The following is a 142,214-nucleotide window of genomic DNA, read 5'->3' as shown; positions in this document are numbered from 1 at the left end:
AGGTCCCACAGGTGCCAGCTAGCTTTTTGCATTTACCAAGTGCAACTTCATCCAGATAAACCATTCAGAAACTCTGTCCTCTGCATCATGGTCCTCTTGAGCTGGCTCCTGTTGAGGTATCCCACATACTACAGAAATAGTAGCCCAAGTTCTCCTCTCAGAACAGAAGGCCTAATTCTGTCCTCAAGCACATCATTGTAAATATGGAGTAAATCCATTAAGTGACTGGAGTTATTCCAGGTTTACATAGGTAGACCTGTAATCAGTCACTAAAGATAGGACCAGATTCTGAAGGATGCACTCAAAGAACCTCTCTCTCTCATCGAGGAGAATTACGGTATTACATACATTAAGCAGCAGAGGAAGTCTAGGTTTTTGTTTAGCAGAGGAAGGCTAGTATTAGTCCAGAGCTTCATAAAAAATTTGAAAAAATCTTTATCCAATTATTCAAGACCTACATTATATAATGTAGCCAAAAGTGGCAGTGTCTATTCACATCTGTAGAATGTGCTATTTTCCCCCCCGCAAACAAACAGAAGATAAAGAAAGCACAAAGGAATCCAATTTGTAAAAGCTATAATCAGTTTTTCTTTCCAATACAATATTGATATAAAAATTGGCAGATTCTGAGGCTTGGAAAGAATCCCTGCGTAAGTGAATAAACCCATGCTTTACCCAAGCTCTCAATGAATAAGGGCAAGATCATAGCCTATCCTGCACAAGGAAATAGGGGGATGCAAGGTGCCTCTTACTCCCTTGCACTGGAGTTCTGTACCAACACTTCCTGTGGGCCTGGGAAAGCAGGCAATACATTCCTCCCCACACATGCAGATGGGCAGAAAGGGCAGGAGTGGCCAGTCTTGACTTCACCTCACCAACATACTAGAGCAGCAAGGAGCGTGTGCGGCACCTGTATAGACTCACTGCAGCTTAATCCCTCCACAGAGGAGACTGTCACTTCAATTCACAGTCCCCCAATCTCCCTCCCAGTCTGCTCCAGCACCCTACCACCCTAGCCTTTTCCATGGACTAGATTGCAAAATGACAATCTAGCCCTAAATACACAATATGACCTGAACTGTAGTTTTCTGGCTTTGGTACAGCAAGTTACTTTGATTTTCCTGACCCTCGTGTTGTCACAGTTACCATGTGTCTTGTCCCTTGGATGCTGCAAGATGGAGCAATTAATGACTTTATTAGAAGAGTTGGCTGGTGAAAGGAAATGAACAGAGCTTCAGGTGCTGTCACAGTGAGGCTACAGGTAAGTCCTTGAAGTCAGGATCTCTACATAAAAAGGACTGTTTTGCTATGACACTTAGCACTGGGACGTCTTACATGAGTAGCCACAGGGACAAAAATGCACTTCAGGAAATAATTTTTGAAGGGTTCAGCTGTACAGCATAGAATTCTCATGTAACAAATACACTCTCCCCAGTGAAAGAGAGCTGATGAAGGATGGAAACAGCTAAAATAACATACATGAGACATGACCAGTCACTTGTGAATTTAAACACACACATCTTAATATCTCAAGTAATATTGCATTTCTAACCAGCATTCTTGGAAGCATGGACTAACTACTTAAAAAAAAAAAAAAAAAGCATGCATCAAATCCCAAATTTGAGGTTGAGTCACCAGTTTTTACCTCTGCAGATTAGTCACCTTCATACGAGGTTTGTCGGAACCACCACACAGACACACACGCAGAGATCATCAGTAGCCTTGGGAATCTAAATTGGTGACCTGATAGGCTCTTATCTGGCTTGTTTGACCTGGAACCTCAAAAGAAAGGAGGTTTGTTGGAAAGAAGATGGATACTTGGAGGCACAAGTATATAAGCCACCAATGCAAATGCTGGAAATCTGAACAGTGAAGAACCGGCTCGATTCATTTTGCATTCTACCATTTTTTAATATTTAGTAAGAATGTAACAAAAGAACTGAACCATACTTACATACGCTGTTTGGCAAATCTTGGCATAAATCTGATATTCTCGTTGCTGAATGACTGACTTTAGAGACAGAACTGACTTTGTGTTAAGTGGCTAAAAGGACATTATCTTTTAAGGCCATAAGAGTCTAAAAAGCATTTTAAAAGGAAAACACAACAGTATAGGGAACACTGTTCCTAAGCTCCTCTGATGTATATAGAAAAATCTACCACGCCAGGTGAATTATGGGTTTTTTAATCATTAAGGATTGCATCCAATACACACTGGACAAGATAATTTACATTCGCAAAGAACAGAGCTTACTATAGAGTTGTCGGTCCCATTTTACCAGTTCCAGAAAAAAAGCCTGCTGCCATATTTAGCAGGCTTCAAATCTCCTTCAATGGGTGGATTTGGCTCTGGTCTTGGTCTGGAATGATAGACATTCTCAGGGATAGGTCGGTCTGTCTGCACTTTTGTGACCTGGAAGGAAAAGTAGCACACTGGAATTTTTCTTGTAGTATTTAATAGACAAAACTACATTAAGCCAACAGCTTGGAGGAGAAACAATACAAGTGGCTTTAATGAGTCATGCAGCAGAAAAAGAAACCATCCATTAGTAGAATTAATCAAATGCTTACTAATTCGGCACATATTGCTTGAAGACTCTGCAAGTATTTAGTAGAGTACCTTACAGTTTAGTGGGCCAAATGATTCATAGTGATAGACTGCCACAGATACATAGGGCACATTAAGGAAAGGACTCAGACACATTTCTATAATCTAGATTAGGATAAGAAAAGCAGGAAGCAGTGACATCACAGAGTGGTCAGGGAAGAGTAAGATGAAGCAAAAACAGTACAATAACGTGGTCACTTAGGAGAACAACGCATGTGTCAAAGGTTACACAATTTTTTTTTTTTTTTTTTAAACTCAATAGCTGAAACACTTCCTTCAAGGTAAGCTTCTAATTTAAAGTCTAGCTCCCATTTACACCCAATACAACCCCCGACTTCAGTGGCGCTACATGCATGCGAGATAAGAATTTGTCTTGTCAACAGTGGGCCAAAACCTCAGCACCTTTGAAAGCTGCTACTTTGCAAATAAAGTAAAAGTATACACAAGTATGCAAAAGTATGCACAAGAAGTTCCTGTTTTAGCTGTTTGAGGTTAAGCACCTGAACTGTCTCAAAAATTAAGCATAGAAAAAACTAACAGATGCTCAGTGTTGCCTAAACTTGTATTTTTGAAGGCAATTTTTAAAGGATTATCCACACAACAAAATTAATAATCAAATGTTTAGTAGAAGTGTCCACTTCAAACCCAGCACATCCTTTCCTCCAGTCCAATGTCAAATATACAAAAGAACCAGCATAAGCAAATCAATGGAACAGTAGTGCGTACACTACAGAGAATCATCCCCAGCCAAACATTTTTCCCGCATCTATGGCAGCAATTTATTTTGTGCCATTCTGTTTTTTTAACTTATTTAATTAATTGAAAATTTACTGAGTTCCACTGTCAGCATTTTTGTTTTTAAAGCTTACGAGCACTCAAGTATTATTAGTAACAGATCAAGAAAAGAACCTCTCACCAAAGCAAGCACACACTGTAGGAAAAAGAGTTCATAATAAAAGATTCCCCACCCCAGAGTGTGCTTAAAGGGCCTCTACAATTCTGCCACAGGCTTCAGCAGAAGGTTGAGAGTTCATCAATAACTTGCCACTTCCATTGCAGTAGAAGTGGTAATTTGAGATGTAGCATGCGAGGGGAACGTTAATAAAACAGCCTGAAGAATCTGGCCATCCGCATAAGGAAGAGCTGAAAGAGTGTCATGCAGTACACTGGAACATTTTTCCAATAGACTGAACTGACAAATGGAACACTGGTACATGAGAAAGGAAAGCTGAATTCAAGACAATATGAAAGCTACATAGGGACCTAGAACCGGACATGGCCTCTTGGGGTGTCCAGTCCAGTCCCTTGCTACACCTAGCAAACCTGAAATAAATCCACTGTTATAGTGGAGAAGTTATGAACTCTGCGCTGTATTTATTGCAACCCAACATTCACACAGAGTATCCTAAAATGCTTTACAGAACTAAACATAACAGCTAGTTAAAAACAGTAGATAGAAAGAGATGAGGCATATGCAACAGAAAGATATATTTCAGACTAGATTTGAAATGAGATGGAGAAATACAGGGGGGTTATTCCAGATGACAAGTGCTGAGACTGTGTTAAAGCAACACACATCATCACTTGGAAATCTAGTCAGTTTAAAAACAGTTAAAAGTAGTTTCAGCTATTATGCGTGAAGAGTAACAAGATGCGAGGCAAACTGGAACAAGTACACAGAATGCTTTCAAAACCCGGCAGCACAATTCTGAACTAGTTTCTCAAATAGATGAGAAGCAGTAGATGCACTTCAAGACTACAATAAAGGGGACCATATAGGACCTGGCTAGATAAGGTGATGAACCTGTGTGTCTCTGTTAACATCAGAAAGCCAGCAGCACTCTGCACACGCTGGGGAACAGGGACTTTAGGAGGTCAGAGAGAAGGGAGCTGAAATAACCAGTGAGAAAGGAGAAGACGACATGGGGCAGGATTTCCTAATTACCTTCGACAGCTCTCCCAGATCAGGTCTCACCCAGCCCAAGTTCTCCAGCACACAATTATCAAATGCCAGCTGCTGTTTTCGGCAACGACGAAGCTCTTGAAGGTTGGTATAATCAATACAAGTCCAGTATTCAGTAAAAGGTTCTGCACAGTGTGCCTTAATCTTCCTATAAAACAAAGGATTTTAACTGTGTTATTTTGGAAAAGACAAGGTAGCTTATAAGAGCTAGATTAGCAAAGCTGGCACTCTCCCATTCACTCCAGCCCAAAACACATGAACCAATTTCCAAATGGTTGCCATTCAGTAGTTATTTACGAAGTTTATTTTCCGGATAGTATTCATAAAATTGTAAAGTCTGCTAATTTTGAAAGTAATAGATAAAAGAAAGATTAGTAATAAATAAAAAAAATGACGACACATATGCATGGCATTTCACAGAATACTACTACTCCCTGTCAAGAAGAGCTTACAGTCTAAGCATATGAATTTATAATTCCACACTGATCTCAAGAGAGGTCTCTATTACCCTTTAAATAACTACAATACAATTATTAATATGATTGTTAAGCTCAGTCAGCTTTCAGACACCATTCTGACATCTCACTTAGTGCATGCTTATTTTAATAATGTAATGTGAATGCTCTCTTCATGATATTTCACTGCTTCCAACTTTGATTTTTTTTTAAAGCTTAGCAAGACACATGCTCTTAAGGTCTATTATTAAGGTTGTGAATCTGTTATGGAGGTCACAGATTCTGTGACCTCGTGACTTTTGCAATGGCTGGTGATGTCTCAGGGGCTGCCCGAGTTGGGCAGCCCCTGGGCCAGCAGCAGCAGTTTGGGTGTGTGGTAGGGGGCTAGGGGCAGGGGGTTGGGGGATGTGGGGGGGCGCTTACCTAGGGATGGGGAGCTCCCCAGGTGGCTCCCACTGGCATGGCCCCCCCTGCAGCTCATAGGCAGCCGGGGGGGCTCCGCGTTGCACACTGCCCACGCCCGCAGGCCCCATCCCCGCAGCTCCCATTGGCTGCAGTTCCTGGACAATGTGGCAGCCAGCGCTTGTGGCGGGAGCAGCAGAGCCCCTGCTCTGGCCCCTGCCACCTAGGAGCTGCAGGGACACAGAGCCGGGTAGGAAGCCCCTGCCAGCCCATCCTCCCCCCTCCCCCTCAGTGCCAGTGGGGGTCCCAAGCCACATCCCCCAGCACCCACGGACTGCCCCCCCGAGCACCCATGGCCCCCCACCCAAATTTTAGTCAGGGTGGGTATTTTTAGTAAAAGTCATGGACAGGTCACAGGCCTGTGAATTTTTGTTTACGACCTGCGACCTATTAATGGTTTTTACTAAAAAATACCCATGATTAAAACATAGCCTTATCTATTATTAATATTTATAGTGTAATAGCACCCAGGGGCCTCACTCAGGATCAGGCCTCACCTTGCTGGGTGCTATACAAACACATACAAAGAGGTGCTCTGCCTCTAAGACTATGATCCTCCAAACATTTCTATGCACATGATTTCAGTCATGTGAGGAAAGTTTTGTACTTATTTAAATGTTTGCATCATTGTGCCCCAAGATGACAAAGGATGGAGAAAGCAACTCACATAACAAGTCTGACATTTTTAAAAGTATAGTCCCAAGTTACTGAAGCCCAGATACTCCTGATCATCATCTTCAGACTTTCAAACAAAGCCAACTTGCCTTGTGGCTGTGCCCAAGCAAGAGAAGTCAATAGAACAGAAAGAGTGTGGGTCACTGTTTTTTTGAACAACTGAAAACTATTGAATACTTTGCCTTCCAACTAGCAGAGAGTGTCCACTGACACGCTCCATTGAGGAAGCACTGCCTCCAACCCTCAGAAGTTCAAGTCAAGGGAACAGCAACAACACCTCAACAAAAGTTTAAAAATAGCATGATCATCTCAGCTATAACTTAAGAAAGTTGTTATTGTAATGCTTGTGTAAAAGGCACCACACAGGTAGAAGCTATTCCGGCTGACACTTCAGGACAGATTCTCTCCTCCTATGTAAATACCTTAAGCAGACAGGTAGCAACATACAGCACATGCTCACTTCATCATCATACTCTTTTGAAGCACTAATTAAAAATAAAGTGAGCGTACTGTGTCAAAGTGCTGAAGCATGAAATATATATTTAAATTTAATACTTTAATCTTGGTTTCGATCGGGATCGCATATGCTACAGGCTACGCCCAAGTAAAAATCTCATTGACTTCAATGTGAGTTTTGCCTAAATAAGATCTGCAGGATCCAGCCCTAAAACTGGATTTGAAAAGCCACTTGAGATTCTTACCTGAAAAACTCCAGTGCACATTGATTGACTTGCTTCCCTTCCTTTAAGCATTTCCGGGGGTCCTTCTCCTCCCAGCGGCACAGCATGAACTCCTTGTTGGGCTTGTCACACTGCGAGCCATAGTGATGGGCTGCCGCTTTCAGCACCGCGGAGCTGACGCTCACCTGAGGAGTTGGGGGAGGAAGTGTTAGCATCAGTGCGAGTGCACAGCCCAGGGCAGGGCCCATCACTAAGCACCGGGCAGGTGGGACTCGGGCACAGGGTTTCTGGTCCCCTCTGTGTTCGGGGTCTGCTCTCTGCACCCTGCTCGCACCGCTCTAGGGCAAGTGACCCCACCATGAACAACCACAGCCTGAGCCTGAGATGGGGGGGGGGGGGGGCGGAGGCAGGGGGCCCTGTCCGGTGCCCGAGCCGGGGGAAGGGCGGGGGAATACAGGGGGCCCGGAGCCCGGGGTGGGAGGCAGGGGCCCGGGGTGGGGGGGGGGCGGAGGCAGGGGGCCCGGAGCCCGGGGTGGGAGGCAGGGGGCCCGGAGCCCGGGGTGAGGTGGAGGCAAGGGGCCCTGTCCGGTGCCCGAGCCCGGGGGAAGAGAGGGGCGGGCGGAGGCAGGGGGCCCGGAGCCCGGGGGGGGGGGGGGAGGGCGGAGGCAGGGGGCCCGGAGCCCGGGCGGGGGGAGGGCGGAGGTAGGGGGCCCTGCCCGGGGCCCAGAGCCCGGGGGGGGGCAGTCCCCGGTCGGGGGGGCGCAACCAGCCAAGGGGTCCCCGGACCGGAGGGGAAGACCGCCCGTGGGCACAGCTCTCACCTCCTGCACATCGAGCTCCTCCAGCGAGGGCACCTCCAGCGAGCCCGGCATGGCGCTAGCCCGCGCCCCGGTCTCCTTGAGCTCCCCTTCGGCGCCCTCCCGGCACAGAGGCAGGCCCCGCGCCACTGCGCATGCGCCACCAGGTCTCGCGGAACTAGTGCGCATGCGCCACCTCGAAGCCAGCGAGAAGCGGGTCAGCAGCGGGTGCACTACGTGGGGGCGGAGCTTGTTCTCTGTCCTCGCCTACTCCTCCTCCTCATGCCCCGCCCTCCGTCTTGTTACCATGGTGACAGTTTGCTGCCTAGCTGAGCCCAGGCCGGGGCGCGTCCCGGGCGGGCACCATGGAGGTCACGGGCAGCACCTACCTCGGGGACTATGTGCATGGCAGGTGGGGGCTGGGGTCGAGGGGGGATGGGCAGCCGTGGGGAACGCTGGGGCAGGGCTGGGCCATCACCCCACGGTGCTGGGCCATGACACTGTGTGAAATGCAGGGTGTGACAATCCCCCAGCGTGAACAATCTCTCGGTGTGAAAACCTCCAAGTGGGGAAGCTCCTAGAGGCACTACCCTTGCACGCCTGCTTGCTTGTGCCCGCAGAATTGCAGGAGTGGAAGTACAAGCCCGGGTTGGGACCTCTTTGGCAATTGGGACCTTTTAATGCGAGATTGGCACAGCACAGGATGGGGAGTGACATAGCTGAGGTCTAATCCTGCTCCTGAAACAGCTTCCAGTGTCCCTGGGCAAGTCACTTAGGGCCAGATTTCTAAAGGTGTTTTGGCACCTAGAGATGCACATAGGTGCCTAGTGGGATCTTCAAAAGTGCTTCATCGTCTGTCTCCCAACTCCCATTGAAATCAATGGCAGTTAGGCATCTAGGTGCTTTTGAAGATCCCACTGGGCACCTGTCTGCATCTTTGGGAGCCTAAATATCTTTGAAAATCTGGGCCTTAATTTCTCTGCATCACTATCTGTAAAATGGGGCTAAAGTTACCATGCTGGGGGATGTGAGGATAAACCGGCTTCGTGTTATTCATCACTCAACCACACTGTCTTGTTGGAGACACTGGAGAGTGGTAGGAAGAGTCTAGGACATTCCCTATTAATAATTATAAATAGTGTACAAATGCTGCAGGAAATGATATTGGTGATTCAGAAGGTTAGACGCTTCCGTCCAATGCCACAGCCTGCTGATGCTTTGCTGCTGTCGTCATTGTCACATTTTGGATGAGATGTAAACCCGACATCTTATGGTTATTAAAGATTCCATGGCAGGTGGTTTTTATTTTTATTTTTATTTTTTCCAAAGCTAGGCGTGTTTGCCCTATTGTCCTGGCCAAATTCTTAAAGGCTGATTCAGTTTTGTTTCCCTAGCATTCCACTTGTAGTTCCTGTTGCAAAAGGTGTTTTCACATCCTGTCCTAAATTTTTGGATGATGTTGCTGGGACTGTTAACCCCCAGAAATGGCTGTGGTTAAATGGTGGGTACATTGATCTCTGTTTGTAAATCCAGTTTGAAATGCATTTGGTGGGGGTTGTTGGATGAAAGCTGCCTTGTAAATAACAGCTGTTATTATCCACCCTTTCTCAGTGTGCTTAAAAATGGTTATCAGTTTTCTACTGTTCATAGCTTCTGATTTATATTAATTACTATCAATCTCCCCTTTCTTCCATTTGTAAATTTTTAAAATTATTTTTATAGCTGCCTTCCCCTCTAAACCAGGTCATTTTTTTAACCAGTAAGGCCTTCTTCGCCAGTTGTGGGGTTTTGCCTTTTTGGACATCTAGTCAAGTGTTCTTAAACAATTCCTGATTATCATTCACAGGATTGAAGGGAAAGGCCGCTACACTCTCCCAACTGAAACCAAATATAATGGCACAATGAAAGATGGAATGTTTCATGGCAAAGGAACCTTGTATTTTCCTAATAGAAGCAAATATGAAGGAATCTGGGACTGCGGAATATCGAAAGAGGTATTATATCAGTAGTCCTTTAGATGTGATGCTGAAGGCTTAGAAACATAGGAATAGAACACGAGGAGGTTGGAAGTTCACCTATACCAACCCCCGCTGCAGTCATAGGAATCTGATTGGGTGGGGGTATGCCCATCTTATCTAAAAGCTGATCCCTGCTCTGTATCAAAAGAAAGTTAAAACCCCTTTGTTCCCAAAGGTTACTGCCAATATGCTTTAGGGGAAATTCTCCCTTGTTCAAAGACTGTACATTCAGAAATGTTTGTATCATGAAATAAGTGGAAGCTTTCAAATCACTTCCTTTCCCATTGGTGGCTTTTTGACTCTCAATGTTGGCTTCCCCTATTGCATGGACAATAGCTATTTCCCACTGAACAGGGAAATGATTTGGTTATGGAATGTGGTTCTTATGGATCTGCAGGCATCATTTCCATCTGCACTTAAATGTGGAGCAAAACTGTATATTATTTATTCTCAGATAACATGCATCCTTGGTAATGGATATAAAAAATTGTTATTCTTCACTCCATTCATCACACTTATTAGTTCGGTACTTGAATTTGTTTTGCAGGGGAAATACACCTTTGCAGATGGTCTTGAATTCAAAGATAAAAAATGGCATTATTGTGATGGCTATGACAGAAGATTTTATACAGAAATCTGTTCCGGCCTAAAACCAGCAGGTACTGTGTTGCATTTGTGTCTGGAAGGATTTAAACCAACAACTATGTTTATTAAGAGAGATTAATTCACCTACATGAGTAACTTGGAGCAGGAATATTCTGGTTTATTTCAGAACTCCATCCACATGACACTAACAAATGTGGTAAATAGTCTCTTCTTGAGTGATCATGTCATGAGGGCAGGACATTTGTTACCTAGCGATTTCTGACATCTGATTAAGCTTTTTATGGGTTTCACATTCACCGCATTCTAGACATATTTTTATTACAGAGAACTGGGACATAAAACAAAAAAAGATATATTATCTTGCACTCATAATTTTGCATAATGTTCTAAAGTACCTGAAAGAGTAACAGAAATCCACAAACAGCATGGTACATGAAATGTGTGGCTTGAAAATGACAAATTTTGAGTGGATACGAAAATATATACTTACTTTATGTCCAGCCTATAAAATTTGTCTGTTAGACACATTTACTAGTTCATCTATGACTAAAAGGTGAAAAAATTATGTGATAATCACTGAATAATATATTGGCATAGTGAACTGCAGGCTTACTATACAACATTTGAACAATGACATGTCTCTTTAAGACATGGCTAGACTTTCTTGGCCTTATTTTGGAGTTTTCGCTGCATGTTCATAGTATTAGTCTTATGGGCTAAATCACAGGACTGTGAGTAAGGGTGTCAAGGCTGCTTCCCCACTTTGAACTTTAGGGTACAAATGTGGGGGCCTGCATGAAGACTTCTAAGCTTAACTACCAGCTTAGATCTGGTCCGCTCCCACCATTCCCAAAGCTAATTCCCTTCCCTGGGAAGCCTTGAGAAACCTTTCACCAATTCCCTGGTGAATACAGATCCAAACCCTTTCCTCCTTTATCCCACCAACTCCTGGTGAATACAGATCCAAACCCCTTGGATCTTAAAACAAGGAGAAATTGACCATCCCCCCTCCTTCCTTTCACCAGCTCCTGGTGAATACAGATCCAATCCCCTTGGATCTAAAAACAGGGAAAAATCAATCAGGTTCTTAAAAAGAAGGCTTTTAATTAAAGAAAAAGGTAAAAATCATCTCTGTAAAATCAGGATGGAAAATAACTTTACAGGGTAATCAAACTTAAAGAGCTCAGAGGATTCCCCTCTAGCCTCAGGTTCAAAGTACAGCAAACAGAGATAAACACTCTAGTAAAAGGTACATTTACAAGTTGAGAAAACAAAGGAAAACTAATACGCCTTGTCTGGCTGTTTACTTACAAGTTTGAAATATGAGAGACTTGGTTAGACAGATGTGGAGAACCTGGATTGATGTCTGGTCCCTCTCAGTCCCAAGAGCGAACAACAACCCAAACAAAGAGCACAAACAAAAGCCTTTCCCCCCCCAAGATTTGAAAGTATCTTGTCCCCTTATTGGTCCTTTGGGTCAGGTGTCAGCCAGGTTACCCGAGCTTCTTAACCCTTTACAGGTAAAAGGATTTTGGAGTCTCTGGCCAGGAGGGATTTTATAGTACTGTACACAGGAGAGCTGTTACCCTTCCCTTTATAGTTATGACAAAGGGTAACCAAGATCTCTTCCTTTTTATGCCAAACATTTTCTGGGTGGGCCGCTCTATGCTTCAGTTTCTCCATCTGCAAAATGGTCATAATAATTACCTACCATAGGAGTGATGGAAATCTTAATTTAGTAAAGTTTATAAAATGCTTTGAGATCTTGTGATGGAAAGTGCTATAGAGATGTAAAATAATATATATTTATTATCATTTTTTATTTTGATAAAAGAGTACAGTTGTAAAAAAATGGGATTTTTTGTTTTTGTAATAAATTATACTGTGTCTTTTCAGGTATCTCTCAGCTTACAAATTTAGATCCTCCCAGAACGATTCCACAAGGCTGTTATGACTGTGGTGATGGATTCTATAATACTAATACCAGAGTTGTCATTGACTACAAACTCAGGTTTTTGAGGAACGCAGGTATGTGTTTTATTCATCTTGAAGTACAGTGTAAGTTGACTTTGTTTCACATACATTCTATCATGCATGATTATAGCTGAAATTTAAAAACCTATATTCAAGTTCTGCAGCTACTGAACTAAAATATTTCAAACAACATGGATTGTTTGTATCAATTAGTTAATTCCAAGGAAAGTTGTATAAACCATCCTGCACATTATTTACAAAATTATAAGTGATGTTTTCAAAGGCACATATGAATAAATGCATTTGATTCATATTTAATAGCTTTTAAACCCAGGCAGACTCATTCTCCATTATGATGCCCAGCAAGACAGTGTTTTCAAGATAGATATCTATCTTTTCAATGGGCTCAGTCCGGCAAGGTGTCAAGCTCTCTGCCCTGATCAATTAAGTATGTGCTTAACTTTAAGCATGGGAATAGTCCTTTTGATTGCAGTGAGACTGCTCACTTGCTTCAAATTAGAGACATATTTAAGTGCCTTGCTGGATTGTGTCAGTGTGTGGGGAAGGGATAGCTCAGTGGTTTGAGCATTGGCTTGCTAAACGCAGGGTTGTGAGTTCAATCCTTGAGGGGGCCATTTAGGAAACGGGTAAAAATCTGACTGGGGATTGGTCCTGCTTTGAGCAGGGGGTTGGACTAGATGACCTCCTGAGGTCCCTTCTAACCCTGATATTCTATTATTCTAACACTTACAGGATCATGTCTGGATATAGTGTTGTGGGAGGGGAAGAGGGGAGACTAAATGAACTGTGGAGGTATCATATACCCTATAGTACTTAGCCTGTTTCATAAAACCTCAATAAATACTGATTTAGATTATTACAAATGGCACTAATCCAAAATACTAGAGTGGGCCTACTGATGAGTAAGATAAGTAAAATGCTTTCCAAAAACACAGGAACCTGCACAGATTAGTATATGCGGGAACGCCTAGGAATTCAATTTATTGTTTTTTAAATGTATGCTTTGAACTCATTGTCCTTAGCTACATTTGTTTCTATAGCCTACAGATTGTATCAATCGATATTCACTAACATCACATCATAGAATGCAGTCTAACAAGATAATTATAAGTAGAATATGCAGTAGATTATTCTGATCTCTTTTCTATTAACATTCCTTTGAGAATCCAATACTAGCGTAAAGTTAAATTTGTCAACATGGGTGTGAAGGAGGAATGTATCATGTAGCCATACCCTTCCTCTAAGAACACGAACACAATTGAAAGATCCAGCACTTGTTCGACATCAGAGGAATGTTGACTTCCCCAAGAGAAATAATTCAGGGCACAAGGCCACTGCAGTTAAAAAAAAAAACAGCTGTAGGCAGAAGAAACTGAGGAAAGAGGTTGGAATGACAGGGAACAGATCCAGAACTATTCCTTTATAGGTTGGTCAGGAAAAAGCAGGAAAACCTCCAGGCTTCTGTCCAAGTCTTGAAAGCATCAAAAGCAGATGGTAGGAAGCATTCAGGAAGCTCTTACAACAGCTTGACAGGTTTAGCCAAATGACACCATCTTCCTCAGGTCTGGGAGTGGGATTTGAGGATACTCCAGCCCCAGCCTTTCACCTTTGTTTGTTGTGAAGCCGCTTGCTTCATTGCTGATTGAGCTAGCAGGGAAAGGAGGCACTCTGCCTTTAGCACTGACACTCCTGCCAAACAATCAATGAATCAAAACATCTTTCTAGCAAGGAAAAGAGAAGGCTCTATTTGAATTTGTTGCAGTTTGCTTTTCTTTAATGCATTGTGTGTACACAGAGTATCATAGAGATTCCTGCCTCAGTTAGCAGGACTTCAGTTTCACAAATATCGAGGGCCTGAGGCTCATTTACATTAAGGCCCCTCACTGCCAAGTGGTGCAACGGGGTCCTAGTGTAATTGAGACCAGGTCCAGGGTGCATAATGAAAACAATGGTTTCATTTCTCCTAGTGTTACTAGTCAAGGATTTCAATTTTTTAAAAAAGATTTGCAATTATTTCTCAGTTTATAAACCATTTCTTCCTTGGGGGTGTACTGAAAATTCTGTAGTCTATTCATGTGCTTTTTGGATCTTTTCTTTTTCCCCCCAATATCATCTAATACACAAAATTGCAGACATAAAAAGAACGTGCAGAAATACCTATTTGTGAGAAGAAATCCTGTTCACATTTTTCAATCAGTCATTTTGGAGTTAGACCCTGCTACTGCCGCTAAAGGAATATAGCCTTTGAGAACTCATACTCCTGACACCATTTTTATTGAGTGGCCAATACAAAGACCTGAAGATGAATATCCAGAGTTTTGCATCTTTCAATGAAAAGCATAAAATATGAGATTTTAGATTTGCTGTCAAATGGAGAGCAAATTCCAGGGTTAAAGGAGAGCTATGGCATTCTGGGAGTGTAGACACGAGACACCATAGTTTTCAAAGAGAAATTACAGTTAGAAGTAGAAGTCATTCCCTGCTGAGGCGGTGGAGTGAAAGGGAATAACTGAGTGTTACTTGCAGCTCTGCCCCACTGATAACAAAACAAAGATGTTTTTGGTGTAATATGCTTCCCTTCTGCCTCCGTCCTCCTGATGCTAACTTAACTGGTGCAATCCCTGCTCCTGCTTCTCCTAGTCTGAGATTGATTCTGCTTTGCTGCCTGTTCTTCATGCTCCTCCTCTAGGACTTAAATGTTGCATAGGCCTTGGGGTTGGCCCTCTGCATGTGGAATTGCACCTGATGTACCTTTGTCTCTTTATAGAACATTAGAGAGGAGGGCAGAGAGGAGACAGAGACAAATCCTTCTCTCACTTACACCAGTGTAAATCCAGGGTAGGTTAATTGAAATCAGTAGCTTAACTATGGATTCACTCATGTGTAACTAAGCGGAATTTGGCCAAGAGACTCAAGACAGGCTATTATTTATTGAAAGGAAAGGTTTTTTTAATGCTGGAGTCACAAAGCAGCCAATAATCAAGTTATGATTTCGACAAGCCTAGAATCTTGTGACTTAAAGGAAAAGTCCCAGAGTGCTCAAGTGCAGAGTTTCTGAGTAAATTATTACAACCAGCAGAGGTTAGAAGTCAGGAGTATTATTTTATTCTGTAGTTTAAACAGCTGTATTTTTAGAACATCAAGAGTTTCATTACATGTCACTAATATGACTCTATAGTGAAGGTTGAGATGGCACTTTAATTCTAAGCCTCAATAATCACATGCTTGCAGCTTTCTCCTAACATTACCCTTGGGACTGAAACTTCTCATGCTTGGTCTGAATGAACCTGGAAGTGAATCATCTTGGAAAATTTGAAGAAATTCTATTTATCCCTTCTGGATCACCCAAGGACAAGATCCATTCAATAAGTGTGTGGCTATCCCTCCCTGTGGTATCTGAGGGAGGCCACGCCCCCTCACAGTTGGGCCACTGTTCAGGCAAGGTTTACTGGGGAATTAGCAATCTCTCAAGCGCTGGCCCTCTAAGCAGGGCCAGACAGCAAGCCATCCGGGGCTCAGGCTCGGCAGGGCCACAAACAGTCTCAGGGCTCAGGCCCTCAGACAGGGCGGAGCACCAAACAGTCTGACGTCCTAGCTCTGGCAGACAGCAGACAAACGCAGGCCCCTTGGCCTAAGGTAGGGAGGCTGTTACCCCAGAGGTGGGGTTGGCAGCAGGAGGTAGGGGGACCCGGGCCCACCCTACTCCACCGGGTGCCAGCCTAGGGCCCTAACAGTGGCAGATGGTTCCATCACTGAGTCAGCGGGGATCCAGCCAAAACACGCTGACCTGGATTCGGGCAACAACACAACTGGACTAAAGTCTGGTGTCCCTGGGCTATTTCCTACACTCCCGTCATTGTGTACCTGTTGCTCGGGGTTGTCCTCCATCTCCCTGGGGTATACAGCTAATGGCAGCCCCAAACAGCTCCTTGGTGTCCCTGTCAGCAGGCAGCTCTGGCAGCACCTCTGGGTCCTTGGCACAGAGTAGGTCTCTGTTGGGCTCGTGCCCCAGCGACGGGCGGGAGTCGTCTGTCTCCTCCGGTGGCTCTCGCCCAACTGAGCTGCCTTTTATACTTCCTGTCCTGCCCCTCTGCTTCTGGCAGGTCAGGCATGAATGTCATGGCTCCACCCACCCAGGGGTAGGCGGGGGTTCCTCCCCATCAGTTTCTGAGGAACGCCGTGCACCCTTCTTGTCTTCAGGGGTTTTGTCTTACAACTAAGATGTGGTGTGTACAGAGTACTCAGTGAGGAATGTGGGCTTTGCTTTGTCTGAAGAAATGTAGTTGAGAAATAAAGCCATAACTATTTGAAAATCATGTGTTACTCATGCACAGTGTATTACTTTCCATACCGCTCTTAGCAAGTACCAAATGTGAGCAGATGTTTGTGTGCTCAGTCTCTCAGCCACCGGTGACTCTAGCTGACATCAGAATTGGTAGAGGGGCGAGGACTTGGCAATCTTGCAGACCTATGGATCTTTCTAGATAGGAGGCAGCAAGTTAAACTTAAAAAATTGTTCTACTGCAGGAAAAGAAGTACTGTACTTGCTGTACATCATTCTCCTCTGTGCTCCTCTGATGTTGCCCATTCTCTTGATGTAGGTAGTGGGTGAATGCTCTGATTCCAGACTAGCCCCTAGTCATTGCCTAAGAATCTGCGAACTCTTTTGGCAGATGCTCTTTGCAAAGGTATAGGAAAAGGAAAGCCCTTCACCACAAAAAAGAGAATAATATTTTCATTCTTCGACTGAACTTAGCTTCCTAGTGATTTGAATGTCTACTTATAAGACAAGATTATTTAGTAATTTATATATTTGTTTCTTGTTTATTAGATTTAAGATTCTGAATGTAGATGAGCTCTAGCTCCTGTATGTTGAAACTCTTAAAAGCTCTTCAAATAATTGTTCTATGGATACTTGTTAAGCTAAAGAAATCAGTTTTGATCGGCAATAAAAGTTCATGCTATTTCAAGAGCAATGCTACAGCTATTTGCTGTTGTATATTTAATCATTTTGAATTATATGTCGTGTAAAAGATTTTAGCTCTGGGGCATTTGCCAGATGGCTGATTCTGCGTTTCACACAACAAAAGAAATAATGTTTTTGTAAAGCTCTGAAAAATTGTTGGTAATCAGTATATTCTTCAAGGAATGGGATCCAGACCTGTTTAGAAAAAAAAAATAAGCTTTTGCAGAAATTAATTTGAAGTGCTTAGTCTTTACCTCTGGGCTCTGAACAAAACAAATTGTGTCTATTGTTTGTGGATTTTTTTTTATCAATTTGACAAATCCAGTGAATTTTAAATTTTACATATTTTTGTGACAAATGCAGTTTGTTTGCTGTTCATTGATCTCTCTGCTTAGGGCTGGCAAACTTACTTCTCCTGAAAAGCAAGCGAAGACAGGTGAAGAAAAAGTTGTGCTCAGCTCTGTACATACATATCGGTACAAGCCTGTAACCCTTGCTCACACAAGTAGTCCTTATGAACCTGAGTAGCCTATTGCTTTTTTCCCCCAACAGCTAAAACCGTTGTCCTTGTCATCTCCTGCCTTGGTTGCTGCTCACTCCTCTTTCTGAACTATCTGATATTCCTATCATTCCAGTCTAATCCCACCAAAATGCCATAGCAAAAAGTAGTTTACTTGTCGGCCATCTGACCAAGTTGCTCCCATTGCTTCCCTTGACCTCAAGGTCTTGCTTAGTTTTACTTCAAACTGTGTCTTGGATCTTGTCTCCTATTATGTTCCCTGATGTCTCCTTTCCCCACCCTTCTTTTATTCCCATCATTTATCTTCTTCTGTGCTGCCCCACATTCATGCTAATCTCCAATGTCCCACTCCCCCACCTTCCAAAATCCCCACTTCTATGAAGGTCCCAGATAGAAAATATGGAAAATATTAGATGAACAAGAGGGACAGAATATTTGTTATTATAAACCCCTTCCTCTGGGTCTCCTAGTTCATCTCATCTTTCTGTGACTGTCTTCTAAACGGTAAGCTTTTGGGGGCAGGGCTTGTCTTAAAGTCTGTCTTGTGCCTAGCTGATAGACGGCATTTAACAAATAATGCATATCAATTGACTTTCAGTGGGATTTCATACAGGAGTATGGGTTGAGGAATACCACAATCACATCTTCTGCAATACTAGCAAGAAACTTACCAAGTACCATGTTTATTTAACTCACTTATTTACCTTAGGAACAAACTGCTCATTTGGGCAGTGAGAAGGAACCCAGACATAGGAGAGCGGGGAGAAGATTGCTGGGATTGATACTGGGGACTGCTGTGGGGCCAAGTCAAGGGAGCTGAATGGGAAGACAGGGGGTGGGGAGGAATTCAGTGTGTTTAACTTAAAGAGAAAATACCCTAATCTCATATAATGAAGTAGCTGTGTGCCTGTCATCACCCTGATCACTTTGGTTGTATCCCTTTCCCCCACCCTTCATTGGCCTTACAGGGACTGTGTCTTCCCTGTGAAAGCATCTAGCACATTTTGGACACGACTGCAAAATACATACTTATGTCTTCCTCACAGCAAAAGGCTGTGCAAGCTACAGCTATAATTGAGAGCTCTATGCTAGATAACCTAGAGAGCATTTTTAAAATTAAATCTGGCTTCTAAGTTTTACTAGTCAATTTACCCCATTCAATAAAGCAGTTTATTAACCAGTATGATTAGCCCTCTCTACTGTAACTAGCATGGCTAACATGGTGTTAATATTAATACATGCATCACATTACTAAATCACTGCAATCATTTAAACAACTGTAGCCTTTGCTGATATATTGTTCATTGTGGTTTCCTGAGCCTAATATAATTGTCGCTTTGAAACTTGTGAAGGTTTAAATTCCAAATAGCAGCATGCCAAGAACAACAACTTTGTTTGTGTGTTAGCCATCCCATTGCGAATCCACTTAGAAAGTTTTGACCCAAACAGTATAGGGGCTTGTGTTCAGCTATACAGTACATGTGAAAACAAGTTTTGTAGGAGATGGAAAGTTCATTTTGAGGCCATTTTGGATTTACGCAATTAAATGGAAATGGAAGGGTGAGAGTTTGCGTGTGGAAGTAAAGGTTAATTGGATACATATTTTCCATTTTCTTGCCAACATTGATGTTGTTGAGATTAGGTGTGGCAAGGAAGGGGGTGCTGGAGATTTTTGGGGAGGGGCAGTAGAGGTGATGGCTGTGATGCTATCACAGATGGCTATAATTGTGGAATGGAAGAACACGATAAACTGCACCATGGGTGATGGGAGGAGTCAGGTATGTGAGACAATGAACAGCTGTTGTTATTTACGGAGCACTGAGAATATGCTTGGCACTAACATAGATTAGAAGAAGACATAGTTTCTGTTCCAAGGAGCAGACAATGCAAAGGCCCTCTTTTGCAACCTTTGCTCAAGGCAAGTAGCTCTTACTTATGCTAGTAGTCACGTTAGCTTCAGCGAGACAGCTCTTGTGGTTAAGGATTGCAGGATCAGGCCCTAACACAGATGCAGACAATCAAGTTCTAACATATAGTATGTATAAGGGAACAGTGCATGGCTTTCTCCTTGTAAGAGTCACCAAGTATTAATGCCTTGGGAGATTATAGAAAGATCCAAATAGGGTTAGTAGAGTGGTGGAGGCCTGTTGTTGGCTTGTAGCAGACTGGAAGGTAGAGTATTGCAGTTTGGATTAAAAAATAAAAATACATAGAAATCATTTAAAAGAATCAAATGATGTATTCCAATGGCTCATCTAGCAAGATCTCAGTTTGCCTCAAGACTTCAACTACAGTATATCTCATGCAAATTATTAGATTTCACAACTTTAGAACAACATAGCATTTATTAAGCAAACTTTGCCTCCTTGGATTTTATCAATGTTTTCATACAAAGCAATTTCCTTTATTTTCAAAATTTGAACATGAAGGTAGCCCATTTTAGCAGAATATATTTCCTGAATGTATATTCTACTGAGGCCGCTCAGGAAAATGGAGAAAGAATAAATTTTTAAAAATAAATGAGCTGAAATAAAATTCAACACACAATGTGAAGAACCACATACTACCTAATTGTGCCCAGGATGATAATTTACAGTTGATTAAAGAGTTTGTATTTAAAAAAAATTTTTTTTTAAGGAAAATTACTTCTGAAGGTGAAGATGTGCTTAGACAATCATATTAACATATTCAAACAATTGGAATTTGTAAAATAGTAATTACAACAAGCTATCTGGTAGCATTAATCAAACGTCAAGGTTTAATTCCATTTTAAATATTGATGAAATGTGATTCTCCAGTCTAACCCTGGTGTTGCAGGGTTATGGAAGCCGCCAGCGACAGAAAAAGGGGAATGTGTAGTTAACAAGCAGCTGCCACAAAGAAGGATCGGCATCTGTGATTTAAATTGTTAGCTGCACAGTCAGGTAGAATGTAAAAAGGGTAGTCAAGAGGCTGTTAAGTCCATTGCTGCCAATTATTAACAATCAGGGAGGAGCTTTAAGACTTGTTCAGTACAATAAACCCAGTTTGTCTTGTTTCAGGGGTTACTACTGAAGAGGTTGCAGCTGCACTGATTCAAATAGCCCTAAAACTACAGTAATTATCAACCAGTCTTCTTTAGCGTGGCAAAAGTATGTTTAACCATAGCTTAACTCTTTACGTTCTAATATTTCTCTGCCTCTTTACACATAGCTAATCCCTGGAGCCATTCTGATCTATATTTTTGTGGTTCCTCTAGCTATCCTGAATAGGATCCTTCATTTCCCCTTACCTCAGTCTAAGGAATATGTGTGTGGTGCCCACCAGTTGGATAATAGGCCTGGAGGTTCCAGATATTTTGCTCAAGGTCCTTCATTGTGGATATGGAGTCCCTGTTCTTCTTTGTGGCTCCCAGTGCATTTTACCCACCTTCCAGGGCTGCAGCCCCATTGAAGACAATGATTAGAAGTCAGTGGGACAGCGAGCGGGAGTGGACGTTTGCAGACAGCGCCTTGTCAGCTCACTTCCACTTTCTTTTCCACTTGGGTTAGTTCTCAACTCTGTATGCAGGTTTCATCAAGTTTTTCTCTTTTTAATGCAGCTCAGCTGGGAATAAAATATTAGGAGACATAAGAAAGGGGATGGAAAATAATACTGAAAATATGCCAGCCTCTGATACACCCTCACCCAGAAGAAAATGTTAAGTTCTGGTCGCCCGATCTCAAAAAAGAAAGAGGTGTCGTCCGTGGATGAGTGATGAATATGATCAGAAATATAGAAAGGTTACAGTGGTTTTGTTTGGAGAAGAGACAAATAAGAGAGGACATGATAGAGGCATACAAAATGACGATGTATAGGTAAAGTAAATCAGTTGCTCCTATATATCCTTTTCCCGTAATGCAAAGCATGGAGACATGCAATGAAAATGAAAGGCCGCCAACTTAAAATAGCCAAAGAAATGCTTTTCTACACCATGCCTAGTTAACTGGGTGAACGCATTGCCACAAGATGTTATTGCAGCCAAAAGCTTAGGAGGATTCTAGGCATAAGTCAATCGCTAAATGAGAGTGGGTAGGAAGACGCTTTCCCTGTGTACAGATTATTGCATAATTCTTCACTATGGGGTTTCTGGCGTCTGCCTTGAAGCAGCTGATACCGGCCACGGTCAGAGACTAAAACCTGGATTTGTAAGCTCTTTGGGGCAGAGACCAGCTTTTTGTTCTTTGTACAACACCTTGCACAATGGGGTCCTGGGCCGTGCCTTGGGTTCCTAGACACCACAGTAATACAGATAATCATAAATGGATCACAGGTCAGCTCCAGTGGGGTAATTGCTCTATTCCTCTGAATGAAGCAGAGAGTGCCCTAAGGTAGGGCAATGTGCTGTAGTCCCTTCACCAGACAGGCTCTTCTTTCTATTCAAAGTGTAAATTGGTAATAACGGACTCCATTGGGACATCTCCTTACAATTCAGCCTTTGTGAAAACCGTATGTAGTCTTTCTCAATGCTTATTTGCTGATACTTACTGTGCATAGAATCAGATCGCTGCACGAGCTGAGCTATGGTGGTGTTGGGCCTGGATCAGAGACTAAAATCCTTAGAAGAAAAGGCTTAGGTGCATGTGGTCTATTGAAAAATGTTTCCTTCTGCATCAAGCTGGATGGACCAGGCTCCTGTTGAAAACTCATGAACTGAAGTCAAAAACATCTTGTACCTTTCATATTGGTCAGCTGAGCACCAGAATTCCATGACCAATGCAGATTCGTTACCACGAAGGCAGTTTGCTCACTTCATGGAACTCACCTGAGCAATACGATCCTTATCAAAGGAAGCAATGGATACAGGTGGTGTTTAGCATGTGGAGTTTTTGATTGATTACCTCATTTTGACAGAAACAGACAATTTAATTTTCTTGCAATTATTACAAGTCCAGAGTAACAACTCTTACATCGAGGAGGTACATAATCACATAGACACTAACAGTCTGGACACTATCTAGCTCATCTAGATACTTCATGGCCTTATCTCCATAATATTGGAGCATCTGGAGTGCAGAAATAGAACTTGACATGCAAAATAATCACAGCTTGCACATGATTTATTGATACTCCCTGTCCTGAGCTCTGGGACCCTCCCCCCTTGCAGGGTCTCACAGCTTCGACTCCAGCATGAACCCAAACATCTACACTGCAGTTTTATAGCCCCATAGTCCGAGCCCTGCAAACCCAAGTCAGCTGACCTGGGCCAGCCATAGGTGTTTTATTGCAGTGTAGACATACCATAGGGGCCAACTTTGCAGTCCTACTACAGCTTTCAGTGGGATGTGTCTACCTAAGGACTTCAGTGTCAGACCTTGAACAAATTCAGTGTTTTTTCTCTTCTTTTTAGTCATCCTTTTAAAAAAGTTATTCCAGTGGTGCTTATTTTCTCCTGGCTTATTTCCTTTGAGACAGAAAGAAAACACTGTAATTGTGTGTTTTATTAATGTCGCACTCATGCCAAGGAATAGAGCAAATGATGTATCCTGTACCTGCTGAGGTGGACAAAAAAGAAATATATCCACTTTGGGAATTTTATCAAAATGACATCACTGTATCATGCGTTACAGCAGTTAAAGCACATCTACAGGCTAAACTAATGAAAGAGATCATGGGCAATACAGCAGTCTTTTCCACAGCCCCGTTCATAGTAGTAAGCTTTTACAAACCATCATCCCTGAGTGTGGAATTGTGAGAGAGGTGACAAGCACAAATAACTGCTGTGTGTATAATTAGTAACTGTGTGTGGAAGAGTAACACACAGTAGTGTGCTCTTGGGGGAAACCTCCTCCGATTCACAAGCATCTCTGACTGCTGTTTGTAAAGGGGGTTGTGACAAGTGCCACCATTTCAACTTGGGACAGAAGCCTGGGCACATGCGTTGGTTAAGTCTACATTCACCAGTGCTCTAGCAGGGCTCAGCATGAGCAGCACCCCGCAGGCCGTGAGTGCCTGCACTTGTTTCACTTGACCATGAATGAAAAAAGATGCTAAGATGGCAGGGAAAAAAGGAAAGGGAAACAGAGAAAGGAAAAGACAAGAGCAGATAGGGTTTGATCCAAAGCCCACTGAAGTCAATGGGACTTAAGAACAAACCTAAGATTTTAGTGAAGGGGCACCTCTTTGCCATACACCCTTTGTTTGCTTCTCTCCTTCTTAGACCAGCACAGCTGCATTTTTATGACTTTTTAAACTTAAATGTTGCTATATAAACATAATAAAGGCCCAACTCATAAGCAGACGTCTCCCTTCAGAAGCTGATTCCTCACTAGCAACGTTTCTTTTTTTAATCTATAATTGACAAGGTCAGTGTTTTTTACTTTCAGGTAAGCATTGCTGATTACATTGCTACAAAATCCTTGACATTTGGAACCAGGTTGGTTAGAAGCACAAATTGCAAACATGGATCGGAGTTTGTAAAGATGACAGTAAACAGAAGTAGCTCTGCTACAGTATGTTTCATTTGAATACGAAACTAGATACTGGTACTGTTTAAAGCAATATCATTCATATTTTTATCTGATCTACTACACAGATTTTTTCAATCACCCACACAAGTAAAAGCCTATCAAACAGGTTTTTCAGACAGGCTGTTTTAGTCCCTTCAACGGAAAGACCCTAATTACTACTGTTTATCAAGTTATAATTTTCTGTAATTATTCAAAATATTTCTATTCACGCTTTGCTGGATAGGTGTTTTCTCCAAATTGCCTGTTTGGTTTTCACTTTTCACATTGTCTCTGTGCTCGGAGAGATGACAACATGACAGACATTGAATAATTGTGGGAGATGCAGAAGATTGTCTAAAGTACTTCCATCAGCTGGTACGTCAGCTTGTTGCTATCGGTTATAATGTGGCATTTTTGTATAATGATGTTGGAAGAAGAGCTGTAAAAAAAATCCAGATGAACTGGGGCTTTGACTCTGGACGTTTCACCAATTGCAATTTTCATAAACTGACACCAACATCAATAAAGTTTTATGTCCTCATTTAGGTCATTTACTGGTATCTACTGTACATGACCATGAGACCAGAAATTATACTATAGACAAGGAAGTGTTACAATTTTTTGCACAAGTTCCAAACAGTTAATTTGATCAAGTGGCCTAATGATCAGATCTATTACCATAAACCCTGTATCGCGTCCTTCTATTATAGATGTTTGAATCTTGGCAAATGCCAACAAAACTGTACACAGGATCTGTTGGCGAAGCAAGCAGTATTTTAAAAATGCATTTATTCCTCAAAGAAAATACCCTTTCTGATCAGGACTCCTCTATGCAAAGAGCAGATCTGAATCTGTAACATTTGACAATTTCTTTTTCTCTCTTTCAGACGATGATGAACATGAATGGATCATTCGCACCTGTCGGAAAGGCTGGGATGAAATAACTGGATTTAAACCTAAACAGTGAACACAGCTTTAGCTTCTACCCTGATTTTGGAAAACATCATTTGATTCATCCTTAAGTCTGAATGTCTTGGTGGATTTAGATCAGCCTCTACCGTTATGTGAATGTAGTTTTATAGCCTTTGTGAGCATAATAAAACTGGAACCATCATTTAATCAACTACGTTCACATGAAGCCATGGAAATAGGCTTACTATACTTATCCTAATATTCCTGAGAGGTGTGCAGTGGGCTCAATATATACACGGGACATTATTAAGCCTCAACATACAAACAGTTTACAAAAGAGACTGCCTCAAATTCAGTGCTGAAGGCATTCAGCTCCATTTTAGCATTTTTTCCCCAGGTCCCAGTTATCTGTCTGGGTGTATTTCTTTACCCTCCTTTTGCTCAGTACTTTGATATTGACTGATCATTGTAATAATGTACACGAGTTATTCTTTAATGACTAGTTTGCTAACTAGGAAATTATATCCATTTACCAGGAACATTTGTTGAACTCTCCTTTAACAGAATAATAAAAGAGAAAAACTGGGTGGGTTGCTGTTTCATTAGTAAGCCAGAAAATATTTTAAAATCAAATAAAATGGAATTACATCATTTTCTTGATGTAAGTGCCAGCACTTCTACTTGCATGAACTTTATTTATTACACAAATCAGACATTTACAAAGCACAACATTAAAAGTATGTAACAAAACAGACATTGGTTTTACAAAAAAGTGCTTACAATTTAGTTTTTGTTTTTTCAATAAATACTAGTCTTGACTGTCCACTCATTCAAAAGGATTTTTTTAACCATTGTAGCCAAGACATGTGTAATTGCAACATGCTACAACAAAATGATCTGCTTTCGAAATAAAATTCTGAGAAGTGTTTATAGTTGGCCTCATATTACAAGGTCTGAATAGATCAGTGACAGCAGTAGTGCAGGATTTAGCCCCCGCCCCGAGCATTACGTTGTGTAAGCATCATTAGCTAGGGCATTGGGGTTAACCAACATGAGCCAAAAATCAACAATGTTTTGGGAATAAAATTTTAAACCACTCCATTTTCAGTCCCTCCCCCATCAGATTTATTTATCATATTAAATTCTAGTGGAAAGTTCATCTTTCACTGGCTAACCTCATTGGGTTTAATCTATAACATTTTTTGTAAATAGCCATTGGAATACTGTAAGACACAGAATCTGCAGTACTGCACCATAACCCATTTGGCAATTACTGAATAACCTAAGTAAATGCGAAGGATTTAAAAAAAAAACAAAAAAAATCTACAGAGAGGATATGAATGCGAATGACCTGAGATAAGGTTTTGCTCAATGGCAACAGTCAATGTGAAATGCATTGTGAAACAAAGTATTGAATAAATTAGAGGATTTCTTACATTCTTGGTACAGTTGAGTATTTTCCATACACAATAGTTTAGCTCTAAAACTGCACAAGCTGAATTGCTTCCAGTTCTTCCAAACAATTTGGGCTTAATACATCAGAGTCTGATTTCTGCAAAGCTGCTGTGGCTACTTACTGAAGAGATCTTCCTTGAGCATGAGTTGTACAGTGCAATACTCTCTACACGGCTAGTGGTGACTCCACTTACACTATATATATTTGGTCAGAAATGTCTACACATTAGCCCTGTGCTTTGCATTCTGATCCTGTCAGTGGTAACAGTTAAAATAACTTTGATGTACAGTACATATTACAAGTCAAATTTGATCAGCAACTAAGTAGTTGTTTAGCAGACATATTCCGCAGTCTCCCGCTCATAATGCTGCTGGGACAGAAGAGAAATGCATCAACCCTTTGTCTCCCTCAATAAAACCGGGTTGTGGAAATCTCCGTTACCATGGCGTGTGGGGTCAAGTTACAGTCTGGAGTCTCATCCTCACAGTCTTAAACTGAACATCTACCCATTACTGTATTACACTAGTTCCACACCAAAACAGTCATTAGAATGAGCAAGCAGAGATGGGGGAGAAAGTGGCCCTTCCAAGCAGCATGTCACCATCAATGCCATTTCATGTGGACACAGACCAATTCACTACAACCTCGCTGTAACACATACCAGCAATCTGAATGCTCAGCTCCAGCAAACAAAAGGCTGTTGCCGTTCTCTCACTCATTGTTACATACAAAAAGAAAAGAAAAAAAATCTGGCTTATCATTGACTGAAAACAGATGCAAATTTCTACCAGTCACCTCCTCAAAGGAGCAATAATACTGGTTCTGGAACAACATTAACCAATCGGATCACAGATGCAGATGGGCAGACACCAGTCTCATGATGGTTGAATTCAATGGAAACTATTATTAATCTTTCAGGAGGTGAATAATAGTATTTTATGGACTTCTAACTTCATCTGCCCTTTCAAATGTTAATTTAAAGTGTGGATAAAACTTCTAGCTGTTGGGTACACTTGGCCTAGCTGAATTATCATCACAATGAATTTATGCAACGAGACATATTGACTTGTTATTTCAGCAAATCTCAAGATGTGTTTTTGCTCAGTTACTTCTCCGGTCAATAGATCTTGATGTTCACCTCAACAGAAGTCCATAGCTGCTCATTATGCAATTTACTTTGCGAAGTTACTTGGGTGAACACCTCCTCGCAGTGAGCTAGACCCACATGCCCAGAAAGCTTTGCTCTAGCAAGATAATGGGGTACAACTAGGGAAAGTGCTGCAGTGCTGGAAATACTCACTGCCCAATGGTAGTGTGATGGCTGCCATCTTGACTGAAACTGGAGATTGGACCAGGGACCTCCAGAGCTAAAAGCAAGAGTCTCTGCAGCTTGAGCTATAAAGCCAGGTTGTCTAGCTGGTGGACTCAGCCTCTGCAGATCAGGCACAGAGAGGGACAGGTCTCACACACTGATGGGTCACATTAGGACCTCACATTCTTGGAAAAGCTGCCTTCAAATCTCACCAGCAAGGTTGGCTGGAGCACTCACAGGAGAGTGAGATTTTGTTAGGGACCAACTACTAATTTCAAATATTGTTTACCTTTTATTATTACTATCTAGGAAGGATCTTTGCAGTGTTTCTTTCCTGGCTCGGGACCGGGTTGTTGAGCCCTTACTCAGTGGTTGCAATGAGACTGCTCGTGAGAGTAAGCACTCACCAGAATGGGGTGAGCGCTCCACAGCCTGGCCCTTTCTGAGCTGTCATTTTGAATTGTGGCTTAGAGCATTGGGCTCTCACCTCAGTGAGCATTAGCCAGGAGTAGCTGGGAAACACCGGACATGGGGCACAACATAAAGACCGAGGTAATCATAAAAAAGAAGCTGCCAGATTTATTAGCATGGCCTTTATTACACGCTGTCCTTGCCTGCTGCATGAGCTCAGCCGTCACTTGTTCCTACTGGCCCCATGTGTGCAGTTTAAACTAGTTAGTTTCACTAACTATATAAAGTGATCTCTTAAAAGTTACAGGCTTGATTTATGCACCACTGGGGCAGGGAAGCAGAAACTGAACCCCTGGGGCCAGCAGAGGCTGATGAGCGCTGGGGGCTGATTCACAGGAATCCCTCCATCAGGAATTCCACCAAGTAGGGACAGCTTTGACTAGCTGCTGGGCCACCAGAGGAGTCCAGCTAGTGGAGGCTGCATAGGGATATGCTGAGTCCTACCCATTCTCCTGTTGGACAGTGCCCATTTTTGTTTGGACGTAGGCTAGCTACACCACCAGTGGAGCACTGGTGTACAGAGACCTTGTGACCGTTCTCACTGGCTAAACTTTTGCTGCTAGGGTCTGTGCCAGAGTGACTCAAGTCCTATGTATTTAAGACACAACTTTCATTTGGAATTTTAGTAGCTAAATGTATCGTTTCCCAACCCCAGCGGGTGCAGTGGCCAGCAGTCTGGTGCAGATACGCTCCTGGGATCACTCATTCAGGAGTGAGAAATGACTCCAAGCAAAAGGCTGCCAGGAAACAAAGATGTGGCTGATGGTCCTTGGGATGGAGGTGTGTCTAGCACGCTGAGGGCAGGAATAACAGTCAGGAACCTCTGAGCACTAAGCATGGCCGTGACACCCACTCCCTTTGTGAGCTTGGGCAAGTCATCAGCCTCTGTCTCAGTTTTCCCACCTGTAAATTGGGGAGAAGGAGATTTACTTACCTACCTCATGGGGAGAGTTAATGGATTAGTGGTTCTAAATCTCTTTAAAGATGAAGGACCATATTTCTGGTTGGCATAACTCTATTAACTTCAGTAGAGTTACAACCAGCAGTCAATTTGGCTCAATGAGTGCTAAGTGGCTGAGCTAACGGGCCTGATCCAGATCCCATTTACACTAATGTACATCAGGCAGAACCTAACGGAATCAACAGTGTTACACTGGGGCAAGTCAGAATCAGGCCCAAGTACTTTGCTCCCTCCTTTCTTTGTATTGTTAGGTAACAATCAATACCACCTCTGGCTCAGCATGTAATGATCTTTTCCTGTTCCATGATGCTGGAAGCAACGATGAAAGTGCAGTAGGATCACTAACTTGGGCTGTGCATGGCAATGCCTTAGGGACTCATTGTCATTCTGCAGGTCCACAAGAAACAAGCGAAAACCATGACTGTTGGCAGTGCTGCTGGGAGGCAAGAACATTGGCTATCAGATGCTGTCGGTGCGAATAACAGAATGCTGAATTGAGTTTCTCCTGCGTGACTATCAGAGTTGCCTTCGATTGAACACCATGTTTCAGCGACTGAGGGGCAGCGGTGGTGGGAACGCTATGGACAGATGAGGAAGAGTTCGCGCCGTCAATATTGAAATAGGATGACCTAGCGGGAAAAAGGTTAATGGAGAGTTAGCTACTTACAAAGACAAGCCAACGCCTCAAGAGAAACATGTTTTCAGGGAGCAGTGGCAGTCGTATTTCCCAGATGGAAACCAGAGGCTTGCTCAATCAAGGATTTTCCCCATCAACCAACTTTTTAAAAAAATAAAAAACATGGTTTGAACTTAAGCTTTAGTGACCCTTTCTACAGAATAAAGCCACTTCTTGAAAGAAGAGTTGTCTTGTGTAGATCAGTGTCAGGAACAGGAGATTATGGGAATATGTTAATAGCAGCCTTCATTTAAATGAGCTTTACACCAAGGGCAGATCTTTAGCTGTTCAATCATAGTACACCTTATGCAAACTTTAGGTCAGTGGTTATTTTGTTTGCTCTATGGAAGCCTCTCACACAGCCAGTCACTGAGGGGTTTTGTTTTTGAAGAATAAGATCAGGACTTTAACCAATTTATTTTTGTCTATCTACTCAAAAGAACAGAGCAGCCTGGCCCAACAGTACAATCTGAGTGTGTGCACACATGCTCCTCTTCACTGCAAATGGAACCAGGGCCCTAGGTTTATTTGTGTAGGGTCCTCCATCATTTTTAATTGTCAGTTGAATCCTATTACAAACCACATATTTGGAAAGAGACATCACTTTAAAGTGACCAGGTGGGGGAGGTAATATCTTTTATTGGACCAACTAAAAAAGATATTACCTCACCGACCTGGTCTTTCTAATATCCTGGGACTAACAGGGCTACATCACTTCAGAGTGACTGTTTTAAAAAGGTAAGTATAGAGGGGACAGCCCTGTACCCTCAGCGTCTGATCCTGAGACATTTCTTAAGCAAAAAGCAACAGAGAGTCCTGTGGCATCTTATAGACTAACAGATGTATTGGAGCATAAGCTTTCGTGGGTGAATACCCACTTCGTCAGACTCATGCAAGTAAGTTTAAGTGGCAAGTAGTTTAATTGAAACCAGTTGCACTACCGGTACGAGTAGAGTTTGTGTGTGTAAGGGCATCAGAACTGTTTATCAAAGAGTTTGATAATCCAGGGTTGCCAAACAAAATACTGAACACTTAGAAAGGACAGAGCTCCATGTCTTCAGGAATGGGTGCTGAAAGCTGAAACCAACGGGAGCTGAATGCCCCAGGCTTCTGAAAATCAACCCACCATTGAATTGCCTAAATAAAGCTTAGGAGCCTAACTTTAGACACACATTTTTGAAAGTCTTGGCAGGAGGTAAAATGTTTATTTGAACAGTAAGCCACACACCGGACATGGTCAGTGTTCAGTTGAACCATACTGGTTCATATCCAGTAGTTTTCCGTTATTGTTTCGAGACGCAGTAGCCTAGTATTTAGGGTTGGAGGTTTTTTGGGGTTTTTTTTTTAAGTGATGCCAGAGTCTCCAGGAGAGTTTCTCTTTCACGTTAACTCATGGAAAACTGAAAGGTCAGTGGATGGCAAAGGCCCTCTCTACTCAGAGTTAATGTGAATGCCCCTTCACCACAAACCACATGGAAAGCTGGGTAATGAAGCATGAGAAAATGCTCATTACTACATGGAAAGGGGAGAGACCAAACGAATGGGTGACGGTGGATCAGGCAGGACGAATCAAAAGATTTCAATAACTCTAAGTGCAACAGCCCAACACATCACAAGAACACCAGGTGCTGAAAGGTGTACGGACGACAGATATTTTGTCAGTGGTTGGTGAGTAAATCCAGGGTCACCAGCCATGGGGACAGTAGGGATGAGTTGGTAGCAGCTGGGGAGATATTTGGATGAAGCAGGGATGTTTGGTGGCACCAGGGAACAGCTTTCATCTGACAACAGGCAGCGGCAATGATATTAGACACAACTTTACTACAATTAATGCTTGGACGCCAAGCCTGGAACAGGGACTACATTTACCTTCTCACCCCTATTAGATAGTGGTCCTTCCATGTCTGCTTTGAGGTGCACTGGTGGAGCAGTGTAGGGAAGTCTACAGTGCACTTGCCCACACTGTACCTGACCTGTGAATGAGAAGAGGGCTTCAGCCTCTGTGACCTTCAATCAATTATTCTTTGTGCCAGAACTCAATTAGCTGCCATTACGCTATAAATAACACCCTCCCTCTAGGCTAGGCAGCCAGGATACTGAGCAAGAAATTGGTCGGGACTGAGCAACAGGAGGAAGGTAAAGGAAGAGTAACTTGTACATCCTTGCTTTGTTTCCATCATGCTGATGCTTAAAAATTAGCTTCTACCAAGATGCATATGGATCGGGGTGGGGGGGAACCTTCAGATTTTCTTAAAAGCAAAATGATCCAGTGTAGTCATTGTACCCACCTTAGCAGCCCATTAATGAAGAGGGTGTTCTGGGACCCACCATTCACAAATGATTAATCAGCACTTAGAATGATAGGAAGAAAACTGCTGATCCCAGTCATGGGAACAAGACCACTCAATCTCCAAATTAAGTAATAACTACACGGTCATTAGCCATCATCCCCGATTTACAAGGAAAATGGAAGGAGGAATAATGACCAACAATGTAAAGCCAATACGATGACCTCAGCTGAGGATGAGGGATTCTATCGAAAGAGACCATAACTATGACTTCTCCTTTATCCATTCCCTTCTTCACCTCTCTGATTCTCTCCACCACAGCTGGCATTAAGCTCTTTGATCTGCTCGGCTGAATAGATTCTTCAGAAAGCCCCAAAGGCCAGAGTTTTTTCAGGGGCCTGTTCTCTATAGGGAATCAGGACCTCCCCGACCATGGTCCACAATTAATAAGACGTCAGACCCTGCAGAGAAGAGTACCCGCACCATTTGTGCACTGTACATTCACAAGGAAGTTCTTGATAGCGGGTATCTATGCAACGGCACCATTAACTTCTTTGAACAGAGCTTCCCTTGCTACAAAGCCCTTACTTTCCCCAGCGGTTGGGTTGCCAACTTTCTACTTGCCCAAAACCAAACACCCTTGCCCCGCCCCTGCCCCACCCCTTCTCTGAGGTCCCGCCCCCACTCACTCCATTCCCCCCCTTTGTTGCTCACTCTCCCCACCCTCACTCACTCGCTCGCTCATTTTCACTGTGCTGGCTCAGGGGGTTGGGGTGCAGGAGGGGGTGAGGGCTCTAACTGGGGGTGTGGGCTCCAGGGTGGGGCCAGAAATGAGGAGTTCAGGGTGCAAGAGGGGGCTCCAGGCTGAGATAGGGGGTTGGGATGCAGGACGGGGTGAGGGCTCTGGCTGTGGGGCCAGGGATGAGGGGTTTGGAGTGCAGGAGGGGGTCCGGGCTGGGACTGGGGGTTGGGGTGTGGGGGGGGGTGAGGGCTCCAGCTGGGGGTGCAGGCTCTGTGGTGGGGTCAAGGATGAGAAGTTTGGGGTTCAAGAGGGAGCTCCGGATTTGGGGGGCTGAGGGTTGGGGCACAGGCTTACCTTGGGTGGCTCCCGGGCAGCAGTGCAGCAGGGCTAAGGCAGGCTCCTTGCCTGTCCTGGCTCCCCCTGGAAGCGGCCAGCAGCAGGTCCAGATCCTAGGCGAGGTGGGGGTGGGCCATGAGGCTCCGCGTGCTGCTCTTGCCCGCAGGCACCGCCCCCAGCTCCCATTGGCCACGGTTCCTGGCCATTGGGAGTGCGGAGCCGGTGCTCGGGGCAGAGGCAGCGCGTGGAGCCCTGTGGACCCCGCCCTCCACCTAGGAGCCGGACCTGCTGGCCACTTCCAGGGTGCAGCGCGGTGCCAGGACAGTTAGGGACTAGCCTGGCTTAGATCCTCAGCACCGCCAACCGGACTTGTAACAGCCTGGTTAGCGGTGCTGATCAGCGCCACCAGGATCCCTTTTCAACTGGTCGTTCCGGTCAAAAACCAGACACCGGGCAACCCTACCCAGCGGGCCCAGCTCCCTTTCTGCCCGTCACGTACACTACACCACAGGGTGTAGTTGACACTTACTTTCTATGTATCCGTGCAGGGTTACCATCCTGGCCCTCTCAGGGCTGCTAAAGGGAGAGTAGTGGATGTCATCAGAGAGCGACGAAGGGATCCGGGACTGGGGGGCTCCAGAAGGCGGCACCGTGTGCTGAGGCGTGTGCTTTTTATGGCGCGCTCTGCAGTTTTGAAACCAAACCTGCGACGCCAACAGAAACCAAACCATTTGGGTCATGCGAGATCTGAACTGAGATTTGATCGATCACAGAGACCTCAACAGAATTGGGACTTCCTTAGACTCCTTTGCATTGGGAAATCTTCCTACCACCCCACTGTGCTGGCCTTGATGGCTTTATTTTTATATGTTAGAGCAGAAGTTTCAGCTCCATGAAGCATGACCATCAGGGCTCTTTGGCTGCATTTTTACTATTCATCTGCCTTGGCTAATAAAATGACACAATCCAGCTTTAATGCAACGATGAACCTGTTGGGCCTGATGCAGGAATCGGTGGGGGAAATTCCCTGGCCTGTGTTATACAGGAGGTCAGACTAGATGGTCATAAAAGGTCTTCTCTGGCCTTAAAATCTATCCGTTTTTAATGGAGTGCTACCAACAGTTATCTTGGTCTTTCAGTGCTCAGAACCAAGCTCAGTGGAAGCACTTGGTAGCAATATTGTAACATCTTGGGAAGTTCCCCTTCTATGTTCCTGACCAGGATTTTGGAACAATCAAATAAAAAGACCTTCCCCTTTGCCAAGGGTCCATATGGGGGGGAGAGGGATAGCTCAGTGGTTTGAGCATGGGCCTGCTAAACCCAGGGTTGTGAGTTCAATCCTTGAGGTGGCCATTTGGGGATTTAGTTGGGGATTGGTCCTGCTTTGAGCAGGGGGTTGGACTAGATGACCTCCTGAGGTCCCTTCCAACCCTGATAGTCTATGATTCTATGATCCCGGGTTTCACACCAGTGCATGCTGAGACAGGATGTTGGATGTGTCTTCACTACAGAGTGAACGTGGGTGACTGGCACAAAAATCTGAGCCCCCAGGTTAGCCTAGCCCTGCCTGAGTTTAGTGTCCTCACTGGCGCTGCATTCACCTGTGTATGTCACTAGAACTTCTGGGGGCATATCCCAGGGTCCTTTGTGCTGCAGCGAGCTGAGTCACTCCATGAATCCTCCCCAGTGAGTCGGGGAAAAACCTGTCTTCTTGTGGGAAGGCTTTGGAGGACTATCAATACTTGAGTGCTTCACTGCAAAGCAAGTGGGTTACCATTGTGACTCAGGCTCTAGGTCTGTGTGTGTGGATGGGGCATTAGGGGCAATGCCTGGGTTAACTCTGCAGTGGAAACAGACCGATACTGTACAGCCAGGCAGTACAGACCTGTTCAATGAAGCCAAATGGTGTGCATCTCATTGCTTGGATTAAAGGAATACCCAGTAACAGATGGCTGTAGTTAGGATGCGGAATCCTGCTTTTTCTGCTAGAGTAAGATGCACATGAATGGCCATTTTTAAAAAAGTGCTAAAGTATTAATTTTATTTCTTGCTTTTAAATTTTTTTCAGAGGCAGGTCAGAGTACAAATGTTCCATGACTTCGAGAAACCCTCTCTCTTTGGTGGAGAACATGGATACTGGATCTCAGAGAAGGAAACAGCCATAAGTGTTTCACACAGGATTATACCTGACAAATTGATGAAAGGTCCTTTTTTAGAAAAAAAAAATCCTCACATGGAATCGCCCAATGTATAGTCCACTTGGTCTTGGGCTTATTAAAGAGCCTTGTAACTGAGGTTTGAGCTGGATTTCGTCCTACTTGACATTTACATTTGCCTTTGGCCGAGCAAACATGGATGAAAGTTGCAGGTTTGTTTTAGACTTTCAGATCTCAAAGTGTTTTATAAAGGATGCCAATGCAATTATCCCCAATTTACAGATGGGGAAACTGAGTCAGAGAGAGGAAGTGACTTGCTCAAGGTCACCCACCAGGCCAGTAGCACAGCCAGGAACAGAATCAAGCCCATGTGCGCTATGCACTGGGCAGCATTTCTATCTTACTCTCGATCGGTATTACCTTCACTGCCTTGTTGAACAATATACACAACACACCCTCACTGTGATGGCTTTTGCAATTTCCTTAGGTATTTTCTTCATGGCTGTTGAAGTCCCTGACACGTTTAAAAACCTCACCCTTAATATTTTCCAATGTTTCACTTGGGCTGCTCCTTGCTATCATTCTATTGAATGAAATTCATTGAACAGCTAAAGTTTCTTTGTATTGAGGAGTGTTTGTTCTTGGGGAAGGGTGCTCGGTTGTCTGGACTGATTTTCAATGACAAGGTAAAGTGGTTGGAGACAGTATTAAAAGCAGCTTTCCCCCCCCTTTAATGTATTTGCATTGGTTTGGAGCTAGATTTCTTTGATTACACAAATTTGAAAAGAAAAAAGAAAAGGAGGGAACAGGGGGGAAAGAGTGGAAAATGGAAAAAAACAAAAACAGTGCTGGTATAATTAATGGACTCTGCAATCAAACACATGCACCTGGGAGCGGGCACTTGCTAGATCCAGCTAATCCAGCATGGCAGTTCCCAGCAGTGACTCAGTGATGGTCACTCCTACCAGTCATAAGAAGAGTGTGGCGATTTAGACTAGTGATTCCAATGAATCTCAATGTGGCAAAATCCCCAGTACAGCATGGCAGTAAGTGGCACTGCAAGGCATCAGAATAGCAGAGTTTCTCCCCTGACTCTTACCTGAATGACTCTCCTACTAAGTCCGGTCATATCTGCCAGTTTCTGAAGGGTCTGTGCATCTGGGTTGTTATCCTGAGCAAATTGTGCCTGCATGACCTAGGGCAGATGGACACAGGGAGAACAATCACCTTGACTCTCATCCAGCAATGTAACCCCCCTCCAGGCAGAACCCCATGCCCAGGCCACTTTACCTGCAGCTGCTCCGCGGTGAAGGACGTCCGCGCTCTCTTTGCTGGCTTGGGTTGGCTATCTTGCTCAGACGGGACCGCTCCTTCTAGCGTGATCCCATTGCCTACAGGGAGAGGGAACCGTTCTGAGCACACATTGCTATGGTTTGAGGCTCAGTCTTTGTTTGCACACGTGGTTCCTGTATACAGTGGAATGCCAATTAGAGCCCGCTCACGGGAACCCAGAACCAGTCATCTAAGGGAAGGAGATTTTCTCGTACAGCCGGAGCAGAATTAACCCCCTCCCCATATGACTGTCTGGGGAGGTCACTGAAAACAGGAGCTTGCCCAGTAAGGGAGAGTTCTGTGTTGACGGGATTTGGGCTACTAGTTATTTTAGGTTATGAAAAGTGACTCAAACCCCCGGGACCTGACCCGGTGCCCCATTATTCAAGCCAGCTCCCATTGCAGAGAATAGGAGTTTGGCCTGACTGCAGGATCAGGCCCTGACCTCAATGCACAGCCCAAGCTGGGGGAATTCAGGAGAGGAGGGTGGGAAAGAGAAAGCATCAGGGCTGGAGCAGTCACTTCACCTCTAGATCTGCCCCAAGCAACACAGACCCTGCAGCCCAGCTTCGTGGGTTCCCTGGCATACCAGGGATGTGCACTTCCTGCCCGCTCCCACGTCCCCCACACTGGGTTGTGGCTCCCCTGCAAGGCCTCACAAGGGGACAGGATTCGCCCCCGGGGGCATTTAAAATGTGCAGAAGTCACGTGCATGCAAAGCTAAGTCCTGCGTTAGCTACTGATCCTGGCTGGCAATTAGCACAAGCACCAGCTGCAATCTCCAGCCAGGGGGAGACATTTCCTTTCCAGCAGCTGCAGACAGAATTCCTCAAAAGGAAACAAAGTTCTGTGGTTCAAACAGGTCTCGAAGCAGCATCCTGCCCAGGGGCTGTTAGCAACGCACGTCCTCTCCTCACACAGGAGTGAAGAATTGTTGTCTAACATCTCTCGGAAACGTGGCCCCTATTTAGGGTGACCAGACAGCAAGTGTGAAAAATCGGGACGGGGGTGGGGGGATAATAGGCACCTATATCAGACAAAGCCCCAAAAAATCAGGACTGTCCCTATAAAATCGGGACATCTGGTCACCCTACCCCTATTGCTAAGCACCTGCCAGGGCTGTTGTCCCCACCATACAGACGGGGATGGAGGGCACAGAGCCACGAAGGTACTTGCCCAAGGTCACACCCACGCTGTGGAGGAGCAGGGAACTGAACCTCAGTCCCCTAAGAACATAAGAACGGCCATTCTGGGTCAGACCAATGATCCGTCTAGCCCAGTATCCGGTCTTCCGACAGTGGCCAATGCCAGGTGCCCCAGAGGGAATGAACAGAGCAGGGAAATAATCCCGTTGTCCAGTCCCAGGAGGTGGCAGTCAGAGGCTTAAGGACACCCCGAGCATGGGGTTGTGTCGCTGACCATCTCGGCTAATAGCCATTGATCGATCTATCCTCCATGAACTTGCCTAGTTCCTTTTTGAACCCGGTTATACTTTTGGCCTTCACAACAGCCCCTGGAAATACTTGCTTATGTTTGTTTTAAACCTGCTGCCTATTAATTTTATCAGGTGACTCCCTGGTTCTTGTGTTATATGCAGGGGTAAATAACGCTTCCCGATTCACTTTCTCCACACTGCCCATGATTTTATAGACCTCGGTCATATCCCGTCACGTAGGCAGCCGACAACATTAACGTTGGCGCTAAATAGTTTGAATAACTCCTGCACCAGCTTTGTATGGGCCGGCAAGGTCCTAACAGAGCAACAGCGCTTAGCATTGACAATCTCAACTCGGCACGGAGCAGGCATCTGTGCACCGTCTCCCCTGGCCCCAGGTACAGGTATGATTTATAGAAGGCTAGTGCCTAGGAACCCCAATCAGGATCCGTTGTGCTAGGTGCTGTACAAACGCAATGTAAAAGGCAGTCCCTGCCCTAAAGAGACCCCAGTCTGATTAAGACGCAGCACAAGTAGGTGTATCAGGTAACTGGAAGGAAGGGGGAAATGTAGGACAAGGGGAACAGGAACAGGGACAAGCATTTAGCTACCATACCAGCCGGTATCAGTAGGCACAGCAGAAGTAGGTCTCTCCCTTCTGAAACTCTTGACTCTGAGCACTGAATCCAGGCCCCACTGAAGTCATTCAGGGATTAACCTGGGCTGGCCCCGGACGTTTTGCTTCCTTGCGGTACCTATAGCTACTGTGCCAGCCTGGCCCAGGTAATGGCACTTTTACCTCTGGGATAAACTATGGGGGATTCAAATCCAGAACCAAGCCTCAAACGCATGCTCAGTGGTGACCCTGCAGTGCTGTACTCGAGAAGTGCTGCCTGGCTACAGCTGCTGTCCTTCAGATGAGACGCTCCAGCAAGGGCCATTCCACTCCAGCAGGACGATAAAGGTCTCATGGCACTTTCTGAAAGGAGGATAAACCCTGCATCCTGGGCAACATTCCCTCCCTCAGTGAGCAGGTTCTAGTACTCCTGGCTCTTGCTTAAGGTAGAACTGTTACCCCACTGCAGTTATATCCACTGTCAGTATCTACTGTAACTTTTGAGTTTGCAAAGTCCTTTGGAATCACTTTGCTTTAGAAAACCTAGTTCGGCTCTATTGATTAAGGTGGGACCCACCGCAACAAGAAGGCTCAGTGGGGAGAAAAAAAAAGTTGGGATCAGAAAAGCCTCTTTGTTAGCTCTCCTGGAAACCTGAACATTGTTAACGAGTTAAGCGAGTGCCGAGAAACGCTTGGGGCGTGTCTCGTGAAGGAGATGTGGCTTTACTGACAGGTAGCCAAGTCCTGAGCTACACAGCAGAGGAGTCCCTGTTTGGGGTCTCTCAGGGTGAAATTCCCCGGCATAAAGCTTAGACACCACTCAAGTCCCACTAAGCGTAAAGGGGGGTGGGGGTGGAGGAAGTTCACCCTGCCAGCATGCAGGAATCACACCATCCATTACCCCTGCCCTGCACTAGCTCTCTGGTTAAAACTAGTTGTTTCTGTGGCCTTATCTCTGCCATGTAAGTAGCTTGAGGGGGGTCTTTCCAGCTACTTCTGCCCCCCAAATCCTCCTCCCACCAGAGGAACGTAAACCCCTCAATCCTGGAGCCTGGATCTAGGACTCCTACAAATGAGCAGTGAATAAGACCTGTGGTGTAGGCCATCTGGGTTTCCTGTCCTCCCCGGCCATTGCGGGGTGCTTCCCTGTGGTGTATTTCCCAGGACATATGCAGCTAAACCACTGCAATGGGGAAAACAGGCGAGGAAAAGGATATTGTGCGTTTGATTCATGCGCGTTCAGCCCAAATCAGTTTCCATCTGAAACGCAGAACCAGACCGTGCCTTGCCGGCGCCCACCCTGACACCCTGAAGAGCTTTAGGGAGCGGGGCTGGGGTGCAAGGTCAGGTCAGGCCCCCTGGGAATATTAAAACCTTCATCTTCCACAAAGTCATGGAAATGGCACCCACTATAAGACTGCTTCCACCGAGTGATTCCTGAGCACAGGGCTCCCTCCAGGATCCTCGAGCACGCGAGGGCTGGCCATGCCCGGACTGGCTGGTGAAATGCTGGTGAGTACCCACTAAGGGTGGGGGCCTGAAGCAGGGCTCAGCAGCTCCCCCTTCCCTGCCCCAGGAGCTGTTTGCTTTGTAGGCTGCACCAGGCTGTGATTGTCTTGGCCCACATTGAAGGGCTCTCTCAGCCAGTTTGACTTGTTCCTGTAGGATGATGAATGGGATTCAGGCTTCAGCAACATCTGTTTATTTTTCTTATACATAAAACCTCATGTGCAGAAGAAATTGCTTTGTAATTACTGGGGAGGGGGGGGGGGAAATGTGTGGCCCTCTGCAATTCTCCAGACATTGCTCCTCTCCACACCCTTCCCATCCTCTCCTCAGAGCAGACCGTGCTCGGGAGGTGAGCTTTCAGAGGCAAGGTTTCCTTGTTTGGTTCTAGTGCAGGAAATGCTGCCTTAAGGTGCAGAATCATGTGGCACAACCGCTCCACCCAGCTGCCACTGGGCTTCCTCCTGCTGCTTGCCCTGCACGGCTGGTGTGATCTCCACCCTGTGCCTCAGCGGCAGGAGAGAGACACAGCATCTCAACTGGTATAAACTGGGGAAGCTCCAACCACTCCAGCAGAGCAATGCCCACTTACACTAGCCAGAGCGCCGACCCATTCCCACCAGCTGGGGATCCAGCTCACAACATTCACTATCCGCACGTCAGGACAAGTGACATCTTGCCCCCTAGAGTCCCCTTCCCACCAAGGGCAAGTCCTAGCAGCAATACACCCGCATTGTTCAGAGCAGCACTGGACCCCAGGCATCGGTCTGCCATATGGACAGACGTCCAGCAAACAAGCATCCCAGAGTCAGGACCCTCCCAGGCGGATTTGACATTTTGTTTTCATCTCGTTGCTTAAACCTTGTAAACACACTGATTATTTGCATGTCATTTGGGATAATCGTTTCCACATGCAGCCGAGGATGGTGCATCACATTCACGTCCCTCAACAGCACATCCGCCCGAGTTAAACACACCCCGGCCTCCCCGGCAAACCAACAATACTTAGCACTTGGGCAGTGCTTTCATCTGCAGAGAGCTCGGATGTTAATTAGAGGGTAATAAATGGCAGGGGAAGGCACTGGGGACAAGACTAGCTCCCCCATGTGAAATTCTCTTATTTAACTTCTCTTCCCCCCTCCCCCTTCCTCCTCAGCCTCATCTGCGCGCCAAGAGTTTGGTGGAAAGATACGAGAGTCCATGATCTAGGCAAGAAACAAGCACCCTGTGATCTCTCCTGTTCCAGTCCAGTAACGATCCTTGCGCACAGCTCTCCCACGGTCGCTCTGTTAGCATTAGCCCTTTGGCCTCCTGCCTAAGTGCAGCCCACAGAATAGCCTTCGTTTCTGCTGCTCTGCCCATGCCAGGAGGAACCGTCACCCTAGGAGAAAGTTGCGCTTCATTCAAAACCACTGTAGCACGATGCAGTCTGGATCCCGTGACTGAGCTCAATGAATCGGCTTTGATAAGCCGGCGAGAACTCCAACACCATCCCTCAGAAAAACAGGCCAGCTGCATGAGGGGACATGTGGAAACGGGGGCACGGGTAGGCCGTGATTCCCGACTCCCCCACCTGCACTGTCCCGTGGGAAGGGTTCCTCCCCAAAGGGTCTATTAAACGTTTACCTATGCAGACAGGCCCAAGTGCGTCTCTCCGTCTCAGTACAGAGCTGGCAGCCAAGGCTGGAGGAGACCTACCAGCCTGAGCCAGCACAGGACCCAGCAGATACGACACCCGGAGCCAGATCCTCTACGGGAGTCAGTCTCCACTGAAGTGGTGGGCCTGCTGCTCTGCCCGGTGAGACTGACCAACTTGCTTTCACAGCCAGCTTTGATCACAACCAGTCTGTGTCCAGGGGCACTTGACACCCTGGAAGGGCTCAAGCAGGGTTTTGAAAGCCTTCACATGCCTCCTTGCACCCGACAGCACCTCCTCTGAGCCATTCGTATGGGAATAATGTTCTGTCAGCCTCATGGCAAGGGTTTAGCTTCAAACGAGCATTTAGACCACAAAGCAATTCCTGCACCCTGCTGATTCCTGGGACCACTCCTTCTCCCCTTTCAGAAGGCCATCTTCATAGGTATAGGTCTTCTCCAGTGATAATTTCGCTGGCAGCACAATGACTCTGCAGGCGTCTACACCTCACTCCATACGAGCAGTCAAATAACAAAAGCAAACATCCAGCATGCACCAGGCCCCGTCTCAGTTTGCAGGGACAGACACTCCGCTCTCCTGCTGGGACAAGAGGAGACGGCAGTCCCAGATTCAGCGTCAGGGGAGACAGTTGTTGGGATTGGCCATGGCTCCCTGGGGGCACTAGGGCCCTGGTAGAGATGTTGCCACTGCTGCTGCTGACCCCCTGCCGTACGTCTTGACTAAAGATAAATCCCTTGTAATGGCATGAGCCCTCGTTCACCTCCACCCATTCTACTGGCCAGGGACACCGTGAGGCTCACGTTTCGGGCCTCACATCTAGCTAGCTTTCCCAGGGCACTTCTGCCTGCCTTTCTGCATCCAGGCCATTGCGTTACACATGGCTTCTGTCTGACCTTGGCTGTGAGAATATTCCTGGCTTAGTTGTGATAACTGCAATGTGTAGCACCACCTGAAGACAATGCTGTGGGCAATTCTCCCCAGCCATCTGAGCGGGACGGTGTTCTTTGTCTCGCTGTATAAATGCTCACTATTATATGTCCGCGTTTGCTCCCATAGCTGCGTTATCCCCTTGATATGCCACATAGATCCAGAATGTCCGAGACTGGGTTTTTCGCACATGTAATGTACATATCGGTCAGCCGTGCACCAGCAAAGCACAGCTCAGCCTCTTCCACTCCGAAATGCCCGGCCATGGAACAGTGCATCAGCTCTTATTGAGTTGGGAAGCTGAGGAAAAAAGCAGGACAGTGCGAGGATCTCTCTGGCGTTGTGAGCTCGCGTCCTCTCCAAAGCAGCTTAGATGACTTAATCAACACTAGGTTTAATGGCAGTAACCTGTAAAATTGCTAAAGGTTCAGGGACACAGACAGTGTCCCTGCACCTGATACGTGGCCAGCTTCAGCAACGAAGCTCACGCCCATGGCACACAATGCAGCATCTCACAAGACTTGCTGACGTCAAGGTGAACTCACCAGGGACCCAAATCCTAAAGCTGAACTTCGTCAGACTCCAAACATCCCAAGTCACCCACCGACCATCTGTGCGTCATGCACGAGAGCTAGGAACGGTGCTCAAACAATCCAACATTTCAACCCTTGGGCCTTTCATTTGACTCCCCACATGGCCAGCTCCTCCACATCCTTCATGCCTAACTTCGCCATTCCCACGAGAGCCTCTTCCACCCCAGCCCCCGGCATCTCATAGGCCAGCTGCCTTGTTCATTTCCAGCAGCGAGTTCTTATTGTATTTTATTGGTATATAAAATATAAACACCAGCACTCTATAGCCCTGAGTGCAGTTCAGACCCCCACTGCCCTGTCTGCGATTAGCTCGGCCATTCGGGTTCTCTCTGTGGCCATTTGAATGTTGCCACTCAGGAAGAGGGAGCTGGAATTAGTTCAAGGGGAAGGGAGCTGCTCCGTTTTGCATTTGACCTCTGCTGCTCCCTGAGAGGTGTGGGGCTTGATTGAGAAACCAGATCCTTGCTGTCTCGCTCTCCAATTGTGCTTACAGTAAGGGGAAGGCCAGAGAGCAGCCCAGCACAATTGGGAAGTGGCGGGATCCATGGGAGGGCAGGGCCAGTGGAAAATGAGGGGAATGTTTGGTCTGACTGCCAGGTTTCCCACCTTCTAGATTTATGACTCACGGACTCAGAATCCCTACTGCTTCCGGCCCCGCATGCTACAGCGGGAGACCAGCAAACCCAAGCAACAACGCATCCAATCAAAGCCAAGACTGGGGCCTCCATTTCCTCGAGAGAGAACCAGCAGTGCCCAGGCCCTCCCGCGCGTTTGGGGGCAGCAGGGACGAGAGAATGACAGCACCACCCCTCCCCCCCGCCTAGCGCTACCACGAGCTCTTGGCCAGATCAGGCCCCTCGAGGCTCTTCCAGGACCTCAGTCATTACTTTGGATCCTGCGGGGATCCTGGTAGCCCAGCAGCTCTGGGGAAACGTCTGCCTCGGGTCTCCTCTAGGAAGGCCAGGGAGGAGGAGAATAAAAGGCTTGTTTTGCTCCCAGGAGGCACCTAAACATGTCACCTACACAGATTTCCCAACTGCCCTGTGGGTCTAAGCGGCACCAGCGGGAGGCTCCGAGGCAGGAGAAGAGGCAGCAGACAGCATGGGACGGCTGTTAGCGGGGGGGGGAGGGGCACTTCTCACCAGGGGCAGCAGCTGCATGGAGCTCAGCGCTGCCGGCGGTACAGAGACTAGCAAGGCTAGTGGGAAACAAATAGTTTTGGCCACACCACCCCAGTGGGAGGTTTAACCCTTTAGAGACTGTGGGCATGTCCCTGCAGTATCTGGAAAACACCAGGGCTCTAAATCAAAGGCACAAACTCGGCCCTGGGGCACGCACAGACCCCTGTCCACTCTGGACGCATCTGAGGGTAGAATTTTGCCCACAAAGAACTTGCCCACCAGGGATGATGAGGTTGGTGTTTGCTGCCATCTGGACTGCCAGCCTTCTAGGTAAGCATCGTCCAGTCGGGGGGGCTGGAACAATGTGTACAGGGGGGGCGCTGAGAGCCATTGAACCAAACTGCAAACCCTGTATATGATGGAAACCACTTCAAGCCAGGGGGTCCAGCAGCACCCCCAGATCCCAGGGGGTCCAGCAGCGGGCTGTTTGAACTGGCCCTAGCACCAATGCACAAAGAGACGGGCAAGCACTATGGCTTAGTTACCTAGTAAAGGAACAGGAGGGGAAGGTGGGGAAAATCCGCTTATTCGGCCATTCTACTAACATGGAGGGTGACATTCTCAGGAGAGCGCGGTGCCAGCGAGTATCCCGGAGGGTCTGCATACCATTTTCAGCTGCTCGCTTGAGGTTCTCTATCATTGTGTCATAGTGAATCCGGCACAGCACTTTCTCTTCCACCAGGCCAAACTCCTCGCCAGTAGACAGCTGCCTTTTACAGGAGAAGCAGGCAAAGCAGGCAAGATGGTAGGCATTGCCGCGGGCTCTCCTTACCCAGTCGCTGGCATAGATCTGCCTGCCGCAGCGGGCACACTTTGTACCAAATCGACTGGAAAAAAAAAAAGACACACAGAGAGAAAAGGTGAGAACGAAGACAGGCTGCTGCACCGTGATTGTCATTCATCCGTATCAGTGCTACACGCCGCACAGACACAGCGTCCGAGACAGTCCTTCCCTCAGAGAGCCCCCGCTCTAAACAAACCAGACAAAGGGTGGGAGGGGAAAGCGATGCCCAGCGAGGCCAGCTGACTTGCACACAGGAGGTTAGCGGCATGGCTCTTGACTTCTGGTCACTATCTTACCGCCTCCCATAATTCTTGTGAAGGGATGGCTCTAAATACAGGCCAGCCTCACCCGGACTGGAGTGAGCACCACTTACCTAGCTGTATTCAGTGTCATTGTCACCGTGACTGTCCCAGGACATTAGAGAGACAATGTGGGGGAGGGAATATCTGTTATTGGACCAACTTCTGTGGGGGAGAGAGACAAGCCTTTGAGCTTACCCAGGTCAGAAGAAGAGCTCTGTGTAGCTCAAAGGCTTGTCTCTCTCCCGCACAGAAGTTGGTCCAATAACAGATTCCCTCCCTCACATTGTCTCACCGCTGACCTAAACCTTATCGCCTGCTCAGCACTGTGCCACTGGAGTGCCCAGATGTCACGGGCAACGCAGTAAGAGAACCTTGAGCGAAGAACAGTTCATGCTGCATTAAGCCAACCAACCAAAGCGGAGGTCCAGGAGTTAGATTTGGTTTGGGGTCCCACAGCCATTAGTAGAGATGAGAGAACCCCACCTGTATTAATCTGTTAAGAATTCACGAGAAATCTCAGCCCCCTCCCCAAGGAGACGGGGTCCAGGCCAGAAATCTACCATGGACACTGGCCATCTCAGCTGAGAGGCCAGGGATGGGCCATGGAGACTCAATTCTCCCCTCTACCCCCCCATCAGAGTTTAGGTGCACTGCCAGAGAGGGGCAGCATTTATGGTACTACCTGGGCCACCCCTGTTCTGGGTCCTTTATTCCCCCAGGCTGCCAAGCCAACACATTTCACCATGTTCACTGCAAAGAACCCGAGAAGCACATCAGAAGCTAGAGAAGGTGGAATGTCAGAGGCATTGAGAGCCCTGTCCCGGGGGATTGAGTAGGACAAGTGCATCCGGCATTCAGAATAGGCTGTGCCACCAGCTGGGGGCGGGGGATTCCCAACGCACTTGGTGTTGGCCTGACTCTGCTCTCATTGAAATCAATGGGAGTAAAGCAGAGTGTTTTGGAAAACACCTTCCCTCCCACAGTGAAATGCTGACCCCGTGGAAGTCATGGGGGGTTGCCCATGGCTCCAGTGGATGTCACCCATCCTGCACACTATCACACAGGGCTCTGGCGAGAGTCAGTCTCAGGAAACACTTAGAATTATTAGATCCAAACAGTTTAGTGAGATTTAGAAAGTTCCAGCCCTGTGAAAGCCAAGCAAAAGGGCCAGGCACGGTAGTGACCTCAGTAGGTTTCTTGGGGTCAGAGACTCAGAGGCAGAATCATAGAACTGGAAGAGACCTCGAGAGGTCATCTAGTCCAGTCCCCTGCACTCATGGCAGGACTAAGTATATCTAGACCATCCCATTGTCTAATCTGCTCTTTAAAATCCCCAATGATGGAGATTCCACAACCTCCCTAGGCAATTTATTCCAGTGCTTAACCACCCTGACAGTTAGGAAGTTTTTCCTAATGTCCAACCTAAACTGCCCTTGCTGCAATTTAAGCCCATTGCTTCTTGTCCTATCCTCAGAGGTTAAGAAGAACAATTTTTCTCAGAAGGAGAAATAGCATTAAAGGTCTGATCCAAAGCCCACTGAAATCAGCTGAAAGATCCACCCCTGGTTTTGGATAAGAGCTGTAACGCCCATCTGTGGCAATTGCCTAATGGATGATCAATTCATAAACAAGTGGTTGAGGTAACATGGTTAAATGAATCATCTTTCAAGTCTGTGGGCTTTTTATTTTGGTCTTTGTCAATGTAACATTAGGATGGGAAATGTGTAAAGCTGGTCAAAAAATAGTTGACAAAACTTTTTTCCTTTGAAATAAGCCGGCTTTATTGAAACTGAAATGTTTCAAAAAAATATATCCGTTTTGGTGAAAATTTCCTTGGGGAGGTTTCCCAGGTCCAAGATGGAATTCCTGTGGAGGGGAGTGGGGAGAAAGAGAGCCCAGAATAGTCATATTGCCTAGTGGTCATGACACTCGTCTGGGGTGTGGGAGACTTAAACCTGGGTCTCCCACGTCCTGATTGAGTGCTCCAATTACTGGCTCTTCTGGAGTCTGTCTCTCTTGAAAAACTTCAGAAGGTCTGCACTGAAACAACATTTTGAAATCTCAAAAATTGTAGCTACATGGAATTACTGTTTTCCAGCCAGCCCTAGAAATTTGTTAGAGCTGTTTTCCCCGTTCCAGTGAACTGGACCATGTTATTTTCAAATATTATGTACATCATTTGCTTTTTTAAAAAATGTATAAATAAAAATCTTTTCACTGATAGAGGAAGAAAGTCGGTTGATTAATTTATGCCAAAAATGTCATTTCATGTTATGTCCTTGAAAAGGCAACAAAAGCTCCCAAAGCGCCCTGTGTTCTGTGCTGTACGTCTAGGACTATTCTTAGGTTTATACAGAACCCAGAATGTCCATTGACGTCCATAATGCCTGATTCTTGCAAGTCTCTGTTGCTTGTAAAGGGTTCTATAGTTTACAAGAGAGAATCAATGTGAAATCCTTAATATACAAATGTCCCATTCACCTCCCCAGAGAATGGGAGCCTTTTGGGGGACCATTAAATCCAGCTCAGTGAAGTCTAGTTTGCATTTTCCTCCTGATTTTTTTTCTTTTAAATGTATATTTATTGTTCTTTAACAAAGTAAAAAAAACAACAACCCAGCAGCAAAGCAGCAATGGAACAGACCATTTTCTTTTCTTTGTGACAACAGAGTTAATGTCAGTCCTGAAATTATTCTAATATCAAATAATGTTTCCTTCACATGCAGTCTAGAGATATTATTGGGGTGAGATTTGATGCCTTTGTCTAAAGCATCAGCAGGAGACAAAGGATACAAGACAGATGGGCCATCTAAATCCCTGTATTATAACCCCAGTGGCGCTCTGGGATCAGATGAACTGCTTGTGTGTTCTGGTTTTGCTGTTCCCATTTTTCAATATTTAAATGTGGCAGGTTGGCCATGACCGAGCCCAGCCAACCTCTTTTGCCACTGGTCTACCAGCTAGAAAGGGCCAAGAAGGTACAGAATACAGTGCTTCATGTGTATGTCAATTCAGTCTCTTACGTCTGCATAGCTCAAACTTCCTTTCAGTTTTGTTCAACACTCTGAAAGCATCGGCTCAGCGTGCAGTGGCCATCAAGAAAGCAAACAGAATGTCAGGAATGATTAGGAAAGGGACAGATAATAAACCAGAAAATATCATGCCACTGTACAAAGCCATGGTACGTCCACACCTTGAAAACTGTGTGCAGGTCTGGTCACCCCATCTCAAAAGAGATATATTAGAATTGGAAAAAGTACAGAGAAGGGCAACAAAAAATGATTGGGGGTATGGAACAGCTTCCACATGAGGAGAGATTAAAAAGACTGAGACTGTTCATCTTAGAAAAGAGATGACAAGGTGGGATATGATAGCAGTCCCTAAAATCATGAATGTTGTGGCAAAAGTGAATAGGGAAGTGTTATTTACCCATTCAAATAACAGAAGAACCACGGGTCACCCGATGAAATTAATAGGCAGCAGGTTTAAAACAAACATAAGGAAATATTTTTTCACACAACGCACAACCTGTGAAACTCATTGCCAGGGGATGTTGTGAAGGCCAAAAGTATAACAGGGTTCAAAAACGAATTAGATAAGTTCATGGAGAATAGGTCCATCAATGGTTATTAGCAAGATTGTCAGGGATCCAACCTCACGTTTTGGGTGTCCCTAAGCCTCTGACTGCCAGAGGCTGGGTCTGGACAACAGGGGATGGATCACTCGAAATTGCCCTGTTCTGTTCATTCTCTCTGAAGCATCTGGCACTGCCCAAAGTTGGAAGACAGGATACTGGTCTAGATGGACCATTGGTCTGAACCAGTATGGCCGCTCTTATGTTCTTAATCTGGGATGTTTTTTTATTACTGGATCAATTTTTATTCCCAAAGATTTTTGAAAAACAAAAACCATAAGACACTTGCAAATCCTTCATGTTTCCAGACTCATCTTATGGCTCAAAGCAATTTCAACCATTTCAGCCATACAATATAAACCAACTGTTAATTTAACTACAAACCCCACAGAGCTACCCCAGACTCACCACCCCTCACCTGAGCATTGCAAAACTAACCCTGCCTAAGCAACCTTCCACACTCTGTGCCACCTAGCGCATTGTTTCCAAGTATTCTAATGGCCCACATGCTCATCTCACTCCCTCGAGCGACTCCACCCACTTCAACAGAGTTCGTTCCAATTTACACCAGCATTAGTAAAAGGAGACGCAGGCTCTCAGCGTACGAATCCTCGCAGAGATAGTGTTGAGACACTGGTATAGTTAGATGGGGCAAGACTGGCATCTATTCAAATGACTAATTACACAACTATATGGGAGGAATAAAAGTGTCTAAATTTCTGAGTCTGACCATAGCTGACCAGAAAAAAAAAAAAAAAAAAAAAAAAAGTAGGCTGCAAAGAGAGGACATTTTTGCACCGAAGTTATACAGAGATCTAGCTAATGTACTTCAGATGGGACCATTGTAAACTGACTTCTTGCTAGGCAGTTTATATAAAAGCACAAACAAAAGAACTGTATTCATTTTTTTTTATTTAGAACTAAACATCATTCCTGCAACTTGGAACAATGTGATATGTAAACAAGCTTACACACTGAACTGTCGAGAAATAAGGGGAAGGGTCAAGCTTAAGCCAATTAATAACACCCTGTAATACCACAAGTTTTAGCACATCTCATCACACGTCTCCTCCAGAGCGCTCAAAGCACTTCCTAAAGCCAGGAGAGTTTCACTACCCCATTTCACACATGGGAAACTGAGACAAGGGGTGCGAAAGGAACTTGCTCCAGGCCAGTGACAGAGCCTGAATTCCCTATGCATTGGGAGGCGCTGCCATTTGAAATTCAGGCAACTACCCAATCAGTTACCTCCCCTGCTCTGCCCAGCTGCTGAAGCTTAAAGACCACCTGGTGTAATGGTACAACCCTGGGAAACTGCAGCTGAGAGAAGAAAACCTAAGGCTCAACCCTGCTCCCACTAAACTCAAGGAGAGTTTGCCACTGATTTCAGTAGCAACAAGATTGGGGCCCTTAGGCTTTTCCATGGATCTGCTGGCTTTTTCTGACCCCCAGCCATAATTTAGGAGAGGTTTGATTGTGACATTCCTTTCTCACCACACCCCTGCTTCTCCCCATCCCACCTTAATACTAACTGGACAAAAGCAAACTTGATACTCGGTACAAAAGTGGGGGGACAGAAATGTCCAGTTGTTATTTACCCACCAGGCTCATGCAACCGTTCAGTGATTTAATGCAGTCTGCAGGCCCAATCCTGTTCCCACCAAGACTGATGGGGTAGCCAATAGGAAGAGGGTAGTATCCCTTTGTATGGTTTGTGAGCCCTCAGTGGTGCTCACTATGTTCTAGGTTTGTTTACAAGCCTGCCAGAGCTGCAGTGTGTACAGTATTTGCATGTTGTGTACAGCTAGTAGCCATGATTATTTGGAGCCCACGCGTTCCCTCACGTTATGTTTGTCATGTAACGTGACAACAGACGGCAAAACTCCCAGGCACTTCAGTGGTGAGGGAACAGGGTCTGGAAGTTTAACTGAATTGTCCATACTGGACTCCAGCGCTCCGCCAGGCACTCAGCTGTTGGGGAGTAATGGGGACTGCTCAACAGATGGACAGACCCTCATACCTTCAAAGGGCTGGCTACTTACAGTCCCTTCTTCCCATGCACTTACGTCAAGGAGTGCCAAATTCATATACCAGCATACCCCTCTGCAAAGGCCATGCAGCTACGGTTCTAAACCACATCAGAGCCTTTAAAACACACACACACACACACACACACACACACACACACAGAGTTTCCCCCCAAAATACTGAGAGAGGGATGTTTACATTGTGCACCACAGCCCCTGTAAAAATCCCTAACCTTGGGGAAGCTGCATTCCTGGAACATTAATGGAAAAACTATTTGGGTTTCTTTTGTCTGCTATTAGAAATCCAACACCCTTGGGAACTGAATGGCTCCGGAAATTAGTAATGGGATAGGAAGCCTTTCACCTCCAAGTCACCAGTCCTGGCTGTGGTCAGCAGTAACCAGAAATTACTGACGTTCGGTCGCCTAGATGGAATGAGTTGGCAGTTTCAGTCTAGCTCCCAACAAACGGGCCCACACCCAGGGCCGGCTCCAGGCACCAGCCGAGCAAGCTCATGCTTGGGGCGGCAGATTGTACGAGGCAGCATTCGGCACAATCCTAGGGCGGCACGGCCGCTTTTTTTGTTGTTGTTGTTCCGCTCCGGCTGCCCTGTAGGGGGCGGCGGTGAGGAGGAGGGGAGCGACCTGCAGCAAGCCCGGCAGGGCAGCCCGTGTCCTTCCCTCCCAGCCGACCGCGGCGCAGAGCCATCCCGGCAGGCGGCTCGGCGGTTGGGGCCGCTGACAGCGCCCCACTGAAGCCCTGGCCGCCCCCTTCTCTCTCTCCCCCCCGCTCTCTCCCCCGCTAGCCGGGGCACCAGCGCAGGGAGTCCCCCTGCACCCTGGCTTCGGCCGCGCCGCAAGTTTTTTTTGTTTGTTTGTTTTTGTTTTTGTTTTTTTGCTTGGGGCGGCAAAAAAGCCAGAGCCGGCCCTGCCCACACCACCCAGCATGTCCCCACGGGGCAGCCTCAGCAGAAAGGGGCAGGATGGAGTGGGCCATGGAGGCTGCATTCCGCTCCTCCGCCTTGAGCTGGGTCACCTGAGAATAGGGCTGTCGCATGATGGCAGGAGAAGGGAGAGGAAAGTTGCACTGTCACTCTCTGCGCTGTACCTGGTCTGTGGATACCGGGCTGTGAGTCACACCAGCACTAAGTGTGTGTGTGTGTGTGTGTGTGTGTGTGTGTGTGTGTGTGTGTGAGAGAGAGAGACACACACACACACACACAGAATAACCCCTTGCTGGGGCTGGGGCTGAGGCCAAATCACCAACTCTCACTCAGAGTGGATTGTAACAGCCAGCCCAACGGGCTGCTATGGGAAATGCCAGCAGGCCTGTACCTCTGGTGCTGCGGCAGCCCCAAGGACAAGGTCCTTTCTGATCTTCTCTACCAGATCCTTGCTGAAACAGTGGAATGAAAATAAAATAGAATGAAATCCTCTGGGCATTGTCCTGTTACCGCCTGGGCTCCGGGAGAGCCAGAAAAGGGGACTTGGCTGTAATCTCTGCTCCAGGAACGTCCCGTCCAGCATGTACCGTAAGGCGGAGAATGCCAAGCATTATATAACTGATGCTGCATGGGATTTGAGCCAGCCACTTGGAGAGGAGACAGGCAGCCATGGACATGCTATAAGAGGAGATAAAAGATACAAAGCCGGAGGCTTTCCCAGACAAAAGCTCATATTCTTCTGATTACAGGGTCAGTCCTGCATCTCCTCACCCCCTGCCATGTAGCAGCACTGGCTTTGATGGTCTCTTACTGTGCGCAAGAGCTGCCGGATTGGGTCCAGCAGCGCGTGGTTTGTGGCTGGCTGACCGACAGCTGCATGCACTCCATCACAGCTAACAGATGGACAGCGGTGGTGACATTCCCAAAGCTCATCTTGGGCTTTTGCAAAGGTGGATGTAACATCTGGCAATGGAAAAGTGCAAACTCCACTAAGAACCTCCTTTTAGCAGCAGGCTCTCTGCACTCTGTTACACAACCCTGCCATGCTTTAAGATGCTGGCACCGTGCTCCTTGGGAAGGCAGGCTGGCAGCTGCAGCAGGGCCGATCCAGCATCGCTGAGTGTGTATAAAATCCCGGCCAATGGACTCAGGCCCATGCCCAGGCATCATGCCCTCACAGAACAGAACATTCTGCTCAATGCTGTCAACGTCCTGAAGAATTAGCCCCCGGGTCACTAAATGCAATTAATTGACAAGACACAGGAAGAGGCAACGATTTTGCAGGGAAATGCGCGCAAGGCAGCCTGTGCATTGCTCACAGCGAGGAAATTGGCCGTCTTGCCGCATGTGTCCTCACCTAAGTGAGGAAAGGGGAGGCTGGGGGTGACCAGAACACGTCATCTGAACGTGATCTCTCTTTACTGTAACAGGGACGTCCCAGGAAGAAGAGAAGCTCTTGTCCCCTCTCTCGCTAGGTATTTACAGGCCACACTCACCAAAGTAGCAGCACACTCTCCAGGTGTTTACACTGCACCTCTCACTGTTAGCCGAGGGCCTGCTTAGCTCTCTGCCTTTGGGCGAAGGATGCATTTCTCTGCAGAGCTGGGAATTACCCGCGGGCATTTCTGCAGGTGCCTGTTTACCGTTATTCCAACAGCTGGGCTGGCCACACAGAGGGCAGGCCAGGTCCAAATCAACGTGTGCAGTTGAAATGATACATTCAGCCTGTGGAAACCTGGGGGCGCGGGGAGCACGTCCTCCCACCCTAGCAAAAGGGAGCTGCATCCAGCCCGGAGCCAGAGACTGAGCGTGGCTAAACCAACAAACAAAGCCGGTTTCTGTCTCCCTCTGCTTCGCTCCTATGGGAATTGCTTCTAGTTTGATGCCCCAGGCCATTGCTCATCTGCCTTGGCTTCAAAATAAATGCTTCACCTGGAGCAAAGGAGGAAAATATGAAATGCAAAGACTGTGTTTAAAGGAGACGTGCAATGGGGAGATCCTGCTGTCCTGAGCTCACACGCCCGTGCAAAGGAGCTGCAGAGCAGTGTGCAATCTGACATGGCATCTCTGCACGGAGCCTCCCCAGGACAGAGCTGCCCACAGCCAGCTAAGCTATTTTAAAGGGTGGCAAACACTGGGGTGCAAAATGGGGTTTAAAATGTGCCAGCTGAGAGGTTTTACCACTACCACATATTCTCCTAGTCTAGAAAAACCCAGACTAGATCACTAGCCCTCGTTTGGGTGGTAAAATAAGGTCAGGAAAAAAATAAACTATTGAAATTAATTTGTTAAAAAAAGCTACTAATACCGTTATTTTGCTAAGTGAAAGAATATGGGAGGGGGTCAGACGCCCCAAACTTCAAACTCCCCCGAGTTACTGGTCAAACTGTAACAAAGAGATTTGTCTGTTAATGAGACCGGGGGCTGCTATTTCCCAGCAAGTCCCCCAAAGCCTGGCTCTTTGCTCGGGAACGTTCACCCAAGCCAAAACAACAACAATTCTTAATGATCATTTATTAAATTAATTCTATACTATATATTTGTTGATGTTTCAGCTTTTGGGGACACTAGTGCTCTTTGATTTGAAGAAGGGACTGCCAGTGGACACGCACACTGCACACACGCACTGTGCCTATACACTCTTTACCTATACACACGAAGAGTCAAGAAATACAGTCTTAAAATACTAACCCCCTGGGAATGATTATTTGTGTGTTAAAACCTCCCCATCAACAGAAAACTCCTGTTTAATAAGGTAATTCTCGCCTCTGGTAAAAGATCGTAGATTATTATTTATCTGGCTGTTTAAAATAACCGTGGAGCTCTAGGCAACCTCACACACACACACACACACACACACACACACACACACACACACACACACACTACAATTGACATCTCAGCAGCGTTAAAACGATTAATTCAGCAGGTGCTCGGCCTCCTACAGAAACCCTTTTCCGCCCCTTCCTGGCGTACGAAGCCCGGCCCCAGTCCTCGCCAACACCCTGACAAACAGCCCGGGAGAACCGCACACTCGGGTCCTTTCCTTTCGTTTGCACCCCGGTTCCGTGCTGTTGTGCGCCTCGCACTCGGCGTGGGCAAAACCGGATCGGGTTTGATCACTTTCACTTTTGTCTTTTTAGTTTCTGGTTCTCAAGCCTGTGGCTAGTTGGGGACAGAACGGTACCGGGAACTGGCTACAGAAATAGACGAGAACTTTGCCTTCCTTAACAAACCAAACCAAACCCAGACCCAAACCCAAACCCAAACCCAAACCCATGCAAAACCTCTCTCCGAATATTGCATTTTGTAAAGCCAGCAAACCCTTTCGCTAGAGCTCGTGGAAACCGTTTGACTCAAAATTCGCAGAGTGTTTTCAATCGAAAACAATTGTATTGTGAACAAAATATTTTCTACCAAAATAGTCTGGTTCTTGTAAAAAAAAAAAAAAAAACTGGGTTTTTTGTTTGTGTTTTGTTTTGGTTTTTGAGGGGTTTCAGCAACCGGAAACCAAACTTGTTCATTAAAAAATTTAAAGACTTTTGGTTTTAAAAATTAAAAAACGTTTCCGTTTTCAGTCGCCAATAAACAGATGTTTTTAGTTTTCAAAAAAATCCAACATTTGTCAAAGCTTTTTTTTTTTAAATGAAACTGACACTTTTACATCAAAAAATTACATTCGAAAAGCACCAGCCAGCTCCATCTTCCCCTCCCTCCTCCCGTTGTATTTATTGATTGTTACCAAGAAAACTAGTCTACGTGCTTGGCCTGAATCGGGGTCCTGTTGATTTTCTTTTTTTAAAATAAAGGAAAAGGAGTCGGGAGTTGTAAGGAGCCCTAATGACTCTTGAAGTGATGCCTGCTCGTCTGCCGGGCAGCTGCTTGTGAACAAGCGTGTGATCACCAAAGTGCACCAAAGTGCACGCCCGTGCCAAAGCCCTGCTGAAAGCACCGCAGGGACACTGCAGAGTCCCCCAGAAACTCAAGTCTCGGAGCCACCTTCTAGCACATCAAACAAGCGGCGGTTTTTCCAGCCCCGGGACGCCAGGAATTGGATCTCCACCATTGTCCGTTTCCTCTTCGCTGAACTGTCATTTTAATCCCGCAAAGCCGGGAACTCTGCTCGCACCAGTATTGCCATTGACTTCCCACGGGATGAGAGCAGGGTCCACCCGTGCCTGGCCTGAGGCGAGGCGCGCACCCAGCCACTGGCTGAGAGAAACGGAGTGAACCAGGCCGGCTCTCAGCGCAGGAAGCTGCTGCAAACGCCCGTGCGCCTCCCGCAGCGGGACTGCTCGGAGTGTAAACGCCTCATGCCCCTGGGCGAGGGCCGGGGTGACACGCCCGGGGCAGCTGCACTGGTACGAGGCATGTCCGACCAGGGGCCACATAAAAACGCGCCTCCTGTCAAGTCATTGGCGTGGGTATTTGCAATAGCAAACCCTGGTCCCATGGAAGTGCCGGTGCGCGGCGCGGCTGGCCAGACACACTCGGGTGCTCCTGGGAGGGGCCGGGAAATGGGCTTTGTGTTGAAGGGGTTTCCCAACACCCGCCGTGACCGGCCCTGACCCGGCTAGACCCTGGCGAGGGGCGCTGCCCGCTCTCGGCTGGGTCTAGCCAGGCTACCGAGAGCCGCCCCGCGACCAGCCCCGCAGGCGCCAACGCTGAACTCCAGCGGGACCCGCTTCTCCCCCAGGGAAGGGCCGCAGAGGTGCGGGGGTGGGGGCTCCCCACAGTGCCCGGGAGGCCCGGCTCGGCTCGCCCGGCCCTGACACGAGAAACCAGCCGGGCTGGCACAAGCCCGGGCACCCAGCGGGAGTTCTGCCTGTCAATGGAGCCAAGATTTCCCGGTCTGCTGGGCCAGACCGACCCAGGGGCTGCGCTTCGCGGCCTGGCAGCGGGTCGGAGCCGGGACCAGAGAGCAGCCGGGCGCGCTGAGAAGGGCCGATCCCAGTGGCAAGGCTGGGCCGTGTCCGGGGCGCTGTTCACGGAGCTCAGGTGCTGCGCCCGGCACGGCACTGCCCAAGCTGGGTGCGGAGCGGCCGGGAGAGACGCGCAGCTCGATGGCCGGGGGGGGGGGTTTGCTTTGTTGGGGTCACTCGACCTGGCTCTAATTGCTGCCACGTTTGCAGCTGGCCCGGGGATGTGCGGGGAGCAGCCGGGAAGCGCAGGCACCTGCTGAGCGGTATTTTAAAACGCCGTGACTGGGCGCTCCAGCTCGGCTCCCTGTCCACACGGCAAAGAATCCGGCGCAGGGAACCCAGCGCGGAGCAGCGGCCCTACACCGGGTCCGGGCGTAGCCCCGCTGGGGACTTCCAGCGACCGGCCGGTGAAAGGCTTCGAACGGGCCGTCTATCGCCAGGGTCTGTCTACAGCCCCCTCCCCCCCCCCTGTACCCGCCCTTCCCCCTCCCTGTGTATGGACACACCCGGGCAGAAGGGGCTCTGAGTGCTCCCCACACACACAAACACCGGTAATGGCACATAACAGGCGGGTGTGTGTGGGTCTCTCGCACAAACATACACAACACGTGTGCAGAACAAATGTGGGTGAGAAACACACCCACCACCGACTGAAATACAAATCCCTGGGGAATCACCCGCCCCCAATTTTAATTATACAATTAATGTCTAAGTAGAGCGGTTGGGTGTGTGAAATAACATAGGCACGTTCACATTAAATCCAGGTAAGTGGCACACACCACACGCACATCTGAAACACGTTACACACACGTGCTACATACATACCAACAGGAATATTGATTCTCTCAATAGCGCCAGGTCCCGTCCCCTCACCCCGCAGACAGACAGACACACACAATTCGCTGTTAATCGTCTCCTCCTCGGGCCAACGAAGCGTGAGGGGAACCAACTTCCTGCCAAGCCCCAGACTGGGCGCGGGAACCAACTCAGCCAGGCAACCCGCGCAACGAACCTCCCTGGGCCCGGGGCTGGGCTGGCACCAACCCGCTCCCCGGCTCGCCCGGGTTTTCCTTCTACCCAGCGAGGCCCCCAGGGACCCTCTGAAAGCGCCTTGGCCGGAGGCAAGAGCCGGCCCCACACGCCACAGCCCCTCTCCCAGGGCGCGGCGGCCGCGCAGCAAAGGGGGCTTTGCAGTTTGCACAAAACCCATCGCTCCTCTCCCGGAGTCCCACTGCCCCTTTCCCCCCGCTGGCTAACCCGCGAACCAGAGCAAAGGGGCTGGGAGCGCAGGGCCTGGCCCCGGAGCGGGGACTCAGAGCGGATTGCCGCTACACCGCGGAGCTGCGAGACAGCAGGTTTGCGCGCTTTATTCAAAACAATGACAACAGTGAGTGTGGCTCTGCTGATCGCAGGTGACTGTGCAAACAGCCCCGTGACTCACTCCCCCGGCCAGAAAGAGCCCAGGTTTCGCAGGGCCGGCAGGCAGAAAAACCAACCGCGCCCTATCACTGAAAGGGGAAAGTGAGCGAAGCATTCACACCGCACGGTGATCGGGGCAGGCGGAAAGGGAGTGACTGCGGCGTCACCTGAGAAGTGGCTTGTTTAGTCACCCCCTTTTCACCATGGCACCCAAACCGCCAAACAATCAAACAACAACATCCGGGCACCAGCATGAGATTTGCCCGCAATTTGCACTGTTCCGTCTGCTTCCCTGTTACTTCCTCGCCCCTTTGTCTGTCTGGTCTACTCGCACTGTCAACTCTTCAGGACAGAAATTAGATCTCTAAAAACTGAGGGTCGTACTGGGGCCCTGATCTGGGTGGAGGTCGCTAGGCTGCACTCTCTCTCTCTCTCTCACACACACACACACACACGGATATCTCGGGTCCCTCTCCAGAGTCCCTGGCTGCGGACTAGAAAGGCCTCTGAACGCCCAATCCTCGCTCCCCGCACTGGCACCACACGTTTGTAACACATCCTCAGAGGAACCAACGAGGTTTGACTGCAAGAATCAGCGGATCTCCTGGATTTAGGATCTTCCTCCCCATCCGCTCACCTCCCACACGCCGGCTTAGGCGTCCAGTCTAGTAAGTTCTGGTTAACTGATTGGCCTGCGCAGCACCGTGCACACGACTCGTGCCCCCCTCCGGCTCCCGCACAGTCCCGCGAACCCCCTTCTGCTCTCAGCCCCTCACTGAAAGGAACAGAACCAAACGAAACGTCATGAAGCCAGGCAGCCCAAGTATCAACAAACCCTGCCACCTGCTGCGGTCCAGCCCATGGTCTGGTTATCTGAGCCGCCCTCCCCCGGCCCCCTGGGACAGCCCAGTTTCAAAGAGCTGCTGTCTGCTCAATACCGAACTGGGCATACCCCAGCCAATGCCCTTTGTAACCTGCCCCTGCGCTAGAAGCTACATCCAGTGGGCGGTCCCCTGTGCCGCTCCTGGCACCTGGACCAACTGACCTTCCCCTCCTCAGGTCTCAGACACTCTCCGCAGCGGGATACCCGGAGCTCGTTCGGTGCATTCAGCCTGGAGGGCGGATAATATCCGGTCATTCTCTAGCGCCCATCATCCCCTGCCAGCCAAGGATCCCAAAGCGCGCCACGCCCAGGGCAGGCTCGGGCGTCTGACAGCACGTAGCTACACGCCCTGGCCGTCGAGGGCAGAGGGCTGCACGCCGCATCCAGCGGCGGGGGGAATCGAGGCACAAGGGCTGGAGTGATGCGAGCCGGGACGTGGCCAGGACGCACCAGGCAGAATTCCTGCCCCGGGCTGACTGCGAGCGGCCAGGGCCTGGGCTTTGCAGCGACCCTGGCAGGCCGGGGCAGGGACCCTCTGCTGCGGTGGGGGGAGAAGCCCGCCCGGAACCGAACCACTCAGCACCTCCCGCTCCACCCAAGCAAGGACCGGTTCTGAACCGCGCTGGGTGCAAGGGCGGGGGGTAGGCGCGGGAGAGAGGCTGTTTTGAAAGCAGGCGGCGATTACTTTGTATGGCCTCGGAACCGGCCTCAAGCAGCCAGCGAGGGTCCGAGCAGCTGCTCCGCAAAGGCGGGGAGCGGTGTTACGCTCAGACGAGTAGGGCAGGCTCTGAAAACGGGGGGGCGGGGCGCTATGCTGAGAGCCCTGCAGTGCCTCTCTCGTTTGGGGGAGCCGGTGCAAAACAGCACATGGCCCACATCCCTCTGTCCTGACTCCGATCCGCAGGGATCCCCCAGCACTTTACAATCCTGGACGGATATAAATAAACCCTAGGCAGGGGCACTTTCTTCCCCACTGAAATGCAGCCACCTTGGGGGGGGAGGGGGCGCAGCAGCTGCTTCCCAGCTGCACAGAATTACACCCCGGCCCGGACAGGAAAGGGAGCGGAACGCCTCATCCACGTGACACTCGGGGGGCAGGTGGGGAAGTGAAATGTGATTCTCAGAGCTGGGGCTTGGCCGGGACCAGGCGAATACTCCCTGGTACACAGCTACTCCTGGAGAGAGACCGCAGCTCAGGTAAGATAGATTTCAGGGGCCAGCACGATCAACTCCTCCTAGCCAGGTAACCTCCGCCAGAGACTCGCCGCGGGCAGTGGGAGTCACCTCTGGGGAAACGGGACCGGGTAGGCTCTGCAGGTTGGGGTGGGATTTCCCCACGGGCTCGCGGGTGACCTAGTTCTGCTCCCACTGAAGCCAAGGGACGCTTTGCTATTGCCTGTCATGGGAGCGGAGTCAGCCTTTGGCAATCCCACTCTCCGTTCTGTGCTCCGGCAACGTGTGGCCCAGAGCACCCAGGGCGCCGGAACCATGTTTAGAGTGGCGGTGGTGAGAGCCATTGAACCAAACTCGATACAGGGTTTACAGTGGAAACCACTTCAAGCCAGGGAGCACCAATGCAGAGCGCTGGGGCCTTGTTCAGAGTCATGTTACTACTGTTAAATGCCTTTCGTTCTCAGCAAATCTCTCTCATTCAGCAGAGCTGCGCGCACACACCCCGCAACAGAGGCCCAGCCTGGGTTTGTTTTACATGAACTCTCTGGGATGGTCGGTGTTAAATAAAAGCGCATCTGAACATTACTTCATCAGAAACAGCGAAGCGGATCTTCCACACCCTGCCCGGAAGCATTCACCTGGGGGTGGGAGGAATTCCAGCCCAATCCCCGAAGGGCAGCAGTTAGGGTAACCAGACAGCAAATGTGAAAAATCAGGACAGGGGGTGGGGGGTAATAGGAGCCTATATAAGAAAAAGACCCCAAGATCGTGACTGTCCCTATAAAATTGGGACATCTGGTCACCCTAGCAGCAGTGTCCTGACTAGAGAGGGCTGGGAATGAAGGGGCCCTCAGGATCAGCCCAGGGTAAAGCCACAGACACGTGATGCCGGGCACACGTTTGCGGAGTGTCCAGACTAGCCTGTACAAACGTGTTAGCTTCCTCCACTGAACTGTCAAACTAAGGAGCTGGAGGGGGGGGGGGGAACTCTAGCTGCAATCAAGCCCTGAGCCATAACTGTTGCTGCAGCAGCGCTAGGAGGCTGAATGAAACCAGACTCACCATAAACATGAACAAAATTAACGTGTTGAAGATTCACGGTTAAAGCTCTCTCCCATCTCTGGAGCCCCCTGCCTTCTACCCTGAGAGGGTCACACGAGTCATGCCGCCCGAGAAAGGGGTTCCGAATCAGATCCAGTATTCCCCAGGGGAATAAAAACCACATACTGCGCTGTGCCAGACACTGTCACCGCTGTCTCTGTCACGCAGAGTCCGAGAATCCGAGAAACAATTAGCTACAGGTTACTCCAGACACCCCGGTGATACCAACGCTCCTCTATGGTCCATATAATCATGGGAGGAAAGTAAATGAAAAACACAAATGCCAAAATAACTTGTTTTCTTACACACCATCTACCCCCGGACACCTTTCAGAGACCTGACAAATTGAGGGGCGGGGGGGTTGATTTGGACATTAAGTAGGCCAGGCAGGCACTCATCATAAGAGAAAGATCTCGCTTAGGTTTCTGGCCACAACTTCTCCTCCCACCGTTGCCATTCAATATGTTGGTTATCACCTGGCTGCCAGCCGGCTCCCCAGAGGGGGCTGCGCGCATGTAGATCAGTAATCCCACTGATTTCAAAGGAACGACTCACGCGAGTAAAGTTCATCACACCCACCCACGAGAGTTTGCGGGATCGGGGCCACAGTTTAGGACATTCTTTGAGACCATTGGAATAAAAAGCACGGTGGGCATGTAAAATATCACCACGTGTCATTGTTTTCCCCAGAGCCAGCCCTGTTACAAGACCCTTTGCCACCAGTTGTATCCCCAGCCCAGCTCCCAGCTGCTACCCCTAAGGTACAAATCACCAGCCCTCTCCCAACACGCGAGGATGCGGTGACTGTTTTGCGTGCGGCTCTTGTACAAGCCTTGGGTGTCCCCGTCCTCCTGGGGGCAGACGGCAGTGGGCTGGCCAAGCTGAGCGGGGGGATGCAGAGCCAGGGGCTTGCACCCAGACTCCAAACCCAGCTGTGGGTCTGGACATGCTCACTGATCGGACTAAGGACCCCCGTCCTCACTCCCCACGTGTTGGGTGCCTTCAATCGCTGGTGCGCTTCGATTCAATTCTACTGTAAAAATGCCCCTCTCGCTGTTCCGGGTCTCACTCCTTGTAAGCGGAGTCGAGAGTGTTTTCCTCAAACAGGTCGGGCTTGAAGCCCCGATCCACCGGCTGTGGGTTTGGTTTTTTTTTTTTTTTAACGTACCATCAAAGATGTTGCAAGCTGTTTGAGGGCTGGAACACAGAACTTAGGGATGCCTTAAAAACGGAGTCTACTTAACTATTGCAGTTACTAAACTCTGCAATTTACCTTCTTTTGCAAGAGCGGGGATAGTAAATACTGTCCTGACACATTTCACACCCCAGACGGAGAAAAGAGGCAGCATGAATCGAGCTAACGCCTTTAAGTTTTGTTGTTGTTTAAATATCGCCCTATGCAACTCCAGTTCATACAACGAAAGAAACAGAAGCCAGTGGAAATCAACCTGCGCAAATACCTGGGGCTGGGGGGTGTCTCTGACTGCTTGTGATAGGGACAGCTGAGAAACGAGAGTTTCTTCCTAAGGGAGAAGTTTGGGTTTCTGATGATTTGCTGCTAGCAGGGCCCTGGGCGCTAAACATGTAGGGGGGAGAGAGAGATCCCGACTGTGTCCCGGGGTGAGGGCAGCCCCTTCCAGGGTGCCAGGAAAGGCTGCAAAGACCCACCCCCAGGCCGAGGAAGTGGGGTGGGAGTGAGAGCGGCGCGCAGGTTGCGAGGGGAGGAAGGCCCAGGAAGGGACAGAGACAGGTCTAGCAGGGACCGGAGATCCATGCGCCCCAACCGTCCCCACCACGAGTCAGGTGATCGCGATGCGGTTTTAGGTTCAGGAGCCGCAGCTACAGTCCTCCCCAGGAGCGCAGCGCGCTTTCCCGGAGCCGGCTCCCCCCCGGGAGCACTGTCCGCGCTGGGCATGTCCTGCTCCGCGTGAGAGGCTAAGGGCGGTTTGAATTTACCCCTTGTCTGCCCTGCAGCCGGGGTCACGGGCGGGTTAGTGCCGGCCAGTCCCCCGCAGGTCTGCCGGCCCGGAGAGGCGGCGGCATGAAACCATCGCTACCCCCAGCCTGCAGGGCAGCGATCCCGGAGCCAGCCACACGAATGAATAGTCGGGAGCCTCCAGCATGACAGGGCTCTACCCCCTCCCCTAAGGCGCCGGGTCCGGCCTGGCCCTGCTCTTCCGCCGCTTCCTCTCGGTGTATTCGTTTAAGCGAAGTCAGAGGCTCCCGAAAAACGGGTTTTGCAGGATTTCCCCGTTTGCACTTGCGTGGAAATGGGAGGCTATTTCCAGCGGCCGGGGCCAGGGCTTACGGCTGGGTGTGTGTGGGGGAAGAAGCATCTCCCCCCATGATCCTTAAGGAATAAACGGCCTGGGGCCCCATCCCCAGCCTAGGCGCACTGCCCGGGGTCCCGTCCATTTCCAGCTACCCCGCAGCTGCGCCAGGGGCCAGCGCCCGATTCCCCCGGCTCAGGCTCCTGCGCAGCCCCCAAGGGAGCGCGCTAGGCCCCAGCCCTGCCTGCCTCCCTCCCTCCCCCCCCCCCGAACGCCCCTGCGCAGGGGCAGGCTGGGCGCGCGGGGTTTGGGCAGCTCTCTGCGCTCCGCGGACCCGCCGCTGGCAGTGCCCAAAGCCGGGTTAGTCCCTGCTGCCCGGGCGAGCCCAGGGGCTCTCCTGCTGGCTGCAGGGCCACGGGGCGCGTGGCAATGTCCCCCAGGCGCAGGAAAGCACCAGGCTTTGGAGAGGCTGGTTCTAACCAAGGGACGGTGCCTCTCCCCCCAGCGGAGACGGGTTCCCTGCAGGGGGCAGATCCCCCAGACAGCTCGGCTACCCGCTCCCGTTCTGTGCTGGATTCACCTGCCCGGGGCCGGGCGGCCTAGTTCTCAGCGGCCCGGGACACCCCGCTTGTCGCGGTGACTAGTGCGTAACGCGCCTGACCTTGGGAGCCACAAGTCCTAGCGCTTCGATTGCACAGCGAGGCAGCGTTTACACGGGTCGGCTGGGGGAGGGGGGTCGAACTGTCTTTATACACCCGCCTCATCCATCCATTCCTGGGACACTCAGGGACAAGCCCCTCCCAGGCGGCTGGGCGCTTCGCCCTGCTGCTAACACGCCGAGCCGCCCCGCGGGGCCTACAGGGGCCAGCCTGGGTGTCATGAAACCCCACACACCCGCCAGCAACTAGCTAAAGGGAGCCGATGTCCTGGTCTCTTCCTTAGAGTACACTCGTGCCGCTACCTTGGGGTTTTAGATAATTAGCGCAGGCCCCGCCTTGCTCCTGGAGAAAAATCCCCTTCCGGACAAGTCCGGAGTCTGCTGGGAGTTCAGGAGTAGTAACTAACTTCCACGGCCTGGCAGGAGAGGGGGCCACCCACGGGGACAGTCCCCACCACCCGGCCCAGTGTCTCTGGGAGCTGCAGGGTGCCTCGGGCCCACCGACTGGCCCTGCAGTTATAGGTGTGGGTTGCAGGTGAAAATGTCCCAGCAACACGCCCCTGGGGCCAGTCGTGCAGCTGAAGCATGGAGGAGAGCAGCACTCCGGGCTCGTTCACACCAGGGGGAATCCGGAGTCACTGGAGCGACTTTAGCAGAGTCACTCCGGATTTACTCCGGTGGCACCGAGACCAGAATCTGCCGCTTCTCCCTCTTAAAACGAACGGTCCTGCGCTAGTGACAGTGGGCCACAACCCTACAACTCCGGACTCAAGCGGGGCTTGTCCCAAGCAAGTCTTCATCCTCCCCCTAGGCTGCTACCAGGAGCCTCGCCCAGCGGGTGGGAGCGAGCCGAGCGCTGGCCAGCCTGCCTTCCAGGGAAACACACACAAGTCCTGGACCGGGCCCTTTGCTACTCCGGGTAAGGACAAACCGGCCCTACGCACCAGGCCCCGTTTACACAGCGAGTCTGCAAACCGAATCTGCCCTGTAAAGACACAAACTGCCGAAGGGAGCCAGATCCCTGGATTCAGAGCTGGACTCGGAGATCCCCGCCAGCCGGGCTCGGCGGCAGAGCAGGTCTCCTACCTGAAATAATCCATTTTACAGAAGATCTCCTTGTTCTTGATGTAGCAGCTGTTCTGCTGGCGCAGGGAGGTCCGGCACACCGAGCACTCCAGGCAGCGCACGTGCCAGATCAGGTTGTTCACCTGGGACAGACAAGGGGCCTCTGTGAGCTGGGCTTGGGGCCAGGCATGGACCCTCCTGCTCCTCCCCAGCAAGTCCACCCGGCCACCCACCGAACTGGTCCCCGCTCCCCAAGGCAGGGCCCCATCCCGCCCTGCCCGGCGCTCACCTTGAGGAGGTACCTGTCCAGGATCTCCAGGCCGCAGCTGGAGCAGACGTTCTTGCCGGCGGAGGGGATGGAGGAAGAGGAGGAGGAGGAAGGCGGGGAGCAGACGGACGGGGTGGACGGGGTGCTGGGAGCCGAGCGGACATCTTCCTTATCCAGGGTGCTGGGCAGCGTCTCTCCGTCAGACTGGGACTGCGGAGAAAGCACCCCGAAGCGGTCAGCCAGGGAGTCCCCAGCGCCCCTCGGGGGTCCCATTCCTCCCCCGCGTGGGGCTCCTGCCGGGATCTAGCAGGACCGAGCAGCAGAACCCCAGAGCCACCCCCTGCCCTGTGATTAATACCCCCAAAGCCCGGCTCTGGAAGAGGGAGCCGCCCCATCTCCCTGCCCTCCGCAGGGCCAGTCCAATGGGGCCAGGGTTAAAACCCGGGGCCCGGGCCAAAGGAGTGGGAACAGCGCGCACCAGAGCCCGCTCCTCTGGAAGTCAGCGGCAAAGCTTCCGTGGGAGCCGGATGAAGCCCTACGTGCCACCGGGGAGCTGGGGCAGCGGGTTGGCCGGTGCGCCCTGGCTGGCCGCTGCGCTCAGACCTTCGCCAGGTCCCGGGGCGCGCCGGCGGTTCTGCGGAGCCCGGCGCTGACAGCTCGCTCTCCTTTGGAGAGTTGCCGTCCGCTGTAGGTGCTGCCCCATGACAGGGGTAGGTGCCTGGGCGCCCCAGCTATCCTGGCTCCCAGGAGCTCGCTACCTCCCACCCAGCTGCCCTGCAGCCTTACCATGATCTGGGGGTGCTTGCTGTCCAGGCAGCGGGAGCTTCCCTTGGAGAGGGGGCCGTCCTGGGCCATCACCTTGAAGGAGAGAGCGGGAGAGATTGGCTGGGGTTCTGCCCGCCTGGGCTTCATGGCACCCTATATAAACCAGCTCAAAACAATAAATAAGAACTTTCTAGTGGCCATTTAAATCCTTTGCAACAAAAGCTGCGTCTCTTTAATGAAGCAATTTGAATGTGGATTGAATTCTCTCCCTGCCTGCACTTAACCCGGGCCTCTTGAAGTAATCGCTCGGTTCCCATGCGAGCCAAGGCGCTGAAAAAACACAAACTACCTGCAATTAGAAATTGCCGTAAATGCCCAAGATAAGAGGTATCCAGAGTGTCAATTCCAGCTGTCAATCAGGGAATCCATCAGGCCACCCAAAGAATTGCAAATTTGATTTTTTTAATGGTAGTAATTAAAAATCGAAATTCTTCCCCCCGCGCTCTGAAACGCAGAATGCAGCAGAAAGCGCCTGGATTGAAAATCCTCCCCATTCAAGTGAGGGGAAAAAAACAAACACACTTTCTGCTTCCAGGTCTGGGCTTTAAAAACCAGCCCGTCTGCAGCTGATATTTAAAGCGCACAGAGGGCAGCAATTTTTGGATTCCTCGCCTCTCGTCTCCCCCCCAAGCCCGGCCCATTTGCGGTTATTAAGCCCCTATTCAGGCAGACAATGCCCAGCGCTTCCTCCTGATTTGCCTCTGTCTTTGCTAAATCGCTTTTTTCGAAATTCCTGAGCCATTTGCATAAACGTGCGGGGCTCGGCGGGTCGGTGCAGGCTCTGTCTCCTCGCCCGGCGCTCACCTTCCAGCCCCTGGGCACGGAGCCACTCGCAGCTCCTCCGAAGCCGGGCGGGGAGAGCAAACGAATAGAAGCCAGGATCAGCCCCCCGGGCCCCAGGCTCCCCTGCCCCGCTCCTCGCTCACCTTCCCCGCTGGGGCGCCGGCGTCCAGGGGCTGGCTGCCCGGGCGGAGCGGGGCCACCGGCTCATTCTTCCAGTACATGAACAGGGCGGCGCGGCCAGAGAGACGCGTCCCGCTCGGAGCAGGGACTCGGAGGGTCCAGCACTCGGCTCTTCCTCCTCCCGCTGCGCTCGCCCCGGGAGCTCAGGGGGTCCAGGGCCCTGCCCCGCCGGGGAAGGCCGGAGGCGGGCGCGGGGCTGGAGGCGGCGGCGCTGGCTGGGCTGGAGCTGCCGGGAGAAGTTTCTCCAAATTCTTCCTTCCACTGTCCCCGGCGGGCAAGACGCGCGGCCGGGCAAGAGCAGGGTCCGCCCCGCGCCTTCTCCAGGGCAGCCCGGCGGGGGGTGAGCGGGACGCCGGCGCCGGGGCAGGAGGCCGCGGGCAGCGCTAGGCAGCCGGGGAGCCTTGACCCCTAGGGCCCGTTAGACTCCCCAGGCCAGGCAGCGCTGCGAGCCGTCTGGAGTTCTCGGCAGTCCGCCGAGGGGCCGCCGAGCCGGGCGCTAGCCCCACCTCCGCTCGCCCTCTGCGCCCTGGGCGGGGCGGCCACCTGCAGGGGCAGCGGGCCGGGCACAGACACGTGGCGCCGGCTCAGGCGCGGGGACTGGCCCTGGCGGGGGCAGGGGACTGCTCGCTGAGCCTTGGTCCCATAGGAGCTGCCGCCCTGACGGGCTCCGGCCCGGGGCCCGCTCAGCCAGCAGCCAGCCGGCGGGCACCGCCGCCCTTGGGAGACCGGAGAGGACTGCGCGCTCCCGCGCGTCTCCCCAGCATTATAGGAGGCGAGGGCTGGAGGTGACGGGGAGGGGCCCGGAGGGTTCTGCTCCTCTCTCCTCCTAGCTCGTAGGGAGCCAGCGCAGAGGCGGGGGAGTGACCTTACCTTTGTTCCCAGGGCCTGGGGGCTACCGCCGCCCCCTTCTGGGGCCTTGCGCAAGGCCCTGGGCTCCCAGCAGCCAGCCCGGCCCTGCGGGGAGGCCCGTTCATTTCTAGGGAGCTGCACCAGAGAGGAATTTGTCTCTTCGGTCCTGACCCCCCTGGAAAGCAGCGAGAGGGCCGCTAAAGAGAGAGGTGCAGTGTGGCTACCTCGCCAGGGGGGGGGGGGATAGCCCTGAAGGGAGCTGGACAAAGAGAAACTACCCACCCCCGTCAGTGGTTCTGTTACAATAGGTTCCCAAAGCGCCCCGGGGCGCGGGCTGTAAAAAGGCGCCCTAAGGAGAGACCGTGCGCTCGCCGGTACTGAACGGGAAACAACTCTCTGTGCAGCCGGCCTACAGCCAGGTGCCCATGGGCCCGGCTAAGGGCCCGTTTAAAAGGGGGCTCCTGGGGTATTGCCGATTCTCACTTCTTTCAAACCAACTGGCTCAAGCGTGATTAATGCTGTTGCGGAAGCAGTTAGTCTGTTCATTAGATGATGCTAAATAAGTGAGCAACAGCCTCTCACACTCTTCATTAAATTGTGGTGTTAGTTTCCAACAAGGATTTACTGAAGCAACTGTAGCCTTTTCCGTACACAAAAATTGCAGCAGTTTAACTACAAAATTGGTCTGTCATTTGATTCAGTTTAACCAGTGCAAATCCCCGGTGTGAACGCGCTTACATCAATTTACCAGATACAACTACATTAGTTTGCGGCATCTTCAGACCAAAGGAAGAGCATCTAGGCAAGGTGGTTGCAGCAACGTAACAATGAATCCCCCACACACTTACTTTTAATGACATCGGTAGAATTCTCCTGTGTAGACAAGGCCCCAGGAGTTACTCATTTAACCCAACCTTTCCAAACTTGGGGGCTGGAGGGCTACGGTCAGACACCTGCAGCTTGATTAGAGCCTGAGCTCCACCCCATTGAACTGAAACGGGTTTGAAACCAATTTGGTTAAACAGGTGCTAGTCCACGTGCACACACTCCTTTTGGTTTAAGTGGTTTACTGCAGCTTAATTTAAACCAATTCCTTTATACAGTGATGTGAAACGGCAGTGCGCCTGGTTTAAATCACAAGAAGCGGGGGCACGCAGGGGCTGGCAGCAATGTAATGACATTGGTTTAAAATCACACCTTTAGTTAACCCCCTGCAACTTTCTTGTGTAGACAATGCCTACAACTCCCAAATAAGGGGCCTGCTTTTCAAAGGCACTGAAGTTTTCACTGAACTTTAAGAGACTTTTCTAATAATAGGCTAATAGCATGTCTCCATGTCTGTTTCAATGGCAGCTCCCCCCTGAACAAATATGGGGACATAAGCCCCACTCCTTCAAAACACTTAATCTTCCATATAGATAACATTCAGCATTAAAGCAGCACCACTGCCCTACTTTACTGCTTTGTGGAGAGGGGTTATTTTGCTACTTTACTATCTGCTTAGTTACCTAACTTCAGGCGCCCCCGTTTGAAGCTGGTGGATTTTGTTGATTTCTGCTAGGAGAACATTCACATTGGAAAGGAGACAGCCCCAGCCTGGCAGCACACCAGTTAGCTTTTCCATTGCAGTTGTATCTAGCAATCTTGGTTTAAAAGGGTTTCATTAGTAACCTGATCATTCTAGAGCAGAGAACCAGCAGCAGTTCCACCATGAAGTAATTCTAGGGAAGTAACCTGAGATGATGAAAGCTAGAGATGGATACTCGTGGTTATTCATTTTGACAGCTAAATTGGTAAGCAAGAGGGAAATCAGATGAAAGTCATTTTAGAGTAAATACAAGACATTACATTTAAACATTCGGGTTGTGACAAAAACTGAGGGGAACCAAGAAAATTCAAACGTAAGATTAATAGTCCACCCTTCCCTCAGCCCTTTGGGCCTCTCCACAATGACCTGACAGAAGGATAAAGTGGCAGCAGGAGCAGAGACAAGTGCAAAGGAACCAGCGCTGGAAAGAACAACTTAAGCCATTTCTCCATACTTACGGGTTCTGAATTAGCTGGGAATTCTTCAGAAAAGGAATGAGAAAATGTGGAGAAAATAAAGAAACTGTCTGCTCAGGACACAGCAATGAGACATGGGGTTGTATTAAGGAGATAAAGAATAATGCAGTATTAGAATGGCCATAACATAAAAACAATGGCTAACTGGAGTTTTTTCTGTATTCGCTGTTGCTGTCTATGGAAATCAGGAGTGGACTCAGCGCAGAGAGCGGAGCTCTCCAATTTAAGCCTGGTTTACACTACAAAGTCAGGTCAATGTAAATCACCATGCATCAACCTAGTTACGCAGGTGTCTACACTCAACTATGCCTCCCACTGTTGTAAGTGTCCTATTAGGGCAACGCAGTAACACTACCTCCTGGAACGGTGTTGAACTGTAGTCAATGTGCTGTGGTCAATGCAGTGCGAGTGTAGATACCGTGTGACCCAAGTCAACCCCAACAGTCCTCCTGCAGCTGTCCCACAATGCCTGACAGTGGCTGCTCTGTGACAGTGACAATTGTGAACTTCACTGCCCAGGAGTCATGGAAACCAGGCGCCACCCTCCTCCCTAGAAACTTCCCCGGGTATTTTTTAAATGCCTTTTCCTGATCGTTCACCTTGGTGAGCACACCTAACAGCTCTCCCTTATTGTATGCAACTGCCCAACCAACCAGGCCAGCTGCACGCTCCAAGTGGGCTCCTGTCTGGAGTAGACATGAGATACTGGATCTCCTGGACCTGTGGAGAGAAGAGACTGTGCAGGCACAGCTACAGACCAGCTGTCGAAACGTGGACATCTATGAAAAGATTGCCCAGGGCATGCAGGAGAAGGGGTATCACAGGGATCAGCGGCAGGGCTGCAGGAAAGCAAAAGAACTGAGGCAGGTATACCATAAGGCCAGGGAGACCAACAGTCAATCTGGTGCTGACCTACCTCTTTCACAATGAGCTGCATGCCATGCTTGGTGGAGACTCCACCAGCACCTTGCAGACCACCATAGATACCTCTGAGGAGCCTGAGAGACAGACCCTGCCCTGAGCAGTGAGAAGGCAGAGGAGGATGAGGGACCTGTGGCAGGGGGCTCCAGCTACGCAGTGAGCCAGGGTCTTTTGGAGATTCCACCACAATATAGCCAGTCCCACCAGCCAAGCATGGATGAGCCCAATGAAGAGGAAAGTACCTCGGGTAAGTGTGTGCGTGCATGCTCTCTCACAGTGTTTAAACCGGACGATGATGTCTGGCCCATCCCCAAGTTAGCAGGACACAGGTATCTGCTTGTCATTGCTTTACTTGTATGAGAAGAGGTGGAGGTAGAACAAAAGGTAGTTACCTGCTTTTCATTCCCCTGTAGGGTTAGGCGGGGCATGTGAAGCAGTGTTTACATACATAGGGATGTCCCTTGTATCCTCCTGAGAGGTCTTGATGAATCTTTCCTAGAGATACTCTGCAGTCTTCTCCCAAAGATTTCTAGGGATGGCTGCCTTATTTCTTCTTCCACAGTAAGACGCTTTCCCACGTCACTCCGTGATTAGTTTGGCAGGCACCACTGCAGGAAACAGTCTAGTGGAAAATGGTTAGAAGCCACTCTGGGGCACCAGCACAGTTCTTTGTGCCTTTGGAGTGAGGTAGTAGCTAAAATCACCACTGTCACGGATCCACTGGGTCAGTGTTATGGAACAGTCTCTGGGAGGAACCTTTTCAGTGTGCCAGCTCCATTAGGGGTCTTACTCTTCCTCCAGGGTGAGCCACTGGACCTTTGGTCCTTCAGCACCCAGGCTTCACACCAGGAGATCCATTCAGCACATCCAATTGAAACAGACCCCTGAGGGAGACTTGTACAATCGCAGGGAGCAATGCACCTCCTCCGTCAGCATCTGCAGTGATGCCCAGCCAGATTGGTCAAATAGAAGAGTTTATTAGTCCACTGGAACACAGCACAGGAAGTCCTTGGTTAGCACAGAGTACAGTGGAGTCGCATCATAGGCGCATTTAACTTACGCAATTTTAACTATACGCACTCGGCAAAACTAAAAAAAAAGAGAAAAATAATTTAAATACTGTACCTGTAGTGCGGGCGATTCCGCCCGCCATTCCACTCAATGAGCGTTTGACTATACGCGATTTTTGCCTTACGTGCTGACCTCAGAACCTAACCCCCGTGTAAGATGTGACTCCCCTATAAAGAAAGTTACAGCATAGTCCATCCTGGTCGGCACAGAACCCAAAGCCCTGTCCCTCTGATCTCTCTTTTCCCAATGCAGGTGTACCCCCAGAAGCCCTTAGCAGCCAACCTTACCCACCCCCCAGCACCTCCTCAGTCCTTTGTTCCCCAGCTGGACAAACACTGCTGGGCTTTCTGCTTAGAGGTGGGCCATCCATGGTCAGTGGTTGCTAAGTATCAGAGTCATGGTGATTGGATTTGTCATAGTCTTCTCAGATGCTCCATTGATTTGGGATCTAAGTTCCAGACAGCTAGGAACCATTCACACCTGTGTCTCTGAGCCTCTGCACAGGGCAAACGATCCTTTCTACCCCCTAGAACACATAGGGGGAAACTGAGGCACAATGGATTAATTAAAAAAATTACAGAAAATCCCACTCCATCACAACCACTGCTTGTGGAGAATAGTGACATGCTCAGAACCATTGCCCTGTACTTGGACCCATGGAAATAGGGGCTGGATTTTATTGTTTTATGCAACCAAACAATTATGGCCTCATTTCCCTGCTCCTCGCTCTCTTGGCAGGCCATACTGACCACCGCGGTGACAGTACAGTGGTGCTGTGCAGAGGTGCTTCAAAGTTGAAGTGGCAATAAGCATGTCTTATTTAAACCTCTAATGAGCCTAAGGGTAGGGAGTTCTGAAAATTATCTTTTGCCTTCCACTGTGACTGTAAATCCAATGATAAATCTGGGTTATCCATAGGTGCTGCCATTGCAACCAGGTGGGGTGGCCCCTCTACACCGATGGAATGCCTGACCCTGACGTGGAGGAGAAAGCAGCAGACTAGGGAGGACATGCTCTTAGAGACCCTGCAAGCCAGTGCTGCATCAGCCCAGAGGGTGTGGAAAGTAGATACCAGACAGCCTGGAGAGGGAGGGCGTGGACAGGAGAAAGGCCCAGGTTCTCAGCAGAAAAAGAACAGGGAGATGCACCAGGAGAAAAAGGGGCTTCTCAGGAGCAAATGCAGAAGCTGCAGACTCTTGCTGACCTACAGGTCCAAAAGTCACAGGCTGGCCTCTCTTTGCAGTCAATGGAGAACTCCATGCCAGCACCTCCCTATACCACCCCCACCCCCCCCCCCATATCTCCCATGGCATCATCGGCCACATCCCTACCCCTACTGCCGCAGGCTGGGGGGACAGCAAGGAAAACCACAGCTTCACATACACTGACCTGTGAGAACCATGGTTGGCGTATGCAGGGCACAAAAGGACACACGTTTTCTCTCATTCTATTGTTAAAGTTTTGGTCCGTTAATGTATTTGATGTCTTGTTTTTTAACTGCTCATTATTATTTGGCCCTGTTTTTGGTACTCAGATGTTTCGTTTTTGGAAATGAATTTCATCTTTATTACTAGCAGAATGCCTAGTGCTACTCGAAGCACACAGTTTCTTGTAACAGAACAGGACCCCAGAGCACACACGGTCAGTAAATGTACAGCAAGCCCTGCATAATTCAGAGGTTCATTAGAAGGCAGTGAGATTCACAGACAACTCCTAACCACCCCCGCAGAACTTCAGGGCCAGGCAACGCACTCACCTACACAACATAGTACTGTGGTTGATAAAGTGCTTTTCCAAGGCTGCATGGCTCTGGGTCGAGCTCTTCTAATGGCCCTTCTGTTGGGCTGTTCACAGGCAGCCAACAGCCACTCCATCTCCACCCCAGCAGCAACTTCTCCCCTTTTGCTTCACAGATTTTACGCAGGCTGCAATGGACAGCTGTAACTAGTGCGATATTTTTCCCACTGTGACCTAATCTAGTTAGTAAACTCCACCAGCATCCCTTCAATCTACCAAAACTGTATTTAACGGTCATGCTGCACCTGCTGAGCTGGTAGTTGAATCTTTCCTCGGAGCCATCAAGGTATACATATATCAGTGTACAGCTTCATGAGCCAGGGAAGCAAGGGGTAGACCCGCCCCCCCCCCCCCCCCGGCCAGTCACTATTGGCTTTGACAATGGTAATCCACCGATCAGGGAAAAAAGGCCTTTCTTGCAAGTTTCCTAACAGTTCTGGGTTCTTAAAGATGCAAGCGTCATGCACCGTTCCTGACCAGCCCACACTGGTATCAGTGCAACATCCCCAGTGATCCACCAAAGCTTGCATACCTATAGAAAATTAGCCCCTTCTATTGATGTATGCTGTGGTGAGTTGGTCAGGGCCAAAATAGGGATGTGTATGCTGCCTCTCAGGAACCCCATAGCTGTAAATCCATCCATAATGCCCTGCACAGTGCCAAGAGTCAAAATCCCATGGCAACAGCCCTCACGGTGGATTTTCCAACTCCAAAATGATTTCCCACTGATCAGTAGCAAGCTGGTGTTGCAAACTTCCACAGAGCAATCACCACTCGCTTCTCCGCTGTCAGTGCAGCTCTCATTTTGGTGTCAATGCGCTGGAGAGCTGGCATCAGCTCATCCCACCAATCTAGGAACGTGGCCTTTCAAATTGGAAAGTTCTGCAGCCACTGCTCATTGTCCCAAACCTGATCCCAGCAGTCAGTGCTCATTTCTTAGGCCCAGACGACACGCTCCACCAGCTGCAGCTGGTCTGTGCCAATCACCACCTTGAATTTTTTTTCACTACGTCCCTTAGCAATCTATCCTCAAAAAAATCGTATCCCACAGGTTTGTGGTAATTCCTGCGGCTCTGCAAACATGAGAGGGTCGTTTGGTCTGTGTTTGTAATATTCATGACAACAGCGCAGAGCAGCACAGGCTCCATGCTTCCGTCAGAGATGGCAGACAGTGACAAGTGCTGCACATGTTTGAGAGATTTTTAAAAAACATGAAAATTATGGGATAGGGGAAAGGAACTTAACCCCTCAGTCCCAGCCCCCTCTGTGCAACTCGTGCATGCCCCCAAAACATTGTGAAAATTCCCCAAAGGTATCGTGCCGGAGGGTTGCATGCTGCACAGTGGGATACCTACCCATGGTGCACCACACTTTGTGTCGATAAAAGCACTCCTGGTGAGTACACGAAGCACCGACACAAGCAGCCAAAAACATATGCACACAAGCAATATACTAACCCTGGTGGCTTTACACTGACTAACTTGCATCTACCAACATTTGTAGCATAGACATGGCCCGAATCTCTGTCATAACCTTAATCTGTGGCCTTGGGACCAAACCTTCATTCCTTGGACACCCAAACTCCAGCTGTTGCTTAATCAAATTCAACCCGGGATCAGGGGGTGGATCTCCTCTGAAGTCTGAGTTACACACGTACCAAAAAGTGGCACTATTTACCTATGGCTGGTGAGGAATAATAAAGGTCTGCCCAGTGCTTTGGGAATGCAAAGCAGTAATTGTCAAATATTAGTAACTTTATTTCCTTTCTTCCGTGCGCTAAGAAAATCAAAGTTGGATCAGCTGTGATGGCGGTAAGAGCTGATTGTGTCACTCAGCATAGTAGCTAATATTGTGTGAGATTTCTAGAGTAACAAGGTAGAGGAGATAATATCCTTTACTGGACCAACACCTGTTGGTGAGAGAGACAAGCTTTGAGCCACATAGAGCTTTCTTCAGGTCTGGGAAAGGAACTCCCAGCATCACAGCAAAATGCAAGGCGGAACAGATTGTTTAACTGAAGCAGGGTGTCCTTGTGCAGTCTCGTGGATTCTCTTTCACAAAAGGATAGTGGCTCATGAGTTATATATATAACTAACCTTTCCCATAAGTATGCAGAGTCATGGGGAGGTACTCTTACTTGTTGGAAATATACCAACAAATACAAATTCTGAGAGTTGAAAGACAACAAAAGTTAAATCCCAGCCCCTTTGCATATGACATTCATTCTTGGTCACCCCATCTCTAAAAGGTCAACCCAGAAGCAGTACATTGATACAGGATGAGATCCCTGAAGAGGCAAAATTACAGAGCTCTAGAGATGAAAAAATAATGGACACTAGCTTCACTGATTTCAGAACAAAGTGCAAAAGCCAGTCCTTTTCTTCACAATACCATCAGTGCCATGGATTCAACCCTCCAAGCCTCTAAGGTTATGTCTGTGGTGGATTTTTTTATATCCGATAGCTAACAAAATGCTAGTGGAGACAACAGGTTGATCTCACCACCAAAAGAGAACTATTATCTTCAGTATAAAGTGTGCTTATGACACTATATGATCCATAAAGTTCTGTAGTGCTCACTTCTATAGAGAAGATTTACCTGACATTTTCTATCTCCCCACCATCCAATGCCACTAAATATTAGCAATCCCTTGTCTGAAAAAAAACTATTTCAAATTAATATTTTGGGGTTAAGTATGAGGTAAAAAACCTCAAACTTACATTATTTTTGCTTTTGTAGAGTTTATAAACTTCTTGATTCTATTCCAAATGGCAGGCGAGGGCCAGCACCTCAGAATTAGAAATCCACTAAAATAATTGTAACGGAAGCACACAGACACGCTTACCAGTATATTCTTCTATCAGCCTTGAATTGTGGCAGAGAATCAAAATATCCATGGGCACTGTGAAAGGCCTCACGTTTATCATTTAAAAATAAATGTTAGTTGGAGATTTGTTAGTCTGAAAGCGACTATATTCATTTGATTAACTGTTGAATCGTAAATCTATAAATGCTGAGCGCCAACTTCCCTTCAGCTTGTAGGGGAGGGGATTTACTGCAAACAAAGCACTCACGCCTGTCAAGATGCACCACCAGGAGTCCTACTGAAGTCTATTGAGGCTACTCCTGGTAGTCAGCCCTATTCCAAGTATGTGTTTGCAGGATTGGTCCCTAAAAAGCTAGTTAGAAGTAACAAGAATGAGAGAGACAAGGTAATTTCTTCCCCTTATCCCATCATCTGGAGTTGGGTCGTCATACTAGCATCCACCATCTTCATCTGTGAGGCAAAACTAAGGTTCGCCTGCTTACTAAGGGTAAGGTAAGGTAAGAGCCCTGGCATACTGAAGGGTGTCAATCGATAACTGAATTATCATACAAAGCTTTTTTCTACCAATAGTGAAAACAGTTCCATTTACAACATCAGCAGAGCCCACCAACTGAGAGGTCCATTTACTCCAGTCATTCACCATCCTAGATTACTGGTTCTAGTAAAGAACAAATACACAGTTTAGACTTCTATTTATTCACAAAGAGCTGTAAGAGCCTCAGCAAATGATCGTATTTTAAATACAAATAAATATCACAGTAGCTTTTGAAAGGGAACACAACAGCATGCCTGATTCAAATGTAGCTATTTCTAAATTCATATTAAAAATAGAATTGACCAGCTTGTTTTAAATAATGAGTCTAAATCCTCTGAGGACTGCAAGTGTGAGACCATATCACAAGTGTAAAAACCTAAAACAAAACAAAGATCCAGTCTGCAAAATTTTTTTAGCAGACAGCATTGTCATTCATAGGGGTGCTAAATCTAAAAGGAGGCTCACTTTCTTCAGATACCTGGGTAACAAGAAAAGTTAGAAATCAAATAATCACTAAAGACCTACTTTTAAACAATGATCCATTTCAGGCTTTGAAAACGGTGCATCTCTCATACAAGTGAGAAACTATGGTCTAGATAGATAGTTTAGAGGCTTTAAGGACATTTTATACAGAACTGTAATTATAAATTGCATTGTAAAATAGGTGAACAGTTTTAAGCATACAAACCTTAGTTTGCCATAAAAATGAGAAACATTTGGTCTAGAAACCCTGGGCAGTTTAGAGATAATTATCTCTTGTTTGGAAATGTAATGGTTATCAGTCTGGGTAAACCATTCAGGCCTGACTGGCAAGGCAGAAAACTATATTACGGTTATAAGAACTTGCAGGGAGAGACTGGACACCGTGGCAAAATAGAAGTACATCTACTGTACCAGTGCATGAAGCTGTCTCCATCATAACTCCCACTTCTCACGCATATCCAACACTATATTGTGCACATAAAGGAACTAAACGTTTGCAGTGTTATGGATCTTTTCTCAGATCTTTTGGTGTTGCAGAGAATGTTTAGGGAACAGGCTGCGCTGTGTGCTGTTTTAAGTGAAATGCCAGTCCATTAGAGATAAATTAAACACTTTCTAAAGCCAAGATAATCCCTACAATACAGTAGCACCGCTATGCCACAGATCCCTGTCACTCACATTTTCCTAACAGTCATAACCAAGCATCTTTGCTAACCAGTCAAAAAAGGAATTGGCCTAGTTTGGGTGGATTTCTGAGGTAGTGTTTCTGACAGATATCTCTGGGGCAGCAACATTACAGTGTCACACTGTCACGTCTGGTTTATGGAGAATAACTTCTTAGGGGGATTACATTTATGCATGCTAGATATGCTACTGTAAAAACTTTAAACAGCATTGTCACACATAAAATTCTACTGTTTTGCACGAGATTTCCAGATACATATTTTAAGTGTTGCTATTTTAGAAGCACAGAATAAAATTAAATTATGTATAATAAATTAATAATTCCAATGCACTGAGAGAGACACTTGGATTTCTACAACTGTTCTGAAATATTAACATTTAAAATCCTTTTGCTGTCCCATGGCTAGATTTGGCTTTAATTTAACAAATCGAGGTGCAAAACAGATTTGCTGCCTTGTGTATAAATATTGCATGTATATTTGCTAAAGACATTGAAAAACCCATTTAAAGTTAGTTGTATGGAAGATGAAAAGGACTTTTTATGGTAACTAGTGAAGGTTTATCAAAACTCAGTGTTTTCCCTCTGCTTAAAAAATATTTAAACCAAGTGGAACACTTCCTATGTTTGAAGGGGGAAAAAAAAAAAAAAAAAAAAAAAAGGTACTTTCTTAAATTTAACACTCCGAATTAAAATGGAACATTCCTTGTTTTTGCTTTTCTATCTGCATACTGGCTAATGTTTCTGGTCTTACTAATGGAACCAGACTAGCAACATGGATTGTCTAAATGTTAGTCACAAGTTTTGGACAGAACCTTATTTGTTCTGGACAGCATTCAATTCTGTGCATACACTGACAGTTACCGGAAAATTTAAAATGTTATGTTCTAAAACACTGTAGCGTATACAGTGAGATTGGGAAGGACAGTGCCAGTTGAGCACAATCTACAAGGTACCAAAGCACTGGAGGATTTCAAAGGTGTATAAAACAGTCTTTCTTGCTACCATTATCCATTCATAATCATCATCTTCTAAGTTTCCAGGCAGTTCTGGAGTAAGGAGTAATCCGTTTTTTATCGGGTGGTTTGAAGTAGGAATAAGCTGGTGGTGCTGGATATTCCGCATCTGGATTCTCTGCCATCATTTTCAGCTTGGCTTCAATGGCTTTTATTTTTGCACTGACACTAGAAAGGGGAAAAAAAGTGGAAGAGATAAAGTCTAGTTTGTCTTTTACCAAAGACTGAACAATGTTCTCATATAATTCAATATCTCTTGCATCAGAATATTCAGATGTGTCAGGAGTAGTTAGAAGGTGGCTAATGTTACCTTCAGAAAGGGGGTAAAGGTGGTAACCAAGTATCTACCAGCATAAGGATTGATGTACAATTGCATTTTGAATGCTTTGCACGTTTTTGCTAGTGGAAGATCTGAACTGCAATACTGCAAACAAAATAAGGATCCCCCCCAGCAAACAGATGTTCTCGTTCGCTTTGAACCAGGAAAGCATGCCTAAAGCCTTCTCACTACATGCAAGTAATGCTACTTTACAACTGGTCTGAGCAAGTTGTGATACCCCCCTGGAGTCAGCCTCATACAAAGCCACTGGAAGTCGCAGGGAAAAATGCAAGCCAGGCACTTCCTTCAACCTCAGAGTCAATGGAATTTTCCAGTCCTGGGTTCCAGCACAACTGTGCTGCCATTAATATGGAGAGACTGTTTTTCCAGCTTTGTCAGAGCTCCTTGCAAAGGAAGAAAACTCCTCTGCCCCATCCCAAACTCCCAGAGCCCTCTGGCACCAACACCCTCCTACTAGGTAGGGCCAGGACAGCACTCCCTTCTTCAGCTCTCGTCAATGCAGCTCCTCAATCAATCAGAGCACTGGGTGTTTACTACAACTCCTACGTTCAGCCAGTGAAAACAGTCCCAAATGACAGTGACCAGCAGAAAATGGCTAGTTCTAGTGCAAATTTCTATAAATTTCAGCCTAGTTTTCTTTACTTACTGGCAATCCAGTTGTACCCAGTCCTAATCCCCATATAATGCTTCATTTATAGAGTGCAGAATAATTATACACATTTATATAAAACATTTAATTCAAGGGTCACAAAGTGCTTTAAAAATATTAAACCTCACAGCTTCCCTGTGTAATAGGTAAACAGTAGTTTCAATTATATGGTTTCTCTTAGTGGACTATAGAGTGACCTCTTTTCTCACTTCTTTATATGGAGTCTTTCCTCTTGAATCTGCTCTTTTAGATCCAATCTTTTGCAACCATGATTCAGAACCGTTATCTGATGAACAGAGCATAAAGTTATCTGCCTGTTTATTCCTTTGGAGATGTTTAACTTGTAAATCATCAAGGAAACTCATCTTAAGAGATCAGGCTAAATCAAAATTCAGTAAGGAAGCATCTAGGCGTGTAGTTTTCCCATTGGACTACACGCCTAGATGCGTAACAAAGGGAAGTTCAATGGGATTAACACTCTTTCCTGACTTCCAATCAAGAAAAACATGCACAAGTCTAAAAGGACAAGCTCTATATTGAGGAAGAAATAGACAGGTGGGGAATTCAAAGATCCATAACAGCTCCCCCCCCCCCCCAATACTTTCTGGCACTGAATGTGATGCGCAGTCCTCTAAGGAAAGGGATAGTTCAGTGGTCTGAGCATTGGCCTGCTAAACCCAGGGTTGTGAGTTCAATCCTTGAGGGGGCCACTTAGGGATCTGGGGCAAAATCAGTACTTGGTCCTGCTAGTGAAGGCAGGGGGCTGGACTCGATGACCTTTCAAGGTCCCTTCCAGTTCTAGGAGATTTGATATCTCCATTAATTTAATTTAATTTACTCCTGCAGGTCTCTCTCACTGCATTTCTCTTCAAGACCAGGGCTCTATCATAACGAGAAGTGTTCAGTATTTTTCTAATCCAGCATTTTCACTTTCATTTTGGAGATGACAGGGAAACTGGAACATGTTTTTCTCATCTAGAATGTTCTTCTAGAGTCATAAGTGAGAGAGGCTGGAACAGTTTCCAGGGCAGCTGAAATTTCAGTATTCAGAATATTGCATAGTGCACACTCTAATAAAACAGTGTTCCTACTGCGGCTACCAGGAACTGATAGAGACAAATGGCTATTACTGAAATACATCTGAAAAATGTGGGCATCTTTGGCCAGGTGTGGTCATGTGACTGTGATGCATTACACTTAAAAAAAGTATCAGGGGTTTCATGTATCAATAAAGAGAAAAGTTAAGTGTCAAAATTGCTCTGCATCAGATCAGTTATTTTGCAGCCTGACCCGCATTCAATAAGTGACAGTAGTTATAGTAACGGTTTTAGTTAGGATCCAGAAAACAAAACACAAAAACAAAAAACCCCCGTTATGGGCCCATTTCTGCTTCCATTGAAGTCAAAGGGAGTTTTGCCCCTGGGCTGACTGATTTGGCCACATTTTAATTATGCAGGTTCCTACCTTAGGTGAGACTGGGTTGGCTCAGTGCTGGAAGATGGTTCAAGACTGATTGGAAGAATTTTTTCATTTTTATTATGATCATATCTCTGCGGGTGAGAAGAGAGACTTTTAGTAATGATATTGCTAAGTGAACTTGGATTGAAGACAAAGGCTCAGAAACACCAGGTTTGCCAACGGACACACTTCCAGTCTGGATTAATCTCACTTTATATTCTGCTGGCAAGCAAGAGTCTGTACAACTTTTACCAAAAAGCCTTTAGGTTAAGCCACACAGTAAAATGTAATGGTCCTAACGAATGTATTTGTTTTATTTGAAAATGCTTCTGTTTGGCATTCACATATAGCTAGGATGCTGTATGATTATCATGTGCACTTGATTTTGGATCATTAAGGCTTATCCTACCACCATTTAACATGCTTAGAGTTGCTTCTTATGAGCATGGTGTGTGGTGGTGGGGAAATATTTGAAGTCCGGCATGTAATAAATAGAGCCATTGGCCCAAGGCCGGGGTTCCCAAACTGGGTTTGCGGCTTATTCAGGGTAAAGCCCCTGGCGGGCTGCGAGACGCTTTGTTTACCTGAGCGTCCGCAGGTACGGCTGCTTGCAGCTCCCAGTGGCCGTGGTTCACGGTTCCCGGCCAATGGGAGCTGTGGGAAGTGGCGCGGACCGGGCCACCGCTTCCCGGAGCTTCCATTGGCTGGGAACGGTGAACCGCGGCCCCTGGGAGCTGCGAGCGGCCGTACCTGCAGACGCTCAGGTAAACAAAGCGTCTCGCGGCCTGCCAGGGGCTTACCCTGAACCAATTTTGGGAACCCCTGGTCCAAGGTAAGCCTACCAGAGGGTACTAATAGATATGACCTGTGTAGAAGCACAGCGTAGAACTAGAAGGGAACACAGAACACTTGTTTCCTGTACGAATGCAGTCATATGGAATTCCCCTGTGGAAAAGTAACGCATTCAACAACAGTTCAGAACCAGCCTCCTTCAGCAGAAGGCAGTTTGTGAGCCCCTCTTTTCTGACAGCCGCGGGCCTCCTGAAATATTTTCCGTGTGTTCTGCTTCTGTCTTGCGCTTGGCACAAATTCAGGTTTGTTTTTCTGTAGAACTGCTCAAAACGACAGCATCTAGTAAGGTTTTTTTCTTTTTAAAGCCCTGGCTGTTCATCTTAAAACTAAGTTGCGTGGTGCTGGTATTATCTAAAATAAACACTTGTCACAATAGGCAAAAGCCTCCTGCAGTTAAATCTTTCTATTCAGAGAATTGCAAATGCTGTTGCAAACTGAACTAAGGTATTTTGCACATTATTTGCGATACTCCCACACTGCTTGTGCATTAGGGTTTTCTGCAGAATTCCTCTCTAAGCAAACATTTGCTGTACTGACAAATTCCATTTATGGTCTGACCATTTTTCAGGTCTTCTGACAGTGGCCAATGCCAGGTGCTTCAGAGGGAATGAATAGAACATGGCAATTATTGAGAGATCCATCCCTTGTCATCCACTCCCAGCTTCTGGCAGTCAGAGGCTAGGCCGTGGTTCTCATCCTGCGGGCCAATCAGTACAGAGCTGCGGCCCATGTGACATCCTCAGGACCATACAGGTAGTATTGGATGTGGCAATGGTAAATAGGTTGAGAACCACTGGGCTAGAGACACCCAAAGCATGGGGTTACATCCCTGGCCATCTTGGCTAATAACCATTGATGGACCTATCCTTCATGAACTTATCTAATTCCCTTTTGAACCCAGTTATACTTTTGGCCTTCACAACATCCCCTAACAAAGAGTTCCACAGGTTGGTTGCGCATAATGTGAAGAACTTCCTTTGGTTTGTTTTAACCTGCTATTAATTTAATTGGGTAACCCCTGGTTCTGGTGTTATGTGAAGGGGTAAATAACACTTCCTGATTCACTTTCCCCAGACCATCCATGATTTTAATAGACCTCTATCATATCCCCCCTTAGTCATCTCTTTTCCAAGCTGAAAAGTCCCAGTCTTTTTAATCTCTCCTCATGTGGAAGTTGCTCCATACCCTTCATCATTTTTGTTGCCCTTTTCTGTACCTTTTCCAATTCTAATATATCTTTTTTGAGATGGGGCGACCAGAACTGCATCCAGTATTCAAGGTGTGGGAGTACCATAGATTTATAGTGTGGCATTTACCATCTTCTTGTATAGAGGCGCCGACTTCCCCAATTCCTGGGGGATGCTAGACCCCCACTCTGCCCCAGGCTCTCCCCCCACTCCACTCCTTCCCCCAAACTCCCACTCGCTCCCCACCCTGTTCGCCCCCCCACCCCACCTCTTCCTGCCACCACTCCTCCCCCTTCACCCAGTGCTTCCTGAATGCTGCTGAACAGCTGATCCATGGCAGGCAGGAGGTGATGGGAGGGAGGGAGAGGGGCTGATCAGCGGGGCTGCCAGCAGGAGGGCTGGTGGGGGGAGGAGTTGATCCGCGGGGCTGCTGGTGGGTGCTGAGCACCCACTATTTTTTTCCCAGGGGGGCTCCAGCCCCGGAACATCAACAGAATGGTTCCTAATATTCTGTTCGCTTTTTTGACTATTGCTGCACATTGAGCAGATGTTTTCAGAGATCAACTATGACTCCAAGATCTCTTTCTTGAGTGATCTCCTTCAAGATCTCTTGCTAATTTAGATCCCATCATTTTGTATATATAGTTGGGATTACATTTTCCAATGTGCATTACTTTGCATTTATCAGCACTGATCAAACTTTGCAAATAGTTCTTACTACAGTGCCTCTCAGAGCAAAACCAACATGTGTCAAAATGAAAGGTAAAGGGGATTTGTTTTTAATAAGAAATGTGTTGCTTTATAAATCAGAAGTAAAAATCTACCACCTGCAGTGCTGTAGGAAGCAGAACAGAAAAACTAGGAGATGCAGAATCAGTGACATACCCTGTCCAAAAAACAGTACTGGGGGAAGAAGTGATCTATATCCTCAGCTTCAAGACATAAGCCCACCACTAGTTGATCTCTTGTGGGCAAGTTATGATGGAGATTCTAAGACCTTCTAAAGTACCTGGCGAGAATTGTAGACAGGACGCTGGCTTTGGTGGATCACTGGTGTATTTCTATGTGCCAGTTCTCATGTTTCTAAATTTTACTGGGATTATATCAATACAATTGATAAAAATCTGATCCTTAATATTTAGCATGTACAACTGATTGTGACAAAAGACAAGCAGTCTGCAGAAAACATTCAGTACACAATTTCTAAAGGGTCAAGAATAAGTTGGGCAGAAACATTCGTATACCAGGATATGAACAAAGTAAAAGCTGAAAATAAGATCACACAAGAAGCTTACACAAGTTCTGAATGCTGAAGTAAAAAGTTAAGAGTACAGAGAAGGACAATTATGCAACTCTCCCTGCTTTTGATCTAGCACAGAGAGAAGATTTTTGTTTCAAGTTATGCATCCTCATAAGGCTGTTGAGGTTTGCAGTCAAAAGCTTACCTTTACCTGTGCGTGTGCCCATCGCACCACCAGCTTCTTGGAGAGGGCCAGCTTACCATTGAGACACTGGATTGCTTGTTCTGCTTCCTGCACCGGAAGACAGTTCAGAAAAGTCAGTTGGTTTATTTATTATCAAAATCTGTCCAAGGACCCTTTCTTCCATGTACAAGACTGATTTACAGGGACAGCTGACAAACATCATACAAACAATCTATGCTATTGTTCAGTTAGTGTTTCTGGGAATCCCAAACACCCATGCAAGCTACAATGCCCTCAAACCATTTCAGAGATTACTCACAAGGAAAACTCCTTTACTCAGATCAAAATAAAAGCATCACAGAAACTTCCAATGAGCCTGATGTAAGGAACATTGGAACAGTGTTTCAAGGTTTAAAGTTGCTCTGTTTCCTATGGGAAACACCTGCAATTCACTATTTGTATTTCACTCAGTATTGCTCGCCTAAACTATTGACTTTACACCTGGACTCTGTTCAGTAATCAGTATTAGAAAGATTTGAGAATGAGACAAAGAGATAGAATATGAAGGTCAGCCACAGACCACACAATACATCACGGATTTCCTGAATCCTTAATATTAACTGGCTGATCCAGACCAGACCCTACTGGATCCTGCTATTTCTTCCTATCCAGCTTATTTGTCTGTAGCTACCTCTGAAAAATGAGCTTCAAAAGGTTCAATTAAAGTCATCCTTGCTTGCTAAAAAATTGCAGAAGATGGGGGTAGGGGGGAAGACGATAGTCATCAGTATGTTGTTTGCTTTAACTTTGAGTTAATTTCTTGCTCATTACTTTAAAAAGCATAAAAGTTAGAATTACAACAGCATCTTTCACTTATTCTGCTGCCTCAAAGTGCTTCTATGCAGTGATCCCGCTACTGTTAGCAACCTTCATTGCAGTATTATTTTCCCCAGTTCCTCCCTTCCATGCATCAGTGCTCCAATGTTACTTCCTGAACCACAAGGGAGTGATATTGAGCTGTATGTTGTGGCTTTACCCCACCTCCTTATTGGTGATACAGCAACAAAGGAGGAAGGCTGCACCAAACAAACACACTTTACTTGTGCAGCTCACAGCTAGATCCAATCCTAGTTGAACTGTGACAACGTTTGTGACTATGATACTACAGGTAACCGAAATTTCAACCCATGCTTTATAATGCAAGATAAACCCCACAGAGGTCAGAAGGGAGTACACACTCCCAATAGGTGCACAGCATTACACAGGTGGAGAATTGTACGAGGGCGGGGGTTTGTGAAGCATCAGGGGCTGGAAGAGTAAAATATAGGGAGGAAACAGCAGCAGTAGTCCTAGGTTTAGTATGCTACACAATTTGAAACGAAGAATTTATATGGGTTATCAACAAGCACCGTAGTACCCTACTAGACTACCATCCAATAAATCTAATGGCTTGCCCATTAGAGTTAGTGTCAAAAAGCTTTAATAAAACAGCCCCAGAGAGGCAGTGGGGGAACCATCACTGTTACTTCTAGGCACTGCACCATATGGGTGGAGTGGGTATGCAGAGGAGTTTATGTATTGCAAGGCACTTGGGCACCTCCTTTTTCCCTTCATTATTGTCTTCCATCTCATCTTTCAGTTGATGTAGTTAATTTAGACAGTAAAGGTAATCAGCCAGTCACAAGGATCAAATGTTAAGAGAAAAAAAGCCAACATACCTGCTTGGTTTCAAAATTCACAAAACAGTATCCTCTGGGCTGCCCCTCCAATGCACCTGACTTATGGAACAGAAAGTCAAATTGCTTTACTTTGCCAAATTTCTGAAGGAGTTTGAGGAGATGGTATCTGAAAAGAACAACACAGACATTTATAGGCAACCTTGCACAGGGGGTTACAACAAGGAAATGTAAAAAGCGTGAAGAAGTCACCACATAATTCAGTGACTTAAATCCTGTCTCATGTGTGTTCTCTTAAGAGTATGCACCCACTTCCATATATTTGCCAACCAGTCTAGTATACAACATCCCTCTGATAGTCACATCTCAGAGGTACCCAATGTCATCAGTGACTGTTTTGTCAACTACGGCACAAAAGCCTTAGAACTCAATCCATCCCCAGCAGTGCCATCTGAAGGGTTTGCAATCTGCGCTAAGTTGTGAGTCAGTCACATTTGCCTGACACCCAAATCAGAGAATCAGCAACATACTGGAGGACAAAACTCCATAAAGTGACTGAGAAGTGACAGAAGACCAGATAGAAGCTGGTCAAATTTCGCTTTTATGTCAGCCCAGTGAGACCTAGTGATACGTTTCTGGTTGAGGCATATAACCATTGACATGTGCTAACCGTTTAATGTTAACTATGGACACGAAGGTTACAAGCACATCGATTTAACATTATCTTGTACTATTAAATGTGTTTTGTTAAGCAAAGTATAAAAACCAGCCACACAACTGCACATACTGCTAAGATTTTGCACTTGATTTGTCTGCTTTGCAGGCTAGTGCACTAGACACACAAAATAAGGACTAATATTGTTGGTTGAGTTAAAGCTATTTCTGCAAGTTCTCTGAACTTTTGTTGTTTCCTTCCACCACAGTCTCTGGATGATGGCAGCTGATTTGAGAAGAAAATAACTGGACCACACTTCACCTGGCTAGACGTCTTCCTCCATAACAGGAAGTATTACCTAGGAGTTACAGCAGGGAACTGAATCAGGACTCTTGGGAGCCAGTGCCAGGTCTAACAGTGACTTGCTGTACAGGATTAGCAAGTCACCTGACCTCTCTGTGCCTATTTCCCACTATGTTAAATGGGGAGAATAGTTGCCTCTCTACCTCACACTTAATGTTTGCAAAACACTGAGATTCTTGAATGTAAGTAAAAAAATAAATAAAAACCAGCATATGCACAAACTCAAATTCAGTGGTTGACCCTCAACTGCCAGCGTGTCAAGGACCTTCAGCAAGACACATGAATCGCAAGAGCGCACAGACATTTTCTCTAATTAAAGCCTGTTTCAAACATCTTTTCAGACTACAGGCAAGAAAGTTCCAGGAATCTGAGTAAGCTTCCAGGACTGGGCAAAGTGGACATGCAGGATGTGTGGTATTAGAGCAGGGGTTCTCAAACAAGGTTATTACATGGGGGTCACCAGTGGTCAGCCTCCACCCCCAAGCCCCGCTTTGCCTCCAGCATTTATAGTAGTGTTAAATACAAAAAAAGTGTTTTTAATTTATAAGGAGGGGTCGCACTCACAGGTTTGCTGTGTGAAAGGGGTCACCAGTACAAAAGTTTGACAAACACTGTGTTAGAGGGTGACAGTGCAGCAAATCTTCAGGCCAGTGGTGGATGTGGAAGTTGTTTCAGACTGGATTAAGCAGATTTTATTTGATTGCACAGATGAAATACTGATGTGATATTTCCTACACTATGTTCTTCCAAAATACCTGTAAACACTCAATCGCTGCTTAGGGGAATATGAACATAATAGACATCAGAAAATATATTGAAAACGTCTAAGCAAAAATGGAGGAATTAACAAGATGCTGGCAAACTTCACCACTCCCTCCCTTCCTGTTGCATCCAAGGCTACCCAACCAACAAATCCAGACACAATTTAACATCCATTTCTAGGATGTGGACTCCAGAGGTGCTAAATTCCTCAAGATATGGAGACCATTCCTTGTTGCGTCCTCCAGACCCAAGAAACATTTTGAAATTCCAGGGCCTTTTGAAAGCCATTTTCACGTAATTAAGTAATGTTTTATTAACTATTTTTAGGAGTATGAAAATAGAGCCCTGACCAAACTGTTCTTTCCCCAAATATTGTTTCAAAGTAGAAGGAAACAATGTTTCTGACCATATTTTGTTCAGAAACAAAAACACCCCTAACTTATATAGCTACCTTGCCAAAGGGAACAGAGTTTGTTTTTCTTGTTGGAGCCCACACATCCAAATAGTGACTATTTATTTTTACTTTCTTGGCAGCAGAGTGGTAGTTTGTAACTGTCCTAAAAATACAATAATCTGGAAGATATCTCCAGCAGATTATATTTAGGTCACATTTGACACAAACACCCTTTATCATCAAGCCACAATTAGCCAAATTTCTACAAATGCTGGCTAAATCTATTCTAGATGAACTAACCAGAATTGCAGTCTTGTATGAGTAAAAAATGGCAGGCTCTGTAGATGCCTTTTAGCTATTGATACTTTTAGATCATTAATAATAATCAAAAGTTTAACCAATGAGGTTTACAAGTAAAATGAAATTTAGAAGTGAAGGAAGACCTGCCAAGGAAGTATGTAGTCTGAAAAAAGTGGTCTGCTGTAAAAACTCCATGCTTGAAAACTTTATTAGACCAATCACTTGGGCTACATGGAGCTTTGAGCTAGTCACACAGATGTGGCCCCCTCAGATTGCTGCAGCCAACCTCAATTTCCACTTCCTGTCATCTGATGTAAATGTGAGACAAACCAGCAGCTCTCCCATTTCCTTTTCCTTTGGCCTTCCTCCTGGCACCCTGAGCGCTATTCAAACACACTCAAGGCTTCCTCTGAACAATGCTATCCCAAGGATACTGAAAAGGTACCGGGCCACATGCTAAATCTATTATTACTGGGAATTTTCCCCCATAGGGAGCCAGTAAATGTCTGTAACAACAACTTATGTACACATTGTTTTCTAGGTAAAACTCATCAGGTTGGAATCTTAGACAAGTAGCCGCACAGTGGAGGAAGGAGAAAAACATACTCTAGAAGCTTACACACAGAGCCATTCGATGGCCACTAAGAAAATGGAAGTCATACGTGTGTAAGTGTGTAACAAAGTGTAACACTGTAAATACAATATTTGCCTTTACAAAATATTCTTCAAGTAATAACCTCAGAATGCTTTGCAGACAATAAGCCTCAACTGCTGTGAGGAAGGCAACTGTTACACCCATTTTACAGATGAGTAAACTAAGGCACAGCAAGATGAAGTATCACATCACAGCAGGTTAGTGGCAGAGAGCAGAATCCAGATGTCTTAACACCCAGGACTTCACTTTAACTCCTAGAATAAAAGTTCCCAAACTGCGGTCTGTTAACAATGGGTGGTCTCCAGAAGACTTGCTGATAGTCAAAGACAGATGTCTGGTCACGTGACAGGATGGAGAGAAAAAAATAGGATTTAAAAAAAAATCAGATGTGTTTTAAATTAAATACTTTTTCTTTTAAAAATAAACTAATTTAAAATTAATGTTGAAGTTATGACAGCCTGTATTAAAGGCCTAAATTTACTATAATCTATTAAAATCATTTAAATAAAAAAAATGTTCAAGCAGTACATTTGTTGCCAAAGTTTAAAGAAAGTCAAATCACTGAACTGTTGGAAGTCACTGGCTAAGCACCTACAACCAGAGCTTGTTGAAGTGCTAAACTTGCTTTTGACAGCAGTATACTCATCTGCAGGTGCAGAATATTTGTTTAATTTCAGTTTATTTTACTAGTTCACTTCAATGACTAGGCCATTTAAAGTTGAGAAACTGATCGTGAACTGAAAAAGCAGGAAAGCTGGTTTTCCTCTTCCACTCTATTAATAAAAATGAGGTGAGAGGATGAGAGCTACTAGTTCTAACGTCTAGACATGGTGACTAGAAACAATCAGTTCAGTTCATTAATTACAGATACTTCCTTTGCTTAATAAATCAATTAGTTTTTAAAACAAAACATGTTTTGATTTTTTTCTTATGTATGCATCAAAATTGAGACAGTTTTAACTAAAAAATATCATTTTAAAATGCTCTTTTAGTTCATTTTAACTGAATTCCAATTTCCATCCAAATATAGCTTGATACAAATCATAAGTAAAAAAATCATACTCTAGTAAATAAAATATGTCATTCTTTTTTTAACAAAAGTTGTGGAGAATTCAGAATCTGAATAAATGCATGTGAAAATATATAATTGCTTAAATAAATGTGGATAGTTATAGTGTATCCTCCTGGTTAGCAAACAGAATCACCAAATTTGGCATAAAGCCTACATTTAACTGCAAGTCAACATGATTTTATGGTTACCAGCCAGTCAGAATCAACCTCCTTTAGGAACACTCAACCCACTCTACCACATAATGCTGGTTTACCCTCTTTCCAGCTGCTACGCTGCATTAGACACTTTCCTAATACTATTTTTTCATGTAAACAATTGCTGTAGTTGCCACTGAGATATTATGAAGGAGAGGAGGAGAGGTTGTGCAAGTATGACTGGGAGAGGATATGTCCATGGGAATCTCACGATTAAGATGCAGTACAGACCATGAAAAAAAGAGAAATTCTGTGCGAGTCCCCTAATAGAATCATGGCCATGGTATCTGCCATGCGATTCATTTTTGCCTGGGCAATAGTCTCCTGAACTCCACATACTGGTGATCAGTAATCTGTGGGAAGCAACACTCCCTATGCTTAATTTACAACTTTTTAATATTCATAATTGCCCTGAGATTTGTGCTCAAACATGCACATTTTCTACTGTCTTTACAGCACCCAATTTGTGGCTATGGGTTGCTCTTTAAAGGGCTTCATGACTGTAAATACTCAGTGTTGGGACCTCCATTTAAATAAATACATTTAAACCCAGTTCTTGAGGAATAACACCAGCTATTGGCATCAAGATGGTTTTACTCAATTTGCAAAAAGATGCAACATACAAATTCCAGTGGGCAATTCCCTGAAAAAACAGGGATCGGCTGCAAACAAGGACTGACATTTAGTTTTTACATGTACTTGTCCTCCTGATTGGTAAGCACAACTAGGATCCCTATGAAGGGCAAGTAAAAGCACGTCAGACTGTGAAGTGATCAAGAAAAGGCAGGAGCCAAGAGATCTTTTCTTATATGTAAACTTTTACTGAAGTGACATGAAAGATTCAGTTTCTTTACTCAGCACTGATGGTTCAAAGTGAAAAGGGCGCTCCACAGAAGTAAATTGAAAATTTTTTTTAAGCCCTGTAAACGATTTTGTCCTCTGCTGAAATGATTTTTAACTGTACAGTATTACTCAGCAAAAGACTAGCAATCCCGGTGTTTCCTACAGCAACAGTACCCTGGGTTACAGGAGGAACTACAGTACTTCTTTCACTGTTAGTGAAAATAGAATACTCCCACAAAACTGTGACTCAGACCTTTGTTACGCTAACACTAGAATACCCATAGGTCTTAACCCAGAATTACAAAATTTTACACAAATACAATTCATTTAAAAACAGACATTGCCAATAATGTGCAATTTTTTTTAGTGACTATTTTAGTGCTGGGAAAAAACTCCTCAGCACAGGTACAGAATGAGTAGCAACTGTGCAAGAGTCACCCACAACTACTCACCAATATGTTTCAATTCTGTTACAGAGGGACCACCTCCGAGGGTGAAAGTGGAATTCAGCCCTCTGCCTCAGCTGAGACTACCAACAAGTGGACCAATTAATGCAAAAGTAACAGTGCTCTTTTTTTTTTTTTTTTTAAATGAACATCTGATCACCAGAAGGAAGTGGTCTGAGACACACCAAACTAATTTCACACAGGTCACCTAAGAGCTGCCAGATGGTAACAACGTTCAGCCATTATTGATCTGGGCTGGATTTGAAGTGATGATCTACAGTAAGAGGCTCTAACAAAAGGTCTTAAAACAAGATGTAAGAACATCGCAGGAAGGAATGTCAGAGGAAGTTATACAGCCAATCTATTTAACAAGCATATTATACTCCTTCCCTCACACTGACCCTGCATCCTAAATCCCCAAGGACTTCACAAACAAATATTTCCAAGGGGCCATATATCTAATCATATCATCTTGTGCAATTATTGAATGCAGACAAACCAAAGAAAAACAAATGTGGGGCAAAAAATGGTAATTAATGCAAAAGAGGTGGCAGTAGCCCAGAGCTGAACGACTGAAGAGGACATTACATTAATGATGGACTCCACTTAGAGACACGATTAGAACACTGCTCCCTTAAAAGGAACTGCACTTAGAACAAAAATGTAGCACTTGCAAAAACATAAGGAGCAGAACAAAAATTGGTTCCATGACTGACACACATAAAATAGTCTAGGAAAAAAAACCTATTTTCTTGAAGTGTGTAAACCCTTGATTGTTCTATAAAAACTCCTAAGATTTTTAGTGAACCACACAACTAGCATCTAATATTTTTACAGCAATCCACCTACCTCCCTGAGATTTTAACCGTACACTTCAAATGTTCAGATGTGTTACCACAAAATTTAATTTGCATTTAATCATTCCAAGGCCATGGAAATGTGATGCTTACACATTTATTGTAGACAGAAAATCTTGAGATTAGGGTCATATTATATTCTGCATAGCAGCTGTTCAGTTACTATGTTAGTTAATTCCCTGTTTAGTGCACACCCAACTGCTGACAAGGACAAGATAGCAAAATAACCACCTCCTGCAAAGTGTCCCAACAAGTCTAAAGTTCCTGAACACATTTTTAGAAAAATAAAAGGATTCTTTTCATCTCCAGATTTCCCGTCTCAGAAGTGGCTCTGGGAAACTTCACGTCAAATGCACTGACAGTGTGGCTACATGAACTCTCTCACAGGACAACCGTGCAGCAGGAGCTGTACTCTATATCTGCTGTCCATCTCTGGAGCCCTTTCTTACTATTGCATGCCTCTCCCTAGGAGGTACTGAATCATGGTGGTACCCAAGTACTATCCTGGCACCCAGTGAGATCCAAATGAAAACAAGTCAGCAATTCAGGCTAAGCACACTGTTGCTCTAACTCAATGGTTTTCATCCTGGGGTCTGCAGACCATGTCTACGATTTCCAAAGGGGGCCACACCTTCACTTGAAACTTTTTGGGGGTCCACAAATGAAAAAGGTTGAAAACCATTGCTTTAACTCATTAATATTATCTTCTAGATCACTTATGTTATCGAATCAGAAAATAGAGAAGGGCGCTATTATACTATTTAAGATACCATCTTGATGGGATGTCATAAATGTCAACTCTTTAGTATCCTTCTCTTCCATAAAAGGGCCAGGATGACTTATCCACTGTACATTTGTAAATCTTCAATGCTGTTTTCAGATATCTCAGTTACTTCTTTAATGTCACTTGGAACTAATTTTAACACTTCAGTATACAGTGGGTAGTGCTGGGTAAAAACAACTGGGAGTCAGATCGATACCAGCCAGCCCTTTCACTGGATGGTCTGTCTCTGATTTGCATTAGTCACTAGATACTACCCAGCCCTCTTGGTTTACCGCATCCCAAGGGAAGCAGAATGAACACTTGTTTGGGGGCAATTAAATTAGGACTGGGCAAAGCATACAAAACTGCCAAACTCTGATGGCAAGAAAAATCTGACTTCATCTGTTAGGTGCGTTAGAGCTGGTTTCTAAAGTATCCTTAAGCAAGTCTTCAGCAACAGCTGGAAACTTCTAATCTAACTTTTAGCAATATTGTGGGAATAGAGGAAAGAATCAAGGGTCAGGAAACAGGCAATGTTTTAAGCACAGTATATTAACCTCTTTATCCACGAACTCTTTGCGAAGGGACCACACAAGGCTCTGAAGGATTAACAGCTCCTAAATATTCCAGATACCTCCAGAAATAATTAATCTGCCATACATTATTGAATGCTGCTGATTTTAATGGATAGCAGAGGAACAGGTGCTGTGGAGCAGCAGCAGTCAGAGCCGAGAACTTCAAAAGTCAACAAATTAAGACTTAAAATGCCCCCGGGTTATCAGCGCTGTGATTTGGGGACATTAAAGCAGTTCAGACTCACTCCGTTATCTTCGGATCCAAGTTCCCGATCCACAGCCGATGGCCCTCCTGCAGAGAGCCCTCAGAGAGGATGGACGCATTCTCCAAAGGCAGGGTTTTGATTTCCGCCGCCATCAATCTCTGCATACGAGAAGTGAAATACTGAACCATTCAGTGACTGCTGAGACAGCCCGGGGTGCAGAAACGCCGCTCCCGGGGGGGTTAGTGACCCCAGGACACGTGGCGGGGGCTGTTTAGTTAAGCGGTGACGCAGAAGGCCGGGGGGGGGGAGCCCTGGGCAGGGGACCCGGTGACCCAACCAGAGACAGACCCGGACTCGTAGGGGGGCACGGGGGGGCGATGGGACGCGGCGGGGGGGTACAGAGAAAGGCTGGGGTCGCAGAAGGGTTTACGGGAGGGTCAGGAGGCCGGGGGGGGGTGGACACTGTGCGGGGGAGACATGAGGCTGGGGGGGGGGCAGCAGGGCGCAGGCGGGGCGAGGCCGGGGGCTGTTGCCATGGTCAGGCCGGGGGTGACACGGGCAGGCCTGGCAGGAGTAGGCCGGGCCGGGCCGGGGTCACAGGGCGGGGGTGATAGGATAGGCCGGGCCAGGCCAGGCCTCAGGCCACACTCACCATGGGTCCGGCACTCCGGACCGGCGCAGCCAGTGGCGGCGGCCTCCACTCACTTAGGCCCCGCCCCCTCCCCTAGTGTAGTGACACGCCACGCAAACGTCTGACGCAAGGACGTGTCGCTGGTGGGTGACGTTGGCGCAGCGTGCGGTGTGGTGCGCCCCTTCGCGGGGCTGAGCGGCGAGTGGGAGCGCGGGGCCCAACTACGGGAACCGGGAGAGCGAGCAACGGCAACCAGAGCAGCGGGCGGGGCTTCAGGTCCGGAGTGGGGGAGGGACTGTGTTGGCCTCGTGAGCGCAGGGCACCTGGGGGCGGGGCTCGGGAGCAGTGAGTGCAGCTGTGGGGGCAGAGCTCCGGAGTAGGGGGCGGGGCTTGCATCATGGGGCAGGGCTGGTAGTGGGTGGGGCTATGGACCACGGGGCAGCGCTCCAGTAGCAGGGGGCGGGGCAAGGGGCAGGGGGCGGGGCATGGTTAAGTGGTGGGCAGGGGAGGTTCTTGGCCTAGGTTTCTGACATAGGGCTTCGTAAGGGGTGTGTAAGGGTCATGGAGGTGGGGGAGTCTGTTGTGCCTGAGGTGCCTAGGGTGATCTGTAAAACCCAGCCCCTGGGAGCCTGTGGCTGGTAAAGATCCCAAGGCATTGATATCACCGTGTGAACTCCTCCCCAGAGCCCAAAACAGGAAACTATCTTCTGCCTCCCTAATTTCCTATTGCTGTTTTTAGCTGGGTGTGGTATTCCTCACTTCCTGTCCTAAACCGCAGGGCAGCATTGCTGTGTGGTTACTAACCTGCCACCACATCCTACTCTGTCTTTCCGTCTTCAGTGTTGCCAGTTCTCACAATTGTTCGGTCTTGCAATAGGTGTTATTTTTACATAAGTCTCAGCTCCTGGATTCGTGTGAATACAGGAGAAACCCAACTGTCATTTAATTTTTTTTAAAAAGGTTCATGGCCCTCCTGGTTGCAGAAAAATGCTTGAAAATTTGACCTATCTGTACCCTAGAGGTTCAAAAGCAAGGCGGCAAATAAAAGGAACCCCACATTTATTATTTATAAAAAAATCATATTTTTAAGACAATCTCATAATATTCAAATGCGTGGGGTTGGTAGTAGTGTATTATTATTATTCACTTGTTTTGTGGGAGCTCGGACAAACGGTCCCTGTTGTATTGTGTGCTGTAAAGACAAGACAACAAGTAACAGAGAAAACAGTCCCGCTCCCAGAGAACTTAGAATCCAAATGTCACAGAGGATGCAGAAGTTGGACAAAACAGACAAAAGAAACATAAAAACAGCCATAGTGGGTCAGACCAATGGTCCATGTAGCCCAGTATCCTGTCTCTGACAGTGGCCAGTGCTAGAGTTTCAGGGAGAGTGTACAGAACAGGGCAATTATAGAGTGATCCACTCTCAGTTCCTGGCAGTCAGAGGTTTAGTGTTGCCCTGAGCGTGGGTTTGCATCCCTGACCAGCGTGGCTAATAGCCATTGATGGACCTACCCTCCATGATTTATCTAATTGTTTTTTAAACCCAGTTATACATTTGGCCTTCACAACATCCCCTGGCAATGAGTTCCACAAGTTGGCTGTGTATTATGTGAAGAAGTACTTCCTTTTGTTTGTTTTAAACCTGCCTAATATAAGGGGTGTGGGTGAGTGGGAGGATGAGGTAACAAAAGCAGTTTAATGCTTGCCATTTGTCTAAGCAGTGCCAGATGGTCATGATTTGTACACTTTACAGCAGAGGTAGGGTTTAATTAAGGATTTTTAAAAGGCTAAGCAGGCAGCTTATAAGGCCTACATCACCTGAGTATCTCAGAGGTGGCTGCATTTCAGTGGTGGGTGAAATGATTCCTGTGTATAGCAATAGGGGTGAATAAGATACCACTGCCCGTCATGTTGAACAATATTGTTTCTTTGCTCCACCATCTGTCTATATCCACCTGTTGTCTCATCTTATATTTAGATTGCAAACTCTTTGGGGCAGGGTCTTGTTCCGTTTATACGGTGCCTAGCACAATAGGGTCCTGGGCTAAGTGCTACTGCCATACAAATAATAAATAGTCATTATTTTAAAAACAGGAAGGAGACCAAGGGATTCTAGAGTCTCAAATTTTGTGCCACCGAATTTTGTGTTTAAATCTGTATTCAACTGACATATAAATAGAGCATCTTGTCAAAAATGTGGTTTCATACCTGTGTTTAGAGTTTCCTTCTTAACGCAGCCTCCACACCTCCTTGGCAGATGTCGATATTAATGCTATACGAGTATACTGGATCCAGTCATCCTGCCATTGAAATCAGCAGCAAAACTGACTTGATTCATTAGGACCAGAAGCAGGCCTGTTGTCCTCTGATCATTATCATGGACTGACAGTTTGATACTAAACTTGAAACCCTTGTTACACGATGATTGTGGAGGATTGTTCTTGTATCTCCTATTTTTCTCTTTGCCAGGCGAATGAAAGAGTAGATGTATGCCATGGCCATGGCATTAAGGTGTCTCCGTCAGCTACCTCCCCTGCTTCATAATTCTCTCTCAGGACTAGTAAGGCCACCCCTGCAAGTACCTTTGAGGCATACAGCTCTGATGCTGAATGGCTGCAGGCAGTGTGTGGTCCACCAGACAATGCTGACCAGACATCTAGCTACCAAGAAAGCCAAAGGTAAAGAAAGAAGCCTTTTTACTAGAATTTGCCACTTCTAATTATGTATCCCCTTCCACCTCTTTTTCTCTGGGAAGTACCTTTATTTTGGTAACCAGAACATTTTATTTTCTTCAAAACTCTCTAATATTTTTAGTCCTTGCGCGGACTATTTGCACGAGTAAGGCCATTAATCCCTGATCCTGAAAGGAATCCCACAAGAGTCCACACCTGTAGAGATCTTTGCAGGATCAGGTCATTAATTAGCAATCTTCATGTTCCACATTGGAATTAGTGTTACAAAACACACAGAGCATGATGTGCAAATACATTTTGGATCACAGGCTCATCATTTACCATCTTAAAAATATATTTCAATTTATGCTAAATTCCAGTTACTAATCTGAAATAGTTGCAATAGCACCTTTTTGTTTTCTAATGTGATTACTCAGTAAAAGACCATGGTATTGTCAGTGGTATAGAAATTAATTGTGTGTTAAATTTTCAGCTAAAGGTAAAGGGGAGACCCAAGCCAGAGTGAATATCAATGCTGCCTTAGTTGAAGATATTATCAGTCTAGGGGAGGTAAATGGTGAAATGCAGGCAGTGGTGGAAGTCCTTAAGGAAGAATTTGGGAAAAATCTCAATATAAGAACCTCACCAGGTCAGTAACTTGCTTGTATAATTCTTTACTGTCTATAAATAAATCCGCTGAGCCTTTCCAGCCCAGATCTGTGTCTCTCATTTTCTGCAAATTGATTTTCTTTTTATTGAGTTACTCACTGGGCACCCAATTACTGCAACCTTGAGATCCCCAACTAAAGACTTTCTTCACCCTGAGCTTGACCAGGAAGAATCCATTTTTGTTAATAACTTCCTGAAAATGGCTTTTGTAAGTGGGTGATGTCAAAAATGTCTAACTGAACTGTTTGCAGATGTGATGAAGAAGCAAGTTGTCAGCTAATGGTGCAGTAGGGCAGGAAAAATCCAATTGCCATTAAATTAGCCTTTTGGAAATTGCCATCAGGCTGGTGTCTGGCATATACAGACTTCTTCTGCAATGCATATTTGTGGTTAGTGACCTTTACAAACCCTATTCACTTAGTGAATTTTGTGTTCATAAAGAAACGTGAATATATTTGACCAAGCTACAGTTACTCTAGCACACTGAATACACACATTTGTAATGCGTATCCAGTTTCAGGGAGAAAATTTAACATTAAACAATGGCCAAATACGGATCATTCACCACCCCTAACTCAGTCTCTAATGGAGTTAGAATGTGCAGCTCAATTGCTTAACTATTTATTTTAACCTCAGTTATTTTTTTTTTTAAATCATACTGATAAAGTGCCCCGTCTCCCTGGTGCTTTCTGGCCTGTTAACATTTTGCAGCAGAAACTACAAAGCAGATTAAGGGGATCTTAGAGTGAAATAAAATACTTTAAATTAGACAGTGAACTGCACCTCCTGTGGGGACTTAGTAAAGAATCTGGGGGCATAGAGGAACACCACCAGCTTAAAAATCATATAAATCTCCTTTACTTGTGTTATAAGAACTTAGATCATTTATATTGCAAGAATTTTAAATACATAATTTCCACTTTACTATTTATGTTCGTTGTTTACCTTTTTCATTCTGGCAATGAAAAATGAACTAGTGAGTTTCACTTTCTGGTTTTCATGCACTAGCATAATCCTATGAAGTTTGGATTGCAAGGATGTATAAATACGAATAGGACTGCTTGTTCTGCAAGGGAAGAACAGACCTATTTTAAAAATATATTGTCTTTTCTTCTAATGTCTGTATGCATAATATGAAGAAGTAGGAGTATGAATGCATATTGTAATTGCAATGCTGTTCAGTTTTTTTAAACATAAAAGTGCTGTGTAATATTGACATGCTATTGTTATTTTGGTTTATTTTTAAGGCGCTCTTGATCATATAACTGTGACAACAAAAGATGGAAAGTTTCCATTAAACCAGCTTGGACAAATCTCGCTGAAATCTCCTCAGCTCATTATAGTAAATATGGCTAGTTTTCCAGAGGTAGGTGGACATGATTGAAGGGATATGAAGATCCAAATGGAAGGAAAAGGGGACTGAGCAGCTCAGAGGCATAAGCTTTTTATCTCCTTTCAAAACCAAAAGGAGTATAATTACTGTAGGAATAATAGGATGAAACTGAGCAAAGGAAAATTTAGACTGAATGGGGCAAATTCCACTCCAGTAGAATTAGCACAATTCTTATTGACTTCATTCTGCATCAGCGTCACTTCCTGATCTGACAGTAACAGAACTAAATGTTTCACTACTGAGTGTATGTGTTGACTTTCCTGTGCTGTCCTGTGTTTTGGGTACCTCACCTTTGAAGGAGCACTGGAATGTTGCCATTGCTACATGATGCTTAGATTGAATTTGGCACAGTATTGGGGAAAAAATCCTGAGAGAGCTCTTTTAGCCTTGTGGAATAGTCTCCTATCACTTGAGTCATTTAAAACTGGCCTGAATAAAGCTAGAGATAATATAATATGGAGGAAAATTCTGCTTTGCCATGGCCTAAAAGGTCTTTCCCTCTCCAGTATCTGTGTCACATACAGCACTCTTTGCACACATATAAACCTCCCATTGACTCAGGAATTATGCATACAGTAAGAATGCTAGATCTTATCCTGCTATTTATGCCAGCCCAGCTCCTGATGAAGACTAGTCTATATCATGAAACCATTACATGGTGGTAGAAGACTGGAACTCCTATGAAAGTTATTTGTCTTTCACTTGTGTCAATGTCAGCCTCTGAAAGTTTGTGGCAAAAGTAGCATATCCACTTCTGAATAGATTGTGCCACTCCCATAGTGGAGCAAAGTTGGGCATTTAATTTCCACCATTATCAGTCCCACAGAGAGGGCTTTTGCTCAGAAAAGTGACTGTAAAGTGTCTCACTGACCTCTATAGATCCTTGTTAGTATTAGCGGGCACAGGGTCAGCCATTGCCCCAGCTCTAGAACTGGATGATTGCCAACATTTATCTATCTTTATTTTTCAAAGGCTTCTCCCAATTAATTAAGCCAGCAAAGTCTCCAAGGAGGTCGTTATAGGGCACTTGATGCCACAGGGCTTCTTAAAACGTATCCAGTGCATGATAACTTTCAAGGATTATGGGTCCAATCCTGTGAGCTGTTCAGATCTAGGTCCCACTAGAGCTGACCCCTAAAGTTTACAGGTGAGAAGGTTTGTATAAGTCATTGTGGGACTCAGCCCATCTGCAGTGAGGAAGTGAGAATGGCTTTGAACCAAATGCCTAGAAATGGAATATTGTTCTCTGTATCATCGCCCCAAATCTAGTTATTCCCCAAACCAGGTACCACTTAACTCTTGACTATACACTTCTCCAGCTGAGGTTGTTATGTAATCTGTTTGATGGAAATAACCTGGGGCTACTGCTTGGATGTAGGAGGATGGGGTAATACCAAGATAACTTCATGCACGTATTGACCTGGATGTATTGTTTACAGCATCTGTCTGGTGCTTGCATTGTATCAAACAAAGAATAAACATTATGTCAAAAGAGCATGTGAGAGAAAAGCACAGTGGAAATGGACCCCCTGGGCCAAACCCCGTTTGCCTTAGTCATGTGCAAGGTTTAGAAAAAACAGTTAGATGTTTTGTGAGTTTTTTGTTTTTCTAACAGGAATAGTTCATTTGCTGGAACAGGGTGGGGGTAATATTGTATTTTTCCCCTTCCTCTGTCTCAGCCAATGTATATGTTAAACAATATTGCTTTAACTGAGCATTTCCTTCCCATAGCCCAGACACTGGTTTGTAACATCACATGTTTATGGCTTTAAAATGCTGAGCTAATCTACTAGAGGTTTTCTCTGTTCTCAATGTCTTTAGCATTTCTTAATTTTTAAGTCCGCTTAAATGCTAGCGATTGTGTTTTACACCAAGTTGACACGATGTTCGTTTGCATGCAAATACAACACAGTTTCAAGGAGTGCCTTGATTGATAAATGGTGCACATTGTAACTACAATCTATTGTAGTAGCCTGCAGCTAAAGTTAATGATAGGAAAAGAGGAACAGAAACAGCAGCACTATTTTAAGAAAACTTAATACTGTTAGAAAAAAAATCAAGGCAGTGCTTCGGGGGGGCAGGGCTGCGCACTCCGGCTGATCAAAGCAAGTTCGATATAACGCGGTTTCACCTATAACGCGGTAAGATTTTTTTGCCTCCCGAGGACAGCATTCTATCGAGGTAGAGGTGTATCAGACAGATGCTATAAAACAACACAAACAGGTCAGTGAGTCCATAACACTTAAATGCTTAAGTACTCTGCTGAATCAGGGTCTAAATGGATTGTTAAGCCCTGTGTGCCAAATTCAGCTCTGGTGTTGAACCGTTGAAGACAACTGGATTCATCCCCATCAGCCCAGTTTCTTTAGGTAACATATTAACCCTGTTTGTCTTTACTCCAATAATATGTGACATGGAAGCTGTTGGGTAGGTTTGGATCACTTTGCTGTTTACCAAGCGTACCTGTTGTATTGGGCCAAGCGACTTTCCAGCACTGTCCTGTGTACAGGTACCTTGCCTTCAAAGCAGTACTGGAATGTTGGCATTGCCACATGATGCTGGAACGCAGCAGCTACCAGGGAAAGAGTTATAATAAGTAAATAATAAATTATGAGACACTTAAATAAATACAACTGAGCCTGGTTGTAAAAGCACTGTTTGCATTCCTCAGCCACAAACTAATGTCTGGATTTAACCCAACTTGATTGTAGTGCTGCATGAGTTAAATTAGTAACTTTTCTAAATTGGCAGTATGCAATTTCTAGTGTAAAACATTCAACTGGAATTTTTAAAGGCAGGGAATCTTTCATCTCCCCTTTCCCCAGTCCAGGCTCTCCTTTGGGGATTCATTGTGGTTTTGATCTGCATTGCCTCAAACCATTCAAATAGTTTCAAAGAAACAAAACTGTTTTCTTTTGTTGTTGCTTTCTCCCCCTCCCCGCCCCCTAATACCCTGGTACCAAGAATGGACGTAGTTTGCAATTCCATTTGATCAAAGCACTCTGCACCAATGTAACTTCCTGATCGTACTGGTAACAGAACTAAATGTTTCCATGTTCTGGTGAGATGGATTGCCAGCTATCGACAGAGTTCTGGCATCTGGTAATAATTATTTACTAATTCCTTTTACCTTTTGATCTGGTTTACAGAATACAGCTGCAGCTATCAAGGCTATAAGGGAGAGTGGAATGAACCTGAACCCGGAAGTAGATGGGATAATAATTCGGGTGCCAGTTCCTAAGTAAGTAATTATAATGACTGTCTGTCTAAATTCATGGTTATGTGAGATGATGTAATGGGCTGCAGTGGATTTCATTTGTGATCCTGGTGCATATACTCTGGAGGATACGAATGCATGGTTACTGTAATGTCTTGACACAGTCGCTTTCCGTATTGCTACATCTGGGGTTTAAAAAAACCCAAGCCTTTAAGAAATATCTGATGGAACCTCTTCCAAGTGTCAAGCCAGAGGTTTCTGCGAATTCTCTAGCATTGCAGTATCCATTCTTTTGATACATGGGGCTCCGCCTTGCTGTTTTCCAGTTCCCCCTGCGCAGAAGGGAGCTAGGCAGTGGGTGGCCGCTGCATTTAGGAAGGCATCAGAGGCAGTGGCCAGGCACCTTAAAGTCTAACTTTTCTAAGAGAGCTGAATTGAGTATCCAGTTCACGGCCTGATTCACCACTGCCTTACTGTAAATAACTGGAGTTACGCCAGAATATAACCACATTGATGCAATGATGAATCAGTAACATGGAGATGAACCATCATCCAGCTGCCGAAGGAGTGGCAGGAGGGAGTGATGGCCAAGGAGGCAGGGAGGGAACTTGTAATTGTCTGCTTCTTTCACTATTTCCATTAAACTGCTATGCAGTATTGTGGTGCAGCTGTTAAACAGCCGTCAAGTTCTACCCCAGAGGCAGCTGCATTATTGTGGTAGCTGAAACAGTTCCTGTATTTATAGCCGTACGAATCCAGAGTAAGTCCATTCACTTCTGGATACAAACCAATGTACTGGAGTGTGAACATAAGAATAGCCATACTGGGTCAGATCAAAGGTCCATCTAGCCCAGTATCCTGTCTGCCAACAGTGACCAATGCCAGGTGCCCCAGAGGAAATGAACAGAACAGGTAATCATCAAAAGATCCATCCCCTGTCGCCCATTCCCAGCTTCTGACAAAACATCTGTCATTGTTATGGGCAGATATCCATTGTGTACCTGAGATGAATTAGGGTCTGATCCATCTCCCATTGAAGTCCACAGTCACAGAAGAGCTGATGCTGGGAGGGGCGGATATCAGTGTATGTTACGGCCTCAGCCTGTCAGGATGCTCTGAAGATTAGTGATGTATCTCCATTCTATTGGGGATTTAATTATGCAGATTACATCACAAAAAAACCCAACAGGCCAATCAGAGCATGGCTTTATTTTTATTCATTCTGACTTCCATAAAATGCTTCTCCACAGATCTAGATACGTGGTTAGGTCACTAACCTAGTACTTGGGAGACCTGGGTTCAAATTTCTGCTCCGCCACAAACTTGGTGGGACCTTGGGCAAGTCCCTTAGCCTCTCTGTGTCCTCATCTGTACAATGGGGATAACAGCCCTGCCTCACAAGAGTGCAGTAAGGATTATAAATTAAAGATTGTGAGGCACCACTGTCCTATGGAATGGGGGCCAGATAGGTACGTAAGATAGATCTAAACATTGCAAAAATACAGACAATTGGCATTCCAAGCCCAGTGAATTAGGGCCCACATCTCTGAGAATGGTCTGGAACAACTTGCATAAGGGCCTCTGATGGAATCTTACCGTATATTATGTATATTTCCAAGTAGGTGACTTTGGATAAGAATAGACAAACTAAAGTTTGCTCGTGTTACAGATCTGCTTAAAGAAATTACATTGCGTTTCAAGTATTTCAATCCGAGAAGTCTCTAATTGCTGCTGTCTGTTGCTTTGAGGGAAGCCGAGTGGAATTTTCATTCCATTTGCTGGTTCTCTTTTTTTCATCTGCTCTCTCCCCTTCCCCCTTTCCTAAGGGGTGGCAGGACAGAAGAGGACGGCACTATTATCTTCATAATTGCCTAGGATCTTGGGTTGCCACACAGTAATTTGATTGTTAATGGGCACTCAGGTCACCCTTGAATATGAATTACAGGGGAGGAGAAATCCAGAAATCAGTAAATCCTTTTAAAAAAAAAAAAAAAAAAAAAAAAAGTGTTGTCAAACAAGTGTGTATGTTCTGTTGCTTTCTTTTGTGGTGCTGCAGATGGGGACTGCAGTCGTGTTGCCGGCCTACACATACAGTCAGCACTAGGAAATCTGTCCTGCTTATTTCATCGTCCCCTCTGGGGTATCACTGCTGTCATTCTTAGTTTCATTTTTCCTGGGTGTTTGGCAGGTCAGGGAGTCCCAGCTTAACAGAACACAGTCTCTCTCTCTCTGTCTCAGTTCTAACTGAGGACAGATGACCAGCAGGTCGCCACGTTAGTTCAGATTCAATGCTGTTTCCCACCTGTTCTCTTAGCAGGTTCAACTAGCCTTTAAAAAGGACAGTGTTAGCTTGATTAGTTTCAAAACAATTACTTTATCAAAAACTGGATTCTTTAAAAAAGGTACCTTTTTAAATAGTATGCCCTGGATTTTTAAAAATTCTTTGTTTTTATAAAAAAATTTCTGCTTCCTGATATTTACAAAGGAAAAACTCACTGACTAGTCAAGAGAAACATCAGCGAAATTGACTATGCAAAAGTGATGTCAAATGTGCATAGTAAAAAACCTGAGATATTTTCCTTTTATCTTTCTTCAGAAAGAGCTATTTTAGGTGTTGTTTGTACCTATAGTAAATACACCACTTTCCACACAGAAATGTGATTGATCATGTTTGACAGTGTCCCTTTAAAGTGATGTTATTGGGCTATGAATCATTTTTAATAAAAATCCAACTACTCTGAAATGTCAGGTGGTGTTGATAACACACCGCGTTAATTTCAGTCCTGATCCAGCAACCAGATACATGTGGGTCAAACTTTGCATCCACATCAATCCAGTTGCAAGATCACGGCCTGCAATTATTATAACAGAGAAAAGTAAATTAGATTGTGAAACTGTTCCATGTATTCTATTTGTTTTGTTTTTGCATTTCTCTCAGCTTAGACAATAAATAGAGACTAGTCAGCTTTATTTTTGTCTACTTTCACTTTCATGTCAATTTCCCTTTTAGGGCCTCTGGCACAAGCCTGCTTCAGTGTTTGTGTTGCAGACTCTGCATGGGCAATGTTTATTTGTATTAAAAAAAAGTTTATGTTCAAGTTTAAAAAAAAACTAGAAAATTTCTATCAGTTTGATTTCTCAGCCAAATCTGACCTGACATTGTGCCCTTTGTGGTACTGCCTCATGGCTAGGGCCATCTCTTTTTAGATCTATTGTGAGAGACTAGATGTTGTTTACAAATTAGTAATATTTTTACACACACGTGACTGAAAGTCCAGTGAGTCATTTGAAAGTTCAGTGACTCTGCTTTAATTCTTTTCTTTAAGAAGTAGCCACAGTCCCCAGTATGGGGCAGATGGGCTCATGAAATGTCATTTGAAAAAACAAAGTGTTTTGGAACCTTGTACTCCAATTCTTTCATCATAACAAGAGTATGTCATTCTCACCTAGTCCTGGGTAATTCATCTTGCACATTAACTTTCAGCATGTATCTCAAATCATACAAGCAGAGTATCCAGTTGCGCCTGTGTACCTCTATCTGATCCCTCTCGCTCACAGGAAATTCCTAGCATTTATGATACAAAACCATTCTTACCAATGTAAATGTCTTTCAACGGAGACCAGAAGTGGCCCGCGTTGTTTTTCCCTCTGTGTTTGTGCATGTGCCTCACGCTCATAAGAGAGCATCGAAATGCGGCCGCGTTTGGATAACTGGCTACTGACGGAAAGAGACACAGAGGAGACATCACTAGCAATCTGAGCCCTGTGCACTTAAAAAAAATACTGGGTTTAAATAGCCAGGGTTCGGTCCTGGTTATCTGCTCGCAGCTCCATATTGGGGGTGATGTGAAGCAGCACCACCCCAGCAGGAGCCTCCTGGAGTTCTAAGGGTGGGGAGTGTCCACACCCCAGCACAGAGCCGGTTCTGTGGGCTGGTGTGAAAGGGAGATGGAGAAGGCGCAGGCACCTTGACCCTTTTCCCCAGTTCTGATTAGACACCTCAGGCTTCCCCTGCAGCACTTTGCTTTAAAGAGGAGACAGGGACAACAGTTCCTACGTCCAAAACAAAATGTGCCCAGATCAACGGTGAGGTTAGCAGAGCTGGTGCCAGAATCGCCACGTTCAAGGGGATGGATAGCCTTTAAAACCAGCAGCCTCGCATTGATGGATTCCTTAGCAGGAGCAGCAGCTGCCTGAAAGAAATAGATATTTTTGTAGCATTATTGGTGGTAGGAGCTCAGAATCTACATATAATCTCAGTGGAATGTAAAACCCACAAAGAAAGCTCTATGTCACTATGCATTGATAAACAGAAATGGGCATTAATAAAGACAGACAAGGAGATGTGTGACCTTGTGCCAAGAAGCATAGGAAATCTGGCAGCACTGCATAAACAAACATTTCCTTAAAGGTTCAGCAGCCCTGAGCAGCCGAGTGATACCCTCAGCACGATCCACAAAACATTCACACATGTGGGGAGGTGAGCAGCAAATAGCAAACTGGATCTACCACACGTGGGGAGCTCTAGCCACAGACCAACACACCCTCTGCCTAGCAGGGAAGTAAGTGAAAAGAGTCATGTAGAGATTTCCAATGCCCAGAGATGCTCCCCTGAAAATGCTGTCTGGGAATCTGACCTCATTTACCCCTATTTCTGAACAGTATCACTAGATAAATTCATGGAGGAGAGGTCCATCAAAGGCTATTAGCCAAGATGGTCAGGGATGCAACCCCAGACTCTGGGTGTCCCTAAACCTCCAATGGTAAGAAGATGGGACTGGACAACAGAGGATGGATCACTTGTCTGAAGCTCCTGGCATTGGCCACTGTTGGAAGACACAGTCCTGGGCTAGATGGACCATTGATCAGCCCCGTATGGCTGTTCTTATGAACAGACTGTGCTGTTTTGGTATGTGGCTGTTTTCACAGGCCACAAGACTTCTGGTTCATAATGTTCAGAAGAGAAGCCCTGAAAGGATTGGTGTTCTGATTCATAGTTTCTCACTCCTAGGTCAATGGCTCAAATGCAGGCTCAGGTCTAAAATGACAGATGTTTTCCCTGTGTGAAATAAACTGGTCACCATCCAGGCATCTCCATCACCAGACTTATGGCCACAGTCACCCTTCCCGTGGACACAGCTCAGCAGAGGAGACAAAGGGCTATGGAGACAAAACGCCTGCCTCCAGACCACAGCTGCAGCACGTTCACAGAGCAGTGCGGTCATGACGCTAGCACTGCCACTGTCTGCACTGGATCTGTCCTGGACTATGGTCTCTGGGTCTGTCAAATCCTGCACTTTTTACAGACACTAAATTCATTCCTAATAATAATTTAATAATCAGCTCTGGAAAGTCCTTATTCCCTCCTGCCAACCTGGGGTAGAAATAAATGAATGAGCCTGTGATTGGTCAGGGCCTCTCAGACATCTGCCTTGAGCAACTCGGCTGCTGAGCGAAGAAATCAAAGGGAATGTGACTTATCAGACAGGGAGCAAGCTAGGAAAGGGTTCAGAAACTGCCGGGTAATGAAAGACTCTTTGTAATTAATACCCGCAAAGAGGCAGAGCTAACATTGCTGTGGGAACCCTAACTCCCCATTTCCTGATTTCCGTGCAGGAAGAGCCTTGTCTTTAATGTTGCAGTGACCTAGCCTGTTGCAGTCAATTTCTAAGTACTCCTGTGAAATGTTTATTCTGCAATATCTCCCCCTAGCAGACAGGCATTCTCTTGCTAATGATATGTAGCGCTTGCAACAGGCTTTTAATCTTCAAGGCACTTGGAAAACTTTAGCTAAATAATTAATCCTCACAATAGGTGCTGTCAGAGCCCCGTTTTCCACACCGGGAGAGTGAGGCATCGAGAGATTAAATGACTTGACCAGGGCCTCTGAGGGTGGCAGTGTCTCTGCAGCTCCAATGCCCCATTCTTATGCTCAGGAACCTACATGCCTCTCCTTTCTGATCTAGAAAGTGAAACTACCGGGGAATCATGGGAGTTTTCCCTGTGTTTGACTGCAGCGCCTGACCCACTGTGAGGAGCTGAGTTTGAAATCTCAGTCTGCTAGAGTTGGATACAAATAAATTGAAATCATTATTTTAGAAAATTTTGCAGTATTGGTCTCTTCTCAAACAGCATGTTAAATACAGTGGAAATACCAGTCTGGTTCCCGCATGCTAGTGATGACTGGAAAACGGGTGACTAAAGAGATTCACCCTGTAAGCTGTATAGCTCCCAGATCTATTTTTCAGACTATTGCAGTTGCAAGGAGAGGCGAGGGGGTTTCCTCCTGCCCCTTCACAGCTTTACAGCAGGATTACACTTTTCAGCTCAGCGTCTCAAGTTTTGAGGTTGATATTCCCTCTTCACTCTCGCAGATGCCTTGGCAGCACAAAAAAGAAAAGCCTAAACATTTCAGCATGGTTTTCAGGCACTGCACAGAAAACCATAAACGTAATAAGATCTGATCCAAATCCCTAAGCTACTGCCATGCTTGTTGCCTTCCACTCCAGCCCTGAGAATGACTTAGTTTGAAAGGCGTCGGTCCCAGACCCGGAGGAACTGTTTGAAAGGGGCCAGCGTGGACAGGATCAGTGGATTGTACTTCCTCAGCTTGCCGGTTTATCCTGCACACGCATAACATCACAAGGAACAGATCAGGTCCATGCTACCCCTAACGCCCTTTACTTCTCCCTGATTAGGGTAACAAGAGAACACCGTGAAAGCCTGGCCAAACTCGCCAAACAGCTTACGAACAAGGCTAAGGACTCCTTGCGAAAGGTCCGGAGTAACGCTGTGAACCACGTGAAGAAGGCCAAGAGCACAGTGTCTGAAGACACCATTAAGCTGGTAGAAAAGCAGGTATTTTTTCTCCCCAGGAGTGCGTTGGGTGTGTTTCCTGACCTCCCTGATGGCCCTGTCCCATGCGAAAGATCCAGCTGTACCAGACTTTGGTAACAAAAACGCAGATTTCAGGAAACCCTTGTTAGGAGCTGGGTTTGAGGGGAGCCTGGGGCTGGGGTGGGCATGGCCCTTTTTTTGTGTTCAACAAGTCATAACTGCTGCTCCCTCTGCCTTCGGCGGAGCGATTTTGGATTTGTTCAAACCTGAAACTCAGAGTCAACTTTGGGGCATGAACCCGTGCAAATTGAAGGGGGAGGGGGTAGTAAAGGTCCCCACAAACCTTCAGTAGCCTGCCAAGCCTATTGCAGCAGGATGGCCAGAGTCCAGCCCTGCTGCTCGAATCTTCAGGGGCAGTTTTATCATCGTCATTTATGCAATGCCAGAAGTGCACATGGACTTTGCAAAGCACATAGGGCCAGATCCTCAGCTGGTGGGAGTCGACATTGCTCCATTGACTACAATGAAATGAACACTAATCAAATGTTAGTAACCTTGAACTCTGCTATGGCTTTGTGGCTAGATTCACCGAGATACTCAAGCATATGCCTAACTTTAAGCATATGGGCAGTCTCACTGAAGTCAGTTACTCATGCTTAAGATTAGGCACATGCCTAAGTACCCTGCTGAATTAAGGCCTCGTTTGTTAGCAGTAGGCACTAGGAATATAGCAGAGAGCACTCCTTTGCATGCTCGCTGCTGGTAGATATTAACTTTAGCTACGTCTACACTGTGAGCGAGGGGTGTGATTTCCCTGCTTGGGCCAGCGCGAGAATAAACAGCAGTGCCGTCGTGGGGACACAGGCCGTGGTGCTGGAGGCACGGCTAAGCCATGGGGAATTGTACGTGACAAAGCTCCGCTGTGCTACTGCATTTGCTCTGCTATCTCCACTCACACTGGTTCCATGAGAGCTAGTGAGAGCACGTGAATCCCGTCCCTAGCTCCTGGGGTAGACAAAGCCATAGTAGCATTAGCTCTCGCGGTGGAGGGGATGCTTTGGGGTTAAACAGGAATTATCTTTTGAATGTGTCCGTGTGCCCAAAAGCTGGTGCTGTGGACACCTTTGATAAACACTTCCTGGCATAAAAGTTTGTGCAAGCAAAAAGAGGTAGCATGTTATAAACAAACCCCAGTTCTTCCAGAGCAGTCAGGTGGCTTCTTGTATTTGTGGGGTAGTATCCAGGGCCGGCTCCAGGCACCAGCCTGGCAAGCAGGTGCTTGGGGCGGCCGCTCCGGAGAGGGGCGGCACGTCCAGCTATTCGGCGGCAATTCGGCAGACGGTCCCTCACTCCCGCTCGGAGTGAAGGACCTCCCGCCGAATTGCCGCCGCAGATAGCGATCGCGGCTTTTTTTTTTTTTGGCTGCTTGGGGTGGCCAAAACCCTGGAGCCGGCCCTGGTAGTGTCTCAGCTCAGATTTTGCTTGTGCCAGGGATTTTCAACATAAGGCAAGTTCACCTCCCACGTACCTGGGATCCTAAAAAACTGGGGACCAAATTGATACTAGACCCTTCTAAATAGGCCCTGTAAGATTGGAGCATGCAGACCCTAAATTTGCACACAAATAGCGATGGTATATGCCCAACAATCATCTCTACCTGTATTGCACATGCAAATTCCCATCGCACACTTACACATGGCTTTGCACCCAAATAGGTGCATGCACAACTCTGGCCAGCACAATTTAGGAGGTTCCTTTGAAATTTTGGCCTGTCTCCGTTCTTATTACCATGATCCTGGAGCACCAGGCTGGGCTTTTGGAATAGTGCTGTGTTCCCCATGACAGAGGGGAGTAAATCTGTCTGGTACTTGATCTGCAAATAAAAACTTCCACTAGCAGACTGTGGCTGCTGCTGCACAATTCATTACAACAGCAGGAAGACTACGGCGAGTAAGGAGACGAGTCCGTTACATTCTGGCTCTGACAACTGGTGGCCTCCAGTTTCACCGACAGTCTGTCCCACCACGTTAGGTCTATTAAATAAGGACTTGGCAGAGCAACTGGTCAGTCTCAGCCAAGAGCTTTTCACTAGGAGCCGTTCAGAGACCAGAATGGATTGTACGGAGAGTAGGTTAAATGCGGTGTGGGTGTGGGTGATTCAGCCACTGACGGGATCTGGCTAAGGGAGAACTGGATGCTGATGGAGGAGTCACACAGGTCACTGGACATACCGTCATTTTACAGCTGGGGAAATGGAGGCACAGAGAAGTGACTTGCCCAAGGCTGCAGCAGGAAATAGTGTCAGAGCTAGGATTAGAAATCAGGAGAGCCTATTTCCGAGACATGCGTGCTCGGACCATTCCTCGTGCACCTGTTCCTGTGTTGGTGGGAACATGCATCTGTCAGGGGTTTTGAGAGCTTGTGAAATGTATTTCCGATCTTCCACACACAGTCAGTTGGCTTCCCGGCTCAGTTACTCCAAGAACAAGAACATTCCACTGACTTCAGATTTACACTGAGAACAGAATTTTGCCTGCGGGGTTGCTTTGGAGCTTGGGCTTTGCGTTAGGAATTGCCTGTGTCCCATCTTTACAGGGATCTAACTTGTTATGTTGCTACAGATCCAGCAAATGGCAGACGACACTGCAGCAGAGATGGACAAGCTCCTGGCAGGGAAGACCAAGGAGCTCCTCGGCTGAGTGCAGCTTGGACAGACACACAGTCAGCAGTGACTATGGACTGCAGACAACCGCAGACCAAATGTTCCATGCTTGGCCGTAGCAGCTTAGTGTGACTGGCAGGGCGGACTGGGTCCTACCTCACGAGTAGAGTTATGCTGTGATTACTCAGGGAATTGGCCCATGATCAGTGTTGGGGGTGGGGGAATCTAGTCTGTATTTCATTGATTCACGCAATGACAACTGAATTTGGATAAAATAAGGTTAAGAGGAACTGAGGAATGGCTCTTAGTTGTCAACTTTCACCATGGCAGCAGCCTCTCTCTGCCAGTGGCATTAAAGCACTGAGCGGTTGGGTGCTCAGATTAGTGAATGTTTGTCCCCTTTGCAGATCTCTTTCTTACAATTCCTGCCATGAAATTCCCACTTAGGGCCTGTCTACACTAGGGTCAGTTTCTCTGGTGTAACTATATCAGTGTTGCTAACCAGGTATAGACAGGGCCTTCAAGTCAATAGCAGCAAGCAGGGCCACCCGGCCATTCTGCAGGTGTCTCCCCCAGGCGGCTTGGCTGAAACTCATGCATTGGACAAGGGCACTGCATAGATTTGTCCCAATGGAACAGGAGTGCTCAAAAAAACAGGGCTTTCACTAGCTAGAGTCCAGCCACACTGAGCAGAAGGTTGGTCTCGCAGGATCCTCCTTTCAGAGAAGGCCCCGTGTACCTCTCAATTCTGAAGGCTCTGCCTAGAGCCTTCCCAGGCTCCTTTGGGTTCCAGCTACCCCTAACCATAATGCTGGGGGAAGAAAGGGAAGCGATCAAGGGAAACTCACATGTTCATTGCCCTGCTGTGAACCAGGTCATTTGTTTTCAGCTAAAATAAAATCAAACAGAGATGTTAAAAAACACCAGGCAGTTCCCTGTCACTCCATCCCCTTCCCTTTGCAGGAGAGTTTACGTACCGCTCGCCTGCAGCCTGGCCCCTGTTCACGCAAAGGCTCCCAGCACGGTGTGGCAGACGGGTTGCAGCACACCTGGCAGAGCAGCCCAAATCTCCTAGCAGCCGAATGAGGCTGCGGGGTTACGTCTAGCAAAACCACAATGGTCAATGGCTTGCGTGAGGCACGTTGATGGGCTCAGGCCAGTCCGCAGTGGACCAGTGTGCACATCAGGTGCATGTTGCGGGGGGAACAGCGCAGTGAGCCTCCTGGTTGTTGGCACCCTTAGCAGAGAGGCCAAGGAGACTGGATGACTCTGTACCCGTTCAGGCGTAGAGAGAGCCACGCTGGGAGGGGTGGGGCAGGGAGGATGGTATTTCTGGTGCCCAGGCTGTAGCGGTTTCATGGATACAGAGAAGATTTGAAACTCCCGAGCTGTCAATCCAGCAACTTTGGCCAGCACTAAACTCACCTAACGAGAACTCGAAAGCACAGCGCTAGATGCCTCCTGAAAGCCACATTCCGCCCCGCCCCCCACCCTCTCCCCGACTGCAGGGTCTCAGTTTCCAATGGGAATCATGTGCATGGTTTGGGACACCGGGGGAGCAGAACTTGCTCTAAGTGCTGGATGCTTAGTAGCAGCTTCCTGCCCCTCATTATCGGCAGGTACGTCCCAAGAACACAGTTTATCTTCATAAACAGAGGAAATGATGAATTGGGGAGTAACCCTGCTCCAAAGGCCGTTCGGTTCTGAGCAGCGCCGAGTTCTCTGTAGTCTTTAAATAAACAACCAAAAAAAAAAAAAAAAGAAAGAAAGTTATTTTGTGCACAGAGCAGGGGGCGGGGGCGGGAATGAAAGATTTTCTATACTTGGGCCCCACATGTCAACAATTTCTCTGCTTTGTGTATTTTGGCCGAAAGCGTCTATCATGATAAATGAATAAAGGAAAATGGTAAGCCCAAGGCGGTTACACGGCTCAGCAAATTGCTTTCAGCTGATTACTTTATTTCTTTTGACATTTATCACATAGTTTTTTGGGGGGGTTTTTTGCCCGTTGTCAAGGCTGCTGGGCTGCAGCACCAGAAGAGCTCCCCTCGTCCCTGCATCGAGGTGACGGTGGGGAACGATGCCCGCGCTCTTAGATCCATCTTTATGTGGAGCAGACATGAAAGTTCAGAAGCACTTGCACTAATTGCAGCACAATCGAACCTGGCCTGACATTCGAACGACTCTCCCCTACTCCAGGGCTGGCTGTGCACGCCTCATCTACTGTCATGCTTAGAGGAAACCTGGGGGGAGAGAAAGGCATTGTGGGGTCAGTCGTGGGCTCCTGCTGCTGCCCCCCACATACCTCCCGAGGCCATTGATGGAGCTCCAGACACTGCCTGTTTCTGGGAGCATTAGGTGGAGAAATTCCCTGGAACATTTACAGCTGTACCAGCCCCATTACCATAGCATCTAGCTCCACCTCATTAACTAAACCCATGACACCAAACAATACCAGACAGGCTGGGCATGGTTCGTGCAATGGCCAGTGCATCTTGAGCCACTTGAAGAGTGAATCCCTGAGCCTGTGCACCTTACGGTGGGTCCTGAAGGCTGCCGGCCTCTGGCCAAGAATAGACGAAATTGGTTCCATCAGCAAGGACGCAGACATGCCCAACCTCCGCTGGATGGATTCTCTTCCATCAAACCGGACGTTTAGGCAGAGTCAGTCAGCTAATGAATTTACTAAGCCACAGGCAGTGATTTTCAGATCATGGCAAAGCAGGGTGGTGCCAGAGATTGGGGAGGGGGCGCGAAGGGAGGGGAAAGCAGATGTGGAGGCCAATCTTTAAAAACAGGAAAAAAAGAGCAATGGCTATGCAAGTTAGGGTAGCCAGCCCTTCGTAAAAGAATGGCACCAGTAGTAAGAAGAAATAGATAAGCACTGAGAGCTAAAATCTGCTTGAATTCTCCCCATGTAACTCCCTTGTGGTCACTGCAATTGGTGCCCAGCAGAATGGTAACAGCAGGACAAGTGTGAACAACGTGCACCTATAAGGAACACATCATGGCAGACAGTGTGGATCACCCTTCCGTTCACACAGCCAACGCGGAACACCAGTTGGTGTCACCCCTTCGGACTGCAGGAAAGCCTCTGACGCAGCACTTCGCAAGCAGCCCTGGAAACCTGGATTCGCACAGGCACTTGTGTGGAGAACTGGCTGGAGGGGGTAAACGAGTGGAAATGTTCAGAGGTCGACTTGTGAAGAGAAGGCCTTGGAGGTGCAACAGAAATCACTGTTCTGGCTGGTTTTCAGAACCATAGTAATCATGTGGCAGAGGCAATAAAGAGCAAATTAATTACACGCGCTGCAATATGGAATTTGGGCAACATTGTGAGGGCCTCAATTGGGCTGAATCTGCTTTCCCCTTTCCTGGGTATAAATCTGGAGTAACTCCAGGGGAGAATGGAGAGTACAGTCAGATCCTCTATGGCCCTGCATGCAAACTGCAAAGTGAACATGAGACGCTACCCTTGTGGTATGGCAGCATTTTGTGCCCATTTCTATGGGAATTACTGCACAAGGCACAGGGCAATACCAAGTCTGGTCCCCCACAGGTCCTCCTCAGGATTAGGCTCTTAGTGAGGTGCTGCAAGTAGCAGCAAAGACAGAAATAATAGAGGGTGTTGGAAAGACAGGGGGGAATCCTGGCCCCATTAAGGGGGGAGGGATAGCTCAGTGGTTTGAGAATTGGCCTGCTAAACCCAGGGTTGTGAGTTCAATCCTTGAGGGGGCCACTTGGGGATCTGGGGCAAAATCAGTACTTGGTCCTGCTAATAAAGGCAGGGGGCTGGACTCGATGACCTTTCAAGGTCCCTTCCAGTTCTAGGAGATAGGATATCTCCATTAATTTATTTATTTATTTATTTATTAACGTTAATGGAAAATCTCCCATGGACTTCCCTGGAGCCAGGATTTCACCCCCAGTCAGGCAATAACAAAAGGCAACTGAGCACATGCAAATGCCAGCAGATAAACGTTGGGAAAAGATCATCCCAGCCACGCTAGGAGTACTGGGAAATCAGCAATGCCATGAGAGTCGTAGGGCCAAACAGACGGAGTGTAAGAGAACGACACCATTGACTGCATTGGGCTGCCATGGCTGTCCCCCGGGTCTGATTTGTGATTTAGTCGCAAATGACAGTGGGCAGCCAGCTAGCTATGAGATCGCAGTAGAAAATAGCATGTAAAAGAGGAAAGGAGCTGCCTCTTTATCTTAGCAAACCCAACACCTCCAACAGCCCAACATTGCACTATTCAAACCCTATTTTGTTGTGTTCTCATCCTGGCCACTTACGTGTCTGATCCCTTTCCCTTACCTGCCTGTCTGACATTTAGGGTGTAAACTCAGAGGCAAGGTCTGTGCCTTCCTTTCTGCTTGGAAAGCACCTATATTGGGCTCCACCAGAAACAGCTCCGAGATCACTCGAAGGCCATTGTGCAGAGGCTGCTGCGTCTGCTCCACAGCACTGCGAGATGGTACCTGCTCCGGCTTTGCTTGGCTGCGGAAAGGAAAGCCAGGGCATTAATTTTAAATGAATGGGAAAGGTCCCTCCCAGGTTGAGTTAATAAAAAAAGATTAAAAGTAAAATTCACCCCTCTGCAGAGGGCCAGCATGAGGCCTGGGGGCTCGCGTAGCTCAGTGACGGGTGCAATATAAGACCGTCACTAGACCAGGACAGAAATGCCTCAGACGAGAACGAGGACTGAGGTGGGACAGACGAGTGACGCAGAGGCCTCATGTTGTGTCCATGCTTGAGGGGTTTTCACCCCACAGAGGGACATCGGCGGTCTTGCTTACTGAGAATCCCTTGGTTAGATCTAGTGAATTTGTAATTGTGGCGGGAGGAAGGCCATGGGTTTTGGAGCGAGGACCAGGGGAAATTCCAACCCCCTTTTAAAAGAAAAACCCACCGTGGAGACAAAATGCAAACTGGAAACAAAAGGAAGGAAAAACTCTGAGGAATCTGCAAGCTCTCAACATAGTTAAAAACCAACACTGCTCTTCAAAATAGATGTGATTGCGCTCCTTATGAGTCATCGAGCAGAGCCACCAAGATTGCTTCGCACCGAGGATGAGCCTGGGCTCTGATTGTGTGCTTCCTGGATTTGTATCAAACAGAACATGGATGGCATGTCAGAGTTTACAACTTGCATACATTTTCGACAGTGAGCTTTGCAAAATGTATCAGTGTAATCTCTGCCACCTATATTCAGTGTTGATTAGACACGATTTCTGGCTGGATTTTCAGAAAGCTCAAGTGCTTTTTTAATCACTACAGAAGCTCATTACTGCTTTCCAGTGACTCTTATGTCCTTCAGTTCTCCTTTCAGATTAGAGTCTATAGTCAGATGAATATTGGATGATTTCATTACATACAAATGCAATCAACAGTTTTGCATAAATTTCTCCTCTTTTCTTGAGTTTCAATTGACCTCAGCACCCGTGGAGGCCGGTGCAATACACATGTAAATGAGCTGGAGTTGCTGCAAAGCCCGGGATGCAGAGAAACAAAATCAACTGTGGGATAATATTTGAGCTTTTAAGAGAGACCAGAATACTTCCTACTTGTCCAACCCAGCAAAATGGCATCTTTAGCTGACTGGGAGTTAGGGTCTGCTGGGTTTAGTTTCTGGCTATGGACGAAGGTCCGGGAGAGGGAAATACCCAGCTCCTGGTGCTAAAGGATTAAGTAGGAAGAATCCAACTAAAAGACAGTTTGGGTGAATAGGGGTAACATGGATGGGGGGGTTAGTTTAATAAGAAAACCACATTTCATAACTACAATGGCATGTAAGTAGGGGGTCAGCAGGCGTAGATCTGAGCAATGGAAGCAAAATAATGTCAGCGTTTTTCTAGGGAGCAGGCTGATATCTGGTTGCTTTATGGAATTCCTACAGAACCCTAGGTTAGGATCTTACTCTTCTGGAAGGTGATTCGGTCCTGCTACCTGTCTAGTGTGCTGCAGGCATGGTCATCTTGGAAATGCCCATTTCACCAGGCATTGGGACCAAGAAAGGGAAGGAATGTCTAAAACCTGGACTTTTAGAAAGAGGGACAGCAATAAAAATGCAGGTGCCTGAACTAGCAACGTGCTCTCGTTCCCGGGATTCACAGCTGCGCTGAGCGTGTGGCTGAGCAAACTGATCTCTGCTGGAGAGAACGAAGCCAGCTCCAGGGCTGGCATGGATTTGTCGCAACGTCACCCCTTTAATGGCTGAGGCCTGGAAAGAAAATGTCACCCCTTTTCCCCCTGACCACTCCAGCACCGCAGTCCCCTGGGCAGGAGGCTGGTGTTTGGAGCAATGTTTCTCACGCTGCAGGTACCCCATGAGGGCTGCTGACACTGCTGCAGGGGTGGATTGTAGTCGCCCGAAGGCAGGGGCGGTCTTTTTGCTACAAGCTTGTGCAGTGCCTAGCGCAGTGGGGCTGGCCGGGGGCTCTAGATGCTACCATGACACAAGTCGTCAATAAGCCTAATGTGTGCACAGTGGGGTTACCACCCAGCTGGTATTTGACCGGCCTGGCCCATTTTTTTTATGGATTTTCCAGTTGCTGGAAAAATATGTAATCTGCAGGTTTTTTTACCCGGGTCTAAAGATTTGCATTATTCTCACACTACACTGGGATATCGAATGGTAAAAGTTTCTGTGCCCAGCTAAAGATGCTGCAGTGTTCCCACTTCTGCAGTTTAAGCAACAACAGATCAAAACGGTCGAAAATACATCAGCTGTCCGCCCATCAATACGCAAGCGCGCCGTGCGAGTGTGAAAGAGGGCTTGAGTCCCGCGAGAGGGAGGAGACACATGAGATCAGGGCAATGGTGCAAGTGATCCCACTACACCTCCAGAAAAAAAAGCTCACGTCAGAAACTTCACATTCAAGGACAACTGGTGAAAGGAAACAGACTACAAAGACTGGCTGGCAAAATGTGCTGATAAACCAAACATTGTTATCAGTGATGTTACCAATCTTATCTATAGGGGTTCTTTCTCTAGATACTATAAGTGGCTGATTAAGTGGGGGGGGGGAATCGGGGTTGTGGCCAACTTGCCTTGTGGGGTGGGTGGTTTTTTTGCATTTCAAAGGTGGTAACCTAGTGCACAGATGCTTACAGAATCCTCCCTGCCAGGGAAGGCAGGCACTCAGCTCCCTTCAAGCGACAACTGGTGCCTTCCCTTTGGATAGGATCGTTCATTCTTCCACGTTAGCAGTGTCCCCAAAGGCTCCATGGAGCACAAATCACAGAGATTAGTAATGAGAGAGAGAGGCCAGTGAGACTGGGGAAACAGTGAAGGATGGCGCAGTCTGGAGAGAGACGAGGAGGAAATTATCACTTGTAATTTAGGAGGCAGGAACAGAATGTGGGGGGCAGGGGATTGAAACATGAAGCCCTTGCAGGTTTGACAGTGGGGCTGGCTGGGATAGGGGAAGGGGCAGGAAACATTTGCAGTTCTTGCTCCTCTAGTGTTTTTTTTATGCAGTTCCCAGTGCATGCCCAGCCAGCAGGATCCAGCTAAGTTCATGGTCAAACTCGGATGCTGGTTCCATGGTTCAAAGATATATATTCCTCCTGGAGAAGGAAACTCTCAACATTCCACTTCTGTAAGCTTGTGACTGGGGAGAGAGGCTGGATTGCTTGGGAAGTGTCACTCTTCGGGGGCGAGTGACTGATTTCAAGCAGAACTCCTGGGCTGTCTCCAGACCTCAGTGATCTCAGTTCCATTTGGGAAGAGCCCCCCGGCCATACTACTCCCAGAAATGCAAGTCTGTTATTCCCACAGGTCAGCAGAAGGATCAGATTCACACAAACCATCACTCTTCCTTGGCACAGATCCTCATTATTGCTTGGGACAACCGGCCTACAATAAATCTGAGCCACCAGGGGAAAGTGAAAACGCCTCTTCCAGGGAGAGCCACAAATGAACTTCCTCCACTGGAGCGTCCTAGAGCCCTGTAGAGGTTGGTCTGGCTGCCCTGCTCTGACTGGGGACCCCAGTTAATTTCCCAGAAGCCCCCACTTCCTCCTGGACACCAAAGCAGTTTTGAAGGGCTGAGTTCTTTACTGATGTGGATCACATAACCCAAGCCAATCTTTCTATTGGGTTACACAACTCAGATATCATTGACCCTGCTCAAATTCAGGACAAAAATCCTTCCCCATGCGTTGAGTCCTTACCCCACTTCAGCAGCAGACAACTTCGGAAAGTGAGCTGTTTGCAGAAGATCCGGGTGAAAAATTCCTCCGCTAACTTCCCATGGGAACTTTACCCTTTGGCTCAGCTGAGCAGTGCTGCAGTTGGCCCTGATGGAGCTCGTGTCTGTTGGTTGTCGTGGCGACCAGAGTGGGCAGAAAAAGTCAATTATTTTTTGTGGAAATTTTTGAAAACTTGACCTACCTCCCCTTCCCCCTTTTTATCAAAATCTCCTGCCAATTTTTTAAAAAATTAAAAACTTCTTTTTTCATTTTTTACAAAATGATCAGAAACTGACTTGATGAAAACATTTCCTCCAGCTCCGCTAGCTCCATCCTTGAAATCCAGCTCTGAAATGAACAGTCAGCCAATAAGCACTGGAGCAAAGTAACAGACACATTGTTGAGCTTTGAGGGGGTCAACAATCATGTGGACCAAGGGGAATCCAGTGGATAGAGTGTACTTAGATTTTCAGAAAGGTCCCTCACCAAAGGCTCTTACGCAAAGTAAGCGGTCACGGGATAAGAGGGAAGGTCCTCTCATGGATTGGTAACTGTGGTTATAAGATAGGAAACAAAGGGTAGGTATAAATGGTCAGTTTTCAGAATGGAGAGAGGTAAATAGTGGTGTTCCCCAGGGGTCTGTTCTGGGACCAGTCCTGTTCAACATATTCATAAATGATCTGGAAAAGGGGGTAAACAGTAAGGTGGCAAAATCTGCAGATGATACAAAATTCCTTAAGATAGTTAAGACCCAGGCAGACTGCGAAGAGCTACAAAAGGATCTCTCAAAACTGGGTGACTGGGCAACAAAATGGCAGATGAAATTTAATGTTGATAAATGCAAAGTAATGTACGTTGGAAAAAATTATCCCAACTATACATATAAAATGATGGGGTCTAAATTAGCTTTTACCACTCAAGAAAGAGATCTTGAAGTCATTGTGGATAGTTCTCTGAAAACATCCACTCGATGTGCAGCGGCAGTCAAAAAAGCGAACAGAATGCTGGGAATAATTAAGAAAGGGATAGCTAATAGAACAGAAAATATTATATTGCCTATCTATAAATCCATGGTACTCCCACATCTTGAATACTGTGTGCAGATGTGGTCGCCCCATCTCAAAAAAGATATATTGGAATTGGAAAAGGTTCAGAAAAGGGCAACAAAAATGATTAGGGGTATGGAACGGCTTCCGTATGAGGAGAGATTAATAAGACTGGGACTTTTCAGCTTGGAAAAGAGACGGCTAAGGGGAGATATGATTGAGGTCCATAAAATCATGACTGGTGGAGAGAAAGTAGATAAGGAAGTGTTGTTTACTACTACTCATAACACAAGAACTAAGGGTCACCAAATGAAATTAATAGGCAGCAGGTTTAAAACAAATAAAAGGAAGTATTTCTTCACACAACGCACAGTCAACCTGTGGAACTCCTTGCCAGAGGATGTTGTGAAGGTCAAGACTATAACAGGGTTAAAAAAAGAACTCGATAAATTCATGGAGGATAGGTCCATCAATGGCTATTAGCCAGGATGGACAAGGATGGTGTCCCTAGCCTCTGTTTGCCAGAAGCTGGGAATGGGTGACGGGATGGATCACTTGATGATTACCTGTTCTGTTAATTCCCTCTGGGGCACCTGGCGCTGGCCACTGTTGGTAGACAGGATACTGGGCTAGATGGACCTTTGGTCTGACCCAGTAGGGCCGTTCTAATGTAGTTATAGTGCACTAAAGGAGCGTGTGCCATAAGTCCGCACCCACACAGGATATCAGGTTGGTACAGTCCTAGCTACGCAGCCTGGCTCTTTAGCTCACACTGTAGCAGCTCATGCTTTTAGATCTGGAGGGCCCTGGTTCCATCCCCAGTGTGTCAGCCATCATGCAGTGATCTGCGACATGAAAGACGTCAGTCCGAACGTCAGAGTAACCATTGCTTGTCCAGGGAGGGAATCACTGAGGGGCTGCAGCCAATTCACAATCACTATTGCACAGAATTAGTGCTGAGAGAAGGGCACCCGAGCAGCAGGCTGGTCTTGGCCTCTCCACCAGGGGTACAGCACCGGCTTTCCCCACACTGCCCTGCCTCTGCCAGGGCTCAGAGAACAGTTCAGGCTCTGGCCCGTTCACTCCTAGTCTCTGCTGTTACTCCTAGCTGCGGTGGGTTTTCAGCCAGACTGAAGCCACCCAAAGTTCACCACGCAGGCCACAGGTATTGTGTGCATTACCATAGAGCCCAGGAGCTGCAGCCATGGACCAGGAGCCTGCTGTGCTAGGCGCTGTACAGACACAGCAACAAGATGATGCCTGCCCAAGAGCTTGCAATCTAGGTACAAGACAAGGGAGTCCAAGCAAACAACAAGCATCATGGCAGATAGTGGGCTCAGCCCACTGGCATCCTGCCTGACCATTGTCAAGTAGGCCTCATGGCATAGGCGGCAGTAACAACTTTTGGGTGCTCCTTACGGTGGCTGGTTCTGAACCGGTGACTGAGTGGGGAAAGGCCCCACGTGGCCCACCAAGCCTCTCAAGCCGTCCAGCCCCAAACACAGAATGAATCGACCGCAGGGGGAAGCACCTTTACGAAGGCCACAAAGCCTGTTTGGGATGGTAACTTTCCTCCCCTTCAGCTCAGGGGAGGCACATGGGAACAAGACAGCTCAAATGTATTTTACGTGGACACTCCACACTAACAATCAGGGCTAATTTAAACAAACTATAATTAAACTCAAAGGACCTATTGGTAGGGGCGTGGGGGACTTGTCAGCACGTTCGCAGTGGGTAGTTACTTTGGCTATAAAGCCCTTACCTTTAGTGGAATAATTTCAGTAATAATGCATGTGAGCTGGCATGCCTACGCTCATGCTTGGGGGTGGGGGCAGGAGGGGAAAGAAATTCTTGGGTTTCTTTTGATGCCTTTACACGCTAATCGTCTTAACAGATTTTTAATTAATGGGAACGGAGCACTTTGCCACGGTGAACTATATTGGTATAATTGACTGGTGGATTAGTTCCATTATATACACAAATCACTTGTCTCCAGGCTTCCCGGCCCCCCCGGGAGCTCCCCTCACTGGACATGCCGAGCAGCCCCATTCTGAAGCAATTTTTATAAAATAAACTCTCTAATCAGGTAAATAATTCCATAAGGTAAATTGCTCCCTTCCCGCAGCTCCCCTCCCCCGCCGGGAACCTGTCTAGTTTCAGGGGAATGAAACGTGCCTCCAATTACAGGCAAATCTCAGACTTGAAAACCAGTTTGGGAGAAGCCTGCAGCACAGAGGACCCCTTGAAATGCAGCATCGCAAGAATTAAAGCATTTAAGCTGTCAGTCGGAATATGGGAGAACCCCTGATTACCTGGGGTGGAAATACAGTGTATTTAGGTTTGTGTCTGTTGCAATTTCCTGGCCCCCAGCATTGATCCTGAATGACTTGTGCTTATGTCAGGTTTCTGCACAGGGTCCCTCAGACACGTGGTCTCACTGATACTGACCTTTGGGCCATTAAGGATGTCCAGAGTGTAATGAACCTGGAGAAGTGGAAACGTGCAGTTGCCTGGGGTAGGTGACTCTCAACTGCTAAGCACATATGTTCTGGTCCAGCACAGCATTCACTGATGTTTTAAGAAGAGGGGATCGTCGTCTTGTGGTTAAAGCGGAGGGCTGTGCGCCAGGACTCCTGGGTTCCATTCCTGACTCTGTCACTGACTCACTTTGGGAACTTGAGCATGTCACATGTTAAGCTCTGCTGGGCTTCAGTTTTCCCATCTATGGACCCTTATTCAGGTAATGGCCTTCTGACTCTGGCCCATGTCCTGTGACTGGGGCCACGAGGTCTCTAACCAGTGCTCCTGTGCGTTACGCTTGTTACAGGCTCCATCACTGGGCCCAGGCTACTGCCTGCAGTGACGAAGGTCCCTCAGAGCTGGGGGCATGCATCAGGTCAGTGCAGGCTACCTGCAAGCCTTACTCTGCCAGACGATGCATGAGGCTGATCCCTCTGGAGCACCAGAGAACCCCCAGCGGCAGGAATTACTTAAATTAGGGGGGGGGGTGAATGCCATCTCTAGTGCAGGTGCCCCCATGGGTGCATGGTAGTCCCCTTGTACCTCCCCCCATACTCACAGGATGGCTCGAGCCCAGCACATGCAAAGCTGGGAGAAATCTCACTGGTTTTGCTTGCAGTGGGTATGGAGATAGTCCAAGCATGGACTGCAGATCTCTAGGGGCTGGACTGGGCCCTGCCTTTACACAGCGGTGCTGGGCAGTACAAGTACCTGGCCCTTTGCCTGGCACACACGAGGGCTAGCCACAATTGCAGCCCTGGTGCCTGTGGAGAGCACTGGGGATGCATCCAAGGGGCTTTTCCATGGGCCAACTGCACAGACGGGGTGGGGTGGGGGCAAAGGGCAGGGAAAGCCCTGGCTTTACTGACCTCACCTGCTGGCCACCAGAGTTGGCCATGCTGGGAGGAGGGGCGGGAGGATACACTGCACCCTTAGGAGCAGCGCAATGAATTATTCCAGGGGCCCCAGCTCTCTTGGCACTCCATGTTCAAAGCACGATCTAGCCGAGCCGTGTTATAAGTTTCAGTGCATCAGCATCCATAACAGAGCAGCAATCTGCTATCTCAACAAACTCTGCTCTGCCATCTTGCATGCTGCCAAACTGCTCACAGGCCAGGAAAAACAGCAAGGAGATGAACCACATATTGCCTATGGGAGCCAGATACTCAAACACAAATCACACCGCCATTGGGGTACAATAATTCCTAATGGTCTGTCCTGGGAGTATGAGGAGCACAGAAAGGTTTACAGACAGCCTCCCACATGCCCCGCTGGATTATAAATGGCTCAGCATTCATCACTGCAAGAGGTTCCCGATCTGCTCAAACAGGCTGAGTTTAGTCTGTCACATGCAAGAAGCTTGCTCATACTTTCTAATCATCTTCTCAAACAAACCCCACTCTGTATATTGGAGTCATTCGTAATGTTCCTGCTCAGAGAGATCTTAGGAGCAGAGCCAGAGCCGTAATTAGCCCCATGGGCCATTCTTGTCTAGCAGACAAGATTTCCCATCACGTCTTTGCCCTGTGCCTCAAACCCACCCCCAGGGGTCAGTGCAGCCTGTTCCATGATCCTGCCCTCTTCTCCGTCCCCTGCAAATGGAGGTTGGACACTCCACATAGTGACAAGTGTCCCAAAGCCCTCCAGCAGAGTGCCCACTGGGAATTCACACAGCTGCAGCCACAAATGGACACGCCCTTGCAGTTGGGCCACACGCACAGCTGGGTGCATTACAAATATCGCAAACACGTTTTCTGAGGCCCTTTAACAATGTGACATGCATATGGAACGGTGCTGGCCAATGCTTAGGTCAATTAATACCATCCCAAAGGTGAGTGGGGAGTAGTGAGACCAACCTACATTTCTATCGCACATCCTCCTACATCCACGGACAACTAAATATAAACCCTGCAGGCAATTCCCCCTGCTCTCGCTGAGTGTCAGTGTGCACAGGGTAAAAACCCACGTGGCAGGGAGCCTTCGTCAATTCAGGCCCTACAACAATTAGAAACATGCTCACTCAGAGCAATTCCTATGGCTGAAAGCCCAGCACATGTAACACAATGCCACTTTTTGCCTGGTTATTATAAAAATTGAACAGAAATGTTTTTTTAGAAAGGCAGGAGAGCTGAAATTACAGTAAGGTGGGTGCACAACTGATTGAAATACAGCACTCAAGGAGTAATTCTCAGTGGTTCACTGTCAAACTGGGGGGACATAGCTAGTGGGGTCTCACGGGGTCAATCCTGGGTCCGGTACTATTCCATGTTTTCATTGATGACTTGGCTAATGGAGTGGAGAGTATGCTTACAAAATGTGCAGATGACACCAAGCTGGGAGGGGTTGCAGGCACTCTGGAGGACAGGATTAGAATGGAAAACGACCTTGACAAATTGGAGAATTGGTCTGAAATCAACAAGATGAAATTCAATAAAGACAAGTGCAAAGTACTTCACTTAGGAAGGAAAATTCAAATGCACAATTACAAAATGGGGAATAACTGGTTAGATGGTCGTACCGCTGAAAAGGATCTGGGGTTATAGTGGGTCACAGATTGAATATGGTCAATAATCTGATGCAGCTGCGAAAAAGGCTGATATTCTGGGGTGTATTAACAGAAGTGTCCTATGTAAGACACGGGAGGGAACTCTCCTCTTTTACTCAGCACTGGTGAGGCTCAGCTGAAGGGCTGTGTCCAGTTCCAGGCGCCACACACACTATAGGGAAGATGTGGACAAATTGGAGAGAGTCTACAGGAGAGCAACACAAAGTATCAAAGTTTAGAAACCTGACCTATGAGGAAAGGGTAAAAATACTGGGCATGTTTAGCCTTGAACAAAGCAGAGTGAGGGGGGACCTGATAAGTCTTCAGATATGTTGAGGGCTGTTATAGCGAGGAGTTCTCCATGTCCACTGAGGGCAGGACAAGAAGCAGTGAGTTTAATCTGCAGCAAGGGAGATTAGGTTCGATATTAGGAAAAAACTTGCTAACTCTAAGGCTAGTTAAGCTGTGGAGTCCCCATCACTGGAGGTTTTTAAGACCAGGCTGGATAAACACCTGTCAGGGGTGATCTAGGTTTACTTGGTCCTGCCTCAGCACAGGGGGCTGGACTAGCTGACTTCCTGAGGTTCCCATCCAGCCCCACAGTTCTATGAGTCTGTGCTGTTCCCTGGGGACAGGGCTGCACTTTCCTGGGGATTTCCTGATTTCACCTGGGGGACACACGGAGACCAAGAACTACCCAGAGATCAGAGATGGACCCACAGGGACAGACTGCAAAGGGCCAGCCCCTCAGTGGTGCTCATTGGCATTGACTTCAGTGGCAGGGCTGGCTCCAGGCACCAGCAAAGGAATCAGGTGCTTGGGGCGGCCAATGGAAAGGGGCGGCACGTCCAGGTCTTCGGCAGCGGGTCCCTCACTCCCTGACGGAGGGAAGGACCCGCCGCCGAATTGCCACCGAAGAATGAAGCGGCGCGGTAGAGCTGCCGCTGAAGTGCCGCCGATCGCGGCTTTATCTTTCTTTTTTTTTGGCTTCGCCGCTTGGGGCAGCAAAAAAGCTGGAGCCGGCCCTGTTCAGTGGAGCTGTGGGGATTGACACTGGAGTGCAGTTTTTATTTTCATCCAGCACAAGCCTATTAGCAATAACCCCGATCCTGGGTTTAACGAAAACCCTGTTCTACGACGCTCCCATGTCCCTGTGCACAGTGCAAGCGCAGGAAGGGAGCAGTCCTGCCTCTTCCATGCAGCAACAACATACCCACCTAGGCCAGGATTAGCGCAGGGATCGATACCATCCTGCTGCACGGTGGTTCCAGCCCTCTGGCTTTAGACTCAGAGGCCCAGATTCCCTGTAGTTCTTGGTCCGAGAGGGGCTGCATAGAACGTCGGCCGCTTACACGTGCCAGGGCACACGCTGTACGTGTGCGCCTGTTACAGTAGTGCTGCCGCAATGGGCATCGTGAGAACTAGGTCCTTGGGTAAGGTGCTGTGCACCCTGCACTGCCATTGACTTCAGTGGGAATTCAGGGCACTCAGTGCCAGGCAGAATCAGACCAGGATGGAGGCGCGCGCGCTCTCTCTCTCTGCAGTGACATAACTTCCTCCAAAAATAAACAGTCACCCTCTGCTTCAAGCTCAGCCCTTCAGGGTATTTGTACAGGTGGAGACGTGTAAGGAACCCCCTGCTTCCCTTGGGCTTGGACTGAGCGTGGAGAGTTTTTACCAAGGTTTGAGAGGTTCCCGAACCCCAGCTTCCTGGCACTGGTGTGTTCACAAACTGGGCGAACGACACTTCCAGCGAATAGCATCATTCCCCTCCCTGATCCCTCTCTCCACCCCGGCTGCTCTCCCTCTCCAACACACAGGGAAGGGAGCCCAAGCATTGGTTAGGCCCATGGGGTATTTGTAGGTAGCCACACAGAAAAAACCAGCCATGGTGGCGGAGGTTGGGTTTGGTTCAGATAAGTACCCAGAACTTCAGTGGCTTCTCCAGAGCATATCTGAATCTCTTGGGCTGCTGCTTTGCCCCGGCGGGACATTTTCTGGGAGCTTCCCAGGGCTGACTTCCTGGCTTGTAGGAGTTAGAGGTGGAAGAGATCCGGTAAGTCTGCCATGGTGTAACGGATCTCACCAGCAGCAGGATAGTCACCTCAAAACATTCCCCTTTCTTACATTTCACCGCATGAGTCTGTATGGTGCTCCTGGCACTGACGCTTCCCACCCCAGCCAGAAACCCCAGGAGAACCACCTCTCCATGCATGCCATGCTAGTTCCAGAGAGGACTAGAGAATAAATGTGGAGGCTAGGTCAGATCAGCTTTGCCGAGGCAGCTGCAACAAAGACCAGTGTGGAGCAAGGCGGTTGAGAAATGGCCCCTGAGCTCTGCCATGGCAGAGACCTCGCCATATCCTGTTTGTTACCGCGCTGTCCTTGGCAACAACAAGCCTGGGGAATCCTACACCACGGGAGTAATTGACATCAGATGCTTCTTTGACCTACAATATCTACCAGAGAACCTGGAAGCATTTATTTGTCTGAAAATATAAATATATCTCCCTCTGTAGGAAGGCTTGGAGCTGGGCTCCGTGAGGCTAATGAGTCTGAGCTGCAAGCCCATGATGAATATGATTGCTGAAAGCATTTTCCTGAGTTCTTCTTTCCTGGGTATCGAGTTACAAGTTACCAGACTTCCTGTCCAGCCCATGCTTTTCATTTCTTATTTGTAGCCTTCTAAACACTGTCTGTCAACTCCCAGCGTCGGCGGAAACGGCTCCATCCCTTCCCTACCCACCACAATAGGAGAACCCAAGAACCCCAGCCCAGCAGCTGTTACCAACTCCGGGCTGGGGTGGGGTTGGAGATTATAACTCGGCCCACCTACCAAGGCTACAGACTGAAATTGGGCCAAGAAGCCCCAGAGGGATTTGGTTTTATCTTTAGCACATTTCAGTCATTTCCACCATGTAGGAGTTGGGCAAGTTCTGCTTTACTGGTGCTTCCAAACTGGCGCGTTGCTTTCCCAGCAAGTGCAAAAGTATTTAAATACGGAGCCACAAAGTAACCTGCAGGATCCGGTGGAAGGGCAGTGGGCAAGGGACGCAGGAGACCTTCAGTCCGGTCCTGCTCCTGCCAGATAACTTTGGGCAAGTCATTTCTCCTCCCCCGCAGCGCTGTCTGTAAATGAGCCACTTTGTGAAGTGCTTTGAGATCCATGGATGAAAAGCACCTGCGGTACGAGAGCAAGGTATTAACATCCCAAACACCAGCTGAGCCAGACCAGGGTCTTGTTTCAAGCTGCCTTGCCTAGGGCACTTGCTCCTACAATCCATAGGTTTGCCAGAGGTCAGCATAAAGCGTTTCTAGTCTGGCCTGGCCAGGGCTGCCCATTGCGGCCTCCCTCCTTTACCTGCTCTTCCCTTACCGACTCTTTTCTTTGGTCTGATTCTCCCCCTAGGTGGCTTTTATCCACCCCTACTCACTGGGGTATCTCAGCAGAGCATTCCCCTTCCTTCCTGGCTCTGGGGTCACACCTCCCCCCAAGACAGACACTGACTCAGCAGCAGTAAGTCCCCATCCCCCCAGCTCCTCCAAATGGATCCAGCAGCAGATAACCACCGTCCGAGTCAGAGATGTTACACCCTTCGATCAGGCATCTAAAGCATTGTGCAAAGGCAGATGCACCGAATGGACTAAGGGGGCCCAAGGAGAATTAAGCCCCCCCAGAGAGCTTTCCACCCAGACAGGGACTAAGCCTTGTGGATGCTGCACAGGGGGAGCAGGGAAGGAGGTTAGATGTTATCCTCCCTCGTCCATTTCCCACGGGGAAACTGAGCCGCAGGGTGGGTAAGTGACTCAACAGCGGAGCTGGGAATAGTCTCCAGCTCCCTGATTCCCAGCGCTGGGCGTTAGCCACCTGGGGATGGTTGCTGCTCCCCCAGCTCACGCCAGGGCCTGTGTGTGTGGAGATACTGTGGGCCCATTGCTCTGGGGATCATCCCAATCTGCAGGAGGGCTAGGTGGAGTTAATGCAGCACAAACTTCAGGCCAGTCTCTCCTTACACACAGATAGGAAGTTGGGGTGTCCGTTTTCTGTCAATGCCAGCAAACCTCACAGCAGTCACTGAGGCGGGGGGCCCTATTTCCCCCCTGAAAACCTGAGGCGGATCTACTCAGCTGTCTTTAAGGCTCAAGGACTCAGATGCACACAGGGCTGCGTGAGATTCAATAGCCCCCAAAATACATCCTCTGGGCCGGACCCCACCAGCCTTGACCCACCACTGCAGCCTCCTTGGGTGATTCCCACTGCAGACAAAGGGGCTGCAGGACTAGCTGCTGCATTAGCACAGGGGTGGGAGCAAAGTCAGCCCTGGCACAAGCCACCAGCTGTTGGCATCTGGCCCATGGAGCTGAGTTCCAAGCCGCAGCAAGTTGCCTTGGGATCAGGTCCACCTCTGGTTACTAGATAACCAGGTAGGAAAAACAGCCCATCGTAGTGAGCAATTAGCCGGCGTCTGGAGCTGTGTGCACAGACACGTGGGAAGGAGGAGCCCACCGCTGCCCAGGCCAGCTTCCCTGTGGTTTGAATCCGACTGGGGAGGTCACTGGGAGGCAGTTTGGTGCTGTCAATAGAGGGGATTTCAGCCTCAGCCAGGACTCATCTGCCCCAGGGTTCTGAGGCCTGGGATCCAGCCCCAGACCTACGGCCAGGCAGGGCTCACGCAGGTTCGCCCTGCAAGAATCGCTGGGCTTGTCCTGGGTTTGAGGGAATCCCACCCCAGAGCCTCGTCCTGCCTGAAACACCCTCCAGAAACTCCGGCCGTGTGTGTTCCTGGGGGGCAGGGCGCACTAGTCTGCCAGGTGCTGGGGCAGGGAGCCACGTCAGCAGGGCAGGAAGTGAGAGCTGCTCCCTGGGCCAGGACCCAGGGCATTTGGCATAAGCAGGTGGCTGCTGTCAGAGTTGTGGAGAGGAGGAGGCAGAATGGAGGGAAGGATGGGGGCAGTGCAGGAGTGGGGGGGGGCAGTGCAGGGGTGGGGAGGGCAGGCTGCAAGCGCTGGAGAAAGCCCAGGAGGGTGGGGTTTGAACAGCACATCTGAGAGCTGTGCCAGACACAGCGGGGTGGGGAGGCAGAAGAGAAGGGACGATGGGGCAAGGGGGAGCAGAGGGTTATTCGGCCAGAAAGGGCCTTCCCCCCAAAATCATCCTGCCTAGGGACTCCCAGACACGGTGAGTGTGAGACCCCCTCTCCGGCCACAGGCAGCCGCTGGCACTGAACCGGCCCAGCTGCCGGTGCCACCCAGCTAAGGGCTTTGCTAAAGCCAATGGGAGATTTGCCTGAATACGGACCGGCAAGAAAAGGCCAAGACCAGGTCAAGGCAACAGGGAGAGCCCAGGGAGCAAATTCCCTTCCTCCTCCCCTGCCCTCCGTCAGGGAGGCCCGACCCTGGCAGCCGCTTGCCCCAGCTCGGAGCACTGGGAGGGCCAAAGCTAATGGCTGGGTTGAGCCCGTGTCTAGAGAGGATTTCCAGGGAGAAGGCTTCTGTGTAGCTGGAAGAAGGGGCTCGAATGGCCCAAATGACCAGCCATCAGGGCCCATGGCTGTCACTGCCAGGAATCCCCCTGCCCTTTGGCTTTGAATCCCCGAGTTCAGTGCAACCAGTGACGGGGTCTGAGACACCAACAGCAGCTTGGGTGATGAGACCCCAGAGAGGAGGACAAGGATCAGAGTGTCTCACACACACGCACACCCCAGGGAGCCGCAGAAGAGACTGGAGCCAATGACAGTAATACTGAGCACTTTACAAATAATCCCATTAAAGCCCTTGAAGACGCAAGTAAATTTCAGCCCCATTTACTCAGAGAGGTAAAGTGACTTGGCCAAGGCCACAGAGGGAGTCAATGTCGGAGCCGAGATTAGACCCTACAACTTCCTGGCTCCCAGTCCTATGCTCAGGTCCTTCCTGGCACTAGAGTTTACATGACCAATCAGGTCTTCTCCATCTCTGATTCCTGGGAAAAATTCCTAACGAACATCATTTATTTTTCTAAGCTTGCCCATTTGCTGAGCCCATCAATTCAGACTCAGGCTCCCAGTTCCCTCAGTGACGCAACTTCCCTTGGCCCCATCAGAGCCTCAGGTCTAAACTCTTCTCAGGATCAGTTGGGTTGGGTTGCTGTGAATGCCCATTCCAAACACCAGGCTTAAACACCTGCTCCCTCCACCTCCACGCTCCTCGGCAACTGACGCCTTCTGCACACTAAGCCAATGCAACGGCTCTGACCTCCAGCGCCATTCACGCCGTCCCCACCACCGCACACGGCTCTGCAGAACAGCACAGGAGCCCCATGCCGGGGTCCCGCCGTGAGTGATCAGAGCTCCCCAGGTGGGCAGCAAGCACAGGATTCTCCTCTGTGACGTGTGAAACACAGCAGAGGGGACAGAACTGTGTTCACTTCATTACAATCCCAGGGAGTAAGCAGCTGGCCCCATGGCATAGCATCCCCTCTCTGGGCATGGAGGCTGTCCCCAGGCTGTGACTGGCCAGATGGCCATAGGGGTCGGAAGTGCCATGACGGCTAATCGAGATGGGCGTGAACCAAGCTTTGGGGAAGTTTGGTAGTGGGGCTGGATCCAAACCCTGGCTCCGAGGAGCTGAACTGACCCACATGTGGTCAGGAGAAACAGAGGCACCTTCTCAGGACTCACGTGAGCACACCTAGCAGGGACGCACACAGCACAGGCACACTGGAAAGCCTGAGCAGAAGCTGAACCATGTGGCGCGAGGGGTTTCAGATGCTGGGACTGGTGAACGTGTTTGCCTATGTGCAAGAGACACAGCAGAGGGGAAAGACACACGGTGACGCAGGGACAGAAGCAGGCCAGGTGGAAGCTTGGTGTGGCCCTGGGAGAAGCCTAGAGAAAGGCCTGGGTTAGGGGTGCTGGCTGAGAGAGGCTTGGCCCTGCAAGTGAGGACATCGTCTCCTGTTGTTTGGTTCCTCCTATGTCCAGGGAAACAGGACCTCGCACATTCTTTGGAAATAAAAACACCATCCCAAAGGAGTACCTGCCTGTCTCCAGTTTCTCCTCCGAACTGGAACAATGACTGAGTTTTTGGCTAGGTGCCTGGATCAAGAGAGGAAACTGGACAACACCTCCAAAAACACCGGGGAGAGAGAAACTCATGTGCAAACACACAGTGTGACTCCCCGGAGAGCCTTCTCCTCCGCAGCCCTGCCCTGGGAGCAGCTTCCCGGAACTCTGCCTCCGGGACTTCTCTCTGCAGCCTCCACGGGCGCAGGCTGCCCATCGCACACGAGCATCTGGTGCAAATCGCCCCATTAGCACAGTTCACACTGGGGAGCGCAGCTACGAAAGGGGCCACTGACCTGTCCCGAAGCCAGCAGCTTCCCAGCCTGGTGACATCAGCGGGAAGGTTAATAGGACTCTGGCCTCGGCAGAGAGCAAAGGTTCTGGGCAGCAGCTCCATCAGCCAATATTCTGACCAATTAACATCTGAAAAGAGCAAAGAGGAAAAACATAAGTCATCTGTCGAGACTGAAAACAGCTGGGGGAGCCCAGGACGCACTGGGCCAGGCCTGGCCCAGATTGGAGCTGGCTGGCTTGCTTCCCCCACCCCCCCCAGCCCCTTCTTCTTTAAGGGCTCACTTTACAGAAAAGTGGTGCTTTGCTGCCACCCTGTGGGAGATGTGGATTAGCAGGATTTTCGCGTGTGCTTCATTTCCCACCAATTCCTCCTCCCTGCTAGGATGATGATGTGAGTGATGAAAAAAGTGGATTTTCCAGCCAGAGCTTATGTCCTTCATTTAAAGAAATGCATGTGTGGAAGCCCCCTGGAAAAGGTCCCTCTCAAGTTTTACAATGGGGTTACTCCCCTGATTTAAATGGAGTTACTCCTAATTTACTGTGATGTAAATGACATCAGAAGCAAGACACAAAATGTCCGCTCCATTCAGGAGGCAAGTTGGGGAAATGCCAGCGTCTGGGGAGATCTGAAATACGGCCCTAGAAGAAAGACTGACCATATACTGGAGGAACACTAACACGTAACGCATAAACAATGAGGAGTCCTTGTGGCACCTTAGAGACTAACACATTTATTTGGGCATAAGCTTTCGTGGGCTACAGCCAGGGCCGGCTCCAGGGTTTTGGCCGCCCCAAGCAGCCAAAAAAAAAAAAAAAAAAAAAAAAAGCTGTGATTGCAATCTGCAGCGGCAATTCGGCGGGAGGTCCTTCGCACCGAGTGGGAGTGAGGGACCATCCACCGAATTGCCGCCGAATAGCTGGACCTGCCGCCCCTCTCCGGAGTGGCCGCCCCAAGCACCTGCTTGCCAAGCTGGTGCCTGGAGCCGGCCCTGGCTACAGCCCACTTCATTCATGTTAGCCCACGAAAGCTTATGCCCAAATAAATTGGTTAGTCTCTAAGATGCCACAAGGACTCCTCATTGTTTTTGCTGATACAGACTAACACGGCGACCGCTCTGAAACATATAATGCATAGCCACCACCAGGTGGCCTCACCAGTACACCTTTGCTAGCTGTGCCTAGGCATTCCTGGGATAGATTGGGGGGCAGGGAGAGGAGAAAAGTAGAGAAAAGAAACTCTCTGAGTCAATCACTGGAGAGGCAGCCAGGGCCGGCGCTTCCACTAGGCGACCCTAGGCAGTCGCCTAGGGCGGCAGGATTTGGGGGGCGGCATTTTGCTGCCCTCGGTGGAAATTCGGCGGCGGGGGGTCCTTCCACTCCGGGTCTTCAGCAGAAATTCGGCGGCGGGTCCCGGAGCGAGTGAAGGACCCGCAGCCGAATTTCCGCTGAAGACGCGGAGCAGAAGGACCCCCGCCGCCAAAGACCCCAGGCCCCCTGAATGCTCAGAGGAGGAGTGCTGCCACCTAGGGCGGCAAAAACCCTGGCGCTGCTCCTGGAGGCAGCAAAGCCCCCTCCTACCACTGCCCCCCCCTCCCCAAAGCACTCATGTGCACTCTGCAAAGAGCTGAGAGAAAGAGAACCAGGCCCAAGTCCTGACTCACTCACTCCGTGCAAAAGGGGAACAAAAAGGAAGTGAAAACCAGGAGATTGTGTGTGAAAAATCCAGGTCAAATGAGGAAAAGGTGCCAACTCAACCCCCCTCCCCTCTCCTGCAAAGCCTGCAGGCCACTGGGAGATGAAAGGAGGAAGAGCAGGGAGAGTGCAGATACAAGGTGACCAGGGGGCAGCTCAGGAGACGTGCAGGAAGAGGACTGTGAGATTCTATCTGCCCGCTGGAAACCAGCTCCCTGCAGAGCAGCTCCCAGTGATGCCAAGGTGCAGACCAGGGGATGGATCTGTGACCCCGCAGACAAGGATCACAGTCAGGATGGGACCTTGAATACGCAGGGACCTAACGGGGTGCAAAGGTGCACCATGAACTGCTTGCGAATCGGGGTGTGGAACAGCCTGGTGCCAGGTGCCAACATCCCAAGCATGTGTGGATAGTAACAGGACTGTCCACACTGGTGTGTATATAAATGATGCTGCCCAAGTACATCCTCCCATCCCGGTATCTACAGCAATCGTGCGGCTCTCCTTGGACCAGCCACATAGTAACAGGGCTGCCCCCGTGTTCCCACCAGCCCTACATGCTGCTGTCTACTCGTGCCTGCGTTTGACGGGTGTCTATACGGGCTCACTTGTCAGGGTCGTGTTTTTACAAGAATGAGTAACTGGCAAAACAGTTGCTGCTTTTCAAGAATGATGTGATTTTCAAGTAGAAGAGCAGCCATCTGAATGATGTTCATAGCTCCATAGAGTTTAAAGCCAGACAGGACCATTAGATCATCTAATCTGACCTCCTGCATATCACAGCCCCTTAAATTTCATCCCGCTACCACTTTGAGCTCAATAGCATTTGACTAAAGCACGTCTTCCAGAAAGGCTGAAGACCCCAAGAGACAGCACATCCACCACTGCCCTTCGGAGTTTGTTCCAGTCGTTAATCTCTATCACGGTTGAAACATTCAGAGTAGAAACTAGGCACAATTTGTCTAGCTTCAGCTTTCAGCCATTGGTTCTTGTTCTGCCTTTGTCCACTGGACTAAAAAGCCGGTTAGTACCCTACGTTTCCTCCCCAGGAAGGTTCAGATGCACTGTACTCAAGTCACCTCTGGATCTTTTTCATAAACTAAACAGATTGAGCTCTTTAAGTCTCTCCCTGTGAGGCATTTTCCTCCCATCTTCAAATCATTTTTGTGGGTCTTTTCTGAACCTTCTCCAATTTGTCAACATGCCTTTTAAAATGTGGACACCAGAACCAGATGCAGTATTCCAGTGTCAGCCTCACCGATGCCATAGACAGACGATAAGTCACCTCCCTGGTCCCCCATTCCTACATCCAAGGATCGCGTTAGCCCTTTTTGCTCCAGTAATGCCCTGGGAGCGCATGTGGAGTTGCTTGCCCACGGTGACCCCTAAATGCTTTTCAGAGTCACTGGTTCCATTCTGTGGGTGTGGCCTACACGCCTTGTTCCCAGCCGTAGAATTTGGTATTTGGCTGTATTAAGACATTGTGTTTGAATGGGCCCAGATTACCAAGTGCTCCAGACCACTCTATATGACTGTCCTGTCCTCATAATTCTTTACCATTTTGCATCACCCACAAATCAGATCAGCAGTGGGTTTATATTTACTTTCAGCTCACGGATGAAAAGGATGCATAGCTCAGGTTTAGTATGATCCCTGCAGAACCACACGAAACCCATTTGGTGATGATTCCCCATTGACAACTACTTTCTGAGATCTCTCGGTTAGCCAGTTCTTAAGCCATTTAACATGTGCTCTATTCATAGTCTAGATTGCTAACTTTGTAATCAGCATGTCATGTGGTACTAAGGACGTGTCTATATGGAGAATCAGTGAGTGTGAGCTGGGGTGTAAATCTACCGTGCTCGAGCATGTCACATGCTAACTCGCCAATGGGCCCTGCTTCTGCCTGTTTAGGTCAAAGCACACTACGGAGCTTTACGTGCGTGGTAGCAGGGCCCACATGGCCAGTTAGCGTGTAACGCACTAGAGAGCTGCAGATTTAGCGCCTGACAAGCTGGGGTGTAAATCTCCATGTGGACAAACCCTAAGTCGACTGCCTTACACAACTCTAAGTAGATTACATCTACTCAGTTACCTTTATCAACCAAATGTATCATCTCAAACAATGAAATCAGGTTTGTTTGACAAGGTGTAATTTTCCATAAAAACTATGTTGACTGGCATTTATTATATGCCTATCTTTTCATTCTTTATCAATTGAATCCCATATCAGTTTTCCATTATTTTGCCTGGGATGAATGTCAGACTATCATCCCACTTGCCCTTTTTGAAGAGTGGCACAATATTAGCACTCTTCCAGTCTTCTGCAATTGTGTCAATATTCTGAGACTTAGTCAAAATTATCAGCAGGCCAGAGATCTCCTCAGCCAGCTCTTTTAGGACTCTTGGGTGCAAGTTATCCAAGCCTTGCTGGTTTAAATTCTTTTATCCCTAGCAGCTTTACTAATGGACTGGGAAGTAGTTAATCATCCTCATGTGATAGGAGTGATTTCATGGCATGAATTAAGGCAGCAGCTGTACCTGTCTCCTAGGGATTCTCTAGTTAATATTCCTAAAGCATTTTATAAGTATGATGCATTTCTCTCTTTGGCTTTCCTAGCCGAGACATCTACTCCTCATCCTTGCCCAGTCTCCAATCGCCAACATGAGCATATCCCTGCATTGCTGCTTTTGCAATTGGTGGTTGAATAATCTGCTAGTGTGACACTGTATCTCAGGGGAATACCCAACACCCCCATGTTCATCCTTATAATACAATTGTGTGGTGTCCAATGCAAAGTTTGGCATGTGGGGTGTCTTCAGTAGGCTCATGATGCACTGAGCATTGTTGTTACAGTAATGTTATAGGTTATAACTTCATGTATATAGTTATGAGGCTGAAAATGTGTCCTCATGTCTTAAAACAAGCCCAGGCAAAACTCTCCAGGAGCAGAGGGGCAGATCACACCTCATCAGGGCAGGTATGGGACAAACCCAGGCCAGCCTCACAGGAATAAAGGACACTGGTCTAGGCAGCAACAAAAGGATCTGTTGGACTCTCGAGTGAGTCACCCCCCTCCCCTTGGTCAGTTTGGGACTGCGCTGAGGTAATGCTCACCTGACTCTGAAGCGGGGGGGGGCAAAGCCAAGAGGGCAGAAAGGACAAGGTAAAAGGGAGAGACGTTTGCCATGCTCCTCCTCTCTCTTCCACCTCCATCTACAGACACCACCACCAAGCGACTAAAGTGCTGATCAAAGGGGAGAGCCTGGCTAAAGGACAACCAGCCAGCCTGTGGTGAGAAGCATCTAAGTTTGTAAGGGCACTGAAAGTGTTAAGAGCAGCTTAGAATGCGTTTTGCTTTTATTTCATTTGACCAAATCTGACTTCTTGTGATTTGACTTATAATCACTTCAAATCTTAAACAAATTTATTAACTACAAAAGATAGTTTGTTCTACCTGAAGCAGTGCATTTGGTTTGAAGCGTGTCAGCGACTCCCCTTAGGATAACAAGCCCAGTACATGTCAATTTCTATGTTAAATTGATGAACTTATATAAGCTTGCAGCATCCAGCAGGAATAACTGGATACTGCAAGACGGCGGTTCATAGGGTTGTGTCTGGGACCGGAGATATTGGTTAGTGTCATTCGGTTGCACAATCCAAGCAGCGGCTGGCCAAAAGCGCTCACTCACGTAGCTGGGAGCAGCTCACATGCTAGAGGCTGTGTGTGAACAGCCCGGGAGTGGGCTGGCTCCCAGAGTTGAGGATTGGCGTGACCCAGCAGATCACCGGTCCAGATAACACCAGGGGAACGTCACAACCAGCCTTGGCTCAAACTCTGCCTCCACTTTCATCCCGGCAGCCTTCACTAAGTGTGATAGAGGGAACAGACACAGGCATGACTGAGTGGGGAGCTTGGCCTCGACTGCCCAGCTTAGCAACGCGAGTGTCTTTCCTGCGCGGTGTGCGCGGTGCTGGACAAGCTGTGCTTGCAGCCAGCAGCTTGACTCAGTGGAAGCAACAACTTCACCACCTAGAACAAAATGAGGGGGGGGGGAGATTGCCCATAATTCTTCCCCCCCACTGAGTTAAGGCCCTAAACTCCAAACCTCAGCCACCCTCAGCACCATTAGAATCCCCAGCAGCTTGTACAGTTCATGGAAGTGTATAAACAAGTCAACCCATCAGCTGGCAACACTCACAGAGGCTCCGTGGGGCCAGGAGTCAATGGATCAGCAGCTCATCTAGAGTCTGGGGATAGAACGTAAGCAATGCAGGCAGTGCGGCTCTGGGGGAAAGTCAGGAGCTGGAATCTGTAGCAAGAACTGCCCTGAAGGAGAGCAGCTTACCGTCCTACACCATCCAGCTCAGGAGCCTTGGGCTTTGTGTAGTAAGAGGAGGCCCTGAGATATAAACCTTGGTATCAGAGGCCTGGTATGAGGCCTAAGGCCTGAACTAAAGTAATGGTCAAGACTTTGCTAACATAAAGCAAAGTTAAGCTGTGAGCCAGAGGCAGGCCCTGCTCACAGAAGCTGGCAAGGAAAGGGCTGATGCTGCAAAAAGAGACATACCTAAAAGGTACTGGACACCAGATATCAGAACATTCGCATACTTGTACATTCCACACACAAGGAACAGGCTGACCCATCCCAATGACAGGGCCAAAAGGGGAATATGATGGATAGTGTTGTTTTGTTCGAACCAACATGTACAAGGTGAGAGGTGGCACCTTACTACGTAGAGGGGTTGTACCTTGCTGCGTAGAGGGGTTGCACCTCTACACGTCAGGAGTGATGTGTAACTTGTTTGTACCTGTGTATAAGAGTGTATCCCTGGGGTGGTGTCTTTGTCCGGCCGAGGGGGCAGTG

General features: G+C 47.5%; 5 protein-coding genes across 7 annotated transcripts; 2 read left to right on the top strand and 3 right to left on the bottom strand.

Moving 5' to 3' along the window:
- Nucleotides 1-2,169: 2,169 nt before the first annotated feature.
- On the bottom strand, nucleotides 2,170-7,774 carry NDUFA8 (NADH:ubiquinone oxidoreductase subunit A8). The gene is made up of 4 exons (XM_065418846.1): nucleotides 7,665-7,774; nucleotides 6,865-7,028; nucleotides 4,554-4,719; nucleotides 2,170-2,413 (listed from the first exon to the last, which is right to left on the bottom strand). Exons 1-4 carry the CDS (start codon nucleotides 7,713-7,715, stop codon nucleotides 2,276-2,278), a joined length of 519 nt encoding a protein of 172 aa, XP_065274918.1. The 5' UTR covers nucleotides 7,716-7,774; the 3' UTR covers nucleotides 2,170-2,275.
- A 231-nt stretch (nucleotides 7,775-8,005) lies between these two features.
- Nucleotides 8,006-25,179, top strand: MORN5 (MORN repeat containing 5). 2 transcript variants are annotated; one of them, XM_065418967.1, is made up of 6 exons: nucleotides 8,006-8,052; nucleotides 9,487-9,634; nucleotides 10,206-10,317; nucleotides 12,161-12,292; nucleotides 17,621-17,701; nucleotides 25,100-25,179. In XM_065418967.1, exons 1-6 carry the CDS (start codon nucleotides 8,006-8,008, stop codon nucleotides 25,177-25,179), a joined length of 600 nt encoding a protein of 199 aa, XP_065275039.1. The 2 variants fall into 2 exon arrangements, with proteins under 2 accessions (XP_065275039.1, XP_065275040.1); XM_065418968.1 differs by lacking the exon at nucleotides 17,621-17,701.
- Nucleotides 25,180-29,932: 4,753 nt separating this feature from the next.
- On the bottom strand, nucleotides 29,933-68,046 carry LHX6 (LIM homeobox 6). The gene is made up of 10 exons (XM_065418851.1): nucleotides 67,969-68,046; nucleotides 67,004-67,075; nucleotides 66,239-66,427; nucleotides 65,971-66,092; nucleotides 45,376-45,596; nucleotides 36,813-36,913; nucleotides 36,622-36,717; nucleotides 33,896-34,070; nucleotides 31,870-31,973; nucleotides 29,933-29,953 (listed from the first exon to the last, which is right to left on the bottom strand). The coding sequence occupies exons 1-10, from the start codon at nucleotides 68,044-68,046 to the stop codon at nucleotides 29,933-29,935; spliced, it is 1,179 nt and encodes a 392-aa protein (XP_065274923.1).
- A 10,169-nt stretch (nucleotides 68,047-78,215) lies between these two features.
- On the bottom strand, nucleotides 78,216-96,633 carry RBM18 (RNA binding motif protein 18). 2 transcript variants are annotated; one of them, XM_065418658.1, is made up of 6 exons: nucleotides 96,574-96,633; nucleotides 95,961-96,079; nucleotides 87,879-88,005; nucleotides 86,182-86,268; nucleotides 82,704-82,789; nucleotides 78,216-80,418 (listed from the first exon to the last, which is right to left on the bottom strand). In XM_065418658.1, the coding sequence occupies exons 1-6, from the start codon at nucleotides 96,574-96,576 to the stop codon at nucleotides 80,259-80,261; spliced, it is 582 nt and encodes a 193-aa protein (XP_065274730.1). In that variant the 5' UTR covers nucleotides 96,577-96,633; the 3' UTR covers nucleotides 78,216-80,258. The 2 variants fall into 2 exon arrangements, with proteins under 2 accessions (XP_065274730.1, XP_065274731.1); XM_065418659.1 differs by having other exon boundaries at nucleotides 86,188-86,268.
- Nucleotides 96,634-96,700: 67 nt separating this feature from the next.
- On the top strand, nucleotides 96,701-115,053 carry MRRF (mitochondrial ribosome recycling factor). Its single transcript, XM_065418775.1, has 7 exons — nucleotides 96,701-96,828; nucleotides 99,025-99,233; nucleotides 99,721-99,876; nucleotides 101,144-101,262; nucleotides 104,439-104,530; nucleotides 111,205-111,364; nucleotides 113,965-115,053. The coding sequence occupies exons 2-7, from the start codon at nucleotides 99,041-99,043 to the stop codon at nucleotides 114,040-114,042; spliced, it is 798 nt and encodes a 265-aa protein (XP_065274847.1). The 5' UTR covers nucleotides 96,701-96,828; nucleotides 99,025-99,040; the 3' UTR covers nucleotides 114,043-115,053.
- The last annotated feature ends 27,161 nt before the right edge of the window (nucleotides 115,054-142,214 follow it).

The sequence above is a fragment of the Emys orbicularis genome, chromosome 18 (genome assembly GCF_028017835.1).
Source record: "Emys orbicularis isolate rEmyOrb1 chromosome 18, rEmyOrb1.hap1, whole genome shotgun sequence".
NCBI classification, from domain to species: Eukaryota; Metazoa; Chordata; order Testudines; family Emydidae; genus Emys; species Emys orbicularis.
Note: the sequence above shows the minus strand (reverse complement) of the source record. Positions and strands in the feature narration are given on the sequence as shown.

What these genes read in the sequence shown, in the direction of transcription:
- NDUFA8 (XM_065418846.1), bottom strand. Translation starts at nt 7,715, where the DNA reads ATGCCGGGCTCGCTGGAGGTGCCCTCGCTGGAGGAGCTCGATGTGCAG. An exon ending in TGTGCACTGGAGTTTTTCAG is followed by an intron (nt 4,720 to 6,864) that starts GTAAGAATCTCA and finishes TTTGTTTTATAG; the next exon opens with GAAGATTAAGGCACACTGTG. An exon ending in ATCTGGGAGAGCTGTCGAAG is followed by an intron (nt 2,414 to 4,553) that starts GTAATTAGGAAA and finishes TTTTCCTTCCAG; the next exon opens with GTCACAAAAGTGCAGACAGA.
- MORN5 (XM_065418967.1), top strand. Translation starts at nt 8,006, where the DNA reads ATGGAGGTCACGGGCAGCACCTACCTCGGGGACTATGTGCATGGCAG. An exon ending in GGGGACTATGTGCATGGCAG is followed by an intron (nt 8,053 to 9,486) that starts GTGGGGGCTGGG and finishes TATCATTCACAG; the next exon opens with GATTGAAGGGAAAGGCCGCT. An exon ending in ACTGCGGAATATCGAAAGAG is followed by an intron (nt 9,635 to 10,205) that starts GTATTATATCAG and finishes TTTGTTTTGCAG; the next exon opens with GGGAAATACACCTTTGCAGA.
- LHX6 (XM_065418851.1), bottom strand. Translation starts at nt 68,046, where the DNA reads ATGTACTGGAAGAATGAGCCGGTGGCCCCGCTCCGCCCGGGCAGCCAG. An exon ending in GCAAGCACCCCCAGATCATG is followed by an intron (nt 66,428 to 67,003) that starts GTAAGGCTGCAG and finishes CTTTCTCCGCAG; the next exon opens with TCCCAGTCTGACGGAGAGAC. An exon ending in CAAGCGAGCAGCTGAAAATG is followed by an intron (nt 36,914 to 45,375) that starts GTATGCAGACCC and finishes CTCTCCCTGTAG; the next exon opens with GCAATGGGATCACGCTAGAA.
- RBM18 (XM_065418658.1), bottom strand. An exon ending in TTGGATCCGAAGATAACGGA is followed by an intron (nt 88,006 to 95,960) that starts GTGAGTCTGAAC and finishes TGTTCTTTTCAG; the next exon opens with ATACCATCTCCTCAAACTCC. An exon ending in TGAATTTTGAAACCAAGCAG is followed by an intron (nt 86,269 to 87,878) that starts GTATGTTGGCTT and finishes CTTCCGGTGCAG; the next exon opens with GAAGCAGAACAAGCAATCCA.
- MRRF (XM_065418775.1), top strand. Translation starts at nt 99,041, where the DNA reads ATGTATGCCATGGCCATGGCATTAAGGTGTCTCCGTCAGCTACCTCCC. An exon ending in CAATATAAGAACCTCACCAG is followed by an intron (nt 99,877 to 101,143) that starts GTCAGTAACTTG and finishes TTTATTTTTAAG; the next exon opens with GCGCTCTTGATCATATAACT. An exon ending in ATTCGGGTGCCAGTTCCTAA is followed by an intron (nt 104,531 to 111,204) that starts GTAAGTAATTAT and finishes CTCCCTGATTAG; the next exon opens with GGTAACAAGAGAACACCGTG.